The sequence below is a fragment of the Magallana gigas genome, chromosome 4 (assembly GCF_963853765.1).
Source record: "Magallana gigas chromosome 4, xbMagGiga1.1, whole genome shotgun sequence".
NCBI lineage: Eukaryota > Metazoa > Mollusca > Bivalvia > Ostreida > Ostreidae > Magallana > Magallana gigas.
In genome coordinates this window covers 46,548,494-46,692,672 of record NC_088856.1, presented here as the reverse complement: position 1 = coordinate 46,692,672, position 144,179 = coordinate 46,548,494, and the positions used below count along the sequence as shown (strand labels likewise).

The 144,179-nt window shown below is 33.2% G+C and overlaps 10 protein-coding genes and 1 long non-coding RNA gene across 12 annotated transcripts; 5 read left to right on the top strand and 6 right to left on the bottom strand.

The window, feature by feature from the left end:
* The first annotated feature begins 7,647 nt into the window (after positions 1-7,647).
* On the top strand, positions 7,648-8,885 carry LOC136275092 (uncharacterized). The gene is made up of 4 exons (XM_066083398.1): positions 7,648-7,848; positions 7,965-8,195; positions 8,317-8,487; positions 8,616-8,885. The coding sequence occupies exons 1-4, from the start codon at positions 7,648-7,650 to the stop codon at positions 8,715-8,717; spliced, it is 705 nt and encodes a 234-aa protein (XP_065939470.1). The 3' UTR covers positions 8,718-8,885.
* A 13,413-nt stretch (positions 8,886-22,298) lies between these two features.
* Positions 22,299-24,558, top strand: LOC117682298 (kappa-type opioid receptor). The gene is made up of 2 exons (XM_034449580.2): positions 22,299-22,486; positions 23,376-24,558. The coding sequence occupies exon 2, from the start codon at positions 23,382-23,384 to the stop codon at positions 24,375-24,377; it is 996 nt and encodes a 331-aa protein (XP_034305471.2). The 5' UTR covers positions 22,299-22,486; positions 23,376-23,381; the 3' UTR covers positions 24,378-24,558.
* A 3,376-nt stretch (positions 24,559-27,934) lies between these two features.
* LOC105338549 (protein rolling stone) lies at positions 27,935-31,607 on the bottom strand. The gene is made up of 4 exons (XM_011443727.4): positions 30,962-31,607; positions 29,871-30,090; positions 29,277-29,387; positions 27,935-28,426 (listed from the first exon to the last, which is right to left on the bottom strand). Exons 1-4 carry the CDS (start codon positions 31,088-31,090, stop codon positions 28,032-28,034), a joined length of 855 nt encoding a protein of 284 aa, XP_011442029.3. The 5' UTR covers positions 31,091-31,607; the 3' UTR covers positions 27,935-28,031.
* Positions 31,608-32,663: 1,056 nt separating this feature from the next.
* LOC105338550 (cytochrome P450 1A2) lies at positions 32,664-46,668 on the bottom strand. The gene is made up of 10 exons (XM_066082606.1): positions 46,627-46,668; positions 44,928-45,134; positions 44,591-44,720; positions 43,325-43,590; positions 42,461-42,588; positions 40,870-41,583; positions 39,709-39,861; positions 37,455-37,683; positions 35,990-36,100; positions 32,664-34,187 (listed from the first exon to the last, which is right to left on the bottom strand). The coding sequence occupies exons 3-6, from the start codon at positions 44,682-44,684 to the stop codon at positions 41,361-41,363; spliced, it is 711 nt and encodes a 236-aa protein (XP_065938678.1). The 5' UTR covers positions 44,685-44,720; positions 44,928-45,134; positions 46,627-46,668; the 3' UTR covers positions 32,664-34,187; positions 35,990-36,100; positions 37,455-37,683; positions 39,709-39,861; positions 40,870-41,360.
* A 9,275-nt stretch (positions 46,669-55,943) lies between these two features.
* LOC105338551 (cytochrome P450 1A2-like) lies at positions 55,944-59,957 on the bottom strand. Its single transcript, XM_066082605.1, has 4 exons — positions 59,823-59,957; positions 58,320-58,585; positions 56,920-57,047; positions 55,944-56,539 (listed from the first exon to the last, which is right to left on the bottom strand). Exons 1-4 carry the CDS (start codon positions 59,914-59,916, stop codon positions 56,317-56,319), a joined length of 711 nt encoding a protein of 236 aa, XP_065938677.1. The 5' UTR covers positions 59,917-59,957; the 3' UTR covers positions 55,944-56,316.
* Positions 59,958-65,364: 5,407 nt separating this feature from the next.
* On the bottom strand, positions 65,365-68,688 carry LOC105338552 (uncharacterized). Its single transcript, XM_011443731.4, has 4 exons — positions 68,490-68,688; positions 67,210-67,441; positions 66,832-66,942; positions 65,365-66,525 (listed from the first exon to the last, which is right to left on the bottom strand). Exons 1-4 carry the CDS (start codon positions 68,580-68,582, stop codon positions 66,182-66,184), a joined length of 780 nt encoding a protein of 259 aa, XP_011442033.3. The 5' UTR covers positions 68,583-68,688; the 3' UTR covers positions 65,365-66,181.
* Positions 68,689-71,975: 3,287 nt separating this feature from the next.
* Positions 71,976-74,701, top strand: LOC109617642 (galactoside alpha-(1,2)-fucosyltransferase 1). Its single transcript, XM_034449581.2, has 2 exons — positions 71,976-72,100; positions 73,552-74,701. The coding sequence occupies exons 1-2, from the start codon at positions 72,073-72,075 to the stop codon at positions 74,589-74,591; spliced, it is 1,068 nt and encodes a 355-aa protein (XP_034305472.2). The 5' UTR covers positions 71,976-72,072; the 3' UTR covers positions 74,592-74,701.
* A 530-nt stretch (positions 74,702-75,231) lies between these two features.
* On the bottom strand, positions 75,232-91,609 carry LOC105320309 (isoleucine--tRNA ligase, cytoplasmic). The gene is made up of 29 exons (XM_034449582.2): positions 91,494-91,609; positions 90,962-91,110; positions 89,077-89,233; positions 88,524-88,643; positions 87,892-88,111; positions 87,513-87,641; positions 87,156-87,243; positions 86,753-86,813; positions 86,525-86,623; positions 86,140-86,262; positions 85,285-85,376; positions 84,884-84,982; positions 84,498-84,624; positions 84,226-84,299; positions 83,743-83,937; positions 83,292-83,378; positions 82,936-83,019; positions 82,348-82,492; positions 81,843-81,963; positions 81,274-81,365; positions 80,870-80,947; positions 80,432-80,553; positions 79,711-79,999; positions 79,126-79,314; positions 78,721-78,816; positions 77,447-77,614; positions 76,970-77,209; positions 75,926-76,207; positions 75,232-75,545 (listed from the first exon to the last, which is right to left on the bottom strand). The coding sequence occupies exons 2-29, from the start codon at positions 91,081-91,083 to the stop codon at positions 75,408-75,410; spliced, it is 3,837 nt and encodes a 1,278-aa protein (XP_034305473.2). The 5' UTR covers positions 91,084-91,110; positions 91,494-91,609; the 3' UTR covers positions 75,232-75,407.
* A 3,634-nt stretch (positions 91,610-95,243) lies between these two features.
* LOC105320308 (protein kish-B) lies at positions 95,244-96,302 on the top strand. The gene is made up of 3 exons (XM_066082603.1): positions 95,244-95,381; positions 95,697-95,828; positions 96,165-96,302. The coding sequence occupies exons 1-3, from the start codon at positions 95,372-95,374 to the stop codon at positions 96,245-96,247; spliced, it is 225 nt and encodes a 74-aa protein (XP_065938675.1). The 5' UTR covers positions 95,244-95,371; the 3' UTR covers positions 96,248-96,302.
* Positions 96,303-102,423: 6,121 nt separating this feature from the next.
* LOC105320307 (MAP kinase-activated protein kinase 2) lies at positions 102,424-117,129 on the bottom strand. Of its 2 annotated transcripts, XM_011418185.4 has the most exons (13): positions 117,059-117,129; positions 115,056-115,100; positions 114,600-114,680; positions 113,329-113,481; positions 111,638-111,777; positions 110,968-111,032; positions 109,633-109,712; positions 109,088-109,214; positions 106,209-106,284; positions 104,856-104,980; positions 104,301-104,386; positions 103,751-103,831; positions 102,424-103,326 (listed from the first exon to the last, which is right to left on the bottom strand). In XM_011418185.4, the coding sequence occupies exons 3-13, from the start codon at positions 114,648-114,650 to the stop codon at positions 103,180-103,182; spliced, it is 1,131 nt and encodes a 376-aa protein (XP_011416487.3). In that variant the 5' UTR covers positions 114,651-114,680; positions 115,056-115,100; positions 117,059-117,129; the 3' UTR covers positions 102,424-103,179. The 2 variants fall into 2 exon arrangements, with proteins under 2 accessions (XP_011416487.3, XP_065938674.1); XM_066082602.1 differs by lacking the exon at positions 117,059-117,129 and having other exon boundaries at positions 115,056-115,195.
* A 3,492-nt stretch (positions 117,130-120,621) lies between these two features.
* LOC136274857 (uncharacterized) lies at positions 120,622-132,123 on the top strand. Its single transcript, XR_010713291.1, has 4 exons — positions 120,622-120,636; positions 123,208-123,368; positions 129,020-129,469; positions 131,740-132,123. It is a non-coding gene; the product is annotated as an uncharacterized lncRNA (long non-coding RNA).
* The last annotated feature ends 12,056 nt before the right edge of the window (positions 132,124-144,179 follow it).

Here is a 144,179-nt window from a genome sequence, read left to right as displayed (position 1 = left end):
AACTATTGTTATTATGTAAGACCACAGGTCTTCGTATTGTGAATGGAAGACATAAAGGCGGTCACGCAAATGATTTTTCTTTCAATGGGTCACGTGGACTCAGTACAATTGATTATTTACTATCACCTGTTCATATGTTTGATTGTTTTCATAAGTTTATTGTCTGTAACTTCAATGCTTTTTCTGACCATGCACCACTACACATAGAACTGCACATTAGTATGAACAACAACCCATGCCAAAAGCTGGCTGACTCGCATAAATACTCTCAACGTAAACGTTCCTCATGGAAAGTGGAACACCTCGGACCGTGCACAGAATCTATTATCCAAAATCAACACAGATTGAATGATTGTATTAATATTGAAGATATCTCATCTCAAACTGACATGGATTCTTGTATTAACAAATTTAATGAAGTTTTTCATGAAATTGTAGATCCATTTTTTGAAATCAAGAAATTTGACACCAGTGATTGTAGCACTAGAAGAAATCAAACAAAGCAAGATAATGTACATGAATTATATTTATCTACAAGTGATAAACCATGGTTCGATTGTAAATTAAAATCACTGTATAAAGAGTATATTGTTGCATTACGTAAATTCAATTCTTGTAAAAGTGTTGTTAATCATCAAGTATTGATATGCAAGAAGCGCACATATAAGCTTTGTGAAGCTAAATGCAAAAGACAGTATTTATTGCATGAAGGTCAAAGACTAGAAATTCTTAAGAAAAATAATCCTAAGCAATTTTTTGCAAAATTTCAACGAAAATCTAATTTTAAATCTAATGTGCAACTAAGTGAGTTTTTTGACCATTTTAAATTAACTTCACAAAGCAATGTTACTATTGATAATGATATCTCCAATGATGCTGAAGATTGTATTTTTGAAGAACTAGATAAGGATATTGATGTTGAAGAAATTAAAGTAGTTATTAAGAAATTAAAAAAAGGTAAATCACATGGTGACGACTGTTTACTTAATGAATATTTCATTGAATTTGAAGAATATTTGTTGCCTATCCTACATAGACTTTTTAATTGTATACTTCAAACAGGTTTTTTTCCTGAACCATGGTCTTCTTCTATTATTGTGCCTATTTTTAAAAAGGGAGATAAATCTGATCCTAATAATTATAGAGGAATCAGCCTTGTTAGCAACATGTGTAAACTTTTTACTTCCGTATTGAACAACAGACTTATAACATGGTCAGATGAAAATGATGTCATTACTGATGCACAATTTGGTTTTAAATCTAAATGTGGTACAAGTGATGCAATCTTTGCTCTACATACTTTAATTACTTCATCGTTGGCTAGTAATAATAAAAAACTTTACTGTGCCTTTATTGATTTCAAAAAAGCATTTGACTCTGTTGATAGGTCTAAACTTTGGATGAAATTGTCAAAAATAGGTATCCAAGGAAAACTTCTACGTGTTATAAAAGGGTTGTATAAAAATGTTAAAGCATGTGTGACTTCTGATGGACACTTGAGTGATTTCTTTAACAGCAATCTTGGTTTAATGCAAGGTGAAGTACTTTCACCCATTTTATTTAATCTGTATGTAAATGATTTTGAAATCAATTTTTTAAATTCTGAATGTGTACCATTTGAAATTTCATCACTGAATCTTTTCCTTCTTATGTATGCTGATGACATGGTGATTTTTTCAGAAACAATTGCTGGTCTTCAATCACTTTTGGATGAATTAACATATTATTGTAGCACATGGAAATTACACATTAATGTTGATAAGTCAAAGATTGTTGTTTTTAGAAAAGGTGGAAGGGTAAAAGAAAACGAAAAATGGTATATTTATGGTAAACCACTTGACATTGTAGATCAGTTTGCTTATCTTGGCATTATTTTTTACTACAATAATAAATTTTCTAAAGCTGAGAAACAACTTGCTGAGCAAGGCAGGAAGGCATTATTTGTATTGAAAAAAAATATTAGAAACATGTTTTTTAACCATAATACTTTGCTATCATTGTTTGATTGCTTTGTTGGCAGTGTCATTAACTATGCTTCTGAGGTATGGGGTTCACTCAAAGCACCTAATATTGAGAAACTTCATCTTGATTTTTGTAAACATATCTTGGGAGTTAAAAGGTCAACTTGTAATGTAGCAGTTTATTCTGAATTAGGACGCTGTCCTCTGATGTACCAAAGAATGTTCAACATAGTTAAGTTCTGGAAAAAAAATACTGTACCATAATAATTGTATTATTCAACATTGCTATTATACACTATATGACTGTGTCGAAAAACATAATGCAAAAAACTGGTTGTATCATGTTAAAGATTTTTTATGCAATCTGGGTATGTTTGAATTGTGGGAAAAACAAAAAATAACAGCTGCAGATCTCATTGTTGTTAAGCAACGTATTTTTGACCAAGCTACACAGTATATTTTTTCTCAACTAGATATTTCTAGTAAATGCTCTTTTTTCAAATACCTAATTGCAACCCATAATTTACAATTTTATTTAAGGAAACCTATTCCAAACAAATATCAAAAGTGTATTTCCAGATTCAGGTTGTCTTCACATCAATTGTCGATAGAAACAGGTCGATTTTATAATATTGAAAGACACAATAGAAATTGTTTTTTATGTTCAAATTCTATTGAAGATGAATTTCATTTTATTTTAATATGTCCCATATACGAAGGCTATCGCAAAAAATACATTAAGCCTTATTACTGGAAAAAACCTTCAATGTGTAAACTTCTGCAACTTTTTAATGTTGAAAATGTAAAGGAACTATGTAATCTGGGTAAATTTATTCACTTTGGTTTGAAATTAAGAAAAGATTTACTTAATGCAAAATAGATGTTGATATCATAGTATGTACACTTCTGCCACATTCTCCTGTTAACCTACCTGTACGTGTATATTGTTTATATTTATTGTACTGATGAGCTGTATAGCTTAAAGTTAATAAAGAACTTGAACTAGATAAGGAGAAAAGATTTAAATGTTTACGTGGGTTTGATTAATTGATAAGAATAATAGTCTGATAATTAGGAACAAAACATTTAGGATTGTTGTGACAAAAAATTACTGAAGAATTTGACAAAGCCGAGATCAGTGATCTGCAATGAAAAAAATGTCCTTTTAAGATTAATATAATAAAGAAACATTCAATTAAGGTTTTCCCATTATTGTTGAAAATTAAAGTAATCTGCTTGCACTGAATGCGGTGTTAATTGTGTAGTAAAAATCAATCTTTAAAAACATCATCTAATATACGTATTACAGTTAGAAGAGCAAAATGGCATAAAATGTGTTTACAAAGTATTTCGACTAGTTAGATCTTTTGAGCGTTTTCTCCCTTAACGTTTAAATTTTAAACTGAAGATTCTTGTCATGTTACAACGTTGAAAAGTTGTGCAAGGTGTTCCGAGTGACTTCCGAATTATAAAACAAGTCAGATTTTCCCATGTTAAATCTCCGTAAGAAATATTTTGTTTGTGCACACCTGTCTAGGTAAAAATAAAGGAAGGATCATGGAAGAAATCTTGGAAATTTTTTTTCATTGTACTTCGTTGACAGGTACGTGTATTTTCATTAAAACATGAATAATGTAGGAAAAATAACTTGTAACAAATTTTACCTAAGTGAGTAATTGGGCACAAAACCTGTCAATTAGAAGGAATGATCAACACATGCACTGTTGTAACAGCAACGACACACTTCTTAAACTATTGTCTAAATATAAACTTAAAAAATATTTTACAGTATTACATTTTAAAATCATTCTAATACATGTATTTATTAGTTTTTGTTAGTTGATCTACAAGTTTCTGTTGATCAACTAATAAGAACAAATAAACTGAACATTAGAATGACTAGAATTCAATAAAAAGAGAATTCTGTTTATATAATTTTATAACTCTTTCGTATAATATCATATACTGACCTACTGATACATCGAGCATTTCATATTTATATCGCTTTGTAGCCCATCTACCCTTATTCATTTAACTGCCATACTCACATCAAGTTAATATAGGTTAATTAATATTAGAAAAGATTACAAAAACATTGCATAATATAACCGTATTGATCTGTCCATGGATATCGAAAAATGCAGGTCTTCCCTTCATTTTGTAAGGGCCTTTATACTTATGGTTCATTAAGTGTGAGATACACAAATCATAAGGGGTATCAAAAGCTATGAGGCTGTTGGTAAAGTAAGGATAGATCCTATGACGGATAGTGCGGTTTTTTTTTGGGGGGGGGGGGGTTGGATAAAATTTTAAAATATTGGAGGTGAGTTGACTTGGAATGCTTAAGATAAAACAAGAGTTTGCATAGCATTAACTTTTAATTCAGTCTCTTTTGGGTAATTTGATTATCAATTGTAAGGTTATAAGAGGATTGTTTCGGCCGGTTTATGTCATGTTAAGGTATTAACATTATAAACATTAATGTCCATGTGAGCACTACAGGTAAGCTGAAATATTCGCCACGAGACTATGCAGGCACTGCAAAGTCTGCACCACCAGTAAACGAACCCTCTAAAACCAGTACACATACAAAGTACAAAAACAAATTGATACTAAGTTTCGCAGTCAAAATCAAGACCAGTGAACACCTAGATGCAAAAGAAAAACTTCTAGTGCAAGTAGTTCAGCCACCTGAAAATATCGGGGGTCACGTCACCAATCAGTGAGCACCCTTAAAAATCAACAAAATAAATAAATAAAAACGGTGTGGAATCACATTATCGATCAGAGAGCACCCTCAAAATCAATAAAATAGAAAAAACAATGGGAGCAAGCATAATTTCCTGTTGGACATCCCAAGCAAAACTTGAGGTCACGGCGTCAATTAATGGATAAACATGTAAACGATTTCATTCTAAAACGAATGACATTTACCACTCAACATAATAAAACAAGTCCAGAAATCTTAAGCTTTATTAAAGAACACCAAACTTACACTTGAGGTTATATTTCCCACCTAATACACCTGATTTCAAATATTTACATGCATTAAAATAATTTATACGTACTTCTTATTATTTTAATGAGGAATTTGTATGTTCATCTTTACTTATGTATTCTTAAAAAGATTTATTCATAAAAAAGTGCTTGGGTTGTTTAACAATGATCTTCAAACTTTAAAATGGCCCGGTTTTAAGAGAGGTTCAGAAAGTAGAAACGTTATCTGTGGAATAGAACTTTTCAAATATTCTTATCAATGACTGCAATATGCTACAATTCACAATTTACAATATCGTTAGTGATTCAAGTATCCAGATTCTCAAAGAGGCATGATTTTGGTCAAAAATTATTTTTTCGATTTTAATAGTTACTATGGTGTCCGGTCAAGTCGTACACAGACCAACTCGTACACAGGTCAACTCGTATACAAAATTTCCCGCATAAGAAAAACGAAAGTCAACTCGTATACAAAAATTTCCGCATAAAAAACCGAAGTCAACTCGTATACAAAAAAAATCCCGAAACAAAGTCGAAAGTCAACTCGTATACAAAAATCCCCGTATATTTAACCAAAATTCAACTCGCATACATAAATCACCATCATTTGAAAGTCAACTCGTATACAAAAAGTTAGAAACAAAACGTAAAAAGTAATTTAAAAGTAACTTAAAACACTTGGTTTCTTGTAATAAATTTTCTTTATATATTACTTCCGTAATTCAGCGTAAAAAGGACATGGTATCAACTATTACAAAGATTGCAAAATTCATACATGTATCATTGTGCATTATCATTAAACTCGGTAACGATGTGAAATTGGTAATTATTTCTACACATCAAAACAATAATTGTTAGAACAACAAGCGCGGTGTTTCTTGCTTCTCCAAACATATGACTTCTCAAAGGCTAATTAAGATACCCCTCATTGTTTTGTTTGAAAACAATATATCCAACTTTCCGGTTTTATATGTCATTTCCCAAACTTCTTTCAACATGGTACGACACCTGTGTGTTTCCTGTCGACGAACTGTAAGTAATATACCATTGGTTTATAAGTTAAAAATTTTGTTTATTTATATAATGAGTGAAAAGTGAATATAAAAGTCACATATGAAATTTCTTTAAATAATTATTTATATACAGTAGTTGGCCATAAATGAGTTCGCAAAATGGCCGACGTTTACGTAGGTCTCGTCATCACCTGTATTTTTTGGACCAATTATTTATCACAACAAAGTAAAATGACTTAGCAGACATAGATGTTACTGTGTATTATATCCTTGGGAGTGAAATAATCATAGAATTTTCTATGTTTAGTGATGTACAGGCTTTGTATTGAATAAAACGGGAGACTACTCGAAATGTAAACAACAACTCTTCCTAGGTCACGAAAAATTATTAGGTAACTGTTGAAGATGCGAGTTACAGTGATACCAATCTTCATTAACTGTTCAATTTTAAGAATTCTTGTCCCCTTACATACAGCTAACTGCTAGCATTTTAGCAGTTATAAATATGTATGATTATAAGACTTCAAAGAAGAAGGTACAATTTCCTTCAGTATTTGCCCTAAAACTCAAAAGTTGTTTAAATCTCATAAAAATACACATATGCCATCTTGAACATGTGTGCATATAAAATATCAAGTTATACATAAATTAGTATATTTTATGTGATAACACACGATAAAGTTATTATGTGAACTATTAAGAAATTGGTGTCTTCTGCTAATTTTTATGAAAATTATGGGAAAATGCAATGTTTGTGACATCACAATTAACCTTGTGAAAGTCTTACCAGGAAACTATTTATAGATGTTTAATTTATGGGTATTTTTGTGTAAATAAACGTTACATTTCAATTTCCTGTGATATTTTTAAAAATCACTCTAAAACAGGGCCAAATATGACTGAAACTGTACTAGGGTAGTTCTTATAATCAAGACATAAGCTACTATAGCTAATGGTGTGATTTAAAATGTTTTCATGTTAGATACACATAGGTGAAAAAGCAGGCAAAGGCAAACATCTTTAGAGCAGCCAGGACCATCGTGAAGGAAATCATGGTGGAGAACTGCGACTTAAGAGAGCCAGAGGCCAGTAGACCTGACCCTGGACTTCTCAGCAGAGTGGCCAACAGGCATCGACAGAAATTTCAAAGACTTGAACTTTCAGGTAACCCCCCCCCCCCCCCCCATTGCAATGTTTGTATTCCAATTATTAAACCTTTTAAGTATTGATTAATAATAGTAATGTAATTTTGTAGTTTGCAGAGGACGTCATTGAAGAAGGATTCTTCAAGGCAGATGTTTGGGTGAAGGACAGGAGGCATATGGTGTTCGCCACAGAGCAGCAGTTGGAGGTCCTTGCCAACGCCAAACAGTGGTTTGTGGATGGAACATTCAAGCTAGTCAGGAAGCCATTTGTTCAACTGCTGTCCATTCACGCCTACATCAGGAGCGGAGAACACATCAAACAAGTTCCATTAGGATTTGTCCTGATGTCCGGGAAACATGGGAAAGACTACAAAAAGGTAATCTAATTGCGGTTAATATTAATACAACATTAATAAAAAATATAATGTATCACATGTTTTGCATTGTTTTCATTTTATAAAATCATATTACATGGCAAATCTTTAGAGATCCATGTTTTTCATATATGAAGTTAATTTTTATTAACAATTTATGATCAATTTTTCAGGTATTCCAGACCATTGTACAGTGCCTGCCATCCCCCCCCCCCCTGCTGTAACTCTGTTTACAGCAGATTTCGAAAGAGTCATATGGAAGGGTATAAGAGAAGTTTTTCCGGGAGCCCAAATCCGTGGATGTGTGTTCCATTGGTCCAAGGCCGTATATAGCAAGGTCCAGGAGCATGGTCTTCAGGTAAATATCAATATAATTTAAATAGAATGTTCATTCTTTTTATCTTAAGAAGTTCGATTCTCTTAATATACGCTCAAATAACTATGAAAACTTAAATTTTTTTTATTGTGTTTCAGGTTGCCTACAGGGAAAGGGATGACATCAACAAGTGCATAAGGAAGCTGATGGCCCTCCCTCTCATCCCTGAGGAGCACATCAAGCCTTCCTTTGAGAAGATCAGCGCTTCTGTTCAGGATGGACCTCTAAAGGATGTAATCAACTATGTGCAACCGACCTGGATCACAAGCAGGACGTGGCCCATTTCATCCTGGTGCACCTTCAACCAGTCAATTCGCACCAACAATGAGGTAATAAAAATGTTAATGACAAATTTTATGAGTTAGATTCAACAGTTTAAAAAATGTTATGGAATGATTGTATAATAAGAAAATGAACTGTTACTCATTTTTTTTACATCTATTTCTACAGGTTGAAGGTTGGCACACCAGGATGAATATACAGAAGGCCAGGGGTTCACACAACCTACCATTCTATGTACTTCTTGACCTCCTCCGAAAGGAAACAGATCTTCTGCCACTGCAGAGACTTCTAGTAGACGAGGGAAAACTGCAACGCCTGCAGAGGAAGTTATCCAAACTGGTAAGGAATGATAATGCTATTGCAGTCCTAATAGCAATGATACTTGGATTATGTTTTGATTTCTTAAAACATAAAGAAAAAGTAAAAATTCTGTTGAACATAACTCATTTTACCTTTTTTTTTTCTAGGCTCAAGCCAGGATCTTCCGGCTCTGGGATACCTACTCCAGTGGGGATTTATCAACATCCAGCCTCCTCAAGAAGCTTGGAATGCTGTACACCCCAGTGTGAAGTTTGAACAATGTAAAATGTGTATTTGATGTGAAGTGTGAACTGTGTAAACTGTGACTGTATTTATCATGGACGTGCATATTCATTTCATATATTAATATGATGTGTATATAGTTGTATATGAAGTGTGTATGATGTAGATATAGATGTATATAGATACTATTTAATAATATATTATCTTAATAAAAATGAATACAATTTATCTTATGTCTTATGTTTTTCTTCTTCAACACAAACAAATGATTCCAATTTAACTGCTTAAAATATTATATAACCATTTTGCATCATATGCATATATAATCAAATATAAGTTATGCCAAATATTAAATAAGATAATAAAATTTATAACATATATTATAACAACAGACGATACATCATTTATAAGGAAATATTAAATAACTGTAATATGTTACATCAAAAGATGACTTTTGTTGTCTAAAACATTAAGAACCCATTTTCTGTAAAAAGGCTTACGATAATGAATAAAAAATACCTTGTATACGAGTTGACTTACATTATTTGTATACAATATTTTGTACTGGTATACATAAGACTCTTGTATATGACTTGACTTTCGATTTTGTACACGGGAATTTTTTGGATACGAGTTCACTTTCGGTTTAGTATACGGGAATTTTTGTATACGAGTTGACTTTCGGTTTAGCATACCTATCTTATATGCGGAATTCTTTGTATACGAGTTGACTTTTGTTTTATTATGCTGAAATTTTTGTATACGAGTTGACTTTCGGTTTTTTTATGCGGAAAATTTTGTATACCAGTTGACCTGTGTACGAGTTGGTCTGTGTACGACTTGACTGTAATTCGTTACTATGCTTCAGAAAGGCATTTCAAATAGGCAACCGGAATTTGAGTGTCATTTGTTGAGTTATAAACGAGTTACAGAGCTTGAAATTCTTCGCTATGTAAACAAAGCGTTTGTTTACATTTTAAACGTTGAAGTAAAAATGTCAGTTTTAAACCTAAAACGAATGTGTTAAACGTTAGAAACTGTTTATCTATGCTTAAAATTGATAAAAGGATTAACAAATAAGCTAGAAAAATAGTTTTACTTGTATATTTAACCTATGTAAACAAGAACAGGGCACGAGCCTTGTTTACATGACTAAGAATTGTGAGCCCTATATCTTGCTTATAACTCTAGGAATGACTCTCAAATTTTATTTTATCATTAGAAATGCATTTCTAAAGCACTGTAAATAATAAAAACATAAAAACTGAATTTGACCAAAATCGTGACCATGCCCCTTTAATAGATGACGCAACAACCCCTAAAACAATTTATAAAACTGATTTGATTAAGGTAAGCTGCCTTGATTAGAGTTAGGACCAATATTCCTCGGGTGAGCAATGTGGACCATGGGTCCGTTGCTTAAGAGAAGGATAGACTGTTGTCAAGATAGTGAATGAATATCATAATTTCCCTAGGTCATAGCCTCCATATATCATACTGTTGTAAAATTATATTGTTATTAATACGTTATTGACTTACATTTACGTCATGATCATTTCAACAATTTTCATTCGCAGAACGGTTATTTTATTTTATTATAAATATCAAGAGAAAAACATGATGGAATATTATAGTACAACCATGTATGCGATGGCTAAGGAAATGTTTCCCTCATGTTGTCTTTGTAAACGTGTGTTCTGTCGTCTAAGCGTCGATGCATGAAAACAGTAAATCCAATTAAGAAATATGAACAAATGTTTGTTCGATTAAAGATGGAAGTAGTTAATTGTGGAATTACAAAATACTACATTATTTTAATTTTGAAAAACTGTCTTGAATCATCTTTAGTCTCGTGTGATGGAGTGGGGTGCTGTTATAAACACAGGGGCCATTTGTTTGGTTTTTCTTACCTAGTGCTAATAAAATTAATTATTAATACCAACTGGTGAATCAGAAAGCAATATCATATACACAGTTATTTGAAATGTATTCGTGTTTAAAAGACAAACTGAAAGATAATCGCAATAATTTGTTAAATACCAAAATATCCGCTTACTTATTTATTTCATTATAATGTAATATTTAACAGTATCATAAATTTTTTAATTTAATGCCGGTTTAGCAGAGTAACAAAGAATGCTTATTATAGCATTGAATGATTTATTTTTGACGTCGTCGTGTCAATAACTACCGTCAGGTGAGCAGACAAATTGAATAGTGCGTTATTCAATTTGTCTGCTCACCTGACGGCAGTTATTGACACGACGACGTCAAAAATAAATCATTGCGTGGACCCTGAGGTCCACGCAGAAAATATTTAAGCGAGGTTAAACCGGATGCTATGGGGAAAATTCAGCTTGCGCATGAGCTAGCCTGGTTCCTGTGCGTAATGGGTAGCTCAGGGAACCAGGCTAGCACAAGTTTTTCTGAATCGGGATTCTATGCCATATGTACGTACTGTACTATTGTAAAGTTCTCGGTATACAGTAGAGAAACAATGTATTCCTTTAAATGTGATATGAGCTGCCATTATAATGAAATAAGTTAATGAAACAGTACAGAAACAATGTATTAATGTATTTAAAGAAATGATCGGCTTGTGATATGAACTGCCAGTATTATGAAATAAATTAAAGGAAGTGAACATGAAAAAATTATCAAGGGCTCAAATTTGTCTGTTTGATGTGTATAATGATATCTGAAAACCGTTTAGACAGAGCTTTCCTCAGTAAAAAGATATACCACTTAGAATAACTAATTCTTGCAATCCATGAGCGCTGCCATATTGTTAAAATCATTACCTCCCTGCTGGGTTATCTCTAAGCATCTAAGAGAGGGCAGCACTGATGCTGCCGTCAGTGAGACACATTGCATTTTTACACACGTGTAGTAACAGGGATAAAATGCCATCATCAAAATGTGAATGGAAACTTGAAAGGAATGTAAAGAGTTGTCATTTTAAACAGTGTTTATGGAGGAAGATTTTGGATCTCAGAATGATGCATTCCCACCAGCAGTTAATGTGACATGTAACTAGAATGGAATGTCCAAGGATCAGTGTTATTGTGACCTATTTTTTCTTGCACTCGGGAATTTCTTGTTTATGAGTTTGAACATTATGTGTGCTACATAAATGAGCACACAAGGTGCATTGCACAGCATCCTGACTTTTAAAAAGTGTCTTAGTCCTGTTATTCTTCTGACAGCATAAACAGAACCGGCGTACATATCATCAAGATCTTATGTATAAAAAAAAACAAATCAGAAAAATTTCCAGGGCATTTAAATAAAAAGTAACGGTAAGAAACCCCACATGGAAAATGGAATTACAATTTTATATTAATTTAAATTGAAATCTAAAAACAGCATTCTATTTATGTAAACACTGACTGCCACATGTATATCCGTACAAACATCTGGAATGTGATGGTCTTATATTTCACAAATTAATTTATCTATATTCATTTTTTGTACAAATCATAAATAGTTATCTAAGGTTCATTTATAGAAATGTACTAAATCATTGTCTTCTCATGACAGTACACAAAATTTTTCTTCACATCAAGGCATAATTTTTCTCCTCAACTTTTATCAACTCTGTACATAAACACTAGCCTAGTTCCAACATTGACCCAGTCACCAGCAGCAATGTGGCTTATCTACGTCAGAGAACAGATGGGAATAATGGATTACCTCCATAAACCTTTCACTGAGAGTGTTAAATTGATAAAATCTCTTAATAGAAATAAACAAATAGGTAACAGACCTCATTTTTAAGTTTCAAAAGGCTTTTATAATTTATTAAGCAACAATTATTTTTTTCATGTTCACTTCCTTTAATGTTATGTCGAAACTACAACATGCATCAAATAGCATAATTTGCAACGTTTTGTCGTTTTCCGAATACACATGTTGCTTAACTTTACTTTTATAGAAGGCGAGGCTAGAATACTTCCCGATTAAAATTTGTTAAGCATTTTTAAAGTATGGTTGAATAATTATGTGACTGCATATAATAAATGATTGAATAAATATGTCACTGTATAGAAGTTGAAATCTCAAGAAAAATGCATCAAAATATGAAATTAATTTACAAAAAGCTTTCACTGCAAAGTTAACAAAGTAGTGCGAAGTATAATGTGTGCGCAAATAGTAGAATTCATCGAATGCCTGATACTATACATGCAATCTTCATTAATCTAGATCATATTTATTTTAGAAGTATGAACCCTTTATATTCTGAGATAAAAAATCAGGGCTATACATATACGTCATACAACGTACAAATTTAGTGGTGAAAAGCAGGGGGCTAGAGTCGGTGGAATCGCTGATGATCTTAAGGCTTTCACGTTTTCGTTGGAAACACATACACAGGTCCACGTATTGCATTCCTTTTTTAAAGGACAGCAACTTGTTTACTTAAATAAATCGATTTATAAAATATATTTTTTCACCGATAACATAGAAATCACTGTTTGAGAACTTTTTATGTAAATTACTTGTAAATTCATACGCAGTGAATAGGTATTGCATTTAGAGGCATTTAAACATCACAGAATTTATTGGAAAAACATCTTTTAGTAGATTGTATATACTTTCTAATAATAACAGACCAAATAAAACATGGAACGATGATCAGCGAAAAAATGACAATATCCTTTGAATGATTTGACATTTTTAACGGTCGAAAATTATATAACAATCACTGTGTATATTTAAATGAGACTCGACAAGACCTAACGTAAAATTAACTACTTTGGGGACGAGACGAGACGACGTAAGATTTAAATGTTTAATTCATTTTGATAAAATGGCTTTGGTCGGTGAAAGTTTACTACGATAAGGTTTTTAAACTAAAAAATCAATCTGAAATCATCATGCGCTTATGATTATGGTTATAAGTTTGAAGTTAAGAGATTGGCATTTTAATAAATTGTCCTGAAAAAAAATGTTTGGCCTTCAAAAAAAATCCCTGACAAAACAGAAATCATGTACTGTTTTACAATGAAAAATTGGATACTGTCTCTGTATTACTTAAAGGAAAAAAATCGGATGAACCATGTTATGATAGATAGATAGATAGATAGATAGAACAGAATTAAATAAATGGTGGTTACACGGTACAATCAATGCTCCCCATTTTGACGAACAAAGTGAATAACTATGTTGCCATTTTATTTTAAAATGAATATATCAATGTTTCAGATTTTGAATAACTTACTTGAAATACTGTTAAGCAGTGTTCAGATCTAAAACAGCATCGTGTATTTGAAATGATGTTTAATATGGTAAAATCTATCTTATCGTATATGTTCGAGGTTTACCATGGACTGTTATGTCTTGAGCAAGAAAAACCTTAGCTTCAGTAACACGAAACGCATGGACCCCAAAGTGTTACAAATGATTTTGACATCTGTACCATGTTTTTCAAACTGAAATCAGTTTATTAGGGTTTTTTGTCTTACAAATTTTGTGCAGGCGATTTCTCGGAGATGACTCGTCTGATTTTCTTCAAATTTTCAGAACTGATGCCCAGTGATATGAATTTTATACCGCCGGAACAATTTTCAAAAATTCACTTCCGGTCGGAAGTTATCGTCGTTTTACGATTTTTAAAAGTCAATTTTGTCGGCGATGTTTCTCAAAAACGAGTAAAGATAGAGAACTGAAATTTTCAGAGATGATAGATCTAGCAATATCCTCGTGTACCTCGGTCAAGAGAATGGTGACCGTCGCTTCCGGTCGTCACCGGAAGCAAATTTAAAAAATGAAAATTTTCAACTTTTTGTTTTAATATATTTTTTCCAATTAGATGATAGTGACCCTTTCACTGATTCAGAATATGTATTTTGTTTTAAAATCGATCAAGGCATTCTCGAGAAACTAAGCGTCGAAGTTCTGAAGCGAGAGTCTGAGTAGCTCAGTCGATAGAGTCGTGGACATGGCCCAGGCGACCCGGGTTCAAGCCCCGAGTGCCGCAAATTTTTTTTAACTACTTTTTGCTTAGATTTGATTTTTTTATCTTTAAAATGATGGATTCTGTTCTTTTCCGTTTTGATTTTGTAAAGAAATTACAATAATAGCGCTTTTCCCAGTATTTGTGTATTGAGATCCATAGCTATGTATTCATACTGAAATAAAGTTAACATGTTGAAAAAAATCAATAGTTACATCTTTAAAACAACGCTTATACATTGTTCTTACATATGTATTTTATATAGAAATTACATAATATGTGATATTTAAAATTTAATATTCTCCGTTTCATATAGAAGTCACTGACCGACACCCCCCCCCCCCCATTCATAAAATCATTTAGTTTTTCTGACCCGATTTTACTTGATCTTTGATCTTGGACCTTTAATTTCAACTTATTACCATTCTAGATTACTGTACTAAATACTAGTACAATTCGTTCATTATTAACAGAGTTATGAACTTTTTGGCATTTGAGTTTCAATCGTCATGTTTGACGTGTACTTCACAAAAAAAATTCTAACTCCCGAGCCCTTCACTCAATTCTAATGAAAATTCGTGAATATAAACCTCGGACCCCATTCTTATTGTCTGTCAAATATGCAGCGGATTGAACAATTAAGAAGAATCAAACGACGCTTATAGCCTATACGCGGAAATAAAATTTACACACTACACGCACCGACCCCCCCCCCCCCCCATTCACAAAATCATTAAGTTTTTCTGGACTGATTTGACTGAATCTTTCATTTTGGATCTTTATTTTCAACCTAGTACCATTCTAGATTACTGTACTAATTACCAGACCAATTCGTTCACTTTTAAGAGAGTTATGAATTTTTGGACATTTGAGTTTCGATTGGCGTGCTTGACATGTACTGTAGAAAAAAATTCTAACTCCCGAGCCCTTCACACAATCCTAATGAAATTTTGTGTAAATATACCCCGGACCCCATTCTTATTATCTGCCAAATACGCAGCGGATTGAACAATTCAGAAGAAATTCCTGAGATCATGCGGCAAGTATAGCCTGTACGAGGATTTAAAATGTACACAGTACAAGGGATGTAAGCAGCCGCGTGATATTTCTGTTGCATGTATATTTCTTGTTTTCCGTTTAGTCTGTATCTACGATAGCGTGTGAACTACTTATGAATGTTAGAACTGTGGAAATTACTGTCATCAAATTTTTACCGAATAAAATTACGTGTTTCTGATTTCGTTATTTCTACATTTATAATGATTTTATCAATCCTGTTGAAATAAAACAGTCAAACACAATAATAAACGACACGAAAAAAAATCTCAACACTGAAATACATGTGTAAAATGCATCAGTCATTGTTTTAGGACTTTACTTCCCCTAATTGTCGTTAACCGAATCCGAGATCCACACCTCAAAATTCTACTTTCGATTTATTTACGACGAAAATCAAGCTCGGGTCTTTTCACCCCCCTCCAGACAAAAACACGCATCAATATTTCAAATGACATCGCACTGTTACCAAACCTGTGTAGTCAGACATCTCACACATCGTTCCTCATCTCATACAAAAATTCAGCTCCTCTCCCGGGCGGAAACGCCCCAAATTCAAAGAGAAATTCGGGAATTATTTCGCGTCAGCCATGTTTTGACGCGAACCTTTGATGAAATACTGTTATGACACCTGCAAAGGCCGTGTGGAGCCAAGATTTGTTCTTTCTCTCTATTTCCTTCTCTCCATTTGTTTTTTGGTTGTTTTTTTTGACTTTCTAACTAAGATATTCAAAATAAAGGGGTTGTTGGACTGAAGTACAAGTTGAAAAACACTCTTCCTTGAAGATTTAGACAAAAACAGTCCTTTATTATTAAGGTCTTCCGTCTTCAGCGGAAGACCTTACTGTTTTTCTACGCGTTCTCATTCTTCTATATTATTAGGGTCTTCCGTCTTCAGCGGAAGACCCTTCTATTATTGTAATGTTTCTTTTTCACTTTTCTTATTAGGGTCTTCCGTCTTCAGCGGAAGACCCTTCTATTATTCTATTGTTTCTTTTTCACTTTTCTTATTAGGGTCTTCCGTCTTCAGCGGAAGACCCTTCTATTATTCTATTGTTTATTTTTCACTTTTCTTATTATTCTTTTTTTTTCTTACCGATTTTGTGCAGACGATTTCTCGGAGATGGCTGAGTCGATTTCGCTCAAATTTTCAATATTAACGTGTTTTTATCTCAAGCTGATACATTTTTTTTAATTTTTGAAAAACACTTCCGGTCAGAAGTTATCGTCCGTTTACGATTTTAAAAAGTCAATTTTGTCTGTCGAGTTTCTCAAAAACGAGTAAAGATAAAAGGCTGAAAATTTCAGAGATTACAGATCTACCGTTTTTCTAATGTACCTCGGTCAAGAGAACCTCCGCCGTCACTTCCGGTCGTCACCGGAAGGAAATTTGAAAAATTGAATTTTTCGACTTTTTTATTTTTTAATATTTTTTTTCGAAATTTTTACACCTTATAGTGACCCTTTTACTGATTAAGAATATGTAATTTGTTTTAAAATCAATCAAGGCATTCTCGATAAATTAAGCGTCAAAGTTCTGAAGTGAGAGTCCGAGTAGCTCAGTCGATAGAGTCGTGGACATGGAGAAAGCGACCAGGGTTCAAGCCTGGAGTGCCGCAAATTTTTTTTTACTATTTTTCGCTTCGATGTACTTTTTTATCTTTGAATTGATAAGTTTGATCAAATCTATTCAAAAATCACACGGAAGACCCACTCGTTGCTCGCAACGAGATCGAATCTAGTTATATTTCTTATTTCTGGCGATTCTGAATTTCTTTTATCTGCAGTTGATCAACATAATTTACTTCACCGATATAATATAAAGGAAATGTTTCATATTCTCTGTACCCTAAACATTAAACTGTTTTAAGTAAAGTTTCTTATAATATCAACTTGAACTCATCTTACCGTTAGCTCTGCAGCAAGGTCACCTTTAAATTGTTTAGCTATTTTGTCACGGACGAAACCCTCGAGATTGGAATGAGACTCTGCGAGACTAATAATGGTAATAACGTAATAATTATTCAATTTAAATTTTCAGACGGTATGTATTTTTTTTTTTTGGATATAGGTAAGGGAATGAAATGAATAGTTAATATTTGATTTTTAGGTACATATGAATAGAATTTAAAGGATTGGTTCTTGAGACGATCTGATATGATTGCAATTCTTGTAAGGAGAAGCAGACGGCGTCCCTGCAATTAAAAACTAAAAATTCTCCTTTTATGACCTATAAACAAAATAAACTAAGATGGGTTATTTGATTTTAAAAAGGAAATTCGTCTGTTCTGATTACATTGGCTATTATATAACTTTGTAGTGAAAGTGGAATATATCAATAAGAATTTCTTTAATATATTTAGATAACACAAATGCGTTAAATTATAAAAGGTATTTACCAAACATTAGTCATTATCCCTATTTCTTGAGAAATCATATCCTGTTAATACATGTCTATCCATTAACAAAGAGAATCACGATGTGACAAGAAAAAATTAAGTATATCCGTCATTGAATATGCCAATGTGAAATTCACGTCGTTTATTATAGCATTGAATCATGATTTTTTGAAGTATACACTCTCATAACTGCAGCGGTGTGTGCATACAAATTGAGTAACGCGCGTTAGCGCGTTATGAAAATTTGTATGCACACACCGCTGCAGTTATGAGAGAGTATACTTCAAAAAATCATGATTTAATGCTTATATTTACATTTTTTTAACTTCTTGCCTTGTCTGCAAATGCGATTCATACCTTAAAATTCCTATCTTATCCTAAGGGTAAGTTAATATTTATGGAAGAGCCACAGTAACAGCCACAAGCGTGAACTTTGATTTTCGCTTGTGACGTTGCAGTTTACAGCGTTTAACGTTTGTGACGTCATAACAAAAACTCGTCATTTTGACCTTTGACTACTTGTTGCATTTAGAGGCATTTGAAGATCACAGAATTTAATGGAAAAACACAGTAGAATGTAAATATTTGAATTTTAATGAACAAAAAAGTTCACATTACTATAATTTAAACGGGTTACAACATTTTGGTTATTTCAAGATCGATAAAAATCAAAGTTTCAGTGTGAACCCGGATTGCAGATTTTTGTTTAATGTCAACTTTCTTTGGTTTTCAGTCTAAAGCTTCGCACTTATTTTCGTCACAAAAAATGAATACGAAGAACGAATGCACTAAGCTTTAGAGAATGGGCCCTTTTTCAGTGGGTTTTTTTCTTAGTAGAACATTACGCACTGATGGATACTTTTGATTTAAATGCACGCATAACTACACCAAAATTAGCATAAATTTTAAACAATCGAGGATTTGTTTGTAAGGCGTTAAAGTATTGGAGCAAGGAAACGCGTTAAAATGACGTTGCGCAATGAGTTTGGGGTCACTGATTTAAACAAGTTTATCAGCTTAACATAAAAAATCTAATGACGTCTTTGACTGGAAATTTTTACATTAAAAAACAGTATCCTGGTTAAGTTTTTATTAAAATGTCAATGGTTTATCTTTTTCCCAAGGGAGTTGGCGCAAATGTCTCAATAACTTCCAAACAGCCCCCGCTCATAGGATTGAAAATCAGCTGCATTAACAAAATCCGGCATCTTTAGTCTAGAGACACATTGTTTAACGCCTACATAGAAAAGCGAAGACCAAAAAACTGCCTAGATCCGTGATATTTTTGAAAGAGAAGGTATTATAGGTTTGTTTTTTTAGGGGTTTTTTTATTAACAAATCGACACCCCTTGTAAATTTGTAAACCATTGTAAATTTGTAAATTTGTAAACCATTGTCAACCTCCGCTTCGCGTCGGTTGACAATGGTTTTCTCAGGGTGTCAATTTCAACTGTTATCCTCCCAAACAGGCACTATTTATTTATGAATACAAGCTTGTCAATGTGCTGCATACAATTATGTTATGCCCAGTGCCAAGGTGGCATTTTTGCAGCCGTCTAAGGTGAATGTAACAAACAATTCAAATATGCCATACGATAGGTAATTGCTTAAAGAATTTATATCAAATATTGTAATTGATATATCTAGACTGTAATGTGAGATAAGAACTTTGAAAAAATTCCTACAGGAAATTAGTTTTACCCATAGGAAAATCAATTTTCCTATAAGGTATTTGGATGTTCATACCGGAGTAAGAGAATCCGATGGGGTTTGAACAAATCTTCCATAGGATTTTAATATCCGATAGGAAATCTGAATTTTTTCTATAGAAAAAACTCCCTGATAAAATCTTGTAGGAAAAACTTTTCTCCTAGCTGTAGGGAATGTAACTCCTGTAGGACTTTTAAAAAATGTATGAACTTTATTTTTCCTAATAGATGGGAATTTTTACTTTCTTATAGTACTGCATATTTTTTAAAGGTAAATCACTCACCTGTCAATTGAGACACATGTGATTACTTACTCTCTAAGCAACGGTTTATTATTTGAATCATATTTTTTTTACGAAACAGCATCTAAAGCGTGTGTAAAAAATGTCACCTTGGCATTATCTCGCACTGTGTTTGGTTTGAGACCGTTTCTTCAAAACTGTAAAAATGTCGGGTATATTCGACGCTACATATATAACATTGATTTAGGAGACAAAATTAATTTGTGATATGATGGGATACCATATTTTACATACTGGCCAAGAAGACAGTTCATCTTTTCTAGTCTCAAAATCTCTCTCTCTCTCTCTCTCTCTCTCTCTCTCTCTCTCTCTCTCTCTCTCTCTCTCTCAAATGATAGAACTTATAATATTTAAGATAAACCAATTAACAGTAACTCATTTGTAACACTGTTGCATCCTTAACCTTATTCTTTATTCCTTCCGTGTCATGAGGCACATATTGCTATAAAAGTCTTCCTTTGGTGCAGGTGCCGGTATGAGGCTGCACAGCTGCACGCCGATCCAGAAGCTTCAGCACTAGCCTGCATTTATTCGCTCAACCTCTACCATCCGTCGCCATGTTGTTATTAGGCGCCCCTCTTCCTTCTCCTAGCAGGCGTCAACGAGAGGAACACAGCACAATCATCCGTTGGATCCTTTCTAAGCACGTGACCGATCCATTTCCATCTCCTCCTCATCATCTCGCCCTTGATGTTTTCTGCCTCTGCCATCTCCATTTCTGTCTTGTTTGGGATACTGTGGTTTTATCAATATTCGTTGTAAACCAATTTTCGTCACTTTCCTTGTTTAGTTGATCCACGAATTTTCATGTTTATTCAAGTACAGTTTCGACTAACATTTTGTATTGACAGGATCATCTATTAACCACGAATTTACGTATCGTTGAAACTGTAATTTTCACTTTATTCAAGAAAATTGATGACCTTGAAAATCAATGAAACCACAGTATGCTGCTGCCATCTGGACATAAGAATCTCTCCAAGGCACTTGGTCTGAAAGGCGTCTGTCCTCTTTTCCTTCGTATGGTAAGCTACAAAGTCTCACATCAATACAACAATGCAGACAGGACCAGGTTCTAAAAGATAGATGCTTTGGTCTTTTCACTGATAATCTGTGACCTTCTAGATGTTGGCTGGACTAATGAAGGATGCACCAGCCATCGCTATTCTCTTCATAATGTCAGTGCCACCGCTGTCCTTTGTGACATTGGCGTAAAGATAAGTGAAGTCTGCTTCTGCTTTACTGGTCTGACTGTTAGGCTTGGCTTTGCTCTTGCTGTTCAACCTAAGCACTTTGCATTCTTTGAATTGAGCTTCATTCTAACTTTTACTGAGTTGCCGTCAATTTTGTTCATTGGTGGTTCAAGTCAAGGTCAAAAACATAGTGGTGAAATTCAAGCGAGTCCCCGCACTCTCTTCTTTGACTGTATGTTGCATGACTCAAATGTGAGAAGGAACAAGAAACCTGACATGTAGCAGCCTCGTTTGACGCCGGTCATCTCAAGAAATGGGGATGGTGTCACCTTGTTCTTAATCACTGAGTACTAAAATTCATCATTTAAGGTACCGAGTCGAATGTTTTTGAAGTCCATAAAAATGGTAGCATTCCACTCATTGGCGTGCTCCAGTATGTTTCTTAGGATACTAGTAAATTTAAGATGTTAATGACAGTCCCTTTCCCTCTCTGGAACCCTTCCCGCTCTTTCCCCAGGTTCCACTTGTATTCTGTTGATGAGGATTCTGATGTGTATTTTTCAGGCTAATGGCAGCATGGTCCCCCCTCTTTAGTGATCTAAGTCGCCTTTCTTCGAAATTTGCTGAGAAGTCCCTTCGTTAATTTCTTTGTCACCTTTTCCTCTTTCCAGATTTTTTCTTGTCTTTACTAGTTTGGTCAAGGTCTGACTTTAACCTTTCCTTAATCTTTGTTTATCGTTATTTTTTTAAAAAGATTTATGTGTCTGTGTTTTAATTGCTCTGCTAAGTGCGACACTCAATATTGTTAAACGAATAGTGTTGAATATCGTGTGTTTTCATAAACCAAACATTTCTCTGTTATCAATTGAAATTCGATATCGATAATATTTAGATTACAATAATATGAATAGTTTATTATACATTGTAGTCACCCTTAATGCTTGCAGACAGTGGATATCGTAGTGAGGGTTCATATTAGTTCCTTTAAAATTCACTTGGGACGGATGCACCTCTCAAATCATTACACACATATTGATAACTGCGATAAAATGTGTGTTTGTTCTGTTTAGACTGAGATCACGTTTCTTAAATGTGATTAGATTTATTGATTTTTTATCCTTGTTTATAAGGCTTTAAGTTGTTGCAGGTCTTCAGAACACGTTCAACTACAGTCGATCAGGTAAGGTCCAGTTTCTTTCATCAAATTTAAATCCGTACTTCGAATATGATTATGATATTAATAATTTAAATTGATGTCAGATTAAGGAACTTTAATTGAGAGAAAATCACTCACAAAACACGTGCAATACTCAGATATTACTTTGATAAGTTATTGATGAAATCAATGTATCTTTATTAAAATTTGATAAGCCCCATTATATATCAAAACAGGAAAGTTTACATATAATTTTCTAGTTAATGCCTTTTATTTTTTATTTTTTTCCGTGGTTCTGTTTTTTTCAATTTGGAGAGGGGTATATAAAGCTAAAATGCTCATTTAGCTGATGTAAGTTTAAATCATTTTAAAAATTGCAGCGGTCAAGTTAAATATATTTCTAGTGATCCAAAGGATATATTTTCGGTCTAACGAATTACGAAATATAGAATTCATTCATTATAAATAATAGTATATTATCAAGAACAAATAAAAGGTAACCAAATCTATTAAAAAGCTGGTCCAGACATGAGTAAACAAGTTAACAATTACATTGTTCCAAAATTGATTTTTCAAGCTCGTATTTTTAGGTAAATAAGGCATTTCACAAGTAAACTTTTTTCATTATATAAGTAGCCTTTCACAAAACAACTCAGATTGAGAATCATCTAATTCTAATTCTATTTGTGACATAGAATAGCATTTTTTGTCCCGATATTGATGAAATACTTCGATAGACCCAAGGTAAATTGTATTACACAGTAATTGGCTTGGGAATGACAATAATCATATTGTCTCTTAAGAATGTATAACATGGCATCGATTTTTTCTGAAAAGTTTGGTTTGAGTTCAGAACAGTCTTCTAGTGTTAATTGGTATTGAAATATTTCAACCAACTACACGTCCATTTCAGAAACAAATGAACTCACAACTGGTAACGCTGTCGTATCTAGGGGCCTTTGAAAATGGAAGTACTGCACAGTCTGGAAACAGCTCCAATCCATTGGAGAAACACATACCCGTGTGTCACCCCAGCGTGTGGTTTATGTGTGCGACTTACGTTCTTTCTTTGCTGCCTTTGGTTTTAGGGATTATTGCAAATGGCGTGTTGTGTTTCCAGATCCTTAGAGCAAGGTCATACCGATCCACGACCTTCACCTGTATCCTGGTCCTCTCTGTAAGTGACATCTTGTCATCTGTATCCATGATCGCCGCCATTGTTGATCTGAACATGAAGTTTATTCATACGACCTCCATTTCTCAAATTTTTGAGATCGTGGATCGGAATATTCTGATTGTCATGGTGACCGCGGTATTGTGGTCCAATGAGAACACCGTGTTGTTTGCTTTAGAGAGATATTACCTAATGAAGAATCCCATCAAGTATGCGAGACAGCAGACACCCAAGAGGATTCTGTTGAAATCCATCATATCTTTGATCCTTACCGGTGCTCTTAATATCTTTGTAATCTTTTTGATTGTTCAGTTAATTTGTAAGCGGATGGATGCCCATTGCATCATGCCGTATTTTGGTGCTTTAGGGACGATATTTTGGATTGTCACTCTAGTGTTATTGATTGTGATACATCGGGCTAAAATTAAACGATTGCGTAAGACAAATCTGGCATCCGAACTTCAAGTCAATCGCACTACTTCCAGAATGACGAAATCTGTGTATGCTATTTTGATAGTGTATTTTATCTCTAACGGACCTTTCCTCATTGTTGATGTTTTGAAGTTCATGGAAATGTTCTGCACGTTTTCCTGGAGCGCAAATTCGCCACTGATTTTCAATATCTGTTTCTTTTTCAATTCTATCAAATTTACAGCAAATCCGTTTATATACTACTTTTGTGCCAAAACCAAATGTACAATTTGTGCATATTCCAGGAAAAAAACCAGGGCTACTGTATAAATGTTTGCAACGTAGAAATTGGTTACAAAGATACTCAAAGTAATAATCATTATTTAGAATTTTAATTCAACTACATTTAATTTTGTGATGATTGATTTTATTAATGAGAATAGAATTTATTTTATTGATCTTGTTGTATCTACTGATGATGATGATGATGTGACATAATATTTTTTGTTTGTTGTTTTGTTGTTTAATAAATAAATAGTTCCGACCTGGCAAATATACTTGTTGTAACCCTTGCAAACACAATCCCATATAGCACAAAGGAAGAGTATTTTTTTCGGCCAAATTGCTGCCTTTTTCGTTCTTTTATATTTATATTATATCTATTTAAAACATTCATAAAAAGTAAATGAAAGTACTTAAAACTGCATTATAGAAAGGTGTATATAGACATAGATATAAGATAGGTACATGTATTTGTGACTGATTTTGGTAACATATTTGAACATGTGTATTTCAATTTCATTCCTGCTTATTACACAATAAGAGTATTCTACATAAGAAAATTTGGAACAAAAATTTATTAAAATACAATCCGGTGGTTGAAACTTTTTGAAAAATATTTTCTATGTCATTATACATACAGTTGAAATAATCGAGGTGATTAAAGTGTTTGAAATTCAATAGCCTTAATTAATAAAGTTGTGCTATACGTGGGTCATTCGAAAATTATCGAAATAACACACATATTTTCCTTTTTAAACGACGAAATTTTGTGGAAATTGATTGGCATAAACATTAAAGAAATCTCAACAAACAATAAAACAAAGTGATATTAAAAAGACATCTAATATTTTGTTTACGACGGTAGAGAAACAAGTCGATGGTCGGGTACCCGGCGCAGGCATACACTCGGAGATTAAAAAACTTCAAACATCTACTATCTAAGTGTCCATACACTTAGAATTAATAATAAAGAAATCAAATTAAATATCTTCATTTTGCTATTTATTGTGACGAACCTTTGAACAAGTTTCACTAATGCTCGAGTTGATATACGGATATGGTACAAATGTATTTACCAAGCAACTGAAATCTGGCATCGACGTTACATTGAAGTATGACGTCAAGGCTGCTCAACAAATATACATCAAATAAGTGGAAATATCAAAAGAAGGTCTTTTAACACCACGCAGTTGCTTAAAATAAACTATACGATGACGAGGGATAAAGAGCTTCAGTTTATCGTCTTTTTTCACTGATTGTTTAAGAAGAATTAAGACAAAGAGATTAAACATCTAGTACTTTTTACACACAAAGTGATGTCAACAGATCTATAATATGTACAAAATGACTGCAAGGGACATTTCACAGTAATTTGATTTTCAGGAAAAAATAACTCGAATTGATTTTTACAAAATTCAAGAATGGAGAGAATATGTATGGTTGTGTTGTCATCTTGAAATGAAAACAAAAGATGAGAAATGAAGAATAATTCTTATTTCCGTTCGTATGTAGGATGTTTTCAAGAGGGGCGTTAAAATAACGTTGCAAAAAGTTTGCGATTGCTTTAACAAAGGCACGTTGGTCAGCTTACCAGGAATGATCTGATCATGCCATGGAATAGAAAGTTTTTACACTGATAAACTCTATCCTGATTTACGTTTTGGTGAAATTTCAAGAGGTTGTTTTTTTTTCCAAATGGAATAAGAAAAAATATATCTAAAAAATTTCCGAACAATCCTCGTATGCTTTACATTGTCAATTAATGAAGATATATATTTTTTGCATCTTTTATTTACTGTTTTCAAATTTATTAAAATAATAACCAAATTGGATAATTTCTTTTCTTAAAAAATTACTTAGCTATAATAATTTAACATTTATTTTATTTTTATGGTTTAGCATTACAAAAACTGTTCCCAACTAGTTTATTATTGCAACAGCTGTTTTATCATGCACATGTTTTGAATTTATGCTCATAGTGCATATGTACCAAGAGATGATTAAGAAAATAAACAATTTGTTATACATCTTTGGTTTTATTATACCCATACTGCTAAGTGATTCAAGGTAAATATTAAAGCATCTAGTTTTCTGAATGTGGGGGATTTTGTTATTTATATTTATTATGAAAAAAAGAAATAAACATTAATCATTCTTTACTAAGGCGAAGTCCGGTTAAAAGGAGTCGGTGCTAGTTTTATGACACTGAAATGTAATCAGGAGATTGCTTTAACCGTTTTTATTAGTTCTGCGCGCAGGTGATATAAAATCATTCCAAATCTACAACCCTTTAGAGACTTGACTGCATATTTCTCTATAAATGCGTCGCGCGATCGTGTATTTGCACGTGCTCAAAATGACAAAGCCAAAAGCTTCTCCTGTTTTTGAAGGCTGCGGGATGTTCGATATTCTGTTTCTAAAGAAAACCTGTCAATAAAATTCCAAAGTGTCAGCACGACTTCTGTCCGCGGATATGATTCCCTAAAAGTTCGTATTACACAAATATTAATCAAGATCACCGGCTCTATAACGATAAAGTGCCGTTGCTTCTCCATAGGAACGTTTTCGATTATAAAAGCTCAAGTGTTTCTGATGCAGCATATGGTACTTCGAGTCGCACACAAGTAGACCATTTTTCTCTTGGTCGGATATTGTGTGAGGCAAATTCCTATAATGTTCGATAACAGAGATGCTGAAGTTAGTTTGATATCAGCTAAGCGAATTTTGGATTTTTTTTTTAAATTCTGAAACCAACTAATAAATATACACATACTTAATGATATGACAGAGACCTCTTTTTCTTGTCTAGTTGAAAATCTTAACACTTATCCTAATGGCTAAATCTAAGAGATAATTAATGCATTCGTGAGTTTGTGTGTACAAATATTCTTATGTATACTTTTGTCGTTGTCTTTGAATTTTTATCGTGTTTACAAAATAAACGATTTGCTGGGAAATTGCGTAACTAATATTTAAAAGTTAAGTAAAAAAAAATTAATGCCGTTTTGATATTATTATTAACATACGACTGTAATGAATTCCTTATATCTAGAGCAAAAATTATGTACATGTGTTCATATGTTTTTCTGTAAAAAGGACATGAGAAGTTTTAAAATTTGATAAAAAATGTCGTTAATGATTCAATTATATGTATAAATTGCATTTATCTTACTTATTTAAAACTTAGAGCTTTTAAATACTTGGTTTATGAGATTTGAACTTTATGCAGAGTTTGAATTTCGAATATACTTACTGCCAGATTTTAAATTTATGTACATACATGTAAATCGTAAGCTCACATTTTAAAAAGGATATATTTCTCGTAATTTGTGAAAAATTTATATATTGTGCTTCTAGGTATATTTTTTTAAACAATTAAAACAAATTAAACCAAGGAAAACATTGTCTAGATTTTTCGTCACTAAGGGTGAATTTTTTAAAGGGAAGGGTGGGAATTGGGATTGTTTTTGTTATTTCGTTAGAATGGATCTAAAAACGCGCCTAATCCTATCAAACATTTAAGCGTTTGCATTGTTTTACTCAACGCGGTCCAGAATTTATATTCGAACTTTGTATCCATGTAAACAAGTACGCCGTTCTGTATAAAATGTTTTATAAAACAATCATGGTCCAATGAATACACAGATAACTTAATACACAAAATAAATAAACAGCTGACTTTTACACAATCAATAATTATATTCAATATTTAGTATCCACGCTACATTTTTCAATGTCCGTTGTTTCATCAATAGGAATACCTATAATGTCAATTTTCTTTTCATTGCACAATCGATTATGAACGAGAACCCGAATCTTGAACAGGACGAACACAAACAGGTGAACAATGGCGCCTAAAAGAAACGCCACAACGAGACTAGTGGGCAGGGCCACGGAAATTTTGTCCCAGTCCAAGACAGGGTATATGGCCGACCCACCGGCCGCGTGATATATGAGGGTCAGGACGATGTAAGCAGTGGAAAACAAATATGGCTGGTACAGATGTAGAAGTCTGGTGGGTTTGGCACAGACAAGGATGTTGGAGATGGTGAAAAGCGAGTTGATCATGTGGGTTATAATGCTGGGCGGATCCAACCCTGAAAAAAATCGCACAACAATTATTTACTGAAATTGATCTTATCTAATAACAGTGGCTTCGGAAGCAATTTGGAAGTGGGGGGGGGGGGGGGGGGAGGGCTAGAGACTTATCAAAAATATTGTCAAGCTAACCAACCAAACCTCCAACAACAACCCCCCCCCCCCCCCCTCGTTCCGACGCCTATGAATTAAATTGAATTAAAAATGTATTTAAATCAAAACGTGAATGTACTAGTTTTGATTTTTAAAAAAATCAATCAGAATTTCCAACAAAAACAAATAGAATGGCAACAGTTTTGTGGTTTTTTTTTGGGGGGGGGGGGGGGGGGGAGGATGCAAAATAGGTTGAAAACAGTTTTCTGTTATATGCTGTCGGTTATATTTTGAATGATTGTTACAGTGTTGTTTGTGCCTCAATAATATATATTTGCATTTGCTGTGCATGGCTTTTTTCGAATTCATAACTGGATATTTTCTTTTGCGTAAGGAATTTCAGTCTCTTTCTGTGTATCTGAACGTATGCGCGTATGTTTAAACACTACATATATCTTAAGTTAAAATGACACACGTTGCACTCATTAAAGAAATCGAGAATCATTAATGGTTGGTACATGTAGTGAAAACAAAATATAGAATGGACAAGGTATGGTTGAAAACGACCTGTAGAAAGAATTTGGAAGGGGGCGGTAATTTTAGTGCTCAAGTTTGTAAAAAAAAAAAAGGGGGGGGGGGCTTAGCGCATTAATATTGATGGGAGAGCAATTCTGTCTTACGATTTCACGTGAATTTTTAGATATGCATGTATATGTAGAAAAACCTACATGTATACATGTATGAGGTTTGACTTACCGACACTGAGTAAGGTGTAGTATGATAGTGAGACTGTGAGGGACACTACGTTGTTCAGGTTGTACAGGCACCACACAAACTGGACGTACCACGGAGACTCGCACGTAGTCCCTGAATCAAGACAGAAAATAAAAGAACTGAGGGTGTCAAGTTCAAACATTCTGCATTTTAAAGGGCTCAAATCATTAGTCCATTTGCGAATATTAAATATCGAATATATTATTATTATAGCACCCTTTTTTAGAATGAAAGAAAAATGTTTTCATGTGCATGTAAATGTATAATTTATACTTCAAACAAAACACAATGAGTTCAAGTCTTAAAAGTATGCCTGTAAGAAATATTCTGTATTTCAATGAAAGAACATTTTTACGTGATTTTTATACATATATATTCCAATTCAAATAGATTAGATTTGATATTTTGACCAATTTCCTATATTTAATATTTAAACCAATTTCCATTTTCTTTTTAAAATAACGAATTTCGCTTGATAGTAATATTTAAAATACATGTATAAAATGATGAATTTCGCTTTATTGTAATATTTAAAATACACTTATTTGTTAATAAATTATATTTCCTGATACCCACCAGATAAAATATCCGGTCGTTTCACGTGCACATACACGGTCACTACACAGTCACTGATAGAGAACAGACCCAAGAGAGCGTAGCCCAGGTTGGTCAGGTACACGGGCCAGGCCTGAGGGTTGGGCCATTGCTTCTCATAGTAGGCCATCAGGAGCAGGTTCAGCAGGTGATACAGGGCCCATAACCCCGTCCATACTGGGTAGAACAGCCGAGGTCCACACTACAAAATCACATATAATGTGTAATGAAAAATCGGCAATTTAATGTCAATTTTATAAGTTTTGGAAATTTCCTTGAAGGCTTTACTATAGAGCAGGCGCGGCCTTACTAGAACATGACGTTCGTGTAAAGAAAAAGCGGTGTGTTTATTATTAATTGAGGCGGTTTGGGAGGGGGAGGGGAAAATCCCTGTGAAATCTTTTATTTTTGTCGCGAGTGATCAATTACTTAAAATTGTACGTATATTAAAATCATAAGTATTTATTTGGATTAATTATATTTTGTATTTGATATATTCAACTATATACGAAACATGAAATTTAAATAATAATTATTAGAATTTATTTCCATATACATGTACTTAAAAGTAGCCCACAAATTCACTACCTGTAATTTCTCCTTAGATCTAGAAACATCAAAAATGCAAATGATCAATTTCCAGTATTCTCTAAATAAGGTAACATTTCATTAGAGACGCATAAAATCATAATAGAGATGATTTAGCATTTGATCTTCTGCTAAACCTGGTCGATGATTAATATATTGATACAAAGTGGTTACATGCACATGCGTTAATATCCTTATTTAAAAGATCATATATTCACAGAACTTAATCTCTTATGTATATATCAGATCTACGCTACATGTAAGTTGCAAATGTACATGGATATCTCTATCTTACTCCAGTATGCATGCTGAAATGTAAGGGTTTTGAATAAACCTTCAGATCAGATTGACCTTTCAACGTTGATGGCCTCAAAAGCATAATAGTTTTATGCTTTTCAGTTTGAAACCACCTATAAAATTCATTATCAAATAAAGAAAACTAATGATAGCACTGAATATTTCCTCATCATGAAAGCTCAACCAACCTCTGATGTCACGAAGGATTTCGCTCTGTTGTGTTTCAAAGTCAGGTTCCGTAGTCGAAACTCCTCTTTGAAGGTTCGACTGCACACACACGAACTAATTTCACTGCTTTTTTCGTCTTTGAAAGTCATGTTTTAATCCTAAGCACCCCAGTTTCATGCAAATGTCTATTTACACACATTTCCGATACACATACGTAGAGAAAAGAAATGTTAGATATATATCCATAAGGGGGGCAAGGCAGTCAGTCAGTCGTAGGCATAGAGTAACGTTACGTAAGGTACTATCCTGACTGTTTCCGGTAAATCGTAACTGTTTCCGACCCAAACTTGCGTAAAAGTCCCTCGAAATGTTTTGACCTCATACGATCAATTTCTATAACAGTAACACCCCCTCCTTCTTCTCATAGTGCAAAATGGCGATGTTACGTCACTGTTAGTTTCTTCGTCAGTGCGAAAGTTCTCTGCCTCTGGTCACCGAAAAATCAAATGTTCCACAGCTGTTCTTTGGTTTAAAAGAATTAATATTAAACTAAACTATGCCAGAGATTTTTTTTTCACCTACGCTAATTAACAAGATCATTGTGAAGCGTTACACAATGTGTACCATAGCTCGCATTTTACAACTTCGCTAAGTCCTTCTAAGTAGATCAGCGGTATTTCAATGACCACAAGGTATTAGCACTATTAAAAGTGTTGCGACCCGCGAATTAATACCGGCTGAAGACGCTCAATTAATCTAGATCTTTTTGGAAGCTTGTTTCACAAGAGGATGCTTTTTAAAAGATATCGGCCGAGGATTGCTATTTTGTTTCAAAACGTTGTTCCTACCCAACCGGGGCTATAATAACATTCACTGCGGGATGTGTTTAATACCTTCCCTCCTTAATACCTTAATAATGCAGATTATTTTCAACACGTATTATCATCATTTTCTGTAATGATCATCTTTTCTTCAAATGATGATTATCTAAATAAAGTTTTTGAATTGAAATTTTTTCTGCTAGAATTCACATATACGATGAAATATTGTATAATTATATCCGTAAATAGTGTAGCGAGGTATCAGAAAAATGCATCAAAGAAATATTGAAAAAAAGAATTGTTCTTGTTTATATAGCATAACTATGTATCGTTATTAATTTAAAAAAAATCACCAGATTAAGTAAACATGTACAATGTATAATTATACAGGTAAATGAATGGACAGTACGCAACTCCACTGGGTATCTATGAATGATCGTACATGTGTTATAAGAAAATGATTGATTACGTTAAATTATACAGGTAACAGATAGCGACGTCTCCTCCTACCTGTGACACGATCAAAATGTCATGCATAATTATACAAGTAGGTTGCTAAATAACACATTAGATATACATGTACATACTAATATGCTTCATGGGATTATCCAGCAGACCAGTTGCAGTTCAGGTACAGGTATTTTAACATGTTCTTCGGGGATGTTTATTGTAGTAAATCAAGCTTTTTAAACTTTTCCAAAAATGTTCATAGCAGCAAGTTCGTTTATGTGCAGTTACATGTATGCACGCATTTAGGAATTGTAGGGAAAATGAAGTAACTTTGCAATAGGTTCAGTTTGTCAAGCATTAAAATAATTAAAAATTGGTAATATCATTTAATAAACTTCAAATTGTTTTAAAGTTCTATTTTTTATAATTTGAATTTGCGTTTTTAAAAAATATCATTATTTAGCATAAACCTTTGAGACTTTTTAAAGATGGGTTGAATCATATTTGTATGCCTTATCAAATGAAGTAAGTAGTTGACAGCTGCCAATATGAGGGTGAGTTTTTAAAAGTGCACATGTACTTTTCTGAATACATGTTTATGCAGTTTGACCGCTAGTACCTTGATTTACCTGACTAATCTGGGAATTTCCAATGACTGTAACAGAATGCGATTAGCATTGCAAGGCTTAAACATTTATTTATTCTCGGGACCATAACCAATGTTTAATAGATTTTAAAATCAAATAAGATTAACTAATTAAACGAACGTTACTAGGCTCCAAATGGTGTCGCGTTTAAGAGAGAATGCAACACTTAACCGTTTAAGCTTTTCTTGTTATTTGCCCTATTAAAGAATAATCAACTACGTCGATCAAATCAAAAGCTCCAGGAGTGACACTTTTCAAGAGGGTCCACAGTATAATCCTACCCGGTACATTGTATAGATACACACTTCAAAAACTTAACTTTTTGTCGAGTGGTATTTTACAAATATCTGTTGCTTCCCATTGGAATTAAAAACTGATAATAAAAATTAAGAAACTTTTAATTTATTTATTTATTTATCTACTACTTTATGTTTAACAAAAACTAAATTTTTAATTACTTGATAAAAATGAGAGAATACTATTTCCTTATAACAATGGCATTTAACTGAAGTCGAATCTCAGCAAAACAAACAAACAAACAAACAAACTACCGAATCAGAAAACTTTGTAAACATTCGAAACTAACGAATATAATAAATGTTCATAGATTGTTCGTTTATTAGATTTCCAATATAGTCTGTAAGATTTGTCATCATTTTTTTTTAGTGCTATATTCGATTCATTTAGTCATTAAAATAGTCATATACACACCCAGAATGTACGACCCTCTGATTTGGCCATCGCGGTTGCATGAGAAGAGATGGGTAATTTCAGGCAACGATGAACAAGAAATTCATCTATCATTTTTGTTTTTCAATACAAAAAGCCATCGGTCAAAGCTATTGAAAAAAGAAATGCTTAGATTTTGCAATAATAAAATTGGTCGTTATGCATCACATCAAGGCTTATGTAGTGAAGACAAAGACATCACAATATGCTTGGATTAATTTACTGATTTGCCAAAGTTGCCGACACAGTTTCCTAAATAACATAATCAACATTTTCTAAAAGCTCTCGGTATGCGTCAATCAAATACGTCCTTAATCTAAATAATCCGTAAACAAACATATGAAGAAGAGGGGTGAACACCAGCAATATACCCAACGATATCGCTATGGTGATAACGGGAGAACCAGTCCAATTCAGCAATGCATAAACACGTGATCCTGTTGCTAGGCAATGCGCCATGTTAGTCAGAATGTACAAAACAAGGAATGATGCGGGCTGATAGAGATGGAGAACTCTTGTTTCTTTGGCTGACACGATGACGTTTGCGATGACGTAGACTGGGCTCACTATCTGTATGAGGAAGATAACTGGGTCAGATCCTGTCGAAGAAGGAAGAAAATTATTTTTAGGCTATTCTTGTTTAATTTTGTAAGTATGGTACATTTCCATTCATAAAGATAACAAATCTGTATATTAAAGGACCTTGGCACGATTTGAGATCCAAGTTTCATTTATTTATTTTTTATGTTTAAAATGATTTAGTTGTGCGTTTTGAATGATAGACTAAAAGTTAGAAGTCAAGTTACAAGCAAGATACAGAAGTAGGAAATCATCGTTATGTAAACAAAGCTCGAGTCTTATATTTTATATATAATGTAAATTAAAGAACAAGAACACTTATGATATTTCCTTGACAAAATGACTCGTGCCAAACAAGATAATTTTATTCAATAATTATATATTCATAAAAAAATATCAACAAAATTGGGTTTTCTTAAAATTCTATAGAACAATTGCATATAGTTTTGCATATAGAACGTTGAATATTCGATACATTTACTTATCTAAAATTGAAAAATATAAATAATATGTTTTACGGTGCAACCGTTATGGCGAGCGCAGCAAGAATTGCACATACCTTGCATTATTGTCAACTTATACTGAGTTTTATTTAGGAATCAACGAACGTCAAAGAATTTTTGAGAGAGTATTGCTCTACAATAAGTATGCCAAATGTACTAATTTTAATGGTTATGATACATACAGCGCAACCCCCTTCCCAGAGAGAGAGAGAGAACGAGCGAGAGCCAGAGAGAGAGAGAGAGAGAGAGAGAGAGAGAGAGAGAGAGAGAGAGAGAGAGAGAGAGAGAGCCCAGTTCCTGTTTGTAGGTGTGTAATTTCCCACTTTTAAATTTAATGGTCTGACTATATGCAATATCTACATCATTTTTTTAACTGTTTATTTTTTCATTTTATTCCTTTTTATTTATTTCAAAATGTCCTATTGTTTATTTCCCCCCTACTCATGCATGCACAATTAGCTTAAAAATGGATCGTTATGACAGTAAAGTATGGCTCTTGCTAATATATGTATACATAAAATCTCTATATTAAAAAAAATTAAAAACAAATCATCCGTCAATGAGGCAGGTATCGCAGTCTATTCTGGAATAGCTAGTACACGCATTACAGATGTTTGATCCACCTCTAAATTTATCGCGGGAAATATAGCGCGAGTGCACTGTGACGTCATCCATAACTTTGTTCGTCTTTGTTTACGTTTCTCGACTCAATACGGAGGTATGGAAGCATGTCACAAATCTTTTGAGTCTCGCCATAGCATATGCGGTACTCAAAACGTGTCTTCAAACTTTAAGTCACTGTAAATTACGAGTTAAAAGTCGGCCATTTTTGGCATAGCACCACGGGTGAAAACATTAGAGAGCATTATGGGACGTAGACAAAAAATTTTGTTTGATGAACTGTAGGTTTAGCTCGTTCTTTTTCCCGCGCACACTGGTTCTTAGAGCTCGCTTCGCTCGCCGGCGCTGCGCGCCGGCGAGCTGCGCTCGCTATTATTTGAGTTTATCGGGATTTTTTTCAAAGATAAATTATTAAAATCAATTCAACAAAAACAACTAAAACAATTTAAAAGCAAAGGAGACAATTTTTATATTGTGATTAAAAAGAGATATTACGGTATTATCGAAGATTGAAAAAAATATTTGATGTGCTTCAGAAAAAGGATGCATTCACTAATTCTGAGGAATTTCGTAACCTGTATCTTTAAATACATGCAACCCCTCTTCGTTTGGATATTTAAAAAGAAGTAGGATAAAATGGTAAACATTCCCTATCCTTGATTACCAAAACAAAAAGAAATACCTGAACATGTACGTACTTAATGGAACGAGACTGCCCAGTAACAGTGTAGATATGAGTACGGCGGTGTTCGAGATGTTGTAGAAAATCCAGATCATCTGCATGTACCATGGAACATTGTACTGTCTTTCTTGAAAAACATTGAACTCATGAACACTGTATCTAAGGAATGAGGAATCATTCGTTGAATATTTTGAGGTGATACTTTTGCTTGTGGCGTGATCAAATTGAATAAAAACCGAAGGGCTGAAATGTTACATCGCACCCGGACAGAAATCACCACCTCATAAGATTCAAAGAATGAATCCTTATTTCTTATTTTTATGTAACTTCGACATTTATGTAGTTTCCATTTCTTTTAATTATGTAAACCCCGCTTTGGCCCCAATAAGTACTGATACTTTAGCTTCCTAATTTTCAGCGCAGACCAAACTTCCAGATAATTTGTGTATTAGGATATATTCATAATGTTCTAAAAACATTTTGTTATTTTTATCGATATATTTTGGCATATTTAGTATTTATTTCATTGAAGTTAAGAAAAATAACCCCAATTTTAGCCTAAAAATTCGCTTATTTCATGCTATATCTCATAGTTTTAATATGTGACCCCTACTTGATTAGCTATTAAATGAGACATTAAATGTATCTCTATTTGTATGCAAAGTTTTGGAAAGATGACATTACTATAATTAATTTTATTTGCGTTATAATTTGATTACTCAAAAGTTTTGTAACATCTCTTGTTGTGTTCATTATGTACTGACATTTGAAGCCACCAGTAAAGCAAGAATTTTTAAACTTTGACTTAGATTTTACTCATATAGTCACTACATGTGTTCATCTTCATACTGTATTAAAAGCATAACTAAATGATAGCTCAAACTATAGTCATTTGTTTGATTTCTTCAAGTTATCAATTTCTATGTCAAATTTTAGCAAAAATTTCAGGAAAATTATCATTTCTGTTTGGGGCCCTATGTTTTCAAAAAATGGCTTGTGACATGGGTCACAAATAAAATAAATGAACATATTAGATCCCCATTTTTATATCCAAGTGGTTTTCGAATGATTGACATTACTTTTATTTCAGGTGTCAACCTCCTTAAAGCTAATGAGTATTCGGGTAACAATTAAATTTATATCGGGTATTTCATGATTTGTAATGGCCTATTATATTTTTTTTGCTCAAGTAAATTTGATGATTTTTAGCCAATGAAATCAGACACACAAAGGATGATCTATATCATCTATAACAAACATGAGCACTAGTAATACATACATGTATTTTTTGTTTTGCGTTTTCTACTCTTATATCAAAACTTGAAAAAAGCAAAAGTGTTATTTTGATCATGTTACTTTAAATAGAATGAAAAATTTTAGGTATATATATATATATATATATATATATATATATATATATATATATATATATATATATATATATATATATATATATTGAGGCAAACGATTTTGTCACGAACCAGCTGTGGATTCCAACAGATGCCTTCGACATGAGTGAACAAACAATGTAGAAAAACAGTCGCAAACAGAGGACATGACAACGAGGCTATTGGTCCAGTACGTGAGATCTAGGTACCACGTGACTGCCTGGGAGGAATACACGATCTCAAGGTTCAGGAGAAGTAGGACGACTGCATGAAAAACAGCCCAGAATGTGGTCCATATTGGAAAGAGGAATGATGGTCCTGCCTTGAAGGAAAGACGATAATGGATTACAACATGAGGCTTTGTCACCAGTGACTGAAAGATGATTTAAACGTGACTGAATCACTCTATCAACGTTCAGTTCACTGAATGGAACAGGTTTATTTTTTGTATAAATGTATATCTAAAGCCCCTTTCACAATTGGCGCACGAGCAGAAGCGACTGAATATTCGTGCGACCGATAAAATTAGACATGAATCGTAAACTGTTGCCGAAATAATCGCATTTGAAAAAAGTATTCGTACGAAATTCGCACGATATAAGCGAGCGTTGTGCGATGTAAACGCATTAAATCTTGCGATATATCTTGCGTCTATATGCGACTGTTTTACAATGAAAACGACTGTTGAAAGATAATGCGATAGGATCGCGCGAGAGACCAGGTGATCGGACGATTGAACGTGCGCCAATGCGATTGGACGTGCGATCATGCGTTCCATGGTACGAATGCTCGTGCGAGTCAGATGGGGTATATATACCGCCCATTTCCGACGCTCTTCAATAGACATAGTTGAAAGCGAGAGAACATGCCGCCCAAGAAGAAACAGATTTGCAGCAGCATTTATTATAATACCTCAATATGATTATTCTAATATATTTTATCAGTCTTTAAAGTCACGTGACAGGGCGATTTCATAGGAATGAAAAAGCCGATATGAGCACATGATGTAGACAAGTATGATTAAATAAAAAATATTTGAATCATTCTGATTCTCTATATATCACAAAACCAACTTATCTGAAAGAAAAATGAGTATAACAGAGGAAATCAAACAATCAAACAATTTTTAGAAATTAACGTATTTTGTATAATCATATGTTGTTCGTTTATTGCATTAATGTTCAGGGAATATGAAGATTTATTCCCTTCAGAAAAACTTATTTCCCGCGGGCGATGCCCTGGGAAAATATGATTTTTCTTGAAGAAATAAATCTTCATATTTCCCTCATCATGCAATAAATGTATATTGTTGAATTGTGGTCTGAAACAGAGATGCTTGTACAGGGTATATATACTAGTGGCAAAGCATTGCATATTACTGATAAGTCGTGCAATGATAGTAAAACGTTGCAAGACAACACGAGCATGTTGAGCAACAGTCTCATGGTCGCACAATAAACGCATTAACAACTGCGATTCATCTTACGACCTTTAAAAATCGTGCATCACTCTTGCAAGTACACAAAACGTTGTAAAACGTTCGTACTAATGTTCGTGCGTTGCACTGCGGTGATTTGGATCGCATTCGGTTGCGTCCGAATAGTGTGCATGTCCACTATTTTGAGGAGACTTGATGCGAGCACTAAAACGCATGCAACGAATGCGAGAGCTCGTGCAACGTATGAGAGAGCTCGTGCGAATCTAGAAAATTCCGGTCGCAAAGTGTTGTAAAGTGCTCGTGCGCCAATTGTTAAAGGGGCTTAACAACGTTGCAGAAAAACATTTTAATGAAGTTTGGAGGGGATGGTCATCTTATAAAATTGTTAAACTGCCATAAAAATTTGATGAATATTAGCTATAGCTATCGATACCTGTAAAAGATATGAAATCTAATGTATAAAAATAACAGAATGCAACTGTTTTGTTTTCTTGTTTGTTTGTTTGGGTTTTTTTTTTCTTATCTTTTTCTTATTTCGAATTCTGTTCCAGGCGTACGTGATCAATGATGGTGGTTCAAAGCAATCTTTTAAACCGAATCTCCTAAAGCAGGAAATCACACATTATACATGCTTATACCAAACCTGCTTTTAGCATTATCGTTGGATGATAAATTCTTCCGTGTTATATATTAACAGGTGAAGAAAAACCCCAATATATTTACAACAATATAGACAGTATTAAAATAGCAGCAGAATAATTCCAAGAACAAATATCTGTAATTACAAGTATTTCAGTAAACCAGAGAATAACTGTTTAATATTCTTCTTTTTTTATTTTGGATAAATGCAAGTCCTGAAACAAATTGATTCATAAATCACTTTCAAAACAAACAACACTATGTACGTACACTTGTAGTGACAAAACTCTTTGGATCCGCCCCATTAGTCCTCAACATCGTCAGCCTCATCTCCTCCCCGATACTTCGAGTCATCGTCACACTTGCTGTAACACGTGCTGTACCAGACTCTGTCTCATTACTGCCCCTTTCTGGAACACGCACCTGTCAGTGAGTAGATTTCAATTAAATTCCTTAAACTGTATCAGCGTTGGTTGTATTTCTACCAGAATAATAGAATTCTCTATTTCATGGCTATGATTATAAATATCTTGAAAATGTGTGTTTATGTATGAAGATATGGCCTATCATCCGGGTTAGAATCCGCCATTGTATACAGCTGTGGTTTCAGACACCAGTTTCAGGAAACAGAAACAGTGATTTCAGGACAAACATGACGGTGTTTATGAACAAATCTGGTTATGCCTAATTGTAATGATAGGAAAAAAGACCTAGCTTTATGTTAAAAGAGCCAAAGAACAAGGTATAGATAGTCTTTAAGATTGTATCTATCATATTTATTTTCTGAATTTTTGTACCGTATATTTGGGAAGTTATCATTTTCAAAAAGATTTTTTAATGAAGATTTAATTAATAAATTCTTAGATAAATCATTGATCCCAATTAATGTATATTCTATCTTAAAAAGAGGATGTTTAGACGCATACTTATACTTTATATTTCAGGAACTGAAAACAGTTTGTTTTTGAAATGCATCAGTTGTTTTTAGTGTTTTACATATACACGTACATAGAGGGGGAAATATGCATCTAAAGATAAAAAAGGAAATGAATTATAATCATTTTGATGAATAAATATTTAGTATTCCAGGAACTAGCTATAGATATATTTACATCGAGCAGTTTTTGTAATTTTGGAAATATCGCTGAAAAAAAGAGATAGCGCATGCGAGCGCTCGTGCTGTTGAACACGCCTCTGTTCTAACGCGATGTGTGTAAAATACTCTTATCGTATGTCTGTACTTTCTATTATTTGCGGAAGCAGCTTCCGGTAAATCTTGAAAATACGTCGTGAAATGTTGTGCATATATTATGATAATGTCTAAATATATCAGAAATCAGAAATGTGCGTTAACCTACTAAAACTAATTTCTGCCATATATCGTACTCGTTAAATAAATTGAATATACAGTAATCAAATTCAAATCCTTACCTTGGATGGACAAGAGTTGGTCATACTTCTTGTAACAAGAGGAGGTCGGGATTCGATCAATTTCGAAATGGCTGAATATATATTATATTGTTATCTTTGCATACAATACTCTATCCGTTATTTGTTAAAGCGGAAAAAAGGATACTGTAATAAGAATGACGCTTTCAAACAAGGAAGTTATTTATTCTTCTACATTTAGGTACATTACATCACTGAGTTAAAGTACAAAGAGAATCAATTATCATAATTATCATCAAATTCTAATTTTTCTCTTCTCTTAAAACCGGAATTGATAGTCGTCATTTATATTCGCCGATAAATCACGCACAATTTACAAGTTACCATTCTGCTTCCAGTGATAGGTTTTAAGTAACGACCTTTTACATCCATGTCTTTTAAACATAACCTCTCAAATTTATTCAGGGGGTTGAATCCAGGGGTTTTAAATGTATGAATCCAAAAGTTCCAAAGGTTTCACTAAAATTCTAGAATTAAGAAATTCTTTTGGACCGAACCACAAATCGAACTTCAAACGGCTGTGGTTGAATCACGATGCCGGGAACCATGGCTCTAGGGTCGAATTCTGGTAATGTTATCCCTTCAGGTTCGACAATGGTGGTAGTTTGCAGCAAAGTTGACAAAAATAGAAAGGTACGAGATTTGGCGAATACCTCACCAATGCAGCTCCTCTTTCCAAGGCCAAATACCAATAATCTGAAATAGACGATTTTCAATTTTATCCTCAAAATGTAGTCAAAATTTATTTTATTTGCATTATTGTAGATTTATCACTTCAGTTATTTTTGCATTGTGTTCACATTTTTGTTATGCAGTTTTTCTTGCTGAATTTTTATTGATTGATTCTGTTAATAAGAAGAATGTTAAACCCTGTGTTGTTTATAGTAATACACATGTAACAAAATATACACTGGAATTTTCTTAGAATTAAATGATACTGTCGATGGTTACAATTCCATTTTTTAACTAAACATGCACATAGTACTGCATTTAAGATGTATTTGTTTTAATCATGAATTGATCCTTTTGAAATGTAATTGAACATTTAATTAAAAAAACCTCTGATATCTTAAAGGGGCATGGTCACGATTTTGGTCAAAAAATATTTCTCCGATTTTAATGTTTATAATGCTTCAGTAAGTCCTTTTTGATATGCAATTAAAATTTGAGAGTCATTTGTTGAGTTATAAGCGAGTTACAGAGCTTACAATTCTTTGCTGTGTAAACGAAGCCTTTGTTTACATTTTGAATGTTGAAGTGAAATTCCAGTTTTAGACCAAAAATATTGTGTTAAACGTTAGGAACTGTTTATTTATGCTTAAAATGAATAAGAAGATAGACAAATCAGTTTGAAAAAAAATTTTTTTACTGGTATATTTAACATATGTAATCAAAAACAGGGCACGAGCCTTGTTTACATCACAAAGAGTTGTGAGCCCTGTATCTTGCTTATAACTCTATTGACTCGCAAAATTCATTTGATCATTAGAAATGCATCCCTAAAGCATTGCAAATAATAAAAACAAAAAATAAAATTTGACCAAAATCGTGACCATGCCCCTTTAAAAAATACCTCTTTCTGATTGGATGAGTTGCGGGGAAAAGCTGTCCATTGCTATCGAGAAATCTCTCCGCCTTAAAACTGAAAGGTTCGTCCCAGTATTTCTCAGAATGATGCATTGTCCAGCTATTTGCTACAATCTATGAAAAACAGTATTATTATCTAATATTTACTATTAGGGTCTTGCATTGTATCATGAGGGACACAAAAAAACAATGCATTAAATGTGTAATAGAACACATTGATGTATTCTGCTGTATCTTATAAACGCACAGGCGTTTTTAGGTGGAGTACTCTTTTGATTAAAAATAAATTTTGGCAATTTTATTACAGATATGACCCTATAGCATCTAATTCTTACTCGCTAAACCAAGGCAAGTGGATGCTAATATATATATTTATCGTTTTTTTAACAAATAAGCGAGTTGTTTCATTAAAAAAGACTTTCATTTTATAACCAAACGACAAAACTCAAAACAAGATAAATTCCTCATTGATGTACATATTTTGGTTGACTACATCTGCAAGACAATACATCGATGTACAAACACCATTATTTAAATCACGTTTATGATCTTAATCACTATTATCTTAGATCAAATGCAAAAATGGCCAAGAGTACCATTTGTGTGAAAGAACTTTGCTTGAGAACTTTTTTAAGAATGGTAAAAACGATAGCTACGTTAGGTATTAACTTTGAAAGTTTCTATTTCCTCCGCATGCACAAATTTTGGTCATGATAAGCAAGAGTGGGTTATATAATCATAGCTATAATGATTTAAAACGAATAAGAATTAAACCAGATAGACGACTTGCTCGGACAAAGGTACCATTTGGTCACATGAGTGTTTTGGATAATGTAATGAATTCAAATACCACTGTATCTTTCTCTATATCATAGCCACCAATAGATGTAGATTGCGAGGCAGCATGAAAAACGAACAGTGGCAAATGCGAAATATATCGCAAGGTCTCCAGGATGAAGGACTCTATTCGGGGACAATCTCCGCGGTCAGAAAGTCTGGGTTCCCTTTCTGATCCAATGACAGTATCCATTTCTTTCTGCAATTCTCTCTGTAATTCAGGCCTTTTTGCAAGAATGTGAATCATTGATAGAATTGCTGCTCTTGTTGTTCGATAACCTACGATGAAATAAAGAGGGAAAAAGTAAATGTTTTTATAAATGTATGTATTTGATATATCTTCTTAAAATATGTGTTGTTTCTTGGGTGAAATACTCTTAAACTTGTACCTGGAACAAAAAAAGTACGAAAGGATCGGCACAACGTTTTCAAACTGCAGTACATAGTATTGTCTGCTGTCAACTGATTGATATATCAAAAACAACACCACTACAACATTTTATCATTAACCTAAGAGAATGATTTTCTTTAAATAGCACAAGATTCCGATTGATCTTGACGTACGATCGATTACTTTCTTGCCTTAGTGTGGGAGTGTCCAACTCTGTGTTCTATTTGAAAGGAGAACCATCGTTACAGAAGCCATTTAAAAAACCTTTATTGATTTCGATCAATTTTGACTGCATATGATAAATAGAGCCTCTCCCCCTCGTCCTTGGAATCCTTATATTTCACATACGGTCGTCTGATTCAGCAGCTTTTTGCACTGGCTTCCTTGGTCATCCTTACCATGCTCTCAAATAGTCTAGGGCATGTCCAGGAGTAAAGCTTTTATAATTATTCTAATTAGCTTACTCATTATGTCTCAAGACATCGTTATGTACAGAAAATTTCTTGAAATAATGCAAAATCACCATATATCTTGTAAAGAACCGCTATGACACAAAACACAATCATTATTACCATAAAATACCGGCTGTGTGTTAAATGTGTGATCGATCCAGTTGACCCATGGTAAAGTAAACCTTCTGCTGTAATTAAGAGAGCTAAACCGTTGTGTCCATTCTCAGACTATATTACTCTCCTATACATAGGAAAAGAGTTTTGTATGAAGATTTAGGGAAATATTCAAAAATTTTGAATATATTTTGCTTCTACGTGTACATGGAGCTCAAAGTCTTTTCTAAAATTTAAAGCATATGTAATTGTAAACTTTCTCTCCATCTTGTTGCCCTAAACCTTATTTAGAAAATTCAAATTGTGAAGCTTGAAACAAGACCTGCAGCATATAGGTCATAGATGATGCATTTCACGTTTTCTTTCATTAGCCATTGTTTCCCATCTTTGTCTCTTTCCTTCATGACTTCCTTCATTGTATGATAAATCCCCCTTTCTGCACATTCGTCGTTCTAAAATAAAATATGTACGTTATAAATACAGATGATTCTGATTCTTTAATAAGAAATAACTTTTTTTAAAATACCCGTAAAAAAGTTAAATTTTGAAGAAAAAAAAACGGACGATAATCGCAGGAAAATTTAGATCTCAGGTGTCCCTTCTTTTGAGAAATGCTATTACGTCTTAAAACGACAATCAAATTCTCGTATATAACATACTGATAGCTTTTCTAGTTGGTCTATTAGGTCAAGACGTATTTTCGACACTGTGGCATAGGCTTTAGATGCAGGGAGCGGAAGAAAACGTAACCACGGTAACTTGCTATATATGGTATCATATCCCGGGTTCGAAATTACGGTATGTTTTTCCAGCTGTCTCAGCAAAGTTTGAAGTGGTCCAGTTTTACCGAAGCTTCGTCCGATTAACTATTGAATAAAATAAAATATTGCATAATATATATATATATATATGATATTTGTCCTCGCCTGATGAACAATTCAAATTTACAAATATGACATATTATGTCAACATGCAAAAACGTATGTCAATTATGTCTACATCCAAATATATAAGTTGACATGCAAGTTGCTTATCTTTTTTTTCTTCTTAAAATTGGCAATTTACTTTCTAAAACGGTTTCTGAAAGCAAACAAGATGCGACTAATTGATGTCACTATGCGAGATACTTCTGTAAACATGCGACTTTTTATGTCAACTTGTCACTTTTAAATGTCAACATACGAAATGCACCATTTTTGTGTCCAAAGACCGCTTATGTGGACGTATCAGCACAAATTATTGCTACTGCAATTTGTGTAACAATCGGGATTATTATTTTTTATTATAATAACAGTATTTTAAGTTGTCTGCATGTACATCTTTCAATTAACAGAATTTATTAGTTCTGCGTAAATATATTACTAGAAGCAATGGCTGACTATTAGAATTATTTTCATATTCAAAGTTGATATTACGAAGGTTGTTCGGAAATTATTGAGACACCATGATTATTATTTTTTTATGTCTATGTTACGAATTTTGGTAAGAATTGGCATAAACATAGAAGAAACCCCAACAATAGGTATGTCTGTAGTTGGGGTATCCCATGCAGGTACAAACTGGGTTATTACAAACCTTTAACATCTACTTTCTTAGAGTCCTTAAACTACAGTTTATGATAAAAAAAAATCAAATTATATATGTTCATTTTGCAATTTATTGTAACTGACTAATATTGAAGTTTCACAAGTGTTTTAGTTGAAATACTGATATGGTACAAATATATTAAACAAGCAATAGTAATCCGACAAAGATGGTATTTTGAAAGTTGACGTCAAGGCGGCGCAGAGAATAAACATTAAATGGATGCAATCTCGGAAGAAGACCTATTCAAACCACACATTTGCTTAAACAAAAACTAAACGATGGAAATTAAAGGGATAAAGAGGTTCAGTTTATTGTATTTTTTACCGATTGTTTGACTATAATTGAACCAAAGAGACTAAAAATCGAGCATTGTTTACTCGCTGATGTAAATAGTTCTAGAATATGTACAAAATGACTGTAGGGGACGTTTCACAGTAATCTGACTTTCGGGTATAAAATAACTCGGTTTTTATCACAAAAGAAAATGAATGGAGAGAAATAGGATATTGTTGACATCTTTTAATGAAAACTTACTGTAGGAAGGCAAGTTGGTCAGCTTACCAGGAATGATCTAATCATGCCATGGACTGAAAATTGTTCATATTGATTAACTCTATCCCGGTTTACGTTTGAGTGAAATTTCAAGGGTTTATTTTTTTCCCCAAGGGAATAAGCGTAAATGTCTCAATTTTTCCGAACAGACGTCGTACCTTTTATTTAATAGTCTCTTATAAAAAAATGCAAAAAAGTTAAAAATTTTAAAATGCTTACTTTTAAACTGCATCCTTGACTTTTGACGGGTTCTAAATTGAAATTTTTAGTCACTATTTTCTAGTGCTGCTATTAAACATTGGTAATCGATAAATCAAATACCATTTGGTTTCTGCATATCATTAACTGAAATTCAGGTAATTAATGAAATAAAATTCTTCCTACATGCTTAAATACATTTTTTTCTTCTAAATATTACCTTCCGGGGGTCATGGTATATGAACAGAATTAGAAAATTATAGGTTTGTTTCAAAAATAAACCATCACAGCATATTTCGAATTTTGTATCCAAACATAATAAGAAGTCTCACCAGTATTTCTACAGTGTTCCAGATGAAATTATCGACCACCACATTTGGCTCCGCATTACGACCGTCTAGAGCCTGGACTTCACCCTTTAGTATTTGAAGATTTTTCAGAATCTGCTTCTCTAAGCAAGTCAAGCCTTCCCCATAAGCATGAAGCAGTTGATAGGTGAGCTTTCGGCGCTTGGTCCAAAGAGGGCTTGGAGAAGCAAACCCAACATCGGCGTAATTCGACAAGCTGTACTTTCCGATGAAAGTCGGGGGCCTGTTTGCAGTTATAGTTGCATTTGGTTCTTTTAGAAAAGTATTTCTTAAAACATCTACAGAATTTATACAAAAGAATTTCTTTCCTAGCATGTTGAATTGAAACACGTCCCCGTATTGTTTTGCCCAATCGTATAGTGTTAAGTGTAATGTTGCAATTTTAACCTTAAATACTACACCAAAATATGGCCACCCCTTTGGTCCCGGGGCTTTGTTTTTTCCCAAATATTGCATTTTGTGCGAAATGTAGATTCCACATAAAAGGCAGAAAACGGAGAAAAGAATATATTCCAACATTTTATGTCTCTGCTGTTCTGTAAAGATAAACAATAGAGTTGTTCAATTACATGTGTTTTATCTAAAGAAACAAAATGAATGATATGTACAAAAAAAAAAAATAATAACGATACTTTCAATGCAGTTGCCACACCATGTACATAAATGCAAACTTCAGGATGTAATATAATATATGTATTACGAGGTAAACCAAGTCAAAACTAAAACTTTTTTTCATATCAAACACTACACATCAGTTGCAAATATCCACACCGCATAATTACAAATACACACAACAAAATGACACTGCACACCATATAAAACTAGTACGTTTTTTATGATTTTTGAAAGAACAAAAACAAAATGGTTGTTTTATAAATTCGTCCATACAACTGATGCAGATGTACACATATTGACGTATTAGGTATGGGTGGCAAACGGGGTTATTTGTATTCATTGATTTGCAACAATTATGGACAAAAGCTGTCAACATTTTTTAAAATGTTGACCTTGACGACCCTTGCCTTAAACTACAACGAAAAATTTTCTAAATATATCTTAAGTTTGGTGTTTAGTGCCTATCTGATTGTTAAGAGTAGCATGCTAGGTACGAGCTGGAAGAGTTCATTGCTGATAAGAGGGGGTAATGTTGAGACACACTGCTTTAATCTTTGCATAATATTTCAACTTATGTTCACTGAACATTTTTTGTAAACGACACACTTCGTTTCTTGGAGCAACGTATGAATAATGTCATGGTAAGAAACGTACAGTACAGTACACTTCATCTTATACCATTTGAAGAATGATAAGGTAATTCCACAAAACCTACTTAATGTACTAAATGTAAGTTCAACAAGCATTCTGGGGGCATTGCATTCAATTTAGCAAAACATATTCCTTACCACTTATAATTTACATACTTTGTCGGGAAATTCGGGCAACTACATGTATCTTTGCAAGTGCATTCCATTTTAATTTCTTATGAGAACATTCAATATATACTAGTGGAAAAAAGAAACTGTGCATTATTTAATATATGAAAAAACATTTGAAAATTACAATGAAATTTTCTTTATTTTTTTTGTAATACTGTTAACACATGTATTCGTAACAACATCGCGTAACACATTAATGTCAACGTCGAATTACGTCAATTTCAGCACACTCGAAAGTCACTTTTATTTGAAATTGAATTAACAAAATTAATAACGCGTGTGACCACCATTTGCGTTCACGCATGCTTGACAGCGACGCCTCAATGATGCCACTAAAGTGTTCAGAAATTCTTGAGGGATGTTGTTCCAGATGTTGGTTAAAGCCTGGCCTAAATCAGCCAATGTCACTGGCTGATTTGGTAAACGGCGTAAACGTCTTTCCATTTCATCCCAGACGTGCTCGATCGGCGACAAATCGGGGGAAACAGCTGGCCAAGGCAAGACATCGACATTCTGTTGAACAAACAAGTCCCTTAACTACACGTGCAACGTGTGGTTTTGCGTTGTCTTGCTGCAGAGTGATGTGATTTTGATGTCTCTGTATGAAGGGTATCATATGACGCTGAATAATTTCACCTCGATAGCGTACGCCGGTGTGATTGCCATTGACAATTTGTAGAGGGGTCCTTCCACTTGCTGATATTCCACCCCACACCATAACGCTACCTCCACCTAATTGTCGACGTTGCACAACACAAGCGTCCTGGTAACGCTCCCCAACGCGACCATGCACCCTACAACGGCCGTAACAGCTATCCAAATGAAATCTGGATTCATCAGAGAACAGAATATTGGCCTTGTCTTGTATTCTGAATCGCAGATGTCGTGTGCACCACGCTAGTCTGGCGATACGATGACGTTGAAGCAGTACTGGGCGCACCGATGGACGTCTTGGTCTGATGTTTTGCTCGCACAGACGATTACGCACAGTTCTTGGACTTATTGGTCGAAGCCCTGGAATGCTACGGGCAGTCAAACTTGCTGTCTGGAAACGATTTCTCAGATGCACAAGTCTAATGTGGTTGTCCTGTTGACGTGACGTCACACGAGGTCGCCCAGAGCGTGGTCGATCCTGAGTGTTGCCAAATTTGTTGAAAATCTCCATAATGACTGGATTGTGATCCGATGAACTCCAAAGTGTCTTGCTACAGTATTTTGTGCCATTCCAGCTTGCAGCATCCCAACAGGACGAATGCGTTGGTTTGCGTCGAGTCGTGGCATGACATGGGGGTAAATTTTGTTGAAACTAAAGTGATTTCCTTAACAAAACAAGTTTAAACAAATCCTCTACAGTTCTTATTCCAAACAGTATTGGCCCGTAAAACTCATGCATACAAATTCTTCAATAAACAGCAGGTGCTCACTAACCATGGAAAAGTCCGTGCATCTGGACGGTTACCATCCGATATTGTCAAAAACAATACCATTATCGATTGTTTAAATTTCATAAATACAAACAATAGATATAGAAAAATTATACTAAATTTTATAATGCACAGTTTCTTTTTTCCGCTAGTATATAATGCTTAGCTATGCGAAATCCACTAAAGCCCGCGTGTATTTTCTGTTTGTTTTAAAATACATGTTCAAAGATACATGTAAACAACGTAATTATATGAACGTGTGTCAAACGCTTATCAAAATCTTGTCAACCAAATTAAAAAAAAACTTTTCAAAACATGGAATTCTTACCGTTCAATTTGTTGTGTCGACGGTTTGCAAATGAACCAAGGTCCACCAAAATGACACGTATGAACTTGTGACTAACCTTATTATGTGTCTTATTTAAACGTGGCCTATCTAAAATGAACTGACATCTTGCTGTAACACACTTTCAAATGAACTATCATCTTGCTGTAACCAGTTATCATAATGACAATTATAATAACGTTCAAATCTTTATTATTTTAAATATCTATTGATATATTGTAGAAAGCGACAACCAGTTCAAAATTGTTTAGTTAAAATCAATATTCAACTGGATCAGAGATAAGTAAAAATATATCAGCAAGCTTTTGTCAAAGATCCAGGGTATAGAAGTAGCACGAACGACACTGGAAGAGTTAGACTTGAACATTTTTCTCAATCTATGTTGATTGCACATTTTTTCGTTTCGTCAACAATACGTTTCTTTTTTCAGGACGGTGTGAATGTTCATGCACGATGTGATACAGTTTTTTTTATTAAAAAAATCCGCAGTGGCACATTTCAGCGGCTGTGCTTTCAATTTCATAATTGTATGAAAAATCATGGATAAAAACTTCTTCTTGTAATTTGAAAAACCTTAAAAGACTTTGTATATATGTTATTAAAAAACTGCAAATATTTAGAATATGAAAGATAATGGAAAGCAATTTGTGATTTGCTGTAGGTAGCATATAAATTAGCTATTTGTAGAACTTAGGAACCCAATTTCTATTACATTTATTACTATAAGTAATATATACATAGCTGATTTATATTTGATGTACATGATGTGATTGCCTGTCTGTCTTTTTTCCTCTTTTTTCTTTCTCTATCATATATAACTCTTTTGCACAATAGTATGCTATATACTAATATTTCTTGTACCATGTAAAATTGTAAAAGAGTTTCAATAAAATGTTTCAAAAAAAAAAATTAATTTAAAAAAAAACGTTGTATAACCAAAACAATGCCAAGTACTTTACCAGTAGGCTGGATTTACTTCAGCGATGTTGTTTCACATTCTGACTAGTTTGCAGATATTTTAGTCAATGCTCCTGTGTGTACACGTCGTAATTTCAAGAACGTATGCCAGATTATTTTGTTATAAACATCATAGGGAATAATATATATTTTTAAACCAAACTAAAAAGTGAAGTCTTACCGTTAATGCATGTCAAGGTCTACTAACCTATACACAGCCACTTGCGTGTTCATCGTTATCAAGATTTCATTATTCAAACGTGACCTACTTAAAATAAACCTGCATTCATGCTTCAAAACATTTTTTACACCTGTACTTAACAACAAGGCAGTTTGTCAGTTTTCGACAATTTAAGGTGGTATGCATAGAACATTTTGAGTCACATCGTCAAAATGCACGGATAGAGAACCCTAGTTATAAGACGGTGCTTTAGGTATCACGTGAATCTAAGTAGAGCATATTCAAACTAACATTAACGGAAATAATAAAATTTATAATCGATGTTTGACCACAAAATACATAAATTCGAATGAGCGAATTGTAAAAGCCTCAACAGGTTTAAGAATCAAATAATGAAGCTCAGTAGATGACTCTCTATTTTTTATTTTATCTAGAGCTTAAGGTCAAGATCTAGTAAATGACAGGTGCCTACAGGTTTATGATATTCGAGATATAAATTCTTTTAATGATGCTTCATAACAATATTTTTGTTTCATAGGGTGTACCGGGGCTTAAATATTTGGTAAACACAATGAAAGTCATTGTTTGAATAACCATTTTCTATGAAATAATATATGAAGGAGAAAAGTAACAAATCTCGGAGTTTTGTCCATTATTGACTGATGGAATATATCTAGATTGCCTACAGTCTCTCCAAAAACGGCATTAAACAAGCTCTTGATCTCAGTAAATGACTCTTTATTTTTTGTTTTATTAAGAGCTTAACATCAAGATTTTGAGACGAGAAAAAATACAAGATAATTTTAAGGAGGCTGGATGGTCAACAAATTAACCATTACGTATGTCTATTTTAAGATATGATTTGTTGAGCTCTAAACTATTATCTAGTTTACAAAAAATCTTTACATTTTAACTATTAAATTTGGGTAAATTTGTATATTTTTATATAGAGCTCGTCTTTTAAAAAAGACCAATTAATGTCTTAAATTTGCCACAACCATATATTTATATACCATTTAGGCGTTTACCCACCAAACGGGACTCAAACCACCATTGGGGGGGGGGGGGTGCCCAACCTGTTAATGTCTAAAATTTGCCACGACCATCGAGCCTTAACGTTTTATTTCGTAAAAAGTACATCGCAAAATGAAGGTCGTGTATTGCTTCCCAACATTAATTCCTTTGAATATTAGCCGAGATTGTCAACAACACAAATCCATAATGTAATTAACTCGCTCACGAATAAAAGCAAGCTGAGCTGCAAGATGTGAGAAGCCCTAAATACGGTTCTTAAGAAGAAGACTATTTAAAGACACTTTAAAGACACACCTTTCATTTAAATTAGGACAAAACCTTATAATTGCTCCTTGAAGCATCTGAAACCTCCTCCAAATGCAGTCAATTTTCATATTTTTTTTAGTCAGAGGGGGCTACGAGAAAATAACTATGTAAAAGGGATATATCAAAGGGCATGCATGTATTTCTCGTTAATTTTTAAAAATAATACGTTTGCACTAATTAGGGCATTTATCTACTATAAAAAGAGCTTTTTTAAGACTTCTGTTGGATCAAAAGACAAGTTATTTCCAATTTTGCTCAATTGAAATCCATTATCACTGATTTTGTTTAGCTTACTTGACCTATAAATTTGAGGTAATTCGAAACACTGGTACCCGTGAAATCGATACATGTTGCATGAAATACAACGTATTTACCCAAATACACATAATAATGGCTTAATATCATGTAAAAGTTAATTTCAATAGACTATCGTTATTAAAATATATAAATTATACAAATTAAATACTGAAGGTGCACCGTATTTTTATCATGTTGAAGCCTACATTTGACAGGCGTTATTTCGATGTTTGTGCAATCTGGCCCTCTATCATTTAAACATATTGAACTTAAGTTCTTTTCAAAGAAAAGATCTGAAATTTGTGTACAACCAACTTTCAAGGTCGTATTAAAATGTCAAAAGTCATATTTGATTACGTCATCTATGTTTTATCAAAACCTTGACCTATGTCAAATAAATTTGAACTTCAATTTATCTAAAACCCATATGGTCGAATTTGTATTATTTTGATATATTTTAACAACGGGGTCATAAAAACCATACTGTTAAATTTTATTTGAATTTGAATCATACAGTATCGTTTAAGAGACCGTTAAGTGTCGCAAATTTTCGTCCTAAAATAAATAATTTACAAGCGCTAGTTTTGCGTTATCTTAAATCAAAATATACCTTCAGTTAGAATGTATTTAAAATTGCAGCACATATTAACATTTAATAACCTTTAAAAAGTTACATACAGTAATACAAGGTAGTGAATTTGCATACCAATTTCTAACAAGGACTATTTCAATTTACACTCCTTGTGAGAGGAGATTCAAATAGAAGGTTTGAGACGATGTCGGCTAAAATTGTGAGGCCGTGTTATTTCCAAATTCTACATGTTTAAGAAAGAAAACAAAATTAGGAAAATTGTAGCTTATCTGTCTTGTATTACCTTAATTTCAATTTTGCTACGTGTATTTAGAAATCAAAATCATTTATTAAAAGCTGCCCAAATGTTTTATTCAGCAGTTTTATTTCTGTATATTTCTGGGAGAGGGGGGAAATGTGTTTTATCTAAAAAAAAAAATCGTTTTTGCGGATAAAGATATTTCAACAAAATAAAACAGACAATAAAATCGAAAATTTAAAGATAATCCAAAGTCACGTAAGCAAGTTGCTTTGCAACAAAATTCTTAGAAAAATTGCAGAAACATTCCATAGATGTTTTGATGACAGTCTGTAGATATGTATTGATTGTTTCACACAATAGTACCTCAACCTACAACCTGCTACTGCTTGATATCTAAAGACATACGTAATAAATAGAGTACATTTTCACTAAAGCTTGAAATATACCGGACTTTATCCCAAATTGTGTGCATTATAACAATGATAATCCTACCTGTGCATATAAATCCTCAAAGAAAGAAAACCGTCTTTCAAAAATAAAAAAAAAGAATTTTTATTGTTTAAAATTTAATGAAAATAAATGGCTTACTTTGCACAAACCAAGGAAGATCGTTGCATTTCTGATGTTCTACATATACCAAAAGGACCAACTACAGCATTTCTTTCTATCAAGTCAATATAAATCAAATTTCATTGGCATAACGGAAGGAGAAAAAACATCAAAGCATGCTTTTCTTTGGTCATCGACTAATGCAACAGAACAAAAAATATGTGAGACCTTTGAAAAATTACTTTATAAGGAGTAATTAAACAATTCGTTTTAAGGTGTTAATAAATTTTTTTTCATAATACAATGTAACCTTACAGTGAGACGCATAAAAAAGATAACACTTATAAATAATTATATAAAATATCAATTAGCACTAAACAATAATTGAAAACCATCTTTTATTCGCGAACCTCAATATTACGAATATTTCTCACTGCAAATCAGCTTTCTGATGTTTATGGCATGAGTTTAAGGTGCATTAAAGGATGTTTAGCAAAAATAAATTGCGACAAACCATTCTATTACTGGTAGTATCGTTAAGTAGAGTGATATAAATACTAAAATTGTTTTAAGAGATCACGACGCGACTGTACCATTTTCTACCTGTTGTCAGTTGTATTATTACAGTTTTGAGTAACGCGCGTTAGCGCGTTATGAAAATGTGTATGCACACATCGCTGCAGTTATGAGACTGATACTTCAAAAAATCATGATTTAATGCCTATATTTACATTTTTTAACCTCTTGTCTTGTCTGCAAATGTGGTTTATACCATAAAATTTTATCCTCAGGGTAAGTTCATATTATTGGAAGAGCCACAGTTACAGCCACAAGCGTGAACTATGATATTCGCTTGTGACGTCGCAGTTTACAACGTTCAACGTTTGTGACGTCATTAAATTAACAATTAAACTCGCCATTTTAACCTTATAGTACCCTGTGTGTATTACAGTATTATAACTGCCGTAGCTTTTAACACACTATAAAAGCAAATATTATGTGGAATGTAAATATATGATTATATATTTCATTTACTATTATATGATTTATTATATTTATGATTAAGAAAAATTTTTATAACAATTTCTTTTCTCTTTTTCACATGTCAACTATATTATTTCATAGAAAGAACAATTTGATCGAGCTCTGAGCAATTCTTACGCCAATATTAAGATAAATCAGGTATGACATATAATGTGTCAAGTTACTGTTACATATTATGTTGCATTTGGCTGTGTATTCTTGTAAGCTTTTTTGCGGAAATAAGCTTCTACTAAATCAAAACCGTCGTTAATTGTTATGCATGCATTTATCATAATTATGTATAGATATATCAATTCAAAAATGTGCCTTAACAGATTTAGGCTAGCGTAAATTTATTTCTGATAAATATAATTTTCGTTCAGTATATTATTTAACAGCATTCAAATTGAAATCCTTACCATGGAAGGTCAATAGTTGGTCATACTAACAAGATGCTGTCGGGATTCGATCAATTTCAAAATGGCTGAATATTATATTGTTATCTTTGCATACAATACTTCATTCGTAAATTGTTAAAGTGGGAAAACGATTGTGTAATAAGAATGACGTTTCCAAACGAGTAAAATTTTCTTTTTCTTCATTTAGGTACATACACCACTGAGTTAAAGTACAAACAGAAACAATTTTCTTAAGTATCGACAATTTTTTTTTGCTTCTCTATAAATAGGAAATGATAGTCGTCATGTATATTCCATGATAAATCCCGGATAAAGTACCAATCTGCTTACAGTGATATGTTCAATTAACTTTTAGATAATTGTATATAAACTCATCAGTTACTTCAGCACATTTTTTTCTTTATTCTTTCTATTGCTGTATCACACTTAGTTTGTGTTCAGAGTACGTCTTTTACACACGATCTGTCCAATTTATTCAGGGTAGTGAGTCCAGGTGTTTAAATGTATGAATCCAAAGGTTTCACGAAAGTTCTAGAATTAAGAATTCCTTTTTGACCGAACCACAAATCGAACCTCAAACGGCTGTGGTTGAAGCACGAGGCCGGGAACCATGGTTCTAGGGTCAAACTCTATTAGTGATTTCCCTTCAGGTTCGATAATGGTAGTATTTTGCAGCAAAGTTGACAAAAATAGAAAGGTTCGAGATTTGGCGAATACCTCACCAATGCAGCTCCTCTTTCCAAGGCCGAATACCAATAATCTGAAATAGATGATTTTCAATTTTATCCTCAAAATGAAGTCCAAAACTATATAATTTGCATTATTGTAGATTTATTACTTTAGTTATTTTTGCATTGTGTTAACATTTTGTTATGCAGTTTTTCTTGCTGAATTTTTATCGATTGATTCTGTAATAAAGAGAATGTTCAACCCTTTTTTGTTTATAGTAATACACATGTAACAAAATATACACAGGCATTTTCTTAGAATTAAATGATACTGTTGATATTTACAAATCCATTTTTTAAAGTAACCCTACACTTAGTACCGCCATTAAGATGCATTTGTTTATGCCATGAATTGATCCTTTTGAAATGTAATAAAACATTCATTTATAAAACTCTGATATCTTAAAAAAACCTCTTTCTGATTGGATGAGTTGCGGGGAAAAGCTGTCCATTGCTATCAAGAAATCTCTCTGGTTTAAAACTGAAAGGTTCGTCCCAGTATTTCTCAGAATGATGGATTGTCCAGCTATTTGCTACAATCTATGAAAAACAGTATCATTATTTAATATTTACTATTAGGGTCTTGCATTGTATCATGAGGGACACAAGAATAACAATGCATTAAATGTGTAATAAAACACATCGATGTATTCTGTTGCATCCTATAAAATCATGGGGTTTTTGTTGAGTTATCGTCTTAATTAAATATGAATATTGGTAATTTTGTATACAGATATCACTATACAGCATCTAATACTTCCTTGTTAATCAAGGCCAGTGCGGTGCTAATACAAATGTTTATAGTTTAATATTTACATCTACCATGTATAATTTCCTCTTTTTCTTACGGAAAAATACAGGCAATTCATAGCTCTATAGAAACAGCCAAACTGAAATTTACACACCCCATTTATCGATTGGTCGAAATCTACAGCGGCTGAAAGTGACAGGACTGAAATTGACACGCCCTGTTTATCGATTGGTCTGAATCTACAGCGACCTAAGTAAACTCACGGACTGCACGAAATAATTATGATGATGCCAGACTCAAAGTCTCACAAGAGACGATTTGGCTGTTTCTTTTAGCTAACGTACTTATGTACATTAACAGTAATTTAGTGAGTTTTACTAACTTTTCATAATCAGTTTATTAATTAGTTAATGAAAGATGTTAATATAAACAATAAAATGCTTTCTTTGATGATTCATTCGGGTGATGAAGGTAGCGATCATTGCAGGAAAAATTAACATAACCCGCTAACGCGGGTTATGTATTTTTCCTGCAATGTCGCTACCTTCATATCCCGAATGAATCACCAAACAAAGCATTTTATTGTTTAATTGAACACATAAGCGAGTTGTTTCATAAAAATACTTTCAATGTATGACCAAACGAAAAAATTTAATTTTTCATTGATGCACATATTTTTAAATTTGTGGACTACATCTGCAACATTATACATCAATGTACAAACACCATTATTTAAAACATTATCATGATCTTAATCACTATTATCTTGATCAAATGCAGAAATGTTAAAGAGTGTCATTTGCAAGAAACACGCTTGAGAACTTTCTTTAGAATAATAAAAACAATAAATAGGGTGGGTGTAAAACTTTCAAAGTTTCTGTTTCTTTCACATAAAAACAAATACAAAATTTGGCCATGATAAGTTTATGGTTTATCAGTGGGATCAAAAAATTGTTCAAAAACATCGGATGAAAAATTATACCAGATAGACGACAAACTTTCTCGGACAAAGATGCATTGGATCACATGAGTGTTTTAGATAATGTAATGAGTTCAAATACCACTGTATCTTTCTCTACATCATAGCCACCAATAGATGTTGATTGCGAGGCAGCATGAAAAACAAACAATGGCAAATGAGAAATATATCGCAAGGTTTCGAGGATGAAGGCCTCTGTTCGGGGACAATCTCCGCGGTCAGAAAGTCTGGGTTCCTTATCTGATCCAATGACAGTATCTACTTCTCTCTGCAAGTCTCTTTGTGACTCAGGCCTTTTTGCAAGAATGTGAATCATTGATAGAATTGCTGCTCTTGTTGTTCGATAACCTGTGATGAAAAATGAGGATAAAAAGTAAATGTTTTTATGAATGCATGTATTTGATGTATCTCCTAAAAATGTGCTGTTTCTTCGGCGAAATGATATTGAACTTGTACCTGAGGATAAAAAGTAAATGTTTTTATGAATGCATGTATTTGATGTATCCCCTAAAAATGTGCTGTTTCTTCGGCGAAATAATATTGAACTTGTACCTGGAACGAAAGAAGTACGAAAGGATCGGCAAAAGTTTTCAACCCGCAGTACTTAGTATTGTCTGTTGTCAACTGATTGATTTTTATCATTACTCTAAATAAATTGTTTTCTTTTATTTACTAGAACAAGATTCCAATATATCTTGACGTACGATCGATTACTTTTCTTGATCTAGTGTGTGAGTGTCCCATTGCGTTCCATTTTTAAACAGAGAACAAAGGGTACACGTATGGTTTTAAAACGTGTTAAAAGTTTCAATGTATTTCTGATTTTATGATCAAAAGATCTAGAGCCCCCCCCCCTTCCCTCTCCTCCTCTAAATCCCAATATTTCACATACGGCAGTATGATTCAGCAGCTATTGGCATCGGCTTCTTTGGTCATCCCTTTCATGGACTGAAATGGTCTAGAGGATGTCCAAGATTAAAGAGTTAATAATTATTCTTACCAGCTAACACAGTATGTCTACAAGGTATCATTGTGTATATAAAAAAATTCCTTGAAATAATGCAAGATGGCCATTTATATTGTAAAGACCCGCTTCAACAAAAAACACAATAATTATTTGGCAATCAGTTCATAACTTTGGTGTAGTCGTTTTTGCATCCATACATGTAATTGTGTGCTAAGTTTACGATCACGAGAGGAATCTTTCAAATAACAAAATTCCAAAGCGTATGACCCAGGGTATGACTTTGGAATAAGGACCATAAACAACAGATTGTGTGTTTAATGTGTAATTGAACCAGTTAACCCATTATAAGGTAAACCGTCGTCTGTTTTGAATATAAGGTATCCATCATCGTGACCATTCTCTGACAATATTACTCTTCTAGGACTTTGTATAAAGATATGGGATAATATCCAAAATTTAAAGCTAAAAAAAATGGAAGTATTTCTCTACTACATTTATATGAAGCTAAAAGTCATTTCTAAAATTTAAAACATATTTATTGGTTTACTTTCTCTCCATCCTGTCGCCCCAAACCTTGTTTGGAAACTTCAAAGGCTCTTGTGAAACATGAACCAATACCTGCAGCATATAGATCATAGATGATGCCTTTCACGTTTTCTTTTGTTAGCCATTGGTTTCCATCTCTGTCTGTTTCCTTCATGACATCCCTCATCGTATGATAAATCCCCCTTTCTTCACAGTTGTTGTTCTGAATGAAAGAAAAATGATCGTAATTAAGGCAATGATCGCAGAAAAATTAAGATATCAGCTGCCCTCCTGTCATTAAAGATTTATACAAAACGATAATTAAATTTGACTACTGTAAACAGAGAAATCTTCATTTTCATTTTTCATTTTCGCCCCTTTCGCCTTCGTTGTCAGCGTGCAAACTCCAATGTCTTATGATATCTCTCTTTAAACACAACTGTGTATGGGCGAATTCAAGATAGGACGAAACTGTTTGCAGATGCAGAAAGGGAAAAATTACACGGGGCAAAACTAATCATGCATATTATAGTATAATAGTATATTACTATTTATAATATTATAACTATATAACATTCTGAGAGCTTTTCCAGTTGGTCTATTAGGTCAAGATGTATTTTTGATGCTGTGGCATACGCTTTGGAAACAGGGAGTGGAAGAAAACGTAGCCATGGAAACTTGCCATACATAAAACCATATCCCGGGTTCAAAACTGCGGTAGTTTTTTCCAGCTGTCTCAGCAAAGTTTGAAGCGGTCCAGTTTTGCCAAAACTTCGTCCAATTAACTATTGAATGATTAAAATAGATTAACAGATTATTGCATGATAATATGTTCTCAACTGGTAAAAATTGTGATCAGTACATGTTTGACCTACTTCAGAATACTACAAAAATCATTTGTTAATAGAACAAATGAAAAAGACCGCATTTAATGAATGTGGTTCCTTACTTAAACTTTTGTTGGTTATGATATATGAATTTAAGAAGTTTTAAACAAGAAAACGAGTCGTAAAAGTAGATTTATTTTAAAAAATTTCATTTCGATTCGGAAGAGGAAGATGTAGATTTTCATTCAGATTTTACTCTTCATTTCCTTTATTTCTAAATCCTTCAAAATTTTCAACGATATTTATTCGATGCATTTTAATGTCCGAATATTACCTATGTGAACGTGTTTGAATTAAGTATGTTGCGTAACTGTAATAACAATCAAAGTACTGAAGTACTGACGGGAGTTGATTTAATCGATTATCATTTATTATCTTGCATGGCAATTAGTTTCTAGTCTGTATTTGAATTACGCACTTTTTTATAATATGGATTCTTAGACTTTTCTGACAAGAATTTCGAGAAACTCCATATAAATCATGTTGTATAATATTTAAAGATGGATTTTAAACTATGTATTAGTAATCGAACAGAAAAAATTCTAAAAATTGTTTGGATCCAAGCACTATTGTTATCGAACTCTAGTCTCGTTCAACCAGACGTTCGGCTGTGTTAATCTCCGACAAGCAAGAGAGCCTCTCTGCTTGTCGGAGATTTACGGAGACAGCCGAGCGTTTGGTTGAACGAGACTATATTAAACTTTGGCGTAGGAATACATGAGACTACAAAAATATCTAACTTGTTCGTATTATATAAAATCTGGCTATTTTCAAAGTGTTGATAGATAAGTTTCCTTGAAAAACAATGCTTTAGCATACATTACATCGAATTTTTCTATTATTTACAAGAACTAAGTCTTGTCAGCGGTGGTGATTTGTGCTTAGGTCCAAACACTGTTTCACTTTCGGTTTGCCAGAGTGACTGCATAGGAGAGTTGATTAAAATCAACTCCCAAAAATCATGTGCTAGGAAGGATTGAAAAAAGAAATTGTAATTCTAAAGCCAAACGCTTGAGTTGTTTTTATAATAATAATAAAAGTCTTTCACTTAGACAGGAAAGCACAATTAGTAACAATGTACTAGTTTACATTTTGGTCTTGTATAAAAGATACGTACAAAAAAAAGTATAAGGCACATAGATAAATAGATTAAATAAAATATAAACTCACATTTACATGAATATTCAATGATTTGACATCATAATCTATAAAATTTACACTTCTAAATAGTTTATTGGTAGATACATTGTTTTAAAAGAAGCAATGCATTTACACGTTCGAACATAATCTCGCAGTTGATTCAGTAAAATAGCTGTTGATATTCTAAAAGAACACTTATAATATTATATTTGGCATGAAAGGTTTTATTATGAGGGGTTTTTTTTAACATTTTTTTTTCTATTTTGTTAATTTTTTTCATAAAACAGGGTTGAAATACGTCAAGTCTGCCTAACTCAGAGTTTCTCTTTTGAAGTGAGCTCCATTCTCCCTTCACATAGTACAATCTTAATAATAAAAGAACATCGAAATTCTTACGCGTGAGACAAAATGTGAATTGTTGAATTAACAGGTCGAACTGTATTTTATTTATGTCTGCATCTCTTAAAGTAAATGAATTGAAATAAAATTGAGTAAAGTGTTATATAAAAACTAAACCAAACTTCAAGTTTTTATAAGAACTACTTATGCAAGCGGAATGTGTTTGCACGTGGAAGCATATGACGGATGCCTTATATGGACACAACAGTAATCGGCCGAAGCCGATCACAAAAATACAGAGAGATAACAAAGGACAGGAACTGTTTGGTGAACCACATTACATCACAGAAAACATCAATGGTGATGTCTGTGTATCAGACTATGACAAACATGCTTTAGTGGTGGTGGATAAATCGGGACAACTTAGGTTCTCCTACACAGGTCAGGGGTCAGAGTTTCAACCCTTAGGAATATGTACTAATGTCCTCGGTCACATCACGGTGTGTGATATTTTCAGTGAAACAGTCCATCTTCTGGAACAAGACGGTCAGTTCTTGTCTCTACTACTCACATCACAACAAGGGATAAAGCATCCTCGTAGTGTGTGTGTGGATGGTGAAAACAATCTCTGCATAGGACAACACCTCACAAACATAGTGACGGTGTACAAATATCTAAAGTGATCATTAAATGTCAATAAATCAGTTAGTCATTGAGTGTATGCTGTTAGGCAATGTAACAACAACACTGTGATATTGTTTAATTACTGGTAATTCATGTATATATCCACGATGTTAAATGAAATTTTATCTACATCATTCATGTAACCATGTGTATGTTTGTTCATTATATTGATTTATATTTACATCGTACCGTGTTTTTCCATTAAATTCTGTGATCTTTAAATGCCTTTAAATGCAACAACCTAATCATTGCGTATGAATTTACATACAATTTACATAAGTAGATCCTAAACATTGATTCTATGATATTGGTGTAAAATATACTTGATACATATTAAAACACCATGAATTACAAGTATTCAACAATAATGTTGATTTATTTTACGGGAAAAGAACAATGTATGGGCTCAAAGACTCCTCGTAAACATGTATTTTTTGCAATCCCTTTCGATTAAGGTGATTTTAAGGCTTATTTCAAAAAGCAGCTAAGTGTTTTTAATTTGACGGTTGTAAGTTGGAGTCTCGGTGTGGTCAACATGCAAATACATATTATTTAGAATTCGGCGTTTTTTCATAAACTGAGAAGATTTGACTGCAAAGTCAACATACAAGCCTGATACGCAATAAACGTGTAATCTTCAACACGTTTCAGTGTCTGTACTTTCGATTTCATATTTTTTTAAAAGTAATAGAGAAAAACTACATAATGTAATGAGAAAAAACACTTTGTAAGCTTTGTGTAACCATAAGAATATCAAGTCCTCTACCGATATGCTGGACTTACTTCAGTGATGCTGTTCAACATTCTGACTACATTTGTAGCTTGTAGACAGTTTTGCCAATGCTCCTAAGTGTACATATCCTAATTCTAAGACCATGTGTCCCATCATTTTGTTATCAACATCATAGGGAATAAGATATATTTTCAAAGCAAACAAATAACTGAAGTCTAACTGTTTAATGTTGGACTCAATGTCAAAGACCACTATTTTATACACAGACATACTCGAGTGTTTATCGTTATCAAGAATTATTCAAACGTGACCTACTTAAAATGAACCTGAATTCATGGTACAAAACATATATTACACCTGTACATAATATTAACATGGCAGTCATTTTGTTAGTTCTTGTCAATTTAAGGTCACCAGGTACGCATGGAACAGTTTTGGTCGCTTCGTTGAAACGCACGAATAGAAAACCCATGGATTCCAATGGTGCTTCAGATGTCATGAAAAATGACAATAACAAACTGACATCCCTTTCAAAAATCATTTGAATCTAAATACTAGTACACCATATTCAAACTCAAATTAACGTAATATTATTTGCTATCTATATTTGACTACAAAATACATAAATTCGTATTTATATAAGTGAAAATTGTAAATGCCTCATCGGGTTTAAGAATCACTTTGATTTTGACATCAAGAGTGTGAGAAAAATATACAAGATGAATTAAGGAGGCTGTATGGATGGTCAATAAATTAACTGTCTGATCTGCCTAAATTTTTACGATATGATTTGTTTAGCTGTAAACTATTTAGTAAAGAAAAAATCTATTCATTTTATCTTTCAAATTTTGGTATTTTTCTTTATTTTTATACAGATCTCTTCTTTTAAAGGAAATCGATATTGTCTAAAAAAAAAAAAAAGCCACAAACATTTAGCCCTTTTAACTTTCCATTTCGTAAAAAATACACCATAATATGAAGACTGTATCTTATTTCCCTACATTAAGTCATTTTGTGTTAGGATTGATGTCAACAAGACTGCGAAAAGAAATCCATGATGTAACTAACTTTCCGACGAATAAAAGCAAGCTGCAAGTTGTTAGAAGCCTTAACAGTTGTTCTTGAGAAGGGGACTTTTTAAAATCACTTTGAAGACTCAAGTATAATTTGATTTAGGACAAAACCGTACGAGTGCTCCTAGAAGCACCTAAAACCTTCTCCAAATGCGGTCAGTTTTCGACGTTTTGATCAGAGGGGATACGACAAACTAACTGAAAAAAGTTATATGAAGGGAGATACATGTGTATCTCGTTTATTTTGAAAGATTGCACGTTTGCACTGATTACAGCATTTGGCTACCATAAAAAGGTGTTTTGTAAGACTTTTGTTGGATCAAACGACAAGTTCTTTTCAATCTCGCTGAATTGAAATACATTACCATCTTGTTTAGCTTACCTGACGTATAGATTTGATAATCATTGTATTTTGCTATTTAGAAATCAAAATCAGTTAAAAGTTGCTCAACGTTTTATTCAGCAGCAGGTCTTTTTTGGGGAGAATGATAATTCATCTAAAAAAAACACAAGAATAATTGCGGAAACATTCCATTGATAATTTGATGGTTGTCTGTAGATATGTGTTGATTATTTTGCACAAAAGTACTTCAAACTGCAATGTTTTACTGCTTGTCACCTAAAGACAAAGTTACGTTATAAGTAAAATACATTTTCACTAAAGCTTGAAATACAACGAACTTTATCCCAAACTGTGTGAATTATAAGAATGATAGCCTTACCTGTGCATATAGTGCCTCTTGAGAGAAAATCGTCTTTCAAGATTTAAAAAAGATAAATTTAATTGTTTATAATTTAATAAAAATAAATTGTTTACATTAATACCACAAACCAACGAAGATCGTTGTATTTCTGATCTTCTACATACTAAAAGAATCCAACTAAAGCATTTCTTAAAAAACAGTTCTGGTTAAAATTTCTTATAAGTCAATAGGAATCAGCTATAATTGTCATAACAAAGAGAAAAGACACCGATTCGGTAATTGTCAGATGCAAAAGATAAAAGAAATATTTGATACCTTTTAACAATAACTTTATCAACAGTAGTTTTGAACAATTCCTTTTTAAGATGTTAACTTTATATTTTTTTATAATAAATGTACAATGTAACCATGTTGTAAGACAAATAAAATCATAACACTTGGAAATAACTTATATAAAATATTAAAAATAGCACTAAACACGTATTGAAAACCAACTTTTATTCCCAAACCTCCCTATTGCAAATGGTTCCCGCTGCAAATCACCTTTCTGGTGTTTATGGCATGGGTTCAAGGTTCATTATAGAATGTTTCGCAAAAATATTAATTTGCGACAAATTTTATTTCTGGTAGTTTCGCAAAATAGAGACTTGGCGAATAAAAGTCGGTTTACAACTTTACAGTTTGTTTTGTGATATAGATACTGTAATTTTTTGGGATCACTGCACGACTCCACCATTTTCCACCAATTCTGCTGTCAATTGTATCATTTTTGTCAATTGTGATGGCAACCAAGTTAAACAGAATATCTTTTCTCCTTGGTTTATACCGCAGCTTTTGTACCCAATAAATTGTTTAAAAAATGCTGTTTGTGAAAGAAATATTGATCCATGTTTTAAACAAGATCTGTTGGCCCTTTCTTGCAACATTTTTCATCGATGATCTCTCTGAGCCAGTAGAGACCAAACACCAAGAGGTGTACCAAGGGAACAATCACGAAAACGAGGCCAAACAGCCACAGAACCCCGAACCCGGGCGCTTTGAACCAATCCATGTTCGGGTATACCGGGCGCTCGTTAGCAAGGCTGTAGATCATGTTGAAGAAGAAGGTGTAGACAAACAGGAATGCCACTGGTTGGTAGACGTGGAGAAGTCTGGTTTCCTTGGAGCCGACCAGGATGTTGCCGATGACGTAGAACGCGCTGAAGATCTGTACAAGGATACTGGCGGCATCGGTTTCTATTAATTGTAAAAGTAAAGAATTGTTAGAATTTATTCCTTAGCTGTTCAAAATACAAACGTGTAAAAAAGACTGAAAAGATAGAAGGTTTCGAGATAAAATAGGAATGGCATGTCTTCATCTTCCTATTCAATTTATATATTTTGATTGACAATGTATGCTTGTAAAACATTCTGGTAAAAAAAACTTCTTTATTTCAAATAGCAAAAATCCACCTCGCATGATATTTTGGACAATTTGCATTAATTAACTGACCAACGCTAAAGAAATATAGAATGGAGAAATCCTTTAACGCGGCTACTCACCGACAGTGACTAGACTTCCAAGGAGGATCAGCATTGTTAGGGTGGAGGTGTTGGTGATGTTGTACAGGACCCACACGACCTGTAGATACCAGGGGGTGCTCACCAAGCCGCCTACAAAGAGCATGTTATACCATAAACCTCATGTACAAAATGACTGTTAGACAGGGCACATTTATAGGGTAAAGAGTATACATGATTTGGCAATATCGTGGAATCACTATACTAGTTTATTGTTTGTTGTGGCAAAATGTACATGGATTGTGTTTTTCTCACGAATTAATTAACATCCAAGAGAACTTTTTTACTGGTGTATATTCTTATAAACGGGATACTGTATTCACGTTTAATCTTAAAACTGGGAAAGTGTTGGTAATTTACCGGGAACTGGGACCAGTAGAGACTGTTTTTTGATGAACACGTAGAGGGTGGCCACGCAGTCACTGACCGCCCCCACAGTCAGCACGGTGTACACCCAGTTGGACAGGTAGAAGGGCCAGGGCTCGGAGTAGGGTGCCAGATCGATCCGGTAGTAGGGCATCAGGATTAGGTTCAGGGAGTGATATATCGCCCATATCAGTGTCCAGATAGGGTAGAAGAATGTTGGAACTAGCTGAAGAGATAAAAAAAACCAAAAAAACAATGATTACCGGTTATATAAGTTTTCTATTTGCCGGTTAATTTCTATGTTTTTCGGTTAATCTCTGCGTTTGTTGGTTATATTATGTGTTTAACAGTTATTTAAATAATCTGTGTTTGTCGATTATAATATGTATTTTTGTTAAATTCTGTATATTATATAATTTGCGTGGTTATACCGGTATTCTGTGTGCGTCGTTAATATTATGCGGTTTTCGGTTCTATTATGTGTTTGTTGATTATATTTAACGTTTTTCTATCGGTTATACTGTGTTTGTCGGTTATATAAATTGTTTGTCGGTTATATTATATGCGTTTGTCAGTTATATTATAAGTTTGCCTGTTATACTATGTGTTTGTCGGTAATGTTAAGAGTTATGTGTTTGTCGATTATAATCGGTGTTTTTCGGTTATGTTATTATTTCGATAGTGTGTTTCATGGTAAAAAATATCTGTTTGGGTTACGGTTGAAAAGTTTCAACTACGCGTGTAATGTTTATTTAATTTATTCTCGCAACAAAATTTTTAATTTTTTTCTAATTTAATGACTTTCAAATTTGTCTATATGTTTTAAAATGATAAAATTGTTATTTAAATCTTAAATATTGAAATGGTGTTATCACAAGACAAAAATTTGTTTGTTCTGAATTAATATTCTTTTGCTATAAATGAAATTTCAATGCAACTGGTTTGAATTTACAACAATTTTTAAAAAAGATTTTAAAAATAATCTGAACAATAATCCAATTGATTAGGGCATAAATTCCAATATTTAGAGCTTTAATTCTTTTAATGCACAAAATCGATCATATGTGACGTTTTCAAAGAAGTGAAGAAGACACCATTTATTTGAGATTGTAATAATTTTGTAATAATTTTTTCGTTACAACAGACCACATTTGAAAACTTTTTTTCAATACGACTATGTAATATCCAAATAATTATATAGTTTTTTCGATTAGTTACATGAAATTTATTGTTAATTGACATTCTTTAAATATTTAACTATATGTAGCACTTACTTTTCCAAGAACGAAGGTTCTTGGCTCTCCATTATTAATTTTCAACTTATCCAATTTAAATTCATCCTTAAAATCGTTGAAATCCTTCCCCATATTTGCCGATCACGATACCAGCACAACCGCCTGCCACCTCTAAGAACCGATCCGATGAACAGTGGATGTGTACTGTCCATTCCTAACCGGATGGCGGACATTGATGCTTGTATTTGCTTTGATCTGTGAACAGCATGTCCTGTTCAAATTTGAATGTTATTCAGCATTGTAACTACACAATTTTTACTGCGCATGCGTAACCGGATGCAGGACTTTGCTGCTTGTGTTTAGTTTGATGTGTGAACAACATGTCCTGTTTAAGTTGGATGTATAAAGGCAGTAATGTAACTACAAAATCCTGCATCCTTAATTCACTGTCGTCCGGCTGAACCCGGGTTTATGAGAGCTGGGCGGCCATGGCCATTACCCGCCATTTATATATTTTATTAATCTCCTTTAGAATATTAAGAGCACTGTTTAAAGACATTTCCAAGTTTAAATCTATAATATTTATGTTTTCCTTTTTAATAAATAATTGATGACAAAAAAAATTATATCTAAAACTATAGCGCAGTTCTGGGTATTTTCAGTAATTTTTTTTTCATTGAGCCGCCTTAATTCATCAAAGCTACATGCTGAAGGCTAACAGATAGAAATCTTGTTTTGATTTTAAGACTAAATAATATAAAGAGGGTTCGATAATCATTGCAATTTTTAGCCGCATTGATCTACTTTAGAAGGAAAGTTCTAAGTAGTGTAAAAAAATATATATATACCAAAAATCAAAAAGTAAAATGTATGGATTTTTTTCTTTATTAAATAACAGTATATAGCAAAACAAAGCATATCTTAAAATTTAATGTAGATTCGATGGTTAATTTGTTGACTATCCAGCCTCCTTAATTGAAAGTGTTATTAATTAATAGATCTAAAATTAAATTTTTGATTTAAAAAATACCCAACTTCAACCGTTTTAAGGCTGGGCGGTCATGGCCATTTCTTAGAGTAAAAAAGAAAAGCTAATTATTGAAGTACATGTATATATCAAAATTAGATTAAATTTTTAAGTTGAATCTTAAAAACTTTGTTTTAATATTAACAATTAAGGAATATATGGCTAGAAAAATACCAGTTTAAATTTTCAGGCCGATCTGATTTGCTAACCATTTAATCTCAAAAGTTATATCGTTTTGTAGGTGTTATAAATCTGACATGTTACAACCATGATATATAATGTCTCTTATTATTAGCATAATTCGTAAGAATTCAATTACAAAAAAAATTCAATAGTCAAAAAAGAAAACAAAACAAACAAACAAAAAAACAATCAAGCAAACATATTTGCTTTAGATTTTTTTTCTGAAAAATTAAATAGATACAACGAAGATAACTATAAAAAGTAAATTAATTAAGAATTCTTTCGAAAGTATTATTAAGATAAATCAATCTTTTAAAAATATGAAATTTAAAATCAAAATTTTTCATTTCTGAGAAAAACTTCGCGGGTATGATAAGGCAACTCACAGCGATCAAATTTCTCTGATCGATATGACGTCACAATAAGCAGCATGATGTCATATTTTACTCAGAAACATGTCGATTTTAACTTTATCTCTGGTTTATATTCTAAAAATTACAGACATAAAATATCACTAGAAACTCTTCTAACTGAATATATCTTCGATTTCGTATAATTATCATTGATGACGTCACAAGCATGTTTAAAAGAGAAGATCATGTCGGGAGAAAAATTATCGGAATGCAGTGTAAACAATGCCGAAATAAGACTTATTTATTACAGATACCTAAGATTTAGATGAGTGTCAGTTCGAATATAATCAGGATAATACAGGCATGGATATTTTGTTAAATCAGCGAGTGTTATAAGGTAAGCGGATCGACATTTATATGGCTTGACCAGCCTTTCCTCTGTCAGTGTGTACAAAAAATGGCAAAAGTGTAACACTACCCTGGATATTAGGAAAGATGATTTTGGTAAATATCAACGGTATATGACCTAAACTACATGAAAAGTGCTGCTAGAATCCTGTGCTTTGTTGTTTTAAACGAAAAATACGTAGTATTTTCAATGCAATTTTAGAAGTTGAGAGGGTTTCCGATAAATGTTTACAATATTTATTTTATGCGATGTTCAATAGGATTCTAGCAGTAATACTTATAAACATGAACTAATTTCCAATCGAATTATTGTAGAAAACATACAAATGAACTTCGGGGTAGTGTTACACTTTTTGATTTTTTGTTAAGGTAAAAAAGTGATCTATTTTTAACTGTCACGTGATACCATGGCACGGCAGATTCAAAGATGAGTCGATTCCGAAGTAGAAAATTAATATCTTGTTGAACTCTTTCACTTGGTATTAATATCCAGCGCTGTTTTCATTAAAATAAACATTATTTAAATTGATCATAATTTTGACGGTCATTAAACTATGAGTTGCCTTAACCTACCCGCGTTACCATTTTTGACATAATTATTGCAATAAATAAAATTAAAAGTAAAACTTTTGTCTGACGCATTTGGATGATTTTACGATTTATTTTTCCACCTTTTGAAAATAAATTGAATAAGATCACTGAAGCATTATTGTTCTCTCTTAAATAGTCCAATCCACGCTTTGCAAAAGTTGTTTCTCTTTGCGGAGTCAACCCAAAGGTCAACAGGGAAAAACCAAACTGTTTTCTTCTTTATGCTACTAAATATTTGGGCGTCCTGTGATAAAATCACTTTGAATTGAATTTATTCCTTTAATGTGTAAGTTGCCCCATCCTGGAGCATTCAAAATACATAACGGAAACGGAATTTTATTGTCAAATGACAAAGTTACAAACCTCTAAACTACAAAGGCTACTGTGAGAAACCTATGGGTTTTTCCCAAAGGCCAAGGGACATAACTTTTGTAAAGTGTGTATTGGTCTATCGAATGTTAAAGTTGCCATGAAATATTCATATCTTGTAGTAACTTTAAATTGAAATTATTTTAAACATCTGATATCGTGTTAATCATAATTTACGATTATACCTTTTCTGAACAGAGAATGACTAAAATAAAGTAATAATGTTAGATTTTAATTTCAATGCAAAACTACAGGTTGAAGCAATGGGGACATTTTTTTTAATTAAAATCGCGTGACATTTGACTTCGCTTCTATTTACAAATTGAATGTCATATATTACTTTTGATCAAATCGGTATCCTCGAAGTAGAATATTTGTTTTAAAGTTATACCCAAAGCTATTTGTAAACAGAAATATCTTTTTCTTAATATGCCTGATTGTTTATCATCTCTCTCTCTCTCTCTCTCTCTCTCTCTCTCTCTCTCTCTCTCTCTGAGAGAGATAAAACTCAGTCAGATCACAAGACAATTTACTAATCACTCTACCATCATAAACAAACGATTGCACCACATGATTTATTATCATCCCCCAAACCCTCCCTATCTACAATGTTATCAGCTTCATATAAAGATAAATCAAAGTCAATAAAACACAGAAATAGTCTCTTAAATCACCGCAAAAGGGTGAAGTAATGATCAAATTTACAAAGTCCAAACTAGGTAAGTTTTTATTTCTACTTTCTTTTTATAAAACCTTGAATTAAAGTATATATACAACCGACATCCTTTATGGTGTCCATGTATCAGTATACATGTGTGTGTGTGTGTATATATATATATATATATATATATATATATATATATATATATATATATATATATATATATATATGTGTGTGTGTGTGTGTGTGTGTGTGTGTGTGTTATTTATACAACTTGTGCAATGGGGTCAGTGATCTTGATTGTGTACACTCAATCATACCGGATACAGAACTTGACCAAGGATGTACAATAAGCCATGTTTAAAGCTGCTAGTTCTTAGTGGAGTTCATTATGTCCACATCAGTCATAATTCTTCCGCTTTTAAACACATTAAATACATTTATTAAAGAATTCTTAAATGTTTTCATCCATTTCGTTCATTACTGTTTGGAAGTTTACTGCAAACATTTTACGAATGCACATTACGAATGTGTATTTTTAACAATTTTTAATTGTTTTACGAATCTCTTCAGTCTTCAAGTACAGTGGGATCAGTGGAATTGGATTAATGTACAAATGAACGTACACAGATGTATATATATACCGGATACACATTATGACCAATTAAGAGTTAATATGCATGAATATGTGTAGCTAGATGTGTGCATGACAAAAACTAATTCCATATTCATTTAATATTTAAATAAAAACTGGGGTTTTTTAAATAACAATTGACTATATATGTAAACAATTATAACCTTTAATTGTTTTCACCCGTTTCGATCTTGCCAGTCTGGACTTTTACCCAAGATATGTATTTCAAAACGCACTAATTAGATTGTTCAACTTGTCACATCGAAAACTTTTTATTTGGTCACGCATTTATCGGTGTATAGTAAGTAATTGTTTATTTTAGTGATGTTATTAAAAGTTTTTGGCATTTGTAATACAAAACATATGAAAACTTCAATTTGCATCCCGCCCATTGTACCAATTTGACTCACTTCAGTGGCGTCGGAAGCAAATTGAAAGTGAGGGGGATACCTATACTTCCCAAAAAAAATTCCTACCTACCAAAAAAATATATTCCTAATCCGTGGGGGGGGGGGGGGGGGGGGGGCTAGTATGCCTATGACTCCAACTTCTCAATAATTCAATCTTTTTAAGGTAAATTTAGGAACAATTATATCTTTGCTGCAAGAAAAAGTGGGGCCTGAACCCTCTATGATGCTATGTGCCTAATGGTTAGGTCTAACTTTGCAAAAAAAAGGTGTGGGGTTCCGACGCCTATGCACTATTAATTTTGTAACTGTATGCATACATGATTTCGTGTCATATTTTCTCGCATGCTTAGAAAGGTATAGATTTAGCCTGCTTTTTTCCAGACAATATGATTTTTTTATGATTGCTTATTCAGTCTACACAACATACATGTAACACTGTTTATATTTGGGTTTTTTCTTTTTCAGGGGCATTGTTGCTTCTTTTCATGACAGCATGTTTTCTAATGCAGCGCATTTCTATCTTACAATATCAAAACAGGAATAATTCAAACTCGGTCTTTCTAGAGATATTGCACCCTACATCTGTACATTCCATAAATGGACAAAAGAAATACGAAGATTTATCTCCACAGTTGACAACTTCGGAAACTAAGCCCGTTGTTTGTATGATTTTCAATGGCAGACTTGGGAATCTCATGTTTAAATACGCATTTCTCCACATCGTATCAAAATCTAAGAATTTGTATCCTATTCTTCCGGAGAATTTTGAACTGAGTAGATATTTCTATTTACCGGAGTACGAATCTCAGGAACAAAACAGCAGACGACAAGATTGTGACAAGATTAAAGAGCGGGAAATCGAGAGATGGTCGTGCTCATATGACGACAAATTCACGAATTTAACCGAAAACAAAGCGGTTTATTTTCATGGGTATTTCCAATCTTGGAAATATTGGACTAAATATGAAGACGAAATCAGGGAAATGTTTACGTTCAATGCAGAAATTCGGGAAGAAGCAAGTGATAAATTATTACATGTACTCTCTGAAATGGGATATGCAGATTCCTCGGATGACGTAGTCGTCGGTTTACATTCAAGACGTGGTGATTATTTGTGGAAAGCTGCCAAAGAATTCGGTTACGTTACGCCAAATGAGACCTATTATTTGAATGCTATGGCATATTTCAGGAATAAGTTCCCAAACCAACGTGTTTTCTTTATTGCTGCTTCGAATGATATCAACTGGTTACGCGGAAAACTTGGGAAGGAAGAGAATATTTATTTCTTGGAGAACAATCAACCAGTCATAGACATGGCAATACTATCGTTATGTCATCACGTGATCATGTCGTCAGGGACGTTCGGGTGGTGGGCGGGATGGATGTCACGTGGTACTGTTGTATACTATAAACATCTCTACACACCTGGGTCGTCGTTTTCTACCACCTTTAGAGGTGGAGACATTGGTGACTTTATTTACCCTGGGTGGATAGGTTTAGCATAACAGCAGCTATATGTACATAAACCATAGTTTATATTTTCATTGATTTTATTTTGTGTTGTCATAATTCATATTCACTATGGAAACTGAACAAATGCTTATTTTATTGACAATTATATCTTTACTTGTTTTTTTGTGGGGTTTTTTGTGGGGGGTTTTTTGCCCAAAATGTAAAAATTTAATGTAAAATTTTCAAATTCTAGTATCTTTTTTTTCAAATTTCAAGTTTTTCTCAAATAATTATAACATGCTTTACATTTTCTTTTGTTGCTCAACTAATTAAACCAATTCTGTGGTCTGTATGACTTATTTTTCACACAAAAAAGTGCATTTTTTTTTTTCAAAGAGTGTATATATTTTTTTCAAAGTGCAATACTACATTGCTTTCAGAAATGAGATACATGCAGGTTAAGGATAAAATACTTTCTTTTTAATTGAATTTTATTCAAAAGCCTTCAAATACAACTTAACTAAATCATTAAAAACTAGAATCAGGGGTTGTAAAAATTAAAAAGGCAGCTTGAAAAGTCTAAAGCCACAGGTTTAATCTAATTCCACTTTGTTGAGAAGCGTTATAACAAATGTAGTTTTTATTTAATGATAATGTTATTTCTATATAGCGAAAGCATCTGTTACACAAGGAATATAAACCTGACTTTAATATGTATTCCACTCTTTATTAATCACACAGTGACAAGACACTGAAAATCATAATAGTATCAAGACGTTACACTCCCAGTATTAATGTTAATATTCGTATAAATAGCATTGCATGGTTTGTGATTTTAAATGTCTATGAAATCTCTAGATGTCCTGCTGTTATTGCACCAGAAGCTGTAGTGTTGAGCCATGTAAATCTAGCAGGTTCTTAACACTGTCTGGAGTTACTGCCCCTGCCTTGTCCTTTGTACGACTTAATGTGACATTCTTTCCATTTAAATTATAAACTGCTGATACCTGTAACAAGAAAACGGTCCTTTAGAAACTCAAAAAGCACATCATTTAACATGGAAAACAATCTTTAGTTATACACATATAACCCATTTTATTACAAAAAATGTAAGAGGAATTTGATATAAAAATTAACTTGTAGTATACAAAATTTTTAGGAAAAAACCCAATCTTTCATTTTTTATTTTGCATTTCATAAAATCAGTGTAACCAATTATGATAGTAACTTGTTATATACTGTAAACCAACTTTTATTCGCATGTGAGAAATTTTCTCAGGGTTTGCATGCAAAAATTAGTCTCCCCGAGCCAGGTATTAAATCTACAGTAGTTAGTGAAATAAAGTCGTCATTAATAAAAGTTGGTTTACAGTAATAAAATCATTACCTGTGCAAGAAGCTGATCCACGTTAAAGGTGTTTCCTCGGGGATTTTCTAAAAGTAGTGTCCCTTTCTTACTGCCTCCTTTTGAATTCTCAACATTCACAAAATGACAGGCAGGTGTCGCCACTGCTGTATGCTGGACTCCCTGTGTCCCCACCATTGGCCCAACATACAAAGTCTGACCCGAAAGTGTGTCTGGTTTGGTGGTGGATGGAAGATCATTTTTCAGTCCAGCATCAGTATACATTACCACCCTTCTTCCTCGAACTCCAAAAACGGATTTGATCTAAAGATGATTATAAAAATAACTTTATATAGGCATAATGAAATTATTCCTTTTTTTGGGGCCAAAAATTATTATAAATCATTCAAAATATATATTGAGAAAGCAGGAATTTTTTCTTAAGTTGATTTCTATTGTTAGATGTCAGAAGAAAATATCAAATTCTTTTTAATTTGTAAACTTCAAAAGAGTTATTCCCCTTTTTAAATAGCATTAATATTCTCAATTGGACATCACTGGACCAACATTAACTTATGAGACTAAAAGATTATTTTAGATTATCATTAAACTCATTTTACTATCTATATTCTTCTGTTACTATATACCCCTGTAATACATGTACCGGTACATGTATATTCTGAAATCAGATATCAATGTAAAATGTTCAAATCCTCAGATAACTTTCTCCAATATTTCTTTTAAAAACTGATACGAGGTAAAAAGTAAATGAACACCAGAAACAAGCTGTTCTAATTAGCTTGGATTTTTAAAAAATATCATCCACCTTGTTTACATGAAATTATAAATACCCATGGATTCAAAAGTTAATAAAATCGTCAGTTTAAATCAAACCCATGCCCTTTTAACAAATAATAAATAATTTATGAATTTTTCACAGATGTACAGTAAAAATGCATGCATGTTCAGCTTTTAAATATATACATATTTATGCTTATGTATAAGTTCACCAACTAAGGTCCAAGCATAGCTTTCATAAATTTGACTTCTCTATTAAAACAACAGGACATGATGAGAAATTCCCACCTGGTCAGTCAGTGTCTGGATGTCCTTGACCCCGTTCCCTGAGGGATTCTCCAGGAGGACTGTGGCCTGATTTCCCTCCACTCCTTCCTGTGAAGGCATTCCCACCAGGACCACATTCACAAACTTGCAAAAGGGGGCCGCCTTTGCTGGGGCGGGAGGCAGGAAGCTGACAGTGGTGTTGGCACCACTTGACTCCCCACCCTGCTTCACAATAGCCATCTCCAGCTTATCTTTCTTCACCTGTCAATAGTATCAAGATGTGAAATGTTGTATTCATATCAGTGGACTGAAGTCATATTTAAGTCAACCAGCCTTGAACAGTTTTTTTTTTTGTATAATTAAACCTGTGTCATTCTTATGTAGTTTAAGAAGTAAGCAAAAAAAATATAAAACATATACTATTCTATTGACAAAAAATCAAATAGGCGTGCTCTGAAATTGAATAAAAAATTTAAGATATCTGCCATTAATACTCACATCCATATTCTCCTGGATGTAGACCGTCTCTGATGCAGGGACAGGGAATGGAACGAGTGGCTGTTTGATGGCATTACCGATGTAGTCGCTGAATTCTTTGATGATTTTATCCAGATTCTCAGAGGCTTTGTAATACACGGTGATCTTGTCAGATGGCACTAGTCCTCCCTAGTTAAAGAAAATCAAAGTACTGAAAGCATTGAAAGTACTGAAAGTGCTAAGCTAGTGCCATTTTTACTATGTATGTGTTAGTAAGTTCAGTAAAAAGAGCACTTCAAGATAGTCTGGCGAACGTTTTTTTATTAGTGGGATTACTGATCCGCTGACCGAATTTTTTTGACTTTAAGAAAAAAAATAAAATGCACTTTTCCAATTTTTTTTTACTGACCTACATAAATATAAAGAAATACAAAAAATAAAATAAAATGACTGGTGAAAAATATCAATAAAAACCACATAAATTGGTTTCATTCACAAAAAAAATACCTTAACTTTTACACTTTCAGTTTTAAAATTGATCGGGTTTGGAATACGGAGTTCTCTATCACACAGGTGCCATGTTGTCCAACAATGGTTTGTGTTCTATCATTTGAATGGCATACTATCTGTCATTTGCAAAAATGACATTAAACTGTCGTTTAAGACCTTGAAACAGTGTTGTCCCACACATACTATGGGGCAAGCGGTGTCAGAAGTTCTTGGGGGTGAAAGAACCCACATATTATGTTTCAAAGTTATCAAAGTAAATCAAATTTTCAAAGTAAATCGTGTGTCAATAGAGGTGTGAGACCTGCGGTTCGGAATGCCCTGAAAGTGGCCCAAAGACACACTTTCGCATGTGTACATGGAATAGTAAATAAAAAATCAAACAAAACATAAGACTTATTTTATTTTTTTGAAGTTTGCCAGGTTTTTTTTTCTTTCTTTTTTTTTCGACCTACCGACCCAATTTTTTAAATAAAAAATCCGTAATCCAATTAAAAAAATTTTTTTTCGCCTCTTGCTCATAAGAAACAAACATATATGAATCCAGGTGTTCTTATAAAGATAATGTCATTACAATGCACTCAATCATTCTTTATCAATTTTCTATGATAAATTCTTTAGTTTCAGGAAAAAATATCAACAAATCGCTCCTTTCATGATTTTTTCTCAAAAAGATTTTTCATTTTATTCAATTAGTTTTCAATCATTGTAAAAAAAAATTTTTTTTTAATTGGAATAGTTTTTTGAAGGTCCATGAAAGACAAAAAAAGACATATTCTGTAGGGTACCTTTTGTCGTAGTTTCTGGACTCGGTTGATGACCTCTCTGGCCACGCCCTCATCCAACATGCTCTGGTCGGGGACTATATCTATCAACACCAATACCTAACAAAACAAATTTTTAAAATAAGAAAATACATGTAGCAATATAATTCTGAAGAAAAGAATTGAAAACTGAATACAAGCTTTATTTTGCCTTAAGTTTAACAAATTAAACTTATCAAAAAGATCTTGATATAGTTTGGTTTAATATTTTTTAATTTGAAAAATGACTCAAATTAGTCACTGACGTTTTTCATCCTTCTGTACACTTTTACATAAATTTATCTCATTAGAGTTATCTTTCTTTTCTAGGGGTCATTCTGCCTTAATTAATTCATATCCTATATACTAATTTAATACCCTATAATTTACCTCTTTGTCAGAGTGGGCGTCGTAGGAACTTTTGGCCCCCTCCTTGCTGCTGTCAAACTTGTACATCAGCTTCAGGTCGCCCTCTCCCAGTGTGTGACCAGCCACAGTGATTTCCCCTGTTCTCTGGTACTCTTCAAGCTGAGAGTCCGTTAATTCCTTCACAGCTTTAGCAATGGTTTTCACTGCTCCCTTTTGAATCAAAAGAACAAGTTTTTACAATGAAAATTCCTTATGAAAGGTCCAGCATTTTATATAAATTTAACTAAATTATTATCATAATTGTCTCCTGGCATTTTGTACATTCAATTCTAAATTTACCATAAGCCCCTCCAAATAAAACTTATCATTCACCATTGTGCATGCTATGCTAAAAACGAGTTTATTTTATTCATGAGAAGGAAACACATTCAATAAACGAAATACTGTACAAGTAACATTACTATAAACATTTAGTTTTTCTAAGTCATGGCTCTAACACTACATCCAAATTATTATATATCACTTTTTACTTATTCTAAGAAATCATCAAAAGGAGAAAAAACCCTATAAGTCTTAATTCAAAACAATACACAAAATGACCTTCACCTTTAGCTTGGCTCCCAGTGTCTTGAAGTCGGCCTCAGCCACCAGGTGGGCACCATAGCTGGATTTGTCCTGAGTGACCTTGACCTCTCGGACGTTGAGTTCCTCCATGATGTAGGACTGCAGGGACTTGATATCGTTCAGGGCCTCGGGGTCTCGGTGGATGGCCACCACCTCTTTGAGGGGGTACTTGAGGGGGAGAGTGTTTCTCTCTCTGATGACGCGACCCAGTTCTATGACGGACTGCATGCGGGACACTGCTGTCTCTATGGAGACGTCTATCAGATCCTCCCTGCAGGAGCCCAAAAATATTTTTAAAACATACCTATTCACTGTGTATGCCCAAACCTTTGGACAATAATGTGGAGACACAATACACAAACTTGTTTATCATGTAAGCCACCTCCCCCTACATTTTCATTGCCAAGAAACCATACACTTCATGAAAGTCAGAAACTGGCATCTTTGATGCAGACCAGTAAACATCAAACAACACAAAAATTATGATGATCATGAACATGTATAAAATACTTACAACAATCTAATTTTTATTTTATTTTTATTTTAAATTTTCAATTAATTTTAGAACTTGTCATGCTTTGATTCTCGTGGATTTATTGTCATTTTTTTTTTTACATACATTATTGTATAAATAGACTGGATAAGAGACACCAGATATATTTAGAGGTAGCAGTGATAGACAGGTGTCCTGATTAGTACACACCTGTAAGAGGGGATCATCAGGAAGTGGACACTGCGGATGTCCTGTGTCCCCACAGACTCAGGGTCTATCAGCTGTCTCAGACTCTGGAACATGTTCTCTGTGATGTACGGAATCATCGGCGCCTACAAAATCAACAACCCTTAGGTGTGTTACACTCCAAGATTAAACTACTTTACATGTATCATAAACAGAAAGGATAATGAAAATATATCTATGAATTAGTGACGACAATGTCAGTATATGTACTGGGTAGTACAGATTTCCTAAGCTGAAAGAAAAACATAGTCATGTACTTTGCACTGTCAATTTTAGTGACATATTTTTTGTACAAAAGCCTCATCATGGTTATTATAACTGCTATCTAATTATAGGTTTAATCATGTTTATTCTAATTATTAACTCACCACTAGTCAATGGTCATTAGAATTGAACACTCACCATAAGCCTGATCATGGTCATCAGGACAGAGAACAATGTCTCCAGAGCTTCCTTACAGTCCTCTGGTCCTCCCTCTCCCTGTAACAAAGTCAAAACAGACCATGAATAGCTTATACAACATACATTATCAGCAAATCTAAGCATTTATCTAATTTTTACTTTGTTTATAAGCATATATAATTCCTAAATGAGAGGCCTCAACAATTTTGTTTAGACATATGTTTTATATATGTTCATGAGGAGTAACATTTTTTCAGTTTTTAGTACTCTGTATTTTTTCTATAAAAATTTATGAAAAGGAAAAGATTAATTTCAAATCAAATCAAAAACAGAAATTTCATAATCTGCCAGGTATTTTAGTGTTTTGTTGAGTTTGTGTGTAGGAGAGGTGCATTTAGTCTCACCTTGAGCCTCTTTCTGTTCATCCTGACATACCAGTTTGTGAGCTGGTCCACAAATTTGACAAGTCTTGGCATCACTGTGTACAGGCGATATGCTGTAAACAGAAGTCAATTCTTCATTATATGCATGTACATGTAAAACTTGCTGTAGGGCTTACAAAAGTTAAACTCACTGAAGTCAAATCTTTTGAGATTTGATGCTAATGTATAAATTTTAAAAGAGGGTTTATGTTAAAACACATATACTGGTGGATTCTTATATAGACATACATGTACCATTGGAGAAATAATTGCTTGACCAGTGCGGGTTTTTTTTCAATATCACTGTACAATAAAGCGTATTTCTTTTTCCGTAAACTCACTGAAGTCAAATCTTTTGAGATTTGATGCTAATGTATATTCTCATGATATCATTATAATGTTCATGGGCTTTTTTTTTTTAAAGAAAATTATATAAGGTAAATAGGACATACATACATATTCATGCATCAATATCAGAATGATGTTGACTGGAATTTGTTTATTCATTATATCAATTTGAAATCAGTAAACATATTTCTTCTTAACAATACCCTGCATCTCCACTCTGACGAACTTGATGAGTGACTGGGCAAGGGACATAATCCATCGGTCCTTGTAGTTCGAGCGCTTGGTGAGCTTGTTCTCATTGTAAAGGAACTCCAGCCCCTCCTCCTGAAACAGAACAGAATCTCAGATAGGAAAACATCGAGTCAACAGTTGAAGAGACTTTGCTTCGGAAACATTAACAAATAAATGTACTCATTAACTTTAAAACTCTTCAATAACATGCTTAAGTTTGTGTATTTCTCACCGACAGTGCATAAAATTACAGCTTAACATCCACATAAACCATATTTTGATTTCTTTTGACTACTTGTACATGTAAAAACATGGTTGTTGTAAGCAATAGATGTATGTACAACTTTGAAACTTAATAATTATCCAATAAAAAAATCTAAGCCCATTCAGGTTCTTGCAGAACAGAATTCTATAGTTTGAATAGAATATGCATTTATTTAATAACAATTTTCCATGAATACTAGCACTACCCCTCACCGTCTGATAGCGGTCCACGTTCTGCATGAAGAATCTGTAGGCGTTGTACCAGGGCAGGAACACGTCCTTTAGTACTCTCTCTACCCCCTCCTCCTTAAACTTCAGACCCTCAGCCTTCACCGCGGGGGAGTTACACAGGTACAGCCTGGAGGACAGTTATTGGTCAAATTAAAATGTTTATTTAAAGAACAAGAAAACTGAAATTTGTAATATATGTCGAACTGTCATTAGTCAAATTAAATATATGTCAAAATTAAACTGAAATTGGACACACAATAACTGTACTATTGTCATTGGTCAATTTAAAATGACAGAAGTTAAGAGAAATGGAATTATGATGTAAAATTGCTAAATAGATATTACTGTAGAAGCAGAAATATACGTTGAGGATTTAATTTCGTTGGCAGTATAAATCAACGAAATTAAATCCATGACAAATTTTTAACCAAAGTATTAACTAATACAAAGAGATTACGATATGACGAAATTACACGCCAACTGATTTTTATTTGGTTCAAAAACAACAAAATTTTGACCCAACGAAAATATGTGCTTCTACAGTATCTTCTTTTGCAGTTCTTTAGTTACCTGAGAGCATCAGCACCATACTTATGTACAATCAGCATTGGGTCTGGGTAGTTCTTTAATCTCTTGCTCATCTTGTTACCATCTCTGTAATATGTAATGTTACAGTACAAAAATCTCTCAGAAAATATTACCATGAGTTTCATTTGTACATACAATAGATACATGTAAGCATTTCTAGCACAATTGACAGATGAGATCTGTTGACAAAATCAATTTCAACAATTTTAAGACAGAGAAAAAGAGGGAAAGAAGGAAATGGAAAGTGGGGGAGAAATGGGTTTTATAAGTTTGCTGTTAATTTAATTGATAACTTGACATAACATTTTTTTGGATTTCTCTAGATGAGTCATACGTACTCTGCCAGGACAATTCCGTTGACGATGAGATTCTTGAATGGAGGTTTCCCAAACAGCAATGTGGACAGAACCAGTAGTGTGTAGAACCTGAAACCAGACATTTAATCACATGTACCAGGAAGAGGTGAAAATCCTAACTTTTACACTTTGAGGGGAGCTGCCTCAGAGGTTCTATTTTTACTACATTCTTTGTACTATGAATAAAAGGATGTTTTAAAACCACATGCAAGTAATGTTTACTTTTGATTGAACTGCTAAATTACTTGAGGAATACTGCAGCTACATTGCAGTGAACTGAACTAATAATGCTTTTGTCTCACTAGCATTTATAACTAATGGAATCAAAGTTTTACAAAAAGTCTTGGAATCGCTATTTATAAATTTTCCAAAAAAAATCCATATATTAAATATGTCCTCTCTTAGAGCCATATTCCCTTGTCTAGTTACACACCATCCTCTGGTCTGGTCTATGCCCTCAGCAATGAAGTCAGCGGGGAAGGTGTCATCAAACTCCTTCTTTTTCTCAAAGGGATAGTGAACCTGGGCGTAGGGCATGCTTCCACTCTCAAACCAACAGTCAAACACTTCCGGGGTCCGTCTCAAAACTCCTTTCCCGAGTTTGGAAGGAATAGTGATACCATCCACTCTGAAATCACAAAGTGAATGTCAACAGTTACACAGAATCAATATCTTAAATCAAACAAATCCACTTGTCTGATGATACTCATGTGTGAGCAAGGTTGCAGTAAATACTGTGCTTAAAAACTTCTTTATCTTTATTTTAACTTAAAAATGATAAATAATTTTGAGAGAAAAAGGAAATATGAAAGATTAAGAACCCTATATGTTATGCTATGTCAAGTACATGTATTTTCAGATGTTATTTGCAATAAATCTATGTAAATAAACTTTCACAATTGTCCAAATGACTTACGATTCCCGATGAAGGTCCTTGACCTCCACTCCAGACAGCTTCTTCAACTCTTCCACCGACCCAACACACACAACCTGTTGTCAGCCAAAAATATCACCCAAATCATAACTCAAGTTAAAACTTCATTTTTTCTGTTAAAAGATGGTCAAAGTTTTAATCTAGCCAACTTTTCAACCAACTCCAAAATTCCAGACAATATTTAAAATGCCCAGAAACATTTCCCAAAGATATTTATTTGGTTGATCCGCCAATGATTCCCCCACTTCTCTTACCTCTTCTCCATCTTCGCTGATCCAGAGAGGGATGGGTGTCCCCCAGTACCTGTTACGAGATATCGCCCAATCACGTGCCTCTCGCAGCCAGTTAGCAAATCTCTTCTCTTTCACAAAATCAGGCACCCTGCAGAGAAAAAGGCATTGAAAGACACATATTAAAAAAAAATGTTATCCTATTTACAGAACAAGGTACACCTTCAATAATTGTGTATTTTCAGGAATTGTAAAATTGTAACACCTTTACACCACAAATACTTTGAAATTCCCAATATGCAGTGAATTGATGGATACATATACAGAATGGATTCCTACCATATTGCACATAAAGGAAAAGTGGTGTAAATCACATCTGAAATACAAGTGTATTCCTAAGTAATACTAACCAGTATGTCTTCTGGTTATTCTCCAACAGTTGTGTGGTAGCCTGCTCCACTCGCACAAACCAACTCGGCACCGCTTTGTAGATTAGTGGAGTCTCCGATCTAAGGGACAAAATCAACCCAATAATGTTTAGAAAGTTCAGGCTTATAACATCTTCATAGTCTAAGAAGTGACTATTTCACACATAAGGTTTAACTTTTAAGAATACCTCCATGTAGTGTGGGAAATGATTAAATGTCATTTAGTCGTTAGAGCACATTCTGAGTTTTGCTCCAAAATGTATCTCTAGAATTTTTACATACTTTGATTATAAAGAAAATGGGAAAAATTTTGCTATTTGCACACTTATAATACATTAATCAATGTTCATAAAGATATCATTTCTCTTTTACATATCCTTTACCTCCAGCAGAATGGGTAGCTATGTTTGAAGGTGGACTGATGCACCAGACGGCCGTTCCCCTTCAGGTGTTTTATGATGTGCTTGTCTGCTTCCTGTTATCATGAAAGGAATACGATGTTAGAAACCAAAATGATTGAAATTGTTCATCTGTATATCTTGCAATGGCTGTCTATAAAGTATAAATTTCAGTAAAAATATTCTTGCTTAAAGTTCACACATTTACACACAGAGTTTTGTGTGCAGTTGTGCAAGAATACTTAGACTTGTCATTTTGACTCTTTATATTTTGTGATATATTGCTTCTGATCATATATTTAAGCAATGAATCATGATTTTGAAAAAAAAACAGTATTATAACTGCAGCGGTGTGTGCATATAAATTAAGTAACACACGTTAGCGCGTTATGAAAATTTGTATGCACACATTGCTGCACTTATGAGACTGTATCTTTCAAAAAAATCATTATTAAATGCTTATATTTACATTTTTTTTTAACTTCTTGCCTTGTCTGCAAATGTGATTTACACCTTAAAATTCCTATCTCATCCTAAAGCTAAGTTTATATTATTGGAAGAGCCACAACAACAGCCACAAGCGTGAACTTATTTTTTGCTTGTGACGTTGCAGTTTACAGCATTCAACGTTTGTGATGTCATTATAAAAGTCGTCAATTTAACCTTTGAGTACTCTGTGTATTTTAGTGTTATAACTGCCATAGCTTTCAACACACATTACAAGCAAAAAATATGTGGAATGTAAATGTTGGATCATGAATCAACACGCTTTCAAAATGAGCAAAAAAATGAAAAAGTTGTTCAAAGAACACATTTTGTCATATTGGGAATGTGAATGACCTTGACATATTGGCCTTTGAAGTCTGTGACATCACTGGTGAACTTTCCAGAAGCGTCAACAGGGCAGATGATCTTCATGTCTCTGGAAATGATACCATACTTTAGACACACCCTGTAATCATCCTGAAAGAAAAACAGCATAGCTTTGATTTTAATGCAGCTATTATCTGAAACACAAGACAGAATGTATGTTGTTTCAAAATTAGATTCCTAAATTGATACAAAGAGTTAAATTCATCAAACCTAACAATATTAATTTAAGTAACTGTAATTGAATTTTTTATAACAAAAAATAACCATTCAATGGTCTGAAGGAAGTGAGAATTGTATGTAGTTACAAGTATAGTATATCCTGATTCCTTTAAGACAAGTTGAAGTACAGTACCTCTCCAAAGTAAGGAGCTTGGTGGACAATCCCTGTACCACTCTCCGCTGTGACATAGTCATCTACCAGGACTCTGAAGGCGTTGGTCTGCTCTCTCATCTACACATAACAAAATAAAATTATTTCATTAAAAACAAGAGCTTAGTCAGCTTTATTTCAGTGACTTATTTTCTTTAAAGTGAAGGTTTACATTATTTAAATGCATCAAATACTAGTACATGAACTTACATGTTTAAAATATGGGAAAATGGGCTCATATTTCTTTCCCTCCAGGGTCTTTCCTTTAAACCTGTTGGATAAAAGGTGGTCACATATACATGTAAATAGGTATATTAAATGAAAAATATGCCATCTATCTCTGTATCTGTCTCTCTCTCTTTTCTCTCTCTTTTTTTTTCTCTCTCCTCTCTCTTTCTCTTTCTTTCTCTGACTGAGAATATTAACTTTTAGTGAATAGAATATTATCTCAGTCTACTGCATGCTTGCTCTCTCTCTCTCTCTCTCTCTCTCTCTCTCTCTCTCTCCTCTCTCTCTCTCTCTCTTGTTGCTGCACTATAAAACAGCTTTAGTTTAATTAATCAGTTATATGAGGAATTTCTACTAGAACATTTAATAGTTTCTGTTTATATACCTCTCTAGAATTGTGTATTCGTCTTCATTCTTGAACAGAGAAACCAGCCGTGCCTCCATCATGATGTAAACTTTTCCTGTAGATTTGTCTTCAAAACATACAGATGAGAGCATTTATTTACACGAATCGCTGTGATGTTTTGGTGCAAGAAAAATTAACACTGATTAACATAATTATATACCTACATGTAAATTTCAGAAATGATATTTAGTGCATAAAAAGCACCATGTGTAAATAGCCAAGTGTAAGTAATTGTGATCATATATCAAGTTCATTTAAATATGTTTTTACCATTAAAAAATAGAATAGTCTGATATGGTTCAAAGATCAAATTGAAATCTTTTTTTCTTTTCCTACCTTTGACCTTGACATAGTCCAGGTCAGGGTTCACACACACTGACAGGTTGCTAGGCAATGTCCAAGGTGTGGTTGTCCAGGCGATGATGCACACGTTAGGGTCATCCAAGAGGGGAAAGTTCACGATGACTAAAAATGATCAATAAATTAAAAATAGTGTTGAATCAGATGATTTGAGTGTATAATTGTTATTGTTTAGTGATCCGTGATGTTTTCTTCAGGAGTTAATTTGGATTTTTTATTTTGACATATATATATCTTATCCATCATGCTTTCTATCATAATCAAGTAATTTTCTGCTGATTTGAGAAACTATTTCAAGGTGTAGTGAGGTACCTTAAATTAACACATATTGTCTATTGAATCAAAGAAGCCACACCTGCTGGGTCTACCACATCCTTGTAATTCTGTCCGGACTCAAAGTTGGACAGTGGGGTGTTGCAGGCCGTGGAGAAGGGCATGACCTTTGACCCTTTGTAAACTAGTCCCCGGTTGTAGAGCTCCTTGAACACCCACCAGATGCTCTCCATGAAGGTGGGGTACATGGTCTTGTAGTCGTTCTCAAAGTCTATCCAACGACCAAGTCGGGTTACTATTTCCTGCAACAGTCAACAGTCATGATCATGGTGCAGGATTATGATATGAATATGAAAGTATTATGATACAGGTGCATAATATAAACAAGAAGGTATCATGATACAATAACATGATATAAACATGATAAAACACAATGAAATACATGTAATGATAGTCTAAGACAAACTCTCAGTTTGATAAAATTAGACACATATCAACTGATCCTGATGAAGACTACATGTTATTAAATTTTTACTGATATTTTCACACCAATTATTTCCTAAACATAATATTCTTTGTCAATATAATAAAAGTCTTCTGTTAATTTTATGGAATTCATAAAAGGTCTCAATACAAGCACTTGAATAACATGGTGGTACATGTATCATATCAATTTTCATTGGACAACATACAATCAAAAGCTCTTCCACTCACCTCCCACTCTGTGGAGTATCTCATCACAATCTTCCTACACTCTGCGTTGTAAGCGGCTATCCCCATCTTCTCCACATCCTCGGGGCCTTTGATACCCAGTGTTTTGTCGATCTCATATTCCTGAAATAAACCAGTCACAATTTACTTAAACATGATAAAGCCAATAAGAGAGATGAAAACAAGAAGTGCAAGGCAAAAGCTATACACCTTTTTTAAAGATGAACTAGGTTATCCAGTTGTATACATTTTATCCATAAGCTCATTATCAACTTTGTTCAATATTTATGAATGACCTTGAACTTTAACAAATAACTCTGACCTTGACCCTCAAATCTGTCACTATTCTCTATTTTGCTTAGTTTAAAATTTACCATAAAGAATGTAGTCTTCATACAAAGTATGACAAGAGATACATGAATAAATTTCATTCTATTTACAATATGTATGGGAAGACAAACTGCCATGTGTTATCATAATTATAATTATAGTTTTAACTTTGTAGATATTGTCAATGAGTGAAAACTCATCCCTAATGAAATGAATCTATCCCTACCACAGGCAGACCGTGACAGTCCCACCCGAACCTCCTCTCCACGTGGTATCCGGTCTGGTGGGCCCAGCGTGTCACCACGTCCTTGATGGTCCCAGCCAGAATGTGTCCATAATGAGGCAGGCCTGTAGCAAACGGGGGCCCATCATAGAATGTGTACCTACAATGTTATAAATGGTGGTTCATCAGAGAATGCTTACCTAAATAATCCAGCATACATCTTAAACATGTACAATAACCCAATATATATATATGTTATAAACGGTTCACCACTGTACAATTTGTATCTAAAATTATCAATTATATACATGAATGTTACAAATCTCATACATCATGAACACATGTATGCTATAAATCATATTTTTATGTACATCTACATAATCCAATATACAATGTAGCCACTCAGCCACCACTGGAATACATTATCATGATCGTGACAGACCAGTGGAAAACATTTGCCCATCATAGAATGTGCAGCTACAATATTCAGTTATATGTACATGAATGCAATAAACCTTTGCTCATCATATAATGTTAACCCACATGATAATCCAAGTCATGTGTCTCTAAAAATTCCACCTAGCTGGATTTTCTTTCTTTTGAATGAACATTTCATAAAAAAAATATCTGATCAGATGGTTTATTTAATAAACCAAATAAACATTCCTTGAAAGCAAATAAAAAATTGTGTAAATATCAAACTAAATTTTATCTTCTTTTAAATTGGTTCGGGAATGGAATAGATAAACATATTGATAAAAACTTTCTTTACATTTCATTCAGTGTTGAAAAAGGTAAAATGGTTACCGTACTACTATAAATGTACATATTTATGAATATTACAAGTTTAACAGCTGTTTAATATGTTGTTAATTGCAATAACTTTAAATGAATTACTTCTTTTATCATGTGGCATCTATAAGATGTGCAAGAATATAACTTTTATTTTATTAATAGACTCCTTCTTGAAAGCTTTAACTCAATTTAAATCACCAACATTTTTCAGTTACCAATTTACTGGAGCTCTTAAATAAGTGCATGTCAGCTAGATAACAAGAAATTCTTTATTGATTTTTTTAGCACCAAATACATGTGCATTGCATCTATTTAATTTTACACTTAAAATTTGACAATGACAAAGAAGTGTTTTGCTAATATCCATTACCCAATACATGTGGTGATCACTGACTTACCAAGCAGCCCAGTGCCAGTATTGTTTGCTTTTTATTAAATTTAAATCCCCCATTCACCATGTTTTCAATGCACCACTCAGATTTCAAAATCACAAAGCCATATCATCTTCAAAAACATGTGACAGGACTGGTGTATTCTCAGATTGAAATTAATTACACACTTATATTTAACTCTTTTTTTTTGGGGGGGGGGGGGGGGGGGTCAAGGGCAAGGATCCGTTAAAATGTTTGACAATCAGTTGCATATTGGGAAAGTTTACAAAATAAATGTACTATACAACTACTACCAAAATAAATCAAAAATTAAAAACCATAAATTGCCTTTATAAAGTTCATATCATATTTTAATCAGTACCTTTGATAATTAATTGAAGATAACACCATACAGAATAATGTTAAAAAGGTACCTTTTTAGCATTGGGAATGGGGCAGTTCAGGGACCCTATTCATTAACATGGGAAGCCCTGAAGAATCCAATGAAATAAAAAAAAATATATTTACAAAATGCCTAATACTCTATAACTAAATGTAGGAATGTGATTGGTAGTACAAGAAAAAGGAGCAAATAAAATCAGTCAGGGTTTGCAATGATCTCAAAATGACCATTTTGACTCATATCTGTGGAAGTCTTTGTTTCCACAGAAACATCACATCCCTGTAAATGTGGATCAGCTGTATACATCGGTCTCACCTACCTTGGTTTGCCTTTTGATTGCTTTAATGATGAACGGAAGGCATCTATTTCTTTCCAGTATTTCAGGATTTTTTCCTCCTCATTAGGAAAACTGATGTTTGTTGTTGGCAGAGATTGACTCATCTTGCATGTATTTTACACACTTAAGACCTTCAAAAAATAATAATAATTTAAAAAAAATAACATTTCAATAAACTGGGGCTTAAACTATTATACACTCCTCAGTTTGTTTACTAGATTCTGATACCTTAATTAAATTAAGCAAAAACAGGATATTGTTAAATGAAAATTAACACAGTTCACAATTCAATTGAACAATGACAAAATAAAACATTTATGATCTTTGAATGCGTCTGTTTTGTCGAGCCCAAACATGATGATTTGATCAATGAAAGCGTTAAACAGAAAGTAGAATCTTATTAACAAACATAACTTCAACTGTTCAACAGAGAGAATTTTCCATATTGTTTATATGTGCGATTCCTATCTTAAAGTTCAAAGTTCAAAATCCCGATTCAGTTACTTATACATACCCAGAAATATTATTGCTAACCGCGAATTCAAAGAAAACGGCTCTTTGCAAGGTAAAAACTTTCATAAAGGTTGCATCACTCGTTTCCTCACCGGCAACATGTGTACCGGAAGCTTGAAAAACATAATTCCAAAACATTCGGTAAAAACATTCAGTTTCCGGAAAACGCAATAAAATGACATATTTAGGTCGCAATATTATATATATATATATTGCATTTCAATGCATTATTGACTCAAACCTAGTATGTGTATTTCATTAAATTTCTTTTTCGTCCATTAAATCATATCAAACTTTTCAGCATGCACCTAACAGCGTGATGGGGGTGTTCGAGTTCTTCACGGACTCATATGCAGTGTTCCCGAGACTTTTTTAATCTTTAAATGTTGCTCTAACACTTGACAAGAATGCTAAGTAGATGGGTGGATAAGGCGTGTAAAATGCCCATACACGGTCGGACAAGCTACTGAAAAATTAAAATATCAATAAATGTGATACTTTAAAAAAAATCATTTAAAGCAATATATACTAGTATTTAACATGTTTAACATATCATTGATTTTTAACCTATACATGCGAGGGTCAATCAAAAAATACGAAGACAATGTGGCTGTCTATCATGTATTTTTCATGAAAGTCATACTTAACAGATTAATCTGTACGTGCACCAACACTTACGTTATTGATATGCGAAGTTTTAGTCCATTTGATGAAACGGTATTTTTGTTACCCCTTTTTAAAAACAACATGTTTTGTCACCACGGCGCATATCAAACTTTTCAGCATGCACCTAACAGCGTGATGGGGGTGTTCGAGTTCTTCACGGACTCATATGCAGTGTTCCCGAGACTTTTTTAATCTTTAAATGTTGCTCTAACACTTGACAAGAATGCTAAGTAGATGGGTGGATAAGGCGTATAAAATGCCCATACACGGTCGGACAAGCTACTGAAAAATTAAAATATCAATAAATGTGATACTTTAAAAAAAATCATTTAAAGCAATATATATTTAACATGTTTAACATATCATTGATTTTTAACCTATATATGCGAGGGTCAATCAAAAAATACGAAGACAATGTGGCTGTCTATCATGTATTTTTCATGAAAGTCATACTTAACAGATTAATCTGTGCACCAACACTTACGTTATTGATATGCGAAGTTTAAGTCCATTTGATGAAACGGTATTTTTGTTACCCCTTTTTAAAAACAACATGTTTTGTCACCACCGCGCACGGTAACGTTCAAAACATGACGTCAAGATTAAACACGCACAGTTTATAGATATACCCCATCTTTATATCACGCTTAGTCTCTTGTGCCTTTCTCCTTACAATTTAAATTTGCACTGAATCACTTAACATCTTATTTACACACATTTGCTCGAGAATCATAAGTTAGTTCTTCAAACTTTTCATTTTCTAACCGTGTATCTCTTAGTTTACAATAAGGATAACCCTGAACGTTGGTTGACGTTACTTATTTTTTGAACAAATATTCTACTCTCATTTTGACTGTTTTATATTCAAAATACAATTACCACCACCCCCACAAAATGTATTACAGTTAAACACAAGCTTGAAAATAATTGTTGAGCTATATTTTTTGCACCATTGAGCATTTTCACAGCTTGTGTCGGCTTTTTCCTGGGTTAAATCCATTTTGTTTGTACCTCTCGTTGCGCCGTGACGTCCGGCGACGTCGATGTTTTTAGTCAATTCTAAAGAAGACTATCTGTCTTTAGTAACTAATATCTGTTCGACAAAACAATATATCCTGTCATTATTTGGAACATAGAATACCAAGCACTGGATGAAATATCTGGTTTCAGCGCTGCGGAAACCCTTTGGAAACTCTGCGGAAACTTAAGGTTACTTTAAGACAAAACTTAATTTGAGGTTTCAATATTATTTGGTTTTAAGCCCAATTTATAGAGATATTACTTTCAACATTATATGGTTTATTGTTGACATAACACAAATTTTGACCGTGCGCCGTGACCTCAATTTTGCAGGATTAGATTCTAAATAATTCTTAGAAAATAAGGAATTTATTAACTTTTTTTCTTGTATGTTGTTTGAAACTATTGCTTAATTATGTCTACCAAATTTAGTAATGATATGACGTTCAGTAACATAGCTATGACAAAAGTCTTCGTATTTTTTGATTGACCCTCGTATGTCCAATACTTGGAATTTGTTGACTCAAACAGGCTTGTACGTATCAAAACCTGCAAATACTGTCATTTTTTTAGAACTTCAAGGCATTTACTTTTATAGAGTGGGTCTGTGTTCAATATTTTTCTCATAGTCTTAATAAGGTCTATTGGAAAACAAACCGATTTCAATCAACAAAAACGTGGAGAGATGACCCACTATACATTAAATTTATCATTTTGTATCCCAACAATTGAACGTTTTGAAAAAATAATACAAGTCCGTAAATTCGTGGTCAAAGTCACACATAATATTTAAACACGGTACTTTGTTGTGTCTGAAATGGCTAAGTGGTTAGTGTACCTGACTTAAGCTAACCTAATAATATATCTAGGGTTTTTATGTCATGGGTTTGATACCGGCAATATTTTTTTTCTTATCTTTTGTTAAAAGTATTAAAAACTGAATATATTTAGAAATCGTGCTTTTGTAAACTTGTATAGTAGTATATTTGAATAGATTTAATTGAAAAAAATAAATTCAAAATTGTATTTTACAACTAAACCGAATGGGCATTTGCGGCATCTTATTCCCCCATCCTCTTTATATTCATTGTTTCTTTCAATTGCTGGTATATATGTTTTACAAATCTACAGTTCTTTAAGACCTGCAATGGGGGAGGGGGGGTGATAGAATTGGACATGCCAGGTCGCATTTGATCACCTCATAATATTCAAAGAATGATTCCTTTTCATTAATTACTCTTATTTATATAGTTTTCAATAATTTCACGATTAAATATTAAATTAAGATCATTAATGCTGAAATGTATTAAACGTATTACAAAATCAATTCGTATAGTGTTATCTCAGATCGACACAGACACTGGAAAATGCAAATAAAAACGTATAAAATGTTTTCTTTAAAACATGCATTTTAATCACAGGAAAAAAAACCACGTTATAACTCTTTTTCTTAAAAAAAAAAAATACATGTAATTGCAGTCACGTGCATTAGGAAAACAGTTTTTTTGTTGTTGGAAGTAATAATAGATAACGAATGGCAGATGCTTGTAAATCAAAATTGTGGAAGATATACATGTAGCAACGTTTGGATCCGACATATTTATGCACGGGTTATACTCACTTTATGCATGTTACATACATGGTATATGTGTCTCTGCATGCTTTATGTACATGTATTGATAATTAGTTACATCAAGTTTTTTATTGTAGATAATTTTAAAAAAAGGTTCAAAGAGGGAAGGGAAGGAAATTATGTGTAAACAAAAAGTTCCTTTGGTGATTCATAGGACCGGGTTAAATTAAAAATAATTTAAATATTTGCAATGAAATGGCCAAACAGGCATGAATCACACCCAAGAAAGCGCTCCCATAAACCCGTAATGTATAGGAAAACATTTTTGTTGAGATTGTATCGTAATATGGTATGTGAGTCCAATCTGTGAGTCCAATTTTCATTATAACTTATGCAACTTCTTATGTGCTCTCTCTCTCTCTCTCTCTCTCTCTCTCTCTCTCTCTCTCTCAATTTTTTCCGGAATTGACACAAACGTATCAACTTTTAATTTAGTGATCAAACATCACTTCCGCTTTAAAAAATACCACGGTAGAACTTGTTCAATCCTTATTTATTTTGTGTGTTCTGATTTAGTCCCTTCGAATGATTGATTGATAAACGATAAACAATCGAACATAATGACGAACGGTAAGAAATTTCAGAAATAAATCCCCGTTCACTCAATTAAGGATCAAACTTTTGCTTCCTAGTCAGAATTTTTAGGAAACTTTCGTTTCTGGTCCAGATGTACAAAAAACACTCAACTTTGCATCCTTATATAGCATTGTAGGCTTTGTCTTTACCTTGAAAACATAATTCTTATATTTTTTTTTTCATCTTTTTTTTCAGCTTGTATTTTTGAGGGGATCACTTTTGAGATTATATATGATACAGTAAAGTTTGCCATGCCCTTTACATTGCTTTACCCTGAAAACTTTTGAATTATATATTTTTATCTTGCAGCATATTCTTTTGAGGGGATCATCGTTTTTAGTCTGTTGGTGATATGCACATGTGCATATATGAGAAGAGTTCCACGACTCAAACAGTGGTTTTTATCTGAGAAAAAGGGATTTTTTGGTGTATTTTACAAAGGTGAGCATGGTATTGAGGAATCATAGGTTAGGGGCACTACCCATATTATACTTCAAACCTTGTTTTCTAGTCTATAGCAAATATCAGTACATACACACTATCCATGTTGAGACAAAACCCCAAAACTAGCCACTTGAATTTTGAAGTATATTAACATTATTTTCAATGATTAAGAGGTCTGAAATTTTCATTAGAAATTTTGATTCAAATGTAATCAAAGGTGAAAATACTTGTTTGAAACATTCCTTTAAGTTAGTGTTCAACAGAGAACTTTCAACAGTGACATACATTTTATAATTTTGATATTTGACCCTATCCCTGTTTTGTTTTTTGTAGCGTCTGTGATTGGGACTCGACTCCATATGCCTGTGGCACTGACTTGTATATTAATGGCCTTCTATCTCCTGTTTCTGAGGTGATGAAGATTGGCCAAGTTTTGTGTGTTCTTTATGATTTATCATCAGAAAATTAATTCACTGTGCTGAGAATGAAGGAATTGGGAAACAATTTTCATTTGATCTGCATATTATTTATATACATATTCAGAGTGTGAAGGAAAAGGTCATTGTAAATATGTCTTATTATGTAACTTATAATGTAATTATATGAATAGATGTAACAATGTTGCCCTCACTATTATCATTTTTTGGGGAAAAGATCGACCTCTAGATAAAAAAAAAAACTTGGTATGGAGTTAAATTTATATATTGAAGTTATTGTATATACTGTAATAATAAGCATGTACCTATTACTACGGTACATATTTTATGCATGATGATTATGCAAATCAAAGGCAATCAATGAAAACAATTACTTTTAAATATTCAACACAGCATCAAATGAAATTTGTTAAATTCTGAGGTTTTTTAAATTTAAAGATATTTTTTTAAAAATTAAAATTTTTGCTCTCCATTTCATAATCTGTATATGATGCATTTGGTTAATTATTTTTTCTACACGAAGGCATGAAACCTTGTAGTTTCTAAATTCTAATGGGTGTGACCATCAGATTTGAGGTGCAGTTGGAAGATTTGCAAAATTTTAATCAGACTGGCAGTGCACTGAATGATTTCAGTAATATGATTCTATCAATATTTACATTTCTTTGAATTATGTGGTATATAAACATAATGTAAACTGGTGGTACAGAGGCTTGGCACTTTTATTCCAACCATGATATGGCAGTGACAAACCATGCATGTAAATGCTAAAACAAGAAGATGATTGTTTGTTTAAAAAAAACATTTTTTTTTAAACTTTTGCCTGAATATGGCAAATTAAGTACAGTAAAATATCATTAAGCCCTTAATAGAAAAAATTATGTTCAGGTTTGGTTCAAACAGGCATGCATTTATTTTTTCATTGTTATTTTCAAAAAAGAAAAAATAAGACCCTTTTAATTAAATTAAAAATTGAGTAGTTCCCCTTATTCAAAATGACCAAAATTGACCAATGCCATGTCAATGCAACAGAATGTAGATTTATATGAGAATCTTTTAAAAATTGGGGCTTTATGTTGATTTCTCATATTTTTTTTCAAAGGCTTTTGTATATTCCTCATAATTATATGCATGTCAATATTGATTTTTAAAAGGAAAACCTCTTGATAAATTCCACTTTAGTACTATATGTCTGTCAGTCTGACACACAACATACTCTCTCTTATACTCATCTGTTTCTTAATCATGCGAGTACAGATACAGCAAAATCTTGTAATCTCAAATTCACCAGGAGCCATTTAAAAAAAAATCAAGATATCTAAGATTTTAGTTACACTAAGAGGGATTGGTGGTCGTGGCCATGTTTAGGCTATATTTACCTCCTCTAAACAAAAAGCTGTGTATAAATAAAGATATAGGAAAATGTTCAAATTGTAAAACTAAAATACTGGGTATTTAGATTTTTTTTCTTCACTGAATAATAGTTAATGACCAAAAATATCATATTTAAAAAGTTTAAGGCAGACTTGAGGTTAATTTGTTGACCATCAAGTCTCCTTAAAGGTTAAAATGCATGACAAAATAGCAGTTGAAACTTTGACATATCATTGGTACATTGTATATCACTTGTACTCTTTTAATTAGTTTTTGTCGGAGAGTCAGTTGTTGGTGCGCAGCACAGTTAAGGCTGTCAATAAATTCCGTTCAGACTAAAAGTACGGGAAATGTGCATTATGACATCACAGTATATTACAAACCTCGAAAGTACTTAATTATTTATTTAGTAGCAAAATAAATTTATACTGATCTTTTAATTGAAAACATCAAATGTTATTGCTTACAATTTTGATGTCCGTTATATCGTACACACTGAAAAATATGCGAGATGTCGTTCTCGCTGTACTACAAAATATGACGTCATATGCTTCAAAATGAAGAAAATTAAATGTTAAAGATTAACAGAAAATTATAAATGAATATTTTGTTTAACATTATTATTAGTAGAATGCTATCTATATAGTCTTATTTTCATTTTGTTATAAGTATGCAATGTATAAAGAGGCAACCTCGGTTTTGTATAAAATATTGTACTGGTATATCTTAAAGCCGAGTACCTAAATAAATCACTTAATTGCAAGGGCATACACTTACCTGATGCTGACAAACTTTTACATGTGAATTTGATATATGCTATGTAACTTAACAACTTCTACGATCCTTGTAAAATCTTACAAGTTAATTATTTTTTTAATGAAATTAACCCTGTGACCTTCAAAATTATTCAACATATGCATTATAAATTATGGTTTCTACTATTAAATAATTTTATCTTAAAAAGTTCACAGCGTTTTTCAAAATGTACGATATAACAGCAAGTTATTTTATAATTCATTTGTGAATTTTGACATGATTATGCCCTTGCAATATTGAATTTTTTAAATGACCTCAAAACCACAAATACATCTGCTTGTACCATGCGACTGCCATATCACGTGACCATTATGAACATAAAATATTGTGCTGTTTTATATATATTTTAGAAATAAATTGCATTTCAGTGACTGTTATTGATTTTAAAAAGAACATGCCAGTTAAACTAAAGTATACGTGTTTTCATCACAAAAAATTGCCGCTATTTTATTGGCTGCTTTAACTGTACTGCGTGGTTGATTTGGTCACTTTGTAAAGCATCTATTTATTCTACAGGAATTTAAACAATTTATTGAAATCAACCTTGTCAATACATGTACATGTATCTCCATATATTGAAATTTACTTGTGTTTATTTCTCGTATTAAAAATAATTTATGACATTTTGAATTAAAAATGCTGAACTATTTTCTTGAAATGTAAGAGAGTTTTTAATACTTTTATAAAGTTTCAGATCTAAACATTTCAAAACAGAATGATACAAGAACTTTTGTTCATGTGAGCAATGTGGCCCATCAGCCTCTAGTCAACTTTTGCCAGAATTGATAACTACTGATAAAATGCTGGTAGTGATGAATAATTGAATGTCAGAAAGTTGTCCACAATAAATTAAATGTCATAGATTCTGAAGATTATTAGTAGGCCAGGATAATTGTTTACTCTTTCCTTGCTACATGTAATTATCTTGTTTTGTTGTTTTGAAATAAGTGATAGTCTAGCTGTCACTTAGACATTTACATAATTATCCTATATAACTTGTCGTTGACGAAATGTTAAAAGTAACACTAACTTGTGTATTTCATCTATTTTTCTAAACTTTCTAAGACTAGTAATGTTAACAAGAATTTTTTATTTAAACTATTGAACACATATATGTACATGTATATTATCTGTTGCAGCATGTTACACAAACTTTTCATGATAAAAGAGGAAAAAATTGTTGTTTGTTTTGTTTTTAATTAAGTTTACTGAACAAAATTTGTTCACCTTCTGTTTTCTGTGTTTTGAGCCAATATATCTAAAGTAGCCATTGGCCAATTAAAAGTGAAGTGTATAATTCTTTATTCCTAAAATGGGAAAAATTCCTTTAAACCATTAGGCATCCACTGCATTTTAGTTCATGTGTATATAGGCCTGTATGAACAATGTGCATATTTCATCCACAGAATAAAGAAATAAAATTTCTGTAAATTATAGGTAATTTTATTTTTGTCTCGGTATTTTTTTTTCAAAAGAAAGAACTCATAATTTACAGCAATGTAATCAACATTCTCCAACAGATGTGATTCTCTACAAGAAACAAAATTTAAAAAATAACAAAGATGTAACATTGACTTCAAGAAACAAAAAAATATAATTTCAGGCTTACAGAAACAATTTCCTTGTTAATGAATTCTACAAATTGAAGTTTTTAACTGCATCATTGAAAACGAAAAAAAAAAAAAAAACATGTAATCATTACACTTGCTAAACAACATGGGCCAACATTCGGACCAGTTGAACAGTTTTAAAACATTCATGGTTTCAAAGGTTCTGAAATTGATCTTGTAGAGGCTTGGTTGTCAGAAAGTGCAGTTGTTTATAATTTGTTTCCGAAAAAAAAAATTAATTAAAATTCGTTATCTATTTTTATTTCTATGTAATGCAATAAAAACATACACTAAAACACAATGTTTAAATTATGTTAAGACAAGGTATTCAATGTACACTTTTTTAAACATGGTTGAAAGATTTGGGTTTTCGGTGGATGATTTATTGCAATACATATAAATACACACAAGATAACCAATTTTAATCCATTTCATTTTTAAGAACAAACAAAGAACTGCACTTTCTGACAACCAAGTCCAGACCTGAAATTGATCTTACAACATTTGTATCTGCATTACGCTCATTGCCAGATATTTTTCCATCAAAGAAATTTTTTTTTTTTTAATTTTATATCTTTACATGATAATCATTTGTACATGTTCTTACTTTGTGAGTGATATGATAAGTGAAATGAAGTGACTGGGCAAAAGAATGAAAACTAATACATAACATTCAACATCAACAAATGTTTGACAAGGGTACAGAACAGATTTGAATTCATGCAAATAAAAAAAAACACAGTTACAAAGTTCTTAATTTACAATTATTGTAGAAATTTCATTCAAACAATAAAAAAATTCTTTGGAAGTTAATTTTAATTTGTGTTGAAAACATTTTTTGGGGCTTACAACATGTACAGCTAATTGCATGTAATATAAAATCTAGTAAATTCTTTGTTCAGAGCTAGACTTCATTGAGACAAGACCAAAAAAAAAAATCTTGTTCATCACGATACAAAACTTCAGCTCTATGTACAAATATTGGTTTGTTAATCAGAACCAGTACTCTTCGATTGAGTAAAATACACGTACATATGAACCTGTTTATATACGAATCACATTGTGCAAAATTGTGATATGTTTACAAAAGAAGCACATCAAATTATCGTATCAACTACAAACCGAAAATAAAAAGTGGCTAATATTTAAAATAAAATCTTAGTAAATGGCTACCTGATGTTCTAAACATGTGCATAGTTTAACATACAGGTCATTTCATATCAATTAATTAACAATTTGTCTAATATTTACATGAAATAAGATACTAAGAACCAGTAGTTGTAAAATCTAATTGGAAACAAACTGTTTAAATCTCAATTAACTTTTCTTGGGTTATCATATAAAATTTTATTAATAATTTTACACTTTAATGTATAAAGTACTTCACTTTGATAGTATTTTTTTGTTCGCTTCTCCCTTTAAAAAAATTACATAAAATACATGATACTAGTAATTTCAATCAGTATTTTATTTCAGTTTCATTGTATACAGTCTTAATGATAGAGAACAAAATTTAAGATTTAATTTTGCCTGAAATTCATGCACATGTACATTTAAATAAATTCCATGGTTTGTTTTGAAGTAGGGAAGGCACTTGTGAAATTATCAGATAGAAGCACTATTAAACAAAAATCGTCAGTGTTTATATTCAACAAAATATAATTCATATTTGTAACTTGTACACAATACTAAATATCACACAATACCATGTACACAAAGTTTGAGTTCGGAAGAAAAAATTTATCGCCATTTACATTTATAGAAATGGATGACGCTTCATAGGACAAATACATGTACCGTTACATGAAACATTTCTAACAAGCCCCCCCCCCCCCAACCCCCACAACCCCCACTACATACGTCAACTGTTTAAAATTAAAGAACAAACTTCATAGGGATTGTATTAACCAACTTATAATGAAAATACGAATAATATACAACACAACACAATGGATAAAAAAAAAAGATATACAAAGTGTACATAATCCTCACATGATTTGATGATCAAAAAAAGCTACATAAAAAAAATGTCTGAAAAGTCGTCAAGAAAAAGTCCACTACACGTCAATTTCTTCTCTATAAAGTATATTGTATATGAATACATACTCTTCAATACAGAATGTACACTGTTCATTCTATGTTTATCACACATTCACAAAATTAATAAGGTAAACTTAACATCGATATGATTCACAAATTGTTATAATAAAAGTACAGTGTATATGCTTATTAAGTAAACTCTTGTTTTTACAGTTTCAATATTATCACTGAGAAAAAAAAAAGCTGAAAGCAACAATAATTTAATGTTAATTTCTTTTAATTAATACCAGTTAGATTGACTTTGGAACATGTATGTTGAAAAGTTGTTGGAATTTAATTCCTGTATAAAATTCACAAAATATACATATATAAACCAACATTGTTTCTCCTAAACAGAAGAGGGGAAGATAGAGGGAAAATGTTTATAACATTCATTAGAACTGAGTTCAGTAAGACTTAATGATCAATGGCTGACACTAAAAAATATAACACACATGTACATGGTACTTCATGTCTCAGGCTGTTAAAGCCTGCTGCAAAAATAAAATTTCATAAAAATCAAGAAAGTTGCTATTGGACAAAAAAATAAAACTTGTCTATAAACATTGATAAATACATGCACATTTAATTGATATCTGAGAAGACTAAAATCTTTTTGTTTCTCCTGTTGATTGTTCTTAGGTACCGGTTCACAAAATGAGCATAAGAAAACAGAAAATTTGTAACTTTTATCTGATATTCAATACTCTGATAAAAAATTCTTCTGTGCAAAAGTTTTAAATGCAAGATGTTTAATGCAACAAACCCTGCTGTAAGATTTATTGAAAGAGTAGAACGATCAAGAAAGGTGGCAGGAAAAAAAATCCAAATGAATGTCACACAAAATCAACCGGTAAAAAATAAATAGCCACCAGAACTTGGGCCAAATTGTGAAATGCATCGGTATAAACAACATTGAGTAAAACACATGTATAGAGGGTATGAATGGAATGTCTCCTGGATCTATTTATAGTCACATGATTCAACTTGATTATTAACCAGTCAGATGAGTTGATTTGATTTGCTGCTGATCTATGATTTGAATTCCATGGGCTGGTCCCCTTCCTGTTTTTGCTGCCTGCGTTTTTTCAGTATTGGGTTATCCGAGTCCTCTAGATTCTTGATTTGACACTGTTCGTAGTCCACTCGCATGGTCGCCAGTGCGTTTGTCATCTCCTCCTAAACAACAAGTATATAAAGAGTCAAATTATGAACTTCTTTTCAGACTTCACTTTGGGGTTTAACTTTTACACACATTTATGTTAAATCATTTATGACTATTAAATAAGAAATGGATTCCACATTATAGAATTCATCTTAACAACACCTCCACATAGATTTTTGAATTTCTTTGAATTCATCCAATGAAACAACTCTACTTATATTTTATTTACTTGGAGTGATCAAATTCATAGAGTTATGTTTATCATACAAAACAATACTTCACAGGATAGGATAATTCCCACAGGATAAAGTATTCGACAATGTACATCTAGCATTTGACTTGAAATCAAATGAACAGGTAGACGTACAAATAAAAGTCTTTTACAAAGAGGTAAGAGTTGGATAAGCCAGCAGACATTAATGCAGCCAAAATAATTACCTGGACATCGAGCCACATGTCTTTATCTTCTTGTAAAATTTTTGCAGAAAACAGAGGTGTTGCGGGAACAATTGTGTTGTCCTGTAAAACAAAATGAACAGATTCAAGTTTAGAACAACTAATACACATGTCCTGTAAAAACATAAAGTTTCAAGACATTAACAATTATCTGAAATTAAGAATACACATTTCCTGTAAAAATTAAATGATTCATATAAACAAATATCTGAAATTATGCATACACGTTAATGTATATATGCAATATATATTCAATACATACGATATTATACGTATTTCTATTCACTATCTTTGATAAATAGATGGTCGTTCACAGTATTTGACAATTTATTCAGAATCGAAAACATTCATTAAATATAATATATCATGGAAATGATTATGGTGTCCTTCAGGAAAGAAAATTATCATCATTTCCTTTCAACAACTTTTTAAAAAAAGTAACTAAATATGATATAAACTTTATACTATTAAAAAATGCAGAAAGCATGGTAAATAAGCTTATTATATAAAAGAAACAAAACAAATGACTTACCGCAACCCATTTGTTTCTCATTACATCTTCTATAGACAACCTTTCCTCTGGCACAGTTTTAAGTAGTCCTCTAATTAAATCTTTTGCTGTAAAAAATATCAAAGTTATAAAAAATCAAACTAAATTTAATTTTGATTTCAAACATTTAAGCAATCTGCAATACCTCTTTTTTTTTTACTCACAGAAAATTAAACTACAAGAGAATCCAAGCATTTCCACTTTCCCTTAAAACAAACCCATGGTGGCATCATTTGATTAAGCATAAAAAAACTAAAAGTTTTATTTTCTCAGGCCAAGTATATGGCAATCAAATTTGCTAATTGCTATTGCTTGAGTTTTCACCTTTATTTTGTCAATATATTGTAAATGTTTCATTCGTTAAATGAGGTAAAAAAAAATATGCACAAGTTATCCCCTTTTTCAAAAATTAGTCCAGTCATTTGTACAGTGTGGCAATGCTCAAGAAACTGAATTTCCTGAACTGACACTGTCCTTCCAAATCCAAATCTATTTCAACTGTACTATTGAGTCAAACTGCAAGCTAGAGAACTTTACCATCTTTTGATACTTTGCTCCACTCTGGATTGGGGAACTCGTATTGTCCATTCCTAATTCGTTTCTTCATTCCCGGTGAAATAGCTGCCCCGTGATTACTATAGAATGGTGGGTATCCACATAACCTGCGATAAAGATTAAATGCTCAGTCAAGCATACATTTTTTATTGAAATGTATTAGTAATCAATGTACGTACAATATACTGTATACAGGGCTATTTTCGGCCCGTTTTATTTTCACCTTTCTTCACTTACAAACGGTTTCGCCCCGTCTTTAATTTGCCCAGACATAGGTGTGTTTAAAGAGAGGTAATTTAACACATTGGAATTCACCAAGTCTGAAATTCACCAGCTGCCAACGAGAGCTAAAGGGCTAAAATAAAATGGGGGCGAATATTCCTCTGTACACAGTATAAACTGAGAGTACCAATTTTGTAATTTCTCAGTTGAAGGAATAAAAAAGAACTGCATGCTAACTGTTTGAACAAAGATAGTTGATTTTGTATTGTATTTACACTTTGCTGTGTATTCTATTCAGCATTTTTTATGGAAAGCAGTGTCAACTAAATCAAGTGCATCACTAGAGGTCATGCACATAATTAACATGTGTATTTAAATACTTTTTTTGCTTGGCAAGATTTCTGAGGATTAGTTTAGCCCCCCACTTTCAATTTGCTTCCGACTAGAAACATTTAGACATATGCTGATCAAATCTCTACTAACTTGCAGGAAAATCAATTTCTACCAAATATTGTACGCTATTTATACACCACAAAACTTTTTTATTGAGATACATGTACTTTAAACAGGGTAAAAAAAAGATTTTATGGGAACATATATCATCTGCTCTAAAGAAACAACCTGTCTGATAAGAACATTAGTACATGTACTGCAATAACATATATGATATAATAAACTTTAAATACTTTTATGTTAAATACTAAAACCTGATTGGTTTAGATGCAGTTTATAGTCTGATCTATTAATACCCTCAGTGTTAGCAAAACACTTGGCAACATGTAACACAACAAATTATTACATGTGCATAACATCATACCAAAAGAAGTCAGTTATTCGTTTGAAATAATGTGAATAATTAGTAAAAATAAAAGCAGTAAAGTTTTCTTTCAAATTAAGACATTCAGTATACATTGTAATAAAATAAATAGTGCCTGTTTGGCAGGGTAACAGTTGACATTGACACCTTTCGAAAACCATTGTCAATCTCCACTTTGCAAATGTTGACAATGGTTTTCTCGGGGGTGTCAATTTCAACTGTTATCCCCCAAACAGGCACTATTTATAATATAAATAGCCTGATTTATATATTAATGATATACCTGCTGTACTTACAATATATACATTATAACACCTAGCGACCACATATCACAGGATCTGTCGTACTTCTCTGGACCCAGAACCTCAGGTGCTGAAATTAGTAAACATCAAGAATATTATCAGCATTATTATTACACAATTTGTTCACAGTTATCTGTTAAAATAATTCTGGTCAAGTGGCGAATAAAAAAAATTACACCCAAAGTTTAAAAGTGATATGGCGTCAAAGGAATATACGAGGGTCAATCAAAAAATACGAAGACAATGTGGCTGTCTATCATATATTTTTAATGAGAGTCAAACATAACAGATTAATCTGTGCACCAACACTTATGTTATTGATATGCGAAGTTTTAGTCCATTTGATGAAATGGTATTTTTGTTACCCCTTTTTAAAAACAACATGTTTTGTCACCACGGCGCACGGTACCGTTCAAAACACGACGTCAAGATTAAACACGCACAGTTTATAGATATATCCCATCTTTTTATCACGCTTAGTCTCTTGTGCCTCTCTCCTTACAATTTAAAATGGCACTGAACCACTTAACATCTTACTTGCAGACATCTGTTCGAGAATCATAAGTTAGTTCTTCGAAGTTTTCATTTTCTAACCGTGTATCTCTTAGTTTACAGCAAGGATAACCCTAGAAGTCGGTTGACGTTACTTATTTTTTTTACCAAATATTTACAGATATTCTACTCTCTTTCGGACTGTTTTATATGCAAAATATAATTATCACCACCCCAACAAAATTTATTACAGTTAAACACAAACTTGCAAATAATTGTTGACTTATTTTGTGCACCATTGAGCATTTTCACAGCTTGTGTCGGCTTTTTTCTGGGTTAAATCCATTTTGTTTGTACCTCTCGTTGCGCCGTGACGTCCGGCGACGTCGATGTTTTTAGTCAATTTTAAAGAGGACTATCTGTCTTTAGTTAATAATATCTGTTCGACAAAACAATCTATCCTGTCATTGTTTGGAACTTAGAATACCAAGACAAAGCTTAATTTGAGGTTTCAATATCATTTGTTTTTAAGCCCAATTTATAGAGATATTACTTTCAACATTATATTGATTATTGTTGACATTACACAAATTTTGACCGTGCGCCGTGACCTCATTTTTGCAGGATTAGATTCTAAATAATTCTTAGAAATAAAGGAATCTATTAACTTTGTTCCTTGGAAATTGTTTGAAACTGTTGCTAAATTATGTCTACCAAATTTAGTAATGATATGACGTTAAATAACATAGCTATGACAAAAGTCTTCGTATTTTTTGATTGACCCTCGTATATATTTATTTTTTTTTTTAAGTTTTGTCACATAGTAAAAGTAAGGTTTGGTGAAAAACAAAATTTTATAAAAAACAAAAACCAAAAAAAACACAAAGTTTTAGAACCAGTTCTTAATGCCAAAACTAGGATTTTTAAAGTCAAGGACAGAGAAAAGGTCAAGGTCAGAGAATCTGAGCTAAATGCAAATTGGGATGAAATGACAGTAGGACTGAAAGGAAGAATAAGATGGCAAAAAACCTGAAGCGCTGTTAATAAATGGTATAACAAGTGAAAAGCTGTCAATCTGACAGCAAACCGGGTTTTCATTTATGTGAACTGTATCCATAATTCATGTCAACCCTGAAGTAATAAACACTACCTACCGTATCCAGTGAAATGGAGTACCCTGTATGCAATATCTAGCCAAAAAATGACTAAGTTCAAAAGCTGGTATTTTTTTCATAAATTATTAGAAATCAAAATCCTAGCAATATGCACACCTCTGATATATTTACAGTTGATCTTCAGAAGAACAACTTCTTATCTTGAAAACTGTAGGAGGAGTTATCCGTACAATAAGGGTACCCTTTTGGCAGCCGCCCGCCCACCATTATCACCATTTTAATAACCAGATTTTTCCTTTGGAAAACCCGGTTAAAAATAAATTTGATTTTTATTGGGTGTCTAGCTTTTTACTTAGTACATGTAATATAATCTGCATGGTCATTCGGGAAACTGCCAGACATCATTACCAAGTAAGTTTCTATCAATCTTATCCACAACCACGCAATTCTTTTCAATTAAAAATTTCAATGAACTATGAGGAAATCATATTAATTCAACAATGAACAGAAAAAAGAGAGTAAGAAATAAAACAATTTAAATATACAGGCATGTACAAATATTAACACTAAAGAAATACATTTCTTCCTTGCCGCAGTAATTCTTTTATTATTTGATAAATGACATAGTATCAAATGTATTGAAAAATATTTTTTGAACTGCACATAAACTTTCCATCTCATTTTTACTTTAGTATGAGTGACATGCCATTATCTAAAGTTCAATTATTCTAAAACACTTCCTCATTTCACTTGACCAAAGTCCACTTTTTAAAAATAAAACCTAGAAACGCCTGCTATAGTAACTTTATTCATTTTTCTTCAGGCTATCCCCAACTAAACAGGGCTATCAATAATTTTGAATTGAAGAGGTAAATAAGTCAATTGAAAAGGCTTTTTTAGAAATCATTATCATTTGTATATAAGAAAACAACCAAATTTTACAGTTAAAAATATGGAATTCGCTTCATTAAATAATAGTATATAACTAAACATTGACAAATAAATCTTTTTTTAAATTACAGGTAAATCTGATGGTAATTTGTTGACCTTCAAGCCATCAGATTAAACAATTGCTGTATTTCATAACATCAAAATTCACCAATTTGCCCAACAAAACAGCAGAATCACATTTACTGTGGAAAGGGTATATTCTGATCCTAGAAACAGTGAGAAATCATCCCTGTCTTGATCTACTTGTGGATAGCTGGGCCTGTATTCTAGCCCCCTGTAAATTTCATAAGGATGTAGTTCTGGTAAATGACTTACCCACATAGTATGGGGTATAACAGGGCGTCTGTAGACTTTTTATCGTGTGGATCTCTTTGGCGAACCCAAAGTCTGTCAGTTTCAGGACCCCATCTGGGCCTTTCTTTGTATACAGAAGATTCTCCGGCTAAAAATGGACACAAGAATGTGAAAGACAAAGTGAAGCTATCAAAGAATAGACGTGGTATTTCTTCTTCTTTTTTTTTTAACATTTTGTAGTTTCAATTACATGCACATACATACAAAAATATATGTCACTTATGACCATAAAAAATCAAATGTACATTTTATCTCTCAGAGTGGTTTCCATTTGATAAAGCACTCTCAATTAAACTTAAAACTTAATTAAAGTCTTTTGAAAATTCGCATGACTTTACATGAAATCTTTCATTTACACCAACTTAAAACAAATGCATGATCTGCTATACATAACTAACTTAATCAGAGAATAATGCCATACTACATTTCCTTTAATCAATACTTTAGATCTAATCTTTTCCCCGATTTTCAGTTCTTTAATTATAACAATAGAACCAACATTGTACCTTCAAGTCTCTGTGGGCTATGTTGACAGAGTGAAGATAGTGGATGGCTTTGGCAATATCTGTGATTACTGATGCTGCCTCTACAAAACAGAAGCATTGGACTGAATCAGGATTCTACAGCCTGGTGTTATCAATACTCATTGACTACCTATTTTTGTGGTATTTTTATATTGAGTTGATCCATAAACATGATAAAATTGAAAAGAAATTTAACGAAATTGTTTTTGAATTCACAGTGATTGCATGTACATATATGTAACTATAATACTGTTGGTTTTTTTCTAGTTCAAAGTTCAAAATGGTTATATATGGTACATCCAATCGCAATAAAGAGATGAAAAACCTCTACATTTATGAGAATCAAGGCTACAAAAATCAGGAAATACAAACTTTGACATATGTCTGTCCTCCTCTGTATGTTAAAGGTATTACCTGCTTATTAATTCATTGATGGCCTAATATAGTCATATCTTTACTATATATTAGAAGGAAATAAGTATATGAAAGAATCAATTAGCACATACCATATTAAATAAAGAAGTTAAATTAGACTGTCAATAGGTATTTCACAGTTAGAAATTAAATATGGATATCCTGATAGGCAGTGACTGTACAAACCCATCTTTTGATTTTACCTGCTTTTCTTTAGTGCAACTTGGATAGATTATTAGGTCAAGTATAATACCAGTATGTAGATTTTTTTTAAAAATATTAAACATATATCAAAAGATTCTGTTTGTTGATCTTTTTGCATTAAACTGTATTACACAATTACAGTGAAGCACTTAAATTGTATGAAGGGGAACAAACTAGACATCACTGAGATGGGGACTGTCTCAAAGGGTCCCGCTTTGATAAAGAACAAAAGGATGAAAGGAACTGAGAGAACTTTGATGAACTTTAATCTCTGACTTTGAAACTTTGCACATCCTGTTTCCAACAAGCACTCCGTGTGTGTAGTATGAGATAGAGCCAAGAGACAAAAACATCTGGACAAGAATTTTACACAGCGAAATGTCTGCCATGATCTTGATATTTGACACGGACACAATGTTTAATAACACTAAAATTTACAAATACAAATATTGCATAATTTAGAAACGTCTTTAGAATTAGTTAATTATCATTTTATTGCCTTTGGGATTAATTTACACGATTGTGAACTCATAATACAGGGCGGCTTTAACTTCTCTTTCAGAGGAAATTCTGGCGAAGTTACCGATCAAAATCGACTATTTCTCCCAAGTCGCCCCCTAGGTTGGTCCTTGGTATACAGTAAAATTTACATCTCCTGATGACAAAGGCCTGTAAGTGATCGGAACAGTTAGTACATACCTCTTTCTGTGAACGCAGAATCTGCTCGCTCCTGAATTCTGTTGAACAGCTCACCCCCTTCCATGCTAAAAAATTTAAACAATGGCTTCTGATAATTCAATCTCCAAGGTGGACAGAACACACTATATCATATTCATCCAATAAACATGTATCACTCCAGACTTATTATCATTCTCCTTTAGAACCTTTTCTAAAGCTCAACAATTACCTAATGTAAAATTATATTAATGAACTTCTTCAAAAACCTGAAAGAGTATTTATATCATTTAAATACATATACATCAGTTTGCATTCAGTAATTACACTCTTACTTTGAATTCAGAAATACCATACATGTTTTTCATTATCATAAACATATCTTCCTCATATTTCATATTAGTTTATATAAATACAAACTAATTACTCGATCTATATTGTAGCACATATATTCTTGCTAGTATTAATCAAATATGAAATTGATTACTTTGAATAACAGTGGAGTGGATCTAATGATAGCCATTAGTATAAAACGACACTGAATCGCAATCAGTGAGCATTAACACTTCAATGGATGAATGTGTAACATGTGTAACATGTGTAACTGGATCACTTCAATTTCACATTCTTTATGAAATTAATTTGTTCTTGAAATAATAAATGAATAAAGTCACAGCTCACAAAAAGAACTGACCATTCCATTACAACCAGGAGACACTTTTGACCGCTGTAGACGTTCTCGTACACATCCAATATGGCGACGATGTGTCGACATCCTGAGGCTCTCCAGTGTAGATCAACCTCTCGCCGTGCTTTGGGGATGTCCCTCAAAACCTGTAATAGTTGTTTCATTGAATAATTAATCAGGATGATTTTTACAAAGTGACACATCAATAAATCAGGTTCCCAAAGTTCTGAAGACAAATTCAATGATTCTGCAATTTTGTGACCAATGTATGTCAAGTAGTGCTACATTTGGCATTTCACAGACTTACTCAAGTGTCTATGCTCTTTTAATTTCTTCACATTTGTTCTTAAGTTTCCAAGTAAAAATGTTTCTGAATTAGAAATCTAAATTAATTTGCTCTTTATCAAAGTAAACATTAAGACATTAAGTCTATGCAATTTAAACCAATGACTGTGTCAAAATCACTAAAGACAAACAAACTAATGATATCTCAAATAAGAGAGGCAAGGTGTCTCGGAGGAAATTCTGAAGAGCTTTCCTGAATACATTTTTTGTCAATGCTGTTGTAGGTATAATATTTACAAACAGGCTGTATCAAATACTCAGGGTAAATCTGCAGGAATGTGGTAAATGGGAACCAGAATCAAAAACATACATGTATCACATTACAAACGTAAGGCCCCATTACTTCGAAGGGTAAAAATAAATATGTTACTAGCCCAGTGACCTCCTTTTTTTCATCACCAAAAAAGTAGGGTATAAACAGTCAATTATAAACTTTTAATTTGTGCAGACAGATGAGATATAGCACTATATGAAACAATGTCAAACATTATGTGCCCTAGATGATCAAAACTTGAAAAAGGACTTCACTATTTTTCACTATATTTCTTTTTTTATAAACATGCTTTCAAGATATATAAACTTCAAAGTTTAAATAAAGACCCTTCCTTGTTTTTTAGCAGTTTACAGATTTTGAGATGTGACCTAAAAATTACAAATCACATACTTTCTTTCTCGACTATGAACTCCTTTGTTACAAACTTACATGTATGTTATAAATTATCATGGTAAAATTGTACACTGCAATGATTCTTTTTAACACTAAAGTACACATGATATAAGATCTATATAACTACATCTTATATAAGAGAGTGTAACACAGAAATGACAACAATGTAAGACATGACTCTAATTCCTTGAACTATATTTGGATATGAAGTTGTGTTGTCTTGACATCTCTGAATCTAATTCATGAAACAAATCATTTTAGTAAACCCAATAATCAAATAAATTGGGGAAAAAATAATCAGAAGGAGAGAACATAAACAGTTTTGTTTTCAAATTCCAAAGCTGAAATCAACTATCATGATGCAATTATTTATGATTATGATAAAAAAAAAATTTAATGATCATATTCACATTGAAAGAAATGTCAATTTTTTTAAATTACCGGGAGTGAACAGGATGTCACTCCCGTACTAAATATTCGTTGTAAAATTAACAAAAATATTAACCCAGAGATGGTACAAAGTGATTGAGGAAGGGTAAAATTATTGTCATATTTGACGAATTGTTCCAAATACAGTTAAAAAATGATAAGATCACCTTTTCCGAAAAAGGAACATTTCTAGTAAGGAAAAAGCGTGATAAAATAAACCCCAAACAATTCAGATATATCCCTTATCGATGTTTACCTTCAGAGCACATTTCCTATTGGTCGTCTTGCTGAAACATTCCACAACTTTCCCATTGATACCCAAACCCAATACACTCCCCGTAATGCGATAATCATCACTAATCGGGTTCTTCTTCGGCTGGAGGTTTCGGGTCTGAAAATCTCCCATCATCTTCGAAAAATGAGAATCAATTGTGACAAAACTTGTGTGACCCACGTACAAACTGGGATAATCTTGAAGACAGCGAAGTGTAAACTACTTTTGCTCTGTCTGTGTGTCGCTTTAGCAATAATCGGAAGTGACGGAAAAATTTATATATAGATATTATTGTCATGAAATCCTGAACCGTAAAAGAAGGCAAAAAGATTTCCGGCAATTTAAATATCAAGTCGAGTAAATATCATGTACTTAGTATATACGTCCCGGTCATTACTGAATATATAATATGATTTCTTAGCATTGATGGGAAGGGGTGGGGATAGGGGGCCTCGTATCAAAATATTTTTTTTTCTAAATACATACATGTAGGGCTAATTTTAAATTAACTAGTAGAACATCGAATTTAGAAGAATTGACCTCTCCCACTTTCAGGGAGCATAACTTTAATAAACCCAACAAAGTGAAATTAAAATTGAAGTTATAGGTACTTTGCTATCAGGGTTTTTTTTATCATTTTATTTGCTTGTCAAGATTCAGATGTCTGCCCCCCCCCCCCCCAACTTTCAAAAATGAGGGTACTTGTGTACATGTATACTATATTTGCCTGTTTTTTGGCAGTAGAAATACATTGTTTAGTTGCGAAAAGAGAGAGAGAGAGAGAGAGAGAGATGATTTAATAATCATAATTTTAATTTTAATATTTAATTCCTCGTGGGATAAAAAATTTAAACGTGATACGAAAAACGAATATGATTATATTTTTAGCATATTTTATAAAAGCAAATTTTAACAAATTACATTACAATCAGAATATCTTGTAAGTTGTGCAAAACCGTTTCACACGTAATGTACAACCGATTTAATCCGGCAGTTTTTCTGTGTTGATTGATCTTTTTAAAATTAAGTTGCATGCATATTCATGAGGTAAAAATGTCACATTGTGTCTTGAAAAAAAATCACGGACCTATGTATCCACAAAATACTTCGTGAGTTCATATTCGTACGCATGCCCCCTGTCTGTCTGTCTGTGTCTCTCTCTCTCTTCTCTCTCTCTCTCTCTCTCTCTCTCTCTCTCTCTCTCTCTCTCTCTCTCTCTCTCTCTCTCTCTCTGTGTTTGTGCACAATCTTACCATAAGTCTCAGTGGCTTCTGATGTCCATGCTTATCCACATTTCTGTGCATCTTGAGAGTGGTGTCACTATAATTCTTTAACTTGAAAAAAAAGTTCAGTTCGATCTTAAATCACAAATTACAGAATATGAAATAATGCTCTCGATCAACAATGCCCAGATGCCGGTTCCACCGGAAGGTGATTCAGAATATTTAGATTTATTATTCTAATTTTTGTTTCATAACACACATCATATCACATCAATCATTTTTTGTATCATATCGGGGTCGTGCTAGGGGCAATTTTATACTGAACTAGAAACCAGATTAATTTATACGTGACTGATTGACCATGCAGGCAAGCTATGCATATCGATCCTTAATCTTAAACTTCTCAATTTTTTTTACACCTGTATTTATAAAATACACAGTTTATATATTCAGTGATTTTTTTGTATGAACTTGTGGAATACTTACCCAAACACATACAAAATTCCTCCCATAAACAAAAGTATTTCACACCTAATTGAAACAAAACACGTATTTTTTTAAAACATCTATAAAAAACACACGTATATCAGATACACGTACAATTTAAAACTCCCCATTAAAAACACATTTATATAGAGCCAGGCAGGAAAAGTATACGATGTGTGGGATTTCGAACATCAACTGGTTACAGAGATATGCAAGATGTTGGTGGGTATATTTAGAATGACTTGCGGGCACCTGCATGCATCACACGTTCTGGAGTTTCTGAGGTTTAATGTCAAGGAAATCGTAGAGATAGAACATATGTTAGATTGGGCATTGAAAAAAATGCCCATCAAAGTCCTATAACATTTATGAATGTACGTATAAATTACAAAGAACAGCGGGGTGGGATGGGCGTTCATGCCTTTTTTCTCTGATTTAAATAAAATGCCACCATTATATAGTTCACCTTTGGTATGCAGTTATAATTTATTCAATTTCAAATCTATTTTCATATTCCATGAACTTAATTACTGATTTTTACCTCCTTTTTTTGGGGGGGGGGGGTTAAATAGAAGCTAAAAAGAAATATGAGCTGCAAATTTATGCTCGAAATGTAATTTGCTGCTAAATTATAGTTTGTAAACTTCTGTTGGTGATTATATAAGAACCATGATTAATATGACAGGTTTGTTGTCCTGTACAAAAATTATTTTTCTATATTTATTTGTTATGTTGTTAATTTTGAAATCGCGTTACAACATGACGTAATACTTAGTGGAAAACTCTTTCCTCAGATAAATATCGATTATCTATTTAAATTATATTCATCATAAAGGTTTTAGTTGCATGCAGACTTATAAAAGCAAATTCTTGCAGCAATATAGAATTATAATACAGAAATCGGCTCATAATCTTTTAGAATGTTATTTTTGTCCGGTATACAATAGTGATAACAAAAGTACCTCAAAAAACAAACATTAAATATATATATATAGAGGGTCTGATTTTAAAAAAATTAAAAAATGTTTGTATTAGGCAACTTGTGCAATGAGTGTATAAACACGATTAAAAATATGTCATAAAAGAATATAAAGAGAGTAAAGTCCCAGGGTTCTATATTTGGGGGTGGGGATGGAAGGGGGGTCGGTCCTGTCCTCAAGTACTTGTGATAAATTAGTGATAACATTTGGAGGAGTTCACAGTTTGGTGCAATGCAATAAGAAATATTTGCACATTTTACAAAACAATGCATGCATGGATTTGTTTATTTCAACCCTCATATTTTTCAAGTACTTGTAAACCGTTTTATAAATGCACGTTATAATAAACATAAATTTTAAAGTAAAACATAAAATTATCCTTTGTAATTTTTATTCAAAGTTATTAAATGTATTATCTATGCATTGCTTTGTGAGTTCTGTCAAAAAAGGACAATGAAAATGAATAAGAATTGCAAATATGTTTATTGGTCCACTTCTATATATGGTGCATCATGTGGTTATATATACGATATGCAATGTATCTGGTATGTTATTAATGTATGGAGGCAAGTTTCCATTGGTAGAAAAGACTTATACAAATAGCAAGCAATTCACACATGGAAATGTCGATAATTTGACTTAAATGAACTTCGATTCTTCATGTTCTTACGTACATGTATATTGATTATTATTTACATACACAGCTATAATAGCTTGTATTTGTTTTGTGCTCAGTCGATCGTATACAATTAATTTTGTTTTGAATCAATAAATGTCATCACATATATGATATCAACCTTTTCGCAATAGGAAGTATTTGATTATATACATGATGTTTTTGGAAAATGGACGTTTAGGAAAATTAAATAACAGGAAAAGCACTCAGATTATACATTTGAAAATCGTCAGTAGATCAGCTCATATATTTTGAATGCCTCATCAACTTTAAATTTGACTTAAAAGTAAAGTACAGTAGCTTGCGAACCATGCATCAATCCCAAGAATGACGTACTTATGACTTACCTTATTTTTTTTTTAAACAGAACTAACATAAAAACCCGTGCGTATACGTGAGTACAATTTAGCTATATTTGGGAATACCCTCCCAATTTTACAGAACTGCGCATGCGCCGGATCAGAAGAGGGCGCAAAAGGATGCAACATTTAAAACACGACCGTCCTAGCTACATTTAATTTGTCGACGAATTAAGTGGAAACTTCCTGAATGGCCAAAGTACATACTTGTTTAAACAAGATGAATTAACAATGAAAAACCATTCCTATTTATAGTATATAGTTTTACTCAGCCCCAGTTTCCATTTCTACTTCATATGTTTATTTGTGGTATGCCTGAGAGGGTGGCTGAACCATTAAGGCATTCTAGATATCTTGGTTGTATTATCTTATATCTTGTAATTATATCACAATTATCTATAAATGCATTAAGGATACTCGAGGTTTGGAACTTTGAAATGAACTAAAATTAAATAAAATTTCCATTTCCTGATGAAAATTTCCAGATTTGTTTAGACAAAGCAAGTTTTATTAACATGCGTTTTAAACACAAGGAAACTGGAAAGATATGATTAATTAATGTGAATAAATCAGGAAAATCATGCATTCTACAATGCAAAATCTTTCTGCAGATATAAATAGTTCATCTAGATGTTTGTTACATAGAAACAATATTGACATGCATTTTTCACTACATTATTACATGTATTTGATAAAACCCATGCCTTGTATTTACAAAAAAAACAACTCAGTAAAATCAGAATGTCATCACATAATTTATCCATAGAAAGTGGACGCCATATAGAAATATTTTGCGAAATAACAGAATATATGTGAGTTTTGTAGATTTGAAATTGAGGATGAATATCACTTTGTCTTAAGCTTAATATGTCCACGCTACCAGCAATTACGAGCCAAATATATCAGTAAACACTATTGAAAAAAACATGCACCAATGTATAAATGTATACAGCTATTATGTGTAAACAATGTTAGAGAACTCTATAACTTAGGAAAGTCTTCAAACTTAACGTAATGGTTTATATACTATTCAACGATTGAATTGTTTTAATTAAATCGATGTGTTGAATTGTACATGTACATTCTCCAATGCTATTATTACTGTACTACATATTCATTGCTATTACCATTTGTTAGTAAATCCATGCAATGTGCTGCACATATTCTGTTAAAAACATTTCATATGCAATAAGATGTATGTCTTACGAAATAAAGAAAGTTAAAGTTGAAGTTGAATCATATATTTACCGACTTGCAGGCCTCTAATTATGTATAACCAAATTTATTTTTACATTGACTCATCCAATAATCAAGAAAATTTGAAATTACGACGTATGAGAATTTTGGGTTTTGGGGTTTTTTGTTTTAAAAACAACAACAAAATACCAAAGACGACCCCTTCCAGCAATATATTTTTAAATATCTTTTAGGTAATCAGTTATAGTTTCCCTTTCTTTGGATTTTTAAGCCACTGTAGAGAATTTGGTAATCTCCCACATGTAAAACTTCGAGAATAACCGAATCAAGTAACAATCGACCTGATATAGAGAGTATAACTCCCCATTTATAAAAGGAATTAAGTCATTTTCAAGGCCTGTTTGGAAAATTATTAAGACATTTACCCTTTTTTCCTTGGGGTAAAAGATAAACCCTTGAAATTTCACCAAAATGTACACCAGGAAACAGTTTATCAATGTGTAAAAGTTTCTTATCCGTGGCATGATTAGATCATTCCTGGTAAACTAACCGTCACCCAATGACCCGGAGCAATGCGTATATATATAACGCAAAAACACCCCGAATTAACGAGTCCAACTATGTAAGATTGATCTTTTCTCTGGAAATTATTAGACTATGTGTGTTTGATTTGTTTTCTTGTACGTGTATGAATAGAGTGAATTGAATTGAGTGAATAAAGAATTGTATGGATTTCAAAACGTGTAATCTATTCGATGGCAAGGGTATTTAAACAAAGAATGTTTTATTTATATAATTTGTAAAATTATGATATAATCCGAGTTTGTATTCAGCGGCACGTAAGTATACATGTATATCATGTAAGCACATGTACATCAAATATCGAAGAACAGTCTTCACGTTAAATTGAAATTATTAACAATTGTTACAGTTATATTTTGTAGAATGCTATGATTTTTCCAGACCTCATAAAATTTTGATTCTGTAAAGTTCTTAAGGTCAGACGCGACCTATCTTCCATTTTTTCCTATTTCCACAACTGATTTGAAGATCTCCACTAAGTAATTCCATAAGTATGTTTTCATGTTATATGATACTTTTTTAAGTTAAGATAGAAAGTGTATGACTTTATTTATGCATTTTGCATGCTATTTTATGGAAAATTCTAACTATTCTAGCTCCTAAAATAGTCTGGTACCCTAGTGTTATGTACCCTGAATTTTTGGGAAGTAACAGGTTTGAATGTTAATAAATAAGGAATTATATATCAAGGAAAATTATATAAAATTGATTTCGTGTCAAGTCTCGTGTTTCATTAAAAGAGCATTAAAAGCAAGTAAATATGAGGTATATGGGCAAAGATATATGACATTCAAAGCAATGCGTTCTGTGTATTAAAATTAAAATTTTCACAGAGAATCGATTCCCATAAACGCCTATTACCATTGTAACTTAACTGTATAAGTCCTCTATTTATTTCTTCCGTATTTCCAGGAAACATGCAGGCACGTAGCATCAGGGGGGGCCAGGGGGGGCCTGGCCCCCCCACTTTTTCTCGCAGCAACACATTTTTTTAAAATTTACACATAAAAAAATGAATTATAATGGAGTTGGCCCCCCCATTTTTTTGGAAGTTAGTAAAAAATTGATATGAAAATAAGGAAATGAGTAGTAAAATTTAAGTTACCCCCCCCCCCCCCCCCCACGGATTAGGAATTTCATGATTTGGAGGGGAAAAAAATTTTTGTAGGGAAGAATTTTTTATGGAAGTATAGTTGAGTGCCCCCCCCCCCCCCCCCCCACGGATTAGGATTTTGAAGATTTTGGGAAACTTTAAGTTTTTTTTGTTTTTGTTTTTTTTTGCTTGTCAAGATTTTTTGGATGGGTCTGGCCCCCCCACTTTCAAAAACGATGCTACGTGCCTGACATGGCTTCCAGCAGTGCGCAGGAGCGCGGGAAAAACAACACATATTATATATATATATATATATATATATATATATATATATATATATATATATATATATATATATATGTGTGTGTGTGTGTGTGTGTGTGTGTGTGTGTGTGTTGGTTTCACCGATGCTCCGAGGACGCGAGTGTATAAAAACACCTTTACTCCGAGGACGTAAATTTCTCCCGAGGACTTTTTTCGGGTCCTCGGAAAGATTCTGTCCCAATCAACTCAAAATGACGAAATATATCATGTGGTGAAATTTGGTGAAAGTCCTCAGAAGGTCGGTAAAATGTGAATGTGCGTTTCCCGGTCACACAGTTTTATCGGACGCCATAACACACACTTGTTGTTTTCGATGCGCGCGCATCTTGGCGGCGGAAGTGATGATCAATCAAGATCTCTGGAGGTCGTAGTAAGTATTTACAATATTTTATTAAATACAGATTGTTTTATCAATGGTTTAAGAAGCGAAAGTGATAATTAACAATAGTTAGAATATTCTTATACATGTTTAGTTGTAATTCAAACGCGAAGGTGTTAAGGAAGCATATGGAATCTGAGTTACATGTAATTCCGTGAAATCACAAATCTTAGTAATTATGTACATATTCAAATATCTAAGCAACGAAACGGAGATCAAAAACAAATAAAAAATACTGAAGACAATTTTTTTCCAGAAAATAGTTTGTATTACGTAGATTTACACATTGATGACGTCATAACTAAAAGTTGAATGTCTTGTGAATTTGATCGGAAAACATATTCAAAATATAGCTAATCTAAGAACTCTAATAAAGTATTGTGGTGTGATTTATTGAGAATTGAACATAAGAATACTTGGGGAGATGTTAGTTTTATCAATCATTCGCTAAAAGGTATGTAAATTTGCTTTTATTTCTCGGCCAGGCTTTCCTCTGTCGTTGTTTACGATATAAAAATCCGACTAGAACAACACTACCCCGTATATATTGAACTTGAAATTTTATACGTATCGTTAGTTTGATCAATGCTTAAATTGAAAATAGCTGCTAGAATCCCATGTTGTGTGTTGTTTTGATGCAATTTGCCGTTTTCCGTGCAAACTATAAAAAAGTTGGGAAGGTTTTTCGAGAACCGGATAATTAACTTTTTAATAAGGAAGAACATAGAATTCTAGCAGGGGTTTTGATTAAACTAAGATGTTTTGCTTTCACTTGTTATGTTTATTTTATTTTTAATACCGCGGGGTAGTGTTGTTCTATCTCATTTTATGTTAAGGAATATACGTAAGCTATTTATAGTTGTCACGTGATAATGCACCAATGTGGCAGTTATGTACAACCCGATTTTATTGCACTGACATCTATTATAAGGATAATACTAAGTGTTTGATCTTATTTAAAATACTTATTAAATTTCACGATTTTGAATATAACAGTCAAAATAAGACGCTAAATTGCCCATATGCTTCCTTAACACCCCTGCGAACGTAAACAAATCCAAATGAAATGTTTTGAAACCTACATGTATACTCTCTATGATTATATTGATCTATAGTTTCATTGTGCTTAGTCTATCGTTTAAAATCTTTTTATCCAGTTCAAATTCTTTATTCGATTAGATTAGTATATACCATACAAAGTATTTCTTTATTTTTTTAATTACAAAACACTAATTCCATAATTTCAGTTACAAAACGAGAGAAAATGTGCTGTTTGAAGGGCATGGTCATTACATTAGCCAAATATTTTCATATTTTGATGTTTAGAATACTTCTTTGAGGAGTTTTCATAGCCAGCAAAAAATTGATTCATTCGTCGGATTATAAAGTGATAGAGAGCTCACAAATCTTAGTTATATAAACATATATCAAGCCATGATTTCGGTTACATATTAAACGCCGAGTTCAAAATGTAATTATTTTTTAAACAAATTCTAATGTATCAAACCCTGATAACTGTTAATTTGTGTTAAAACGAAACAGCAAAGATAAAACAGAGTTAGAAACAGAATATTAACTGGATTATTTAACAAAAGTTCTGACATCTACCCTCCTGCCCCCCCCCCCCCCCCTGAATAAATAAATAATAAAACACTATCATACTGTGACTGATATTATACCAGAAAAGAATATACAAACATGTTCATTTATTTTAATATCATAAATAATTAATATAAAGGCATTAATATTTATTTGTTTTCAGAAACTATAGAATTTATCAATTATAGTGAAAAACGCGTGCTTTTTTAAACTTTAGTTAGTATCATGAATTCTAACGCATCTCAAAGAAATATTGGTCATATAGAATCCTTAAAGCTGCTTTGTCCAATTTTTTGGTTTTTACAGTATCAAATAATTTTCCGTACAAACCAATTATCTTAGAAAGTTATGCACTTTCTCCTATTTACACCAGCAGAATCGGTCTCCTTTCAAAGTTAGAAATATTCAAAGTAAAAAAAATAATTTCTTTTTGGGCAAATGAAAACACAAACCAAAATGCATCATGGGGATGTTTAGAAAACGGAACCGTTTAATTTACTAATTTCACAAACTAATTTCACAATATTTTTTAATACATGTAGATATATTTATATTCATTTATTTATTTAAAATTTAGCCTATTGTAGTTGTAAACTGTGGCTATCATTCATGTGCGTCGCGGATCTACAGTGAATCAGGGGTCCCCTCTCTACCTCTGGAAATTTCTTCATTTTAATTGAATTTTACTCTTTTACTCCCACTGCACAAAAAAAATTCTCTTACACCCCTGATTGTGGAAAAATGCGGGGTCCGTGCATGGCTCGATAGTTTGTCAGCCCGAATTTTCGCGAATCTTTTAACAAACATTCGTTTTAACATAATGCTATTAAGTAAAAGATTTACATCTATTTAAATGTCAAGATTTATATTGTGAAATAATGGCGAGTTGATTATTATATCAATCCCCATGTTTGTTTACATATCGGAAACATCCCTAGTACGAATTAATTTTTTTTTCGTCAGAAACGCCGCCACTGTCCAGCGGGAGAGAAAACTGTCAGTTGACCATAGCATCACAAGTTACAGCTTACTGTGGATTCTGGTTATTTTAAAAGTGAAAATCATGAAGAACTTTCGTGTATTATTTAGGGATGGAGGACGGGTGCCATGTTTACATTCGCAACGTAAGTAGGTCAGACTCGGTCAGATTACAATATTCAGCTGTTACACATCAGCTGTTCAAGTTCCTGCATTTTTTACTAGGGAATAACAGTTAATATAATATATTCCATGTTGAACTGTGCAAGACGAACTTCTACACATGCATGATCTATGAGTAATGTAATTGCAGGTTTTGGTAAATGTGAAATTAAGAAATACCGGTAAACAGAATGAATTTAAACATTTTCCAATCATGATTTAACTTTATCCATTAACAGGTTAGCATATCTCAACCTCAAGGCTTAATATTTTAGACCTAAATCATATTTGATAGAAGATATCTGTGTATAAAACATGATTTTTTATGCTTTGAACATGTTGAACAGCTGTTGAACATGGGTGAGGCAATTTAAACATATACTGGCGTGTGACCAGTTCTCGCCGAGTACCATTTCTCGCCAGTACATTGTGACGTCATTTTATCAACACATAAAATTATAGACGAAAAATGACGTCACAATGTACTGGCGAGAAATGGTACTCGACGAGAACTTGTCGCACGCCAGTACTTGTTTTAAAATACTGTCAGATTTTCCTTCTTGGCAAGAGTCAATGATTAATTATGTCAGCTGCTCACTAGACTCAGTCGGCTGGTCACTTAAAGGCCGAACATTTTACAAACGCTCCCTTTTTTACCTGTACAAACTTCAAAATAATGCCGCTTGTCAATCAAGTTTGAAGCAATCGCACCCATGAAGTTTGATTGCAGTGATCGTCTGAGCGTGATCTGGCCAGGTCCAGGTCCGTGGATTTCTGTTTACTAGCAATTTAAGTCATCTTTGATATCTTCCATCACATATTAATTTTTTACATTTATAACTGGTATTATCATTGTTTTAAAAAAAATAATTATTCAGTAATTGAATGAAAATACAAAATTTATATTTGAATCATGTTGAATGTATATTACCTAATAAATCCCACAAAGATGAATGAGCAGCCCAAAACATATAAAGTTTCTTTTTTAAAACAAACTTATGAGCTATTAAAGCTGTATTTACTGGTAACACACTCAACTGGTCACTCGAGTATCCAATGCAGAAAAAATGAAATTCCAATATCATTTGTTTAATTAAAGAAAGTAAACATATTCTAAAGCAACATTGTCTAATGATGTTGTCCATACTTAACACTTCTGACATATATACATTTATATACCTATATAGCATTCCTTATTTCAACCTTTTTATATAAAATCTTGTTTCATTGGTAACAAATAAATTGGCGAACTAATTGTACCTAGCTGAAAGGTTTATATGATACAACTGTAACTAAAGATTTTTATAATGGCAAATGACTTGATCCCTATAAAATGATAAATGAACATTATATAGAGCCTGTTTGGGAGGGTAGCAGCAGAGAGAGAGAGAAGAGAGAGATATTTAAATTATCTTAGTCAATGACCCAATTGTTATTATTAGTCAGCCCGCGGGCTGACTAATTAAGTTAGGATGAAACTTCAATTGCGCTTGCGTAAATTGGTATTCTGGGAAGGAATTATATAGACAGTTCGTGTTAGAGAAATTCGAAGAAGTTATGAAACTGGTCAGTTTCTAGGTCAAATTGCGCATCGGAAGACTGCCAATGGGAATTGTCTGCAGCCACAGTCCAGACTCTGTCTACCGTATATCTTCCCGACCTCTTAGTGAGATTGGAAAGTAAATATATTGGAAGTGGTTTGCGACGAGACCATGAAATTCATAGAGCTATGTTTGCAATGTGACAACTTTAAGCATTAAGTAGGTGCGCAGTCATACATTGCATTTTCACCACTACACGCTTATCTCCTCACCTACATGTACAGCCATATAAAAATAAAGGTGCAAACTAAAAGTGAACCCGCATATTATTATTGTTCTGGAAACTATTTATCTTAATTGTATTTTAATAGATTGTGTATTCTCTTTGGACCTAAAAAATAAAAATTCCGCTGGCTGACTTTCTTAGCTATTTAAAAAGGTAACCTTATTTCAGGATTAAATTATCCAATTTATACGCGGGGATGTTAAGGAAGCATATGGAATCTGAGATACATGTAATTCCGTGAAATCACAAATCTTAGTTATTATGTACATATTTAAATATCGAAGCAACTAAACGTAGATCAAAAACAAATAAAAAATACTGAAGACAATTTTTTTCAGAAATTAGTTTGTATTACGTAGATTTACACATTGATGACGTCATGACTAAAAGTTGAATGTCGTGTGAATTTGATCGGAAAGCATTGTAAACATATTCAAAATATAACTAATCTAAGAACTCTAATAAAGTATTGTGGTGTGATTTATTGAGAATGGAACATAAGAATACTGGGGGAGATGTTAGTTTTATCAATCATTCGCTAAAAGGTATGTAAATTTGCTTTTATTTCTCGGCCAGGCTTTCCTCTGTCGTTGTTTACGATATAAAAATCCGACTAGAACAACACTACCCCGTATATATTGAACTTGAAATTTTATACGTATCGTTAGTTTGATCAATGCTTAAATTGAAAAGTGCTGCTAGAATCCCATGTTGTGTGTTGTTTTGATGCAATTTGCCGTTTTCCGTGCAAACTATATAAAAGTTGGGAAGGTTTTACGAGAACCGGATAAATAACTTTTTCATAAGGAAAAAGACAGGATTCTAGCAGTGGTTTTGATTAAACTGAGATATTTTGCTTTCACTTGGTATGTTTATTTTATTTTTGAAACCGCGGGGTAGTGTTGTTCTATCTCATTTTATGTTAAGGAATATACGTAAGCTATTTATAGTTGTCACGTGATAATGCACCAATGTGGCAGCTATGTACTACCCGATTTTATTGCACTGACATCTATTTTAAATGATAATACTAAGTTTTTTATCTTATTCAAAATAATTATTTAATTTCACGATTTTGAATATAACAGTCAAAATAAGACGCTAAATTGCCCATATGCTTCCTTAACACCCCTGCGTACTACTGATAGTCATAAAGGTCTTTAAATTCTATTTGTTATTATAAAAATTCCATAGTTATAACTAGCATTTGGTATTTTCATTTTTCTGTGTTACTCATTTTTCATCTAACACTGTATTTTGTGCAGATATTGTAAAGGAATCATTAAAATAAATATAAAATGATTACAAAAAAGGTACGTAATTATATAAGACGTTCATGTGATTTAAACAGTATATCATGTCCGATATCAAATCAGATGATCTCAGTTTGGATGCTATTTCTAAACAATTAAATGTTTTCTTTGGTGCTGAGTCATGTGGATACAATACCCGCAACGTTATTTTTTACAAGATTAACAGACGGATAGTATTCACGCATAATAGATTCTGAATAGGATTATAACGCACGGTAGAACAGTATATACTCGCATGATACGATTGGATTGATTCATGATAGGAAAAGATAAAATTAATGATGTTCATAATTGCTTCAAATTCTCTTTACAATATACCTTATAATTACTGTACAGAATTTTATTTACATTTATTGAGTTGTTAATCCTAGCTGCGTCATTTATAGAATATACAAACATAACAAGTTAAAATTTATGAAGGAAAAATATGAGCTTAAATGATCAATAATTTATCAATATTGGTAACATTGTTTTCATTACCAAACACCCCAGCCAATCACCGCAAACATATCTCATCTCGACATCAAATCACATGGAAAATAGCAGGTTTATTTAAGTAAACAACCTAGTCCGATCCTCAGCAATATGTTCGATAACTCTTAATTATCCGGATTTCTTTTATTTGTACCATAAATCTGACTTTTTTTACACACAATGTTAATTAGTATTCTACTAGTGGGCTAGTATAACCATTAGTCACTCAACTAAATGCTTCATGGCGTAGTGGATCCACGGAGCACTCCCACTAATATACATGTACATGCATGTTTGGTAAAGAGTTAGAGCCACTGATGCACCAGTACGGTACTTTTTTTTTAACCTCAACTTTTTTCTTTATTTTATTATATCCATCATACTAGGCAAATTTGCAATAACTTTGTAAAATGCATGGACACCATCTAAAAATTCATTTTATTTCATTTATAAAGGTTGATAGAAAAATATCATTGTTATGATATGAAAAAAATACTTTGAGGCTGACGATCTTAGAACCTTAAAATGAAACTCTTGTTTTAAATAAGTATAAAATCGTTTATAAATACCTTCTTTTTGTAAAAAGAATGCATCAAATAACGATCGAATTGTAATACATACAAGTTAATGCTTACTGATCAGTTATACACTGCGTACGATTTAATATATTCAACCTATAGGTAAATATGTTACCTTGTTCCTAAGAACTTTGATTGCTAACATTAATCTTTCATTTCCATTGCTTAAAATGTGATTTACATGTAATATTTTATTTAATTTTAGTCTAAAGAATTTAGAAATTAGTATGATATAATGCTGGATTGTATATTGTATATTAATTGTTTGATAACTTATCGTATACGGCGCACTGAACGACTTGTAACTTCAAAGTAAAGTACTTGCATGTAAAATGGTACCAAAGGTTTAACACGATCGGATAGATGGAAAAACTGTCAGAATTGAACAATATATAAACCTGATAAGATTAACACACGATAGGATAGGATTAACGCACGATAGAAGGTTATATATACGAACAATACAGTAGGATTGATAAACTGTACAGGATAGGATAAGACAGGATAAGATTGTAAAAAAATATGTTGCAGGTACTGTGTGAAAGTTATAACACAGCCTAGCATTGCTGATAAAAAACACAACTTGCCTTAGCATGTATTTTTTTTCCTGCAACGCTAGATACCTTCATAGCCAGAATGAAGCACCAAAGAAAGCAATAAATCGTTTAGATAAAATATACCTACAGTTGAACTTCGATATCTCGAACACTGATATCTCAAATACAATTATGGATATGTCGAAGTGATTTGTAAATCACAACCACTTATTTTTTTAAGTGTGTTACCCTCGATATCTCGAATACTCGGATATCTCAAAGTTTTTAAACAGTCCCATCTAGTAAGAGATAACGAAGTGTGACTGCATTTACTTGCAATGAAAATTAAGGTAAAAAAGTTTATTGTCTCTTGAGACAGTAACTATATCCATATCCATATCCTGAGGTGAAGCCATGGGTAATAATTTCTGTCAAGGGGGACAATATTAACTCGCTATTGTCTGAATATACCGGTAGTCGGTAAATACTGTAGATATCTTGTTATACATTGTACCAAAGAAAACTTTATTTGTCAGTGATGCAGATTTTCTTGATGGTAAACAAATTAGAGTCAATCATCAGACTTTGAATTTAACATAGCAACTGGGTTTACAACAGAGGTGTTCGGAGATTAAAAATGAGGGAAATCAAATGCTGCCAATGAATGGTTTCTATGACTTTTCACAATGGGCAGATAGCAAAGAAACTATTTTACAGTTATTGAGTAGCATATGTTTATTCTTGTGATGCATGACACATGAATATATAAACACTTGATCCAGGGCATACTCACAGTACTGCCTATACATATTGCTTTTTGTTGGAGATCATTCATATAAAGTAATATTGTAATTTTATTATTTAGATACCGAGTATTAAAAAAAACACTTTTCAATTTATTTTTTAGGAACATAAGCAGACCAGTCTATTTGTTTTCTGGGGGATATGACGATAGGACCATATCTATAGCTGTGTGATGGGAGGTGAATTTCATCATGACCTGATGATGGAAGAAGTATAATTGACAGAGTATCATGGAATCCTCGTAACCAACCTTTTCTTGTTGATGTGGATTTTTTAAATTAAGGAAACTGACTAAAAAAATGACATGCTGAAGGATCAAGAAAATGATTCCAATAAAAGAACTAAAAAGCCATTTCACCAGTTAAAAGTGTGGATGATATTCAGACGTGTTTAAAAAGTTGAATATATATATACACAAAAATGCATTGATTAGGATGCAAATTTGATACAGATTTAAGAATCATACAGTGTCAAGATTCATCAATAGTGTGAAACAATTTATCAATAATATGGCAACATGCGACTGATATTGGATTAGACATCAACTTATGAGGTACGTATTTTATATATATATTTTAACGTGTTTAATATGCCATTTTAGTTAAATTGATCAAGGTAGCTACCGTAGCTAGCTTGCTTAATTGGTAACGTTACATTAATTTAGTAAGATTTAATCTAAAAAGTACGTAGCAAATTCATACAGGTTCATTTTTGGTACACGCAATTATTTGCAAGTTGTATATTTAAGAAGTTTCTACCCCTGATATTAGTCTAAGATTGACAAATGGGCAAAAAAATATGTAATATACTTGATGAAAAATTGATAAAAAATTATGATTTAAAAATTTTGATCACCTAATTCAGTAAATATGAACAAAAGTCACAATCTGCAGTTCACAAGCCTGCAGATACATGTACTTTAAAATGTTTAACCACTGAGCTACATTGATGCACCAGACAGGCTTGAATGCTGAATCTGAGCCATTACTAAGGTTTCAGATGCTGGATGAGGTTAAGGTTTGTAGAGTAGGTGTAAGTCTTTGGTGCAGGTGCTCTTTGATAGCCATTTCTAAGTTACTACTGGTTCTAACTTCACCAAACTTGCATGGATGGTGTGTCTTATACATGTAATACTGATGCATCTGACAGGCTTGAATGCTGAATCTGAGCCTTAGTTTTGGATGCTGGAGGAGATTAATTTTTAATAGCTGGTTAAAGTTTTTGGATCAGGTGCCCTCTGATGATTTTATCTTAGTTATTACTGCTCCTAACTTCACCAAACTTAAATCATATGGATGATGGGTCTTATGATACTGATGCACCTGACAGCCTTAAATGCTGAATCTGAGCCATATATATAGGTTTCAGATGCAGGATGAGGTTTAGTTTTTGGAACAGATCACATGTTTTATAGATAATAGCTTGCATAGTTGATTTAACTATTGATATAAATGTATCGCAGAGGAAGCAGCCTTATCTCTATTATCAAGGATGCTGAAAAATATATCTTTGTAATTATTACTGGTCCTAACTTCACCAAATTTGTATCGATGATGTGTCTTATGATGCTGATCCACCTGACAGGTTTGAATGCTGAATCTGAGCCATATGTTTTAGATGTGAGATGAAGTTTATTTTTTGGAACAGGTCACATGTTTTAGTTATAGATACATGTTATAGCTTGCATAGTTGATTTAGCTATAATATAAATGAATCACAGAGGTAACTTCAGAGCCTGATCTCCATTATCAAAGATGCTTTAAAAAGCTCTTACCTCGCTCAAACTGCTTGATGGATGTGTTTTCTGTTAAATGATATAGCATGATTCCTATGATATAGTATTGTATGATATGATACACTATTGTTTTATATGATACAATATTATATTATTTATTATATTGTAAAAAGTAATATGATACAATATGATATTGTATATATCATGATATCATACAATATTGTATCAAATTATACATAAAGCTAGTATTGTGTATCAAATATGATACAATTACATACATGTACAATATAATACCATTCTATATTCTTTCTTTTATATTGTTCTTAATTTGATTCTAGAACTGATATTTTGTATACTGGTAAAAACTTGTATCGGAAAATTTTTTTAGTCGGTTAATATTTCAAAATAAACCTTGTATCTAGTGGTATTTTCAAATATATACCGTTGATTCCTTATTAGTGCAAACCCCTCTTATTTTATGCGAGTACTTACATGTAATTCCATGATCTTGCAGTTGTGTATTTAATAGCTAGTGCAAAATAACTTCTATCCTAATTTCTTATAGTTCAAAACTCTCAGAAAATAATAGTGAGGTTTTAAAATCCGCTTTGGGTGCTCTCGTGTCATTTTACGCGAATATCAATTCCTTGTGTTTAATTACATGTAGGAATCTACAGTAAATTGATTAAAAAGATAACATCTGTCAGGTTTCCTACTTTGTGTTAGTTTCCGAATCCCTGAATTTATAATCTCACCATCTACAATTCTGCTGTTTGGGATACAACTACATGTATGTATACGTGCATACATCGATCTTACATGTATTTACATATAATTACATGTAAGAAAATGTGTCAATTATACTCAATGTTTAGCCAATCTCAAAATTACACTGAAAACCTGAGTTCAGTTGCATGTACAAATGTTAAATACTCTTCTTCTTTGTTTACCCCTACAAGGCCTTTTATTTGTACATTGACTAAAACTAGAATTTTATTTTTTAATAGTTACATGTATTTGTTACTAGTTATTGTTTTAAAGTTGATGTAAAAATATTATGTTTAAATGTTTGTAATATTTCTTTTTAGGAAATCTCAAGAAAAGAGTTGGACATAATACCAAAGATAAGAATGGAATACAAATGGAAAAGAATCACCATGGCCCATACTAGATGCAACTTGAAGTTGAACACTTTCGTGCAATTTATAATAACTGCATGCTTGATAAATTGGAATGATAAGTTTTCAGTCCATACATATAACTTAATTTAATTTTGGGAAATTTTATCGAAGCTGAATTTAAAATTGCATGTGAATGTTTATTTTTGTATGTAGTCAGTACATATTATATTGTGGAATCATCGTGGTTGTGGGGGACCAATGTTCATGGCTTTCGTGAGTAACCCTTGCACACAAATTTACATCCCCTTGAATGTATACACAAGCAAATATTTAGTATTTATTGCTGAAGAAATTACCTCCCCATGAACTAGGAACAGTTTGGTAACCAAAGGACATTGCCCCCACAAAAAAAAATGATTCCACAGTACTACATGTACATAGAAATTATCATAATTAATTTAGCTTCTGAAAATGAACATGTCTGAAATATATTTATTTGAAATCATTTAAATTTTGTTTAAGAATGAATTTGTTACAGAGAATAAAAGCATGTAATTTAATAACAAGGTTCATTTTCATTGTATATTGGGCCACTTTTTTATTAGTTGTTTTTCAAGAACGACTGACCAAAATTTAAAAAAATACTACAATATGTATAAATTTGTATCAAAATGTGTCTTTAATGTTTATGTTTTTTGATCTACAGACCAAAAAAAAGGTCTTGAAAAACAACTAATAAAAAATAGCCTTAAGGGGTTGGAGTGTGGGAGAACATTTTAGAGGGTTCGATGGTCATGGCCATTTTTGGACTCTATTAATCTTCTTTAGAAGGAGCTCTATAGTATCGATCAGACCCAACCTAACACCGGGTTAACTTTTGGGGTTTACTCTGGGTATTCTTTTGGAAAATTTGGGTCCACTCTGGGGTTACTTTGGGTTTACTTGGAAATTGCTTTTGAGGTCAACTACGCACTGAAGTGTGAAGCAGACCTGTCTTTTATCTTACTATCCTACTGTCTGTAATTCCTGCCCTATGTATATTTCGAATACACATTTAGCGTCTGCTTTCAGAGGTATACCTCTGACAGGGTTTACTCTCTGGGTTTCCTTGGGTTTACTCTGGGTCCACTCTAGTAAACCCAGGGTTTAGTTGGGGTTTATTTTCTGTTAGGTTGGGTCTGATCGGTACTGTATAAACAATGTAAAGTCATCATGGCCTCTGTCTAATATAATTATATCCAACTTTTAAGGTACATGTATATGCGATTTGTAATTTGCTGACTATTAAGCCTTCTTAATTATAAATTGTAATTTGAATATTCATCTAAATGGCATGTATATGCAAACATCGAGTCCTCTTCTGATTGCATGTGTTTACAGATCAAGTACAAGCACAGGGTCCGTTGACTGCATTTATATAACTCAAGTACAAACACAGGGTCCTCTGACAGCATGTGTACAGCTCAAGTACAAACACAGGGTCCTCTGACAGCATGTGTACAGCTCAAGTACAAACACAGGGTCCTCTGATAGCATGTGTACAGCTCAAGTACAAACACAGGGTCCTCTGACAGCAAATGTACAGACTGGTCAAGTACAACAACAGGGTCCTCTGACTGTATGTTTACAGATCAAGTAGAAAGATAGAGTCCTTTGACTGAATGTATACATATTAAGTACAACAACAGGTTCCCCCTTACTGAAAATGTACATATATTTACAACCACAGGACAAGCTGATCTAAAGTTTTCTCAGTGTTAAATATTCAGTGAACCTGTGAATATTAAACATACGTATGTTGTACCCCTACTCCCTAACCCCCGAAAGAAAACGTGGACACCCGAAGTTAAATGTAGAGTTGAAATAGGTACATGTACTGTACATGTAGGAATATGATACTGTACATGTAATAGCAGAAGAAAGCCCATTCAATAACTCATCTAAACGACGCCTGTAATGTCATTATTGTATTTGTATTATAGCGAATTTTCATTTGTAATCTCGATCTGCCAGACCATGCATGTATATTTGAAAATATACAATGGTTGTGCGATAACTACGAATTTTAACATTAACGAACGCATTGAAAACTTTCAACGAGTATGTAAGATTGCCAATATGAGAAAATTTAGCATAGATAAGGTCGAAAAACCCACATGGAAAAAGTCATTCAAATAAACAGTGAATTATTTGATTATGAAAGATATAATAATAAATAAACTGTACATATGTCAAATAAGCGAAATATTTACAGTTTATGGATACAAATTGAATATCTAATAAATTTAGTAAGTACATGCAAGTTAACAACAAAAGCCCCAGCAGGATTCGAACTCGTGATGTACGGACATTTATCACTTATCTTCATCTTAAGTCCGACATTTTATCTATTCGGCTATTGGATAACTTACATGTTGCCGTCGATAAAATCCTTTTAATAAAACGAAATATCCTTTCGTTCAGAGGTCAGCCATTTTGTTATGATGTGTTATTCCACCTTTGATTTTCTTACGAATAGTTAGGAGTTTTTTTTTCTCGAAAATATATAAGGAATATTATTAAACTTGGAATCATTCTTTGAGTATTATGAGGTGATAATTTTGGTCGGGGCGTGATCAAATCCAATAAAGCCCGACGGGCTTTATGATAGATTTGATCACGCCCCGACCGAAATTATCACCTCATAATATTAAAAGAATGATTCCTTATTACTTATATTTATATAGTTTTATGCCATCGTACGATTAAATATACATTGTATAAATATAAATAAGGAAACCCCGCTGGTGCCTCAATTTGGCGTCATTTGTATTATGGGTTATATAGTACAAAATCGGTACGTAGTGTTATCACAAGCAAAGACACTGGAAAATGTAAATATATGCTGTGGTTTCATTAATATTCAATGGTATAAATTTTCGTGATTATAGTAAAAATCACAGTTTCAAGGATACGTAAATTCGTGGCCAATGAACCTATCAATACAAAATGTTAATAGAAATTGCACTTCAATGAACATTTAATTTTGTGGAGCAACTTAACAACGAAATCCACGAAAATCGGTATACAACGAATATTGATGAAACCACAGTAGGTCTGAAAATTGTAATTGTACAAATACAGGGTCTCTGAATGCATATACATATACAGATCAAATACAACCACAGGGTCCTCTGACTGCATGTATACAATTCAATTACAAACACAGAGTCCTCGGACTGCATGTGTACAAATCAAGTACAAACACTGGGTCCTCGGACTGCATGTGTACATATCAAGTACAAACACAGAGTCCTCGGACTGCATGTGTACAAATCAAGTACAAACACTGGGTCCTCGGATTGCATGTGTACTGATCACCACAGATTAACTGTAGTATACGAACTACACTGTGCACAAGTATTTTTTTAGTACATGTACATTTACAATTTTATTTTCTTGAGCCGTCTTCAAACTCCTGTCACACCGGAGCTGCGTTCTCACGGCGATCCCGCTGCGTCCTTAAATAATGTAAAACGCCAAGGTAAACGCAGTAGAGTCTTCTTCAGCGCTGTAACAACATAACTACATCTTCGTCCGTCGCGGTGGGATCGCCTTGATCATTTAAGAACGCCATGCGACGGCGCGCACTTTGAACATGCACAAAATACGCGCCGTGGCTCGGCGTTCTAAACATGCCGTAAAAGCGTAGTGAGGTCGCCGTGACAGCGCCGTAAGATCTCCAACAGCGCCACGAGCTCCGTCGGTGCGCTCAAGGAACGCAGCTAATCGCAGTGTAGATGCAGTGATAAGTTAATTGCTCTTGCACTGAGACCTCACGGAGTCCTTTGGGATCTCACTGCGTCTCTATCGCGCTCTCAATGCGCTCTCACTGCGCATCTAAAGCGTTTGAACAAGTTGTTTTCCATTTGGCTGCGTTCACTCAGCGACCCCAAAGAGCTGTTGCTGGTTCATAGCGCTCTCGTGACGTTTTTTCTGCGTTTATCCTGGGCTCCCACGGCGTTTCTAGTGCGTTGTCATCAGGACCACGAAAACTCGAAAAATGGTTGTTGTACAATAGCAAGCGATGTAATAATTATCAAACTGGATGTAGATGACTATGTAAAAAGCAGCATTTGCTAATATTCCAAGACCAATCGATGGACGTAGATGGAATTCACGCCATTTGGTTCTGATGTTTCCACATCTTTTCAATGTTTTCTAACAACTAATAACGGATCTTTTTTGTAGACCTGACTACTAAGAGTTTAATCCTAGTCCTTCACAAATTGTTTAGAAGTAACTATGTTTCAATTACAATGTACCTTATCATAAAATCAAAACAATTTTTAAATCATTTATATTCTAGTTGTAAATTCTTATTTGTTTCCCATACAATTGTACAAATTAATATTAACCTACCAAGAAGTAAAGAACGTCTTGTGAGGGCAGTCAGCGCACAGAGCACGCCGTGGACGCGCGGTAAAAACTCCTACCACGTCATGAGCGCTTGGCGGAGACTCAGCGAGAGCGCAGTTAATCGCCAAGTAGAACTCCGTGGAAACGCAGTTATACGCCGTGGGAGCTCCGTAAGACCGCCTAAGTCGCCGTCAGGACGCCGTGACTTCTCCAGTTGTAAAATTTTCAATTAAAACTGTACATTTTTTCTGAATTTTCCTTGCGATTCTACGGCGATTCCATGAATTTCACAACGCCGTGGGGACGCAGCCTGGTGTGACAGGGTTTAGTTAAGCCCAACAATGAAACCATTCTAGTAAATACATTTATAAAGAGGTTAGCGACCAGTTTCTCCATTGACCATCAATGACGGCTTGGATACCGTTCTCGCCCGAGGTTTGCCGATACATTTGATATTGGTACGCATGTATAGTATCATAGTAAGCACATGTGCTTACTATGGATGTTCATTAATATATATTTTATTGGGGCATTGGATTTTTTTTTGTGTTTACCAGTGTTGGCTACGTCTAATCATTATGTACTCTACATAATAGGTAATGCTCGCCATAATGTGTACATATGCACTTCCAGATTCCTGTCACTTATCAGCTGTCTGCTTACCTTAAATCAATACAGTGGTTCAAACACAGTAACATTCAATTTTAGTATACGACATTCGAATTCCTTGTTCATGCACGAATTTTGATTGGGAAGACCCCCCTCCCTCCCGCAACACCCCTCTGTAAATTTCAATATTAATAATTTCACAAAGTAAAATAACCAAGAATATGCCTCGGACCCCCCCCCCCCCCCCCCCTGCGGCAAATACAGAAATCATTCGGGACCCCCACCCTCTCCTACAACAAAATCTGGATCTGCAGGATAGAGAGCTCCACATACTTCGCATCTTCGCGCTTCGCCGTCGCATTTTCGTACCTTTACTCCTTCGCCTTTGCAACTTCGCACTTTCGCCTTCACAACTTCGCACCCTCGCATAGATCTACGCCCTGTAGGCGAAAATGCGAAGGTCAAAGTAGCCACATCGAATACCGTTTTTGGGGCTTTGAAAAAAGAACCTGATATGGAATTAACCAAATTATCATGATCACCAGGAAATCAGCATTTATATAAAATGAGATTTATTTAAATATTTTGGTGGTTGATGGAAGTTGGTAGTGATATTACTGCAATATGTATAGATTTGTACCAAAATGCTTTTTTATTGTTGTTTTTATCTACTTACCAATTTTAAATAAAATTAGATTAATTTTGAATACCCATCTAAATGGTTTTATACATTCAACATCGAGTTCTTTTCTGGTTGCATGTGTATACAGCTCAAGTACAAACACAGGGTCCTCTGACTGCATGTATACAATTCAAGTACAAACACAAACTGCATGTGTAAAGCTCAAGTACAAACACATGCATGGTCCTCGGACTGCATGTGTACAGCTCAAGTACAAACACAGGGTCCTCGGACTGCATGTGTACAGCTCAAGTACAAACACAGGGTCCTCTGACTGCATGTTTACAGATGTGTGCATTCTAGTAAATAGGTTAGCGACCAGTTTCTCCATTGACCATCAATGACGGCGTGGATACCGTACTTGCCCGAAGTTTGCCGATACATTTGATATTGGTACGCATGCATATTATCATAGTAAGCACATGTGCTTACTATGGATGTTCATTAATATTTTATTGGGGCATTGGAATTTTTTTTGTGTTTACCAGTGTTGGCTACGTCTAATCATTATGTACTCTACATAATAGGTAATGCTCGCCATAATGTGTACATGTACATATGCACTTCCAGATTCCTGTCACTTATCAGCTGTCTGCTTACCTTAAATCAATACAGTGGTTCACACACAGTAGCATTGAATTTTAGTATACGACATTCGAATTCCTTGTTCATGCACGGATTTTGATGGGGAACCCCCCCCCCCCCCCCGCCAACACCCCTCTGGAAATTTCAATATTAATAATTTCACAAAGTAAAATAACCAAGAATATGCCGCGGACCCCCCCCCCCCCTGCGGCAAATACAGTAATCATTCGGGACCCCCACCCTCTCCTACAACAAAATCTGGATCTGCAGGATAGAGAGCTCCACAAACTTGAAAGTGCGAAGGAGCGAAAGTAGTTCGCTTCTTTGCGTTTGCAAGCTCGCACTTTCGCCTTCGCATCTTCGCGCTTCGCCGTCGCATCTTCGTACCTTCACTCCTTCGCCTTTGCAACTTCGCACTTTCGCCTTCACAACTTCGCACTCTCGCATAGATCTACGCCCTGTAGGCGAAAATGCGAAGATCAAAGTAGCCACATCGAATACCGTTTTTGGGGCTTAAAAAAAACCTGATATGGAATTAACCAAATTATCATGATCACCAGGAAATCAGCATTTATATAAAATGAGATTTATTTAAATATTTTGGTGGTTGGTGGTAGTTGGTAGTGTTATTACTGCAATATGTATAAATTTGTACCAAAACGCGTTTTTATTGTTGTTTTTATCTACTTACCAATTTTAAATAAAATTAGATTAATTTTGAATACTTATCTAAATGGTATATACATTCAACATCGAGTTCTTTTCTGGTTGCATGTGTATACAGCTCAAGTACAAACACAGGGTCCTCTGACTGCATGTATACAATTCAAGTACAAACACAAACTGCATGTGTAAAGCTCAAGTACAAACACATGCATGGTCCTCGGACTGCATGTGTACAGCTCAAGTACAAACACAGGGTCCTCGGACTGCATGTGTACAGCTCAAGTACAAACACAGGGTCCTCTGACTGCATGTGTACAGATCAAGTACAACCAGAGGTTAACTGTAGTATACGAACTACAGTGTGCACACGTGTTTATATAGTATATGTACATTTACAATTAAATTTTCTTGAGCCGTCTTTAGTTAATCCCAAAAACGAACCATTCTAGTAAATATATTAATATAAAAAGGTTAACGACCAGTTTTTCCATTGACCATCACTCATGCGTACCAATAACAAATTCATCGGCAAGCCTCGGGTGAGTACGGTATCCATACCATCACTGATGGACCATCAGTGATGGTATGGATACCGTACTCACCCGAGGCTTGCCGATGAATTTGTTATTAGTACGCATGCATATTATCATAATAAGCACACGTGCTTTCAATGGATGTTCATTAATATTTTACTGGGTAATGCGTGTTTTTTTTGTTTACCAGTGTTGGCTACGTCTAATCATTATATTCTTCTTATAAAAGGTAATGATTTCATGATTTCTATCACTTATCAGCTGTCTTCTTACCTTAAATCAATACTGTGGTTCAAACACAGTAACATTGAATTTCATTATACGACAATCGAATTCCTTGCTCTGGAAATTTCAATATTATTAATATCGCAAATTAAAATTACTTAGAATATGCCTCGGACCCCCCTCCTAACCGCGGCAAATACAATCATCATTCCCCCCCCCCCAACACTCTTCTAGAAAAAAAATCTGGATCCGCACGATTGAGGGCTCCACAAACTTGAAAGGCGAAGGCGAAATTGCGAAGATGCGAAAGAGCGATAATACGCTTATAATAGTTCGGTTATTCGCCTTCGCACCCTCGCATTTTCGCCTTCGCATCTCCAAAACGAAACCATTCTATTAAATACATTAATATAAAGAGGTTAGCGACCAGTTTCTCCATTGACCATCAATGACGACGTGAAGTTTTTAAGTTGAAATATATGTTTCAAAAATATTAAATGGATGCGTACTTTAATTTGTAGACTTTCATTTTATAGCTTCACACTTCGCATCCGTATTATAAGACAAGTAAGCTTGTTTTGTCAAACAGTTTAAATTCAATTGGAATCTTAACTAGTAAATTGAATGGTTCCTTTTTTCTCACGACACCGTACGTTTTTTTATCGGCTTGTTTAAATAGGTGGGTTTTTTTTATGATGTTCCGATGGGGCCACTTCGACCCTCACACTTTTGCCTCTGGGACGAAATGGTAGAGTGCGAAGAGTCGAAAGAGAAAGTACGAAGGCGAAGGCGCGAAAGTGCGAAGATGCGAGGGCGAAGCGAGAAGATGCGAAGGCGAGAGTGCGAAGTTGCAAAGGCAAAGGAGCAATACTACTATCGCTCCTTCTCCTTCGCAACTTCGCTCTGAAGTCTTTGCCTTTGCGGTTCAAGATTTTTTTTTCGGGTTGGGGTGGGTGGGTGGGTGGGTGGGCGACCCCCCCCCCCCGGAACCGCGCATGTAATACTAGTGCTGGCTATTCGACATTCGACAGATTTGTTTATTTATACCTGTAATTAATACACATTCTAATATAAGATTCGTAAGCCGTTATTCGTACTATAAATTTAATTTCTTTGTTTTTACCTTATCGGTCTGCGATGACCGTACCGGAAGAGTACAGTACTATGTTAAAGACACTTTGGCATTTTCAATTAAGGTGGTATGGGACACTTCCATGTTGTGACGTATTGTTTATCGAAATAAACAATAAAATTTAGTGCAGTTATATAAGTAGTTTCTTTACCAATTTTGTCATCTAAGAGCGTAGCGCAGTGAGTTAGAGGGTTTACTATGATTCTATAAGTCATGAGTTCGAATCCCACTGTGGGTTTTACAATTTTTACCTTTCAAAATATTTTTAAAGGTATTTTTGGTTAGGTATTCTAAAATATAAAAATTCTAAACCAGTGAAAGTATTTCAATCATAATGTACTTTAATCCACATTAATATCGACCGATGTCCCATACCACCTTAGGTTTAGGAAGCCCTGTGATTTCCATACCAATGGTTATTGATCATCGTATGTACAATTGACGGTGTTCGAGCAATCGTCCACAAGACATCATCCTTGTCTTTCTTTAATGTTTACGAGAGCTTCTTCGTAAAATAATTGTAAATATTCGCATACCTTATATTGAGTAAACGCCTAAGATGACACACTCTTATATTGCCCCCACGATCGCAGAAAAAGAATTGCACACAAATTACAAATGTAGTCGTCAATTGTAAAGAAGACCGTCAGGCAGGCTAAGATTATTCTTAAGAAAGTTTATACGCTTAGAAATATCTTAGGAAAAAGTTAAGTCCATCATGTCAAACTTTGCAAAAACCAAAGCTATCATAAGAATAATCTATACTAAGATTTCTCCTCATCAAAAAAACCTTGACAAGAAAAAGAAAGAAGCAAATTCTCGAATCTCAAAATCTTGATAATCTTAATTCGTTGGAGGGAGGGGGGGGGGGGGGGGTTGCGTAGTTTTTTTGGTTTTTTATTTTTTTTTGGGGGGGGGGGGCGGTACTTTGTATTCTTTTACCTTCATTTACACTCTTGATGTCCTTATATTCTCTTTTATTTCTATATGCTACCCCCAAAAATGGGGGTGGGGGCCCACCACTTTAATTCAATTTTATATATGTAACTTAAGAAATGTGTCTGCTGCGAGAAAAAGTGGGAGGGGGGGGGGCAGTTCCCCATACCCCCCCCCCCCTTCCCTTCTGCTACGTGTCTGAATTCTTCGGTGTAAAAACATTTTTAATTGATACAACAATGAACTAGAATACATGTACATTGTACATGTACTTTTTTACACTGACTTATATACAGTACCGATCAGACCCAACCTAACACCAGAGTAAACCCCAACTAAACCCGGGTTTACTTTCTTTGGGTTTACTTTTTGAAAATTTGGGTGCACTCGGGGTTTACTTTGGGTTTACTCGGGGTTTACTTTGGGTTTACTCGAAAATTGCTTTTGGAGTCAACTATACGCACTTAAGTGTGAAGCAGACCTGTATTTTATCTTATCATCCTACTGCCTGTAACTCCTGTCCCTTGTATATTCCGAATACACATGTAGCGTCTGCTTTCGGGGTATTCTTCTGATCGGGGTTTACTCTCTGTGTCCACTCTGGGTTTACTTGGGGTTTATTCTGGGTTTACTCTGGTTCCACTCTAGTAAACCCAGAGTAAACCCAGAAAGTAAACCCAGGGTTTAGTTGGGGTTTACTTTTTGTAAGGTTGGGTCTGATCGGTACTGTATGTATTTGATAAGATTACATTGATTTTATTTTGATTCTATACGAATAGTCCCATTTTTTCCTTCAAATTCTTAAATAGCGCACGCTTATTAGGGTCTTCCATTACCAAGGAGCAACGAGCTTTGCTCTTGTTGTTTTTATTATTGAAAATTAAACATTTTTTATTGTAACTAGTAGTTAGGGAGGAAAGTTATTATTTTAATATTCATCTATTAAAAGCTATAATTAAATTAAGGACAAAAAGAACCATGAAAGATAAAAGATGAAACATTGGCCACTGTAGCTAAATATTGCATCGAAAGGTCTCCCCCCCTCTCTCTCTCTCTCTCTCTCTCTCTCTCTCTCTTTTAAAAAGCGGGGGAAGGGGTGTCATACCACTCCTATCCCCATCTAAATATGCGGTCTAGTTAATACGTTTGATCACGTTCTCTTGTATTATTTTTATTATCTGACCTTATATACGTATCATTTAAATATCTTGAATAAGATACACCCATTTTTTGTGAATCAGAGATACATGCATGTATATTCATTTGTTGTCACTCATCATTTATTTCAGTTGTAGTAATTTATCTTGTACTTGTGAATTTATATTCATCAATCATTAATAAAAGCTAACAACATATCAATAGGTTGAATCAAGAAATAATTTGGCAGTGGCAGTAACATTGTTGTGTCGCAGTGTAAGTCGACAATGTACGTGATTAATATATTGTATCTGGGCTGTCAGAGAAAAGATAACGGGGAAGAATTACGATTTCAAGTTGCTTTGCATGAAACCTTTTTGTCCGTCTGTCTCTTTATTCTCTTTCTCTAGCCAGACACTAGGTTGTCAGATCAATTTATACTTTGCCGGATTCAGTCTTATTTCATATTTAAATATTTTACCAGATAAAGACGTTAATAATAACATAACAACAATTCTCTATGAGAATTCGAAACATGATGCATCAATTATTCTATCGTTAACTTACCTTAGTTACGTAGCAATATACCTTTATCACCTGCATATGGATTTTGCTTACTTGCTTTTTTGAAACATTTTATTGAAGCTTTTTTAAAATTTCACATATATATGGAATTGGTGCAAAAAATAAATATATGATAATTTGCAAAAGAGTTATATACGAGAGATAGAAAGAAAAAAAGCATATGGAATTGTTGTCTTTCATTTGATTCAATACGCAAGGGCATGCTCTACTTATGAACAATTTTTAAAACGAGGCAAGCTTCTTACAAACAATTTGATAAAATACTTCCGCTAGTTCGAATGCTGACTGAGGGTTTTTTAAAATACGTATTGTAAGACCATCATTAATCACCGAATTGTCTACGGGTTTTTCCGTTTTCCCGATTACCACAAAGAGCACACGGCGGGTGTAACCGGTCAGCAGAGGATGCTTACTCCTCCATGGCAACTGATCATATCTCTTAATTTCTTATAGAGGCCCGTTTTCTGCTCCTGTTTTGTAATTTTCCTTTGGACTTCTGAATTTGAACACTGTTCGTTATCACCACCTGATCCTCTCTTTAATTTTTGTAGAGATTTTTGTTTGCTCTGCTCCTGTTTTGTATTTTTTCCTTTGGACATTTGATTTTGAACACCGTTCGTTATTACCATATTTTACTTATCAATTTTACTTTCTGATTTTAACGTCATGCGTTTAAAAATGATGTACTAAAAGTATTGTGAAAATAGTAGCTATTTTATCGTTTAAGCAGAATATAAAGGATGTGATAAAACGTCTAAAGGTTACTGCAAATTGTCATCTCACGGCTAACACAACGAAGTTTTAAAGTGGCTCTATTGGAACACCATACTCCCATACTCTCGATTAATTTAGCAGTATTTTCTGCAACATCCTCTTTGTTCATAGGATATGAATATCTTTTGTCTTTTTTTTTGGAAAG

Excerpts from the sequence above, each read along its gene's own strand:
- LOC105338549 (XM_011443727.4), bottom strand. The coding sequence starts at position 31,090 with ATGACTTTCAAAGACGAAAAAAGCAGTGAAATTAGTTCGTGTGTGTGC. Across the intron at positions 30,091-30,961 it reads AATCCTTCGTGACATCAGAG|TGTGGACCTCGGCTGTTCTA; the intron begins GTTGGTTGAGCT and ends GTGATTTTGTAG. Across the intron at positions 29,388-29,870 it reads ACGACCGGATATTTTATCTG|GGACTACGTGCGAGTCTCCG; the intron begins GTGGGTATCAGG and ends GTCTTGATTCAG.
- LOC105320309 (XM_034449582.2), bottom strand. The coding sequence starts at position 91,083 with ATGAGTCAATCTCTGCCAACAACAAACATCAGTTTTCCTAATGAGGAG. Across the intron at positions 87,244-87,512 it reads GGACTATGTCAAGGTCAAAG|ACAAATCTACAGGAAAAGTT; the intron begins GTAGGAAAAGAA and ends TATGTTTTGAAG. Across the intron at positions 80,948-81,273 it reads TGAACAGAAAGAGGCTCAAG|GGAGAGGGAGGACCAGAGGA; the intron begins GTGAGACTAAAT and ends ACTTTGTTACAG.
- LOC105338552 (XM_011443731.4), bottom strand. The coding sequence starts at position 68,582 with ATGGGGAAGGATTTCAACGATTTTAAGGATGAATTTAAATTGGATAAG. Across the intron at positions 67,442-68,489 it reads GAACCTTCGTTCTTGGAAAA|CTAGTTCCAACATTCTTCTA; the intron begins GTAAGTGCTACA and ends TTATCTCTTCAG. Across the intron at positions 66,526-66,831 it reads TGGAAGTCTAGTCACTGTCG|AAACCGATGCCGCCAGTATC; the intron begins GTGAGTAGCCGC and ends TACAATTAATAG.
- LOC136275092 (XM_066083398.1), top strand. The coding sequence starts at position 7,648 with ATGATCAATTTTTCAGGTATTCCAGACCATTGTACAGTGCCTGCCATC. Across the intron at positions 8,196-8,316 it reads CAATTCGCACCAACAATGAG|GTTGAAGGTTGGCACACCAG; the intron begins GTAATAAAAATG and ends CTATTTCTACAG. Across the intron at positions 8,488-8,615 it reads AGAGGAAGTTATCCAAACTG|GCTCAAGCCAGGATCTTCCG; the intron begins GTAAGGAATGAT and ends TTTTTTTTCTAG.
- LOC105320308 (XM_066082603.1), top strand. Across the intron at positions 95,829-96,164 it reads TTTTGGTGTATTTTACAAAG|CGTCTGTGATTGGGACTCGA; the intron begins GTGAGCATGGTA and ends TGTTTTTTGTAG.
- LOC109617642 (XM_034449581.2), top strand. The coding sequence starts at position 72,073 with ATGATCAAATTTACAAAGTCCAAACTAG. Across the intron at positions 72,101-73,551 it reads ATTTACAAAGTCCAAACTAG|GGGCATTGTTGCTTCTTTTC; the intron begins GTAAGTTTTTAT and ends TTTCTTTTTCAG.
- LOC105338550 (XM_066082606.1), bottom strand. The coding sequence starts at position 44,684 with ATGAAGGAAGTCATGAAGGAAAGAGACAAAGATGGGAAACAATGGCTA. Across the intron at positions 42,589-43,324 it reads ATATAGAGAAAGATACAGTG|ATTGTAGCAAATAGCTGGAC; the intron begins GTATTTGAATTC and ends TGTTTTTCATAG. Across the intron at positions 41,584-42,460 it reads ACTCATCCAATCAGAAAGAG|ATTATTGGTATTTGGCCTTG; the intron begins GTATTTTTTAAA and ends CGTCTATTTCAG.
- LOC105338551 (XM_066082605.1), bottom strand. The coding sequence starts at position 59,916 with ATGAGGGATGTCATGAAGGAAACAGACAGAGATGGAAACCAATGGCTA. Across the intron at positions 57,048-58,319 it reads ATGTAGAGAAAGATACAGTG|ATTGTAGCAAATAGCTGGAC; the intron begins GTATTTGAACTC and ends TGTTTTTCATAG. Across the intron at positions 56,540-56,919 it reads ACTCATCCAATCAGAAAGAG|ATTATTGGTATTCGGCCTTG; the intron begins GTTTTTTTAAGA and ends CATCTATTTCAG.
- LOC105320307 (XM_011418185.4), bottom strand. The coding sequence starts at position 114,650 with ATGCACAGAAATGTGGATAAGCATGGACATCAGAAGCCACTGAGACTT. Across the intron at positions 111,033-111,637 it reads CTCCTGGTTGTAATGGAATG|CATGGAAGGGGGTGAGCTGT; the intron begins GTCAGTTCTTTT and ends TAAATTTTTTAG. Across the intron at positions 103,327-103,750 it reads ACATGTGGCTCGATGTCCAG|GAGGAGATGACAAACGCACT; the intron begins GTAATTATTTTG and ends CTTGTTGTTTAG.
- LOC117682298 (XM_034449580.2), top strand. The coding sequence starts at position 23,382 with ATGAACTCACAACTGGTAACGCTGTCGTATCTAGGGGCCTTTGAAAAT.